Source organism: Limanda limanda, chromosome 17 (genome assembly GCF_963576545.1).
Source record: "Limanda limanda chromosome 17, fLimLim1.1, whole genome shotgun sequence".
NCBI classification, from domain to species: Eukaryota; Metazoa; Chordata; class Actinopteri; order Pleuronectiformes; family Pleuronectidae; genus Limanda; species Limanda limanda.
Window position 1 is genome coordinate 6080340 of NC_083652.1, and position 144179 is coordinate 6224518.

Sequence of the window (144179 nt, forward strand, 5' to 3'; positions counted from 1 at the left end):
AGATTACATCACTTACACAATGTGTTAAGCCTAAATTTACACTACAAGAAGTTGTGACCTACTCTTGAGCAAAAACTTGTGTGTGCAGTGTGTGCCTGTATGCGTGCGACATGAACGTGGTGTAAATGAAGCCATTTCAAGTTGCATTTGATAGACAGGCTTAAGGTTACACTTGGATGACACCACAGGAGCAATATGGAGGCATGTTGTGTTTTTTTCTGGTTGAATTTTGAGTTTGATGAAGTGGCAACCATTTACTTAAATTGTATTGGATTTGGCTGCAACACTGTTTACCCCTGTACTCCAAAAGTGTTTTGTGGACTCTTCACCAACCCCTCCCACTCATTATCTACACACCACTGTACCGATGTACAGTGGTGTGTAGATAATGAGTCAATTTTCCTTTTTCTGTGAACAATCCTTGACTTCTGTCTGTTTAAAGAAAGATTGGAGAACAGACACCGACGTTCAGCAGGTTTATGTTGTACACACTCTCTGCTCTCATCAGACACACACACACACAAACAGACACACAAACACACATACACACCCACACACACACACACACACCAAAGCTGTAACACTCTTAACGGTGTTAGATTGCATTCCTTTTTCACTCAAGGACCCTTGTGTGTGTTTATCCAGTATCAATCTACAAATGTATTCAGGTCAACAGCAGTAGCTACATCCCAGCTTATGGCTACACAAAGGACATCACACATGGATTTTCAACACGATTAAAGAAAACAGAAAAGGAAATCGAAGTAAAGACAAAATACAACAAAATTTAAATAGAGTGGAAGCCAGGAGGGAGCCAAACAAATTGAACTTCATCCATCATGACTTGAGGCCTATACTTTGAAGCAGGATTTGCGGTTATTCAGATATTTCAGGTTTAACTCAGAATTTTCAGTCCTGCGAAGCTGGCTCACTTCTGAGCATCATGGTAACTTATGCTGAACTGTTAGCCTGCTCTGGAGAAGGTTAACAAAATATCAGATCCTGTCAATGACCAAACTACTGACCATCCAGACTGCAAAACCAGAGTCATCGATCTAGAGTATCCTGACAGGGACAAATTAAATTAATCCACAGTTAAGTCAGCAGATCTCTTTGTAGATTTTGTTTGGCCGATAGACTATATATAAAGATGAGTGACAGCCCCCAAAAGTGAGGCCGAATACCCTTTATCTCCCCCTATTGGCCGGCTGCTGTAAAGGTCATTAATCATGCCTCGCCCATGTTAGTAGACAAGACATAGGCCAATGTCTAAATACTTTTTTTTACTTTTTTACATTTTAGGGAGTTCATATCACAAAGATGTCTGCATAAGTGTTCATGGTTCTGATAAATTTGGTTTTAATTAGTTATTTGATGATATAAACACATGGTTAAACATCATAAACTTTGGTTTCATCTCTGGATAGTGGGAGGAAGTGGAGCTACAACGTCCATCTTAACATACAGTTTATGGTATAGCCCATGCCCACTGATATGGCGGAGGACCTTTACTGCAGGCAGCCACGAGGGCGCTATCAATAGTCTTGGCTTCACTTTTGGCATAAACATGCAAAGCAAAGTGGTCCTGCCTGGTCTGCTTACTCATAGGATACAAAAGGGCATTGAAGCATTTCGACTTAAGTGATGACGACCAGAAGCACAACAGCAGGAGCATAAAAAGAAAGATTATATCCCCCAACACTTTTGCCGATAAAATTTGGGTCGAGATGAAAGTGACGCAACCCCCACATGTTGCTCTGTGAATGAGACATAAACACACATTATCATGTCTGCAACAGAGGTAGATGCAACTCGTTTTGGCCACAACTGGACATAATTAATGCACACACACCCGGCCATAAACACACTGAGAGATTGAACAAGATGTAAGGTCGAAGTCCTCAGAGAGTTTGCGGATGCTTCATTGCTGGCAGCAAATGAGAAAATGTTTTCCACTTCAGAGCAACACCTGTAGCCACATACAGCAGAAGCTTATTTATAAAACAATTCCAATGCAATTCTACAAAGAAACTGAAGGATATAAATACAATCTATATATATCTATAACTATCTATATCTATAAAAGCAAGGAAACGTGTCTGTAAAAAAAGTGAAGTGCGCTTTGGACCAGGTAGATTCAAATGAATGCCAGGAGTTGATTAAGAGAAGCAGGATTACTGGAATCTACTTGATCTTCCCTTTCCTGTTGAACATCATTTGTGCTTCTGACATTTTGAACCGTGGTGACATGCCAAGAAAACAAAGGTTCCGTCCAAAGAAATGTTATCATGAAGACGAGGATTAAATTAAAAATGAAGCGGCGCTGTGAAGGTGACAACCTGAAAGGAGAGCTCTTATCTAATCGCCAGAGCAGCTGGTTCCCGTCAAAGAAGATAAAAGGTGGACGGGAAACAGCCTTGGTTTTTGATTAAGCGAAGTGATTGATGATAAACATAAGCAGTTGACATACCTGAAAACATAAACACAAAAGATGCAGCTTTGGTTTTATTTCCATGTGGGAGTGGAGCAATGATTTGATATCTGACTCACAGACTATACCAAATTTATATAGAATTCCTTTCAACTTAGCTGCATGAATCGATTAAAGAAAAAGGTGTGCTGATTTCTATCATCTCATCAATTTTAAAAGATGGCTATATACAGCCAGGCAAGCAGCTCTATTTGCAAAATGGTAATTGCAGCTTGTCGACGAGCGAAACAACAATGTAAGGAATAAAAACTCTTCTCTTCATCAACTAAAGCAAATAAAACAAAGTTTCATCGAAAGCTTTCAAAACATTTCACAAAAAAATGTTTTACTCCATGTTGGCACTAGAGGAAAATTTAATTAGTACTAATGCCCAAGGTCTTAAGGCTCTTATATACTACTACGAGTCCGTTTCTCGGAGAGGTCTCAGCGGGAGACAAAGAGTCTTTTTGATTTTTACTTCTCCGTCAGTCTACGTCCGGAAAAAATTCACCGCCAAACCCATAGGTGGCGCAACGGAAGACGAGCTCAGAGAAGCCTACCCCATTTGGGAAGAAGAAGTCCACGTGTCTCTGTTGACATGTTAGCTTGCGTCCCACACACTGAACCATGGCAACTAACAGAACTAAATAAAGTGAAACCCAGCGGGTCAAAATGCTGATGTAATCGTTTCTTAGCGCAGCGGTTCCCCGGTCTTGTTTCCGAACTGTGTTGCTGATTCCACAGCTTGAATCTGCTTGAGGCTACATGTAGCTAGAAGCTACCCGGAGCTAGCTCCCCCCCAGCTTCCACACAGAGTCAGCAGGGACTCCCGACACTAACTACTACTATCCAGTGTTTGCTTCTAACCTGACGGTATTATAGAAACAGTGTCATGATAGAAGTGGAATTAAAGTCGTGACGGCGGGTTCTTGCACTGTTACCACCGCAGTTAGCATGGTGGCTAGCCTAGCCTGCTAGCGCCGTTTTGAAAGCTCGTTATAACCGTATGTGACCGTGCACACATGCCCTCAGTGCTCGAACGAGCCACCGTCAGCCGGACAACTCCGCTGGCTTAACACACACGTCACATTAATCGTAGAATCATAGTTGTGTTAGGGTTTGATGCTACATGGAAGTAAACAGGAAGTTTGAGGTCCGGAAATACGGAAATGACGTCATACGGAAACGATGTCGTTCGCGGACCAATCACAGCCAAGAGCGGTCCGTCGGGTCTCCAACATGAAGACGGATAGTTCGAAAAATCAGACGTGTACGAAAAGCTGTCCGACGCCCTCGGAGAGGACGTTTCACGACGGATAGGGCGGTCTTATCTGTCCGTATTAGAAAAAACGGAGAGGCATAAATTGGCCTTTATTTCTACCCTTATTTCATGGTAATACTTTTTGCTTTGATATTTCCCTCTGGACCAAAGCAGCGTAGCATTTCACCAACATGAGGGCAAAACTAATGGTCGCGGTCTACAGTCTTGTTTGCATGGAATTTTGTCCAGCCTCCATATCTGTCCCACCAATTTGACCAGTCATAGTAGTTTCCCGTTTGACCAATCACAGCAGTGCTACCTGCAGCCAAAAACAAGACCCTGAACCCACGTTTTTGTGAGATCAAGTGAGCGAGTGTGTGAGAATGTTAACATGAAACACGAATATAATGTTAAATGACAAAAATTACTGCTGAAGCTAATTGCACTGCTGTTCTACAATAAAATAGGGTTATAGGTTTTTGTTCTGCGAGTTAGACCAAAAAGAAATGGTTTGTGTAGGTTTGCGTATTATAAATATTCATAAAAATAGTTTAAGAATGATCGGGGTTGAAAGCTTTATATCAATAACTGAAAATATTTTAAAATTTTCACTTTGTAATGTCATTACGACGAAAGCCTTCAAATCATTGACTGCAACATCCCTCGAAATCCTGAATAAAAGCTTTGGTGAAATCCATCTCTAGAGGTTGCAACAATATCCCCCAAAATCCTGGAGGGAATGAACTTTTGATGAACATCTGCTACAGGAAACATCGAACTGTTTTATTTTGAAGGTAGAAGAAATTATTGATTGATTTCCCTGATGGTTTAAGTCACAGCGGAAAGGAGGAACCATCTGTTCCTTTAATGTTTTTCATAAAACCCACACTAGACAAGATGGTGGTATAATTAATCCAAATCACAAAGTCTGTCTGCAACGAAAGATGAGGCTCTGATCCCCACTGAGGCAATTCAGATCGAGCGGTTTGGCCACATGAAATATCTGAGTGAATCGGTTCTGTACCCAAAGTTATGGAAATTTGAATCGAATAAGATTAAAATCTTGTTAAACTTGAACTGAAGTAGTTGTTTTTCCATTACATTTTTTCTAGATATACCGTATGGTTTGATTAGCGTTGCCAGATTGTAAATAGTATCGTAGCAAAAGCTTTAAAATGTCTTATTTTGATAAAATGATTCTTCACGACTAGAGTAGGGATTGGACACTCAATACCAATGTATCAAAGCTGTTCTTTTGAAACACTGCTCCAAAAAATCTCAAAATATCTGTCAAACTTTAAAGATTTTTGTCAAGTGTAGCCAACCGGATGTGCTTACTTCGTGTTCACCGGTCACGTCGAGGTTCATCATCACAACATTCGGGATTAGCTGCAAAAACGTCACGTGAGAGGAGATGCGCATTTTACCATCTAGATCACTAGTGATAATACTAAGTCTCACAAAATTATAAAATCATCGTACATCATGGACATTTTGGCATTATTGATTGTACAAAATTATCCTAAAACTACAACAATTATCATACATCTGGCAACACTGGGTTTGATTAGTATGATCAGAGGGAGTTTGAGAAAGGTACCACTTTATCTATGATGTAGTTATTTTTATGGGATTACTTGCTATTTAATTTTGTTTATTTTTCCTATAATAATAATATCATATTCATAGCAAACTGTATGTCCAGTTTAAATTTTTTTTGATATATTTGTCCACCCCTTGTGCTTGTTAAATGTTTTTTCCCAGCAGGATATATTTGTGCTGCCTTTTGGGTTTTGGAAACTTAAATGACTTCTGAAAAGTCCCTATTCACAAATGTTAATGTTTTTCATTTTTTGTAAAGTATTAGACATTGGACCCCTTTGTGCATCAAATAGTTATTTAAATGAAATCCTTTGAGCAGTTAACTTTTGTAGTCAGGATAAAAAGCTCAAAAGGTTAAGAAAAAAATGGTTGAACTGCCAACAGTGCATTGTATTGATAAACTCATTCATGAACCCTTATCAAACGTCGTCTAAAGTAAAAGAAAAAATTTGAAAAAAATTGTGACTGAATCTGTCAGATAACTTTGTGATATCTATTATAGTGGAGTACATAAATATTTCTTAAATAAATATCAATTTTATAAATGTGGTGGAGTAAAAGGTGCAGATCAAATTTTCCACCACGTGAAATAGTAAACTGTTGAACCTTCACAATAATGTTTACGTCTTTGTGTTATTTTACATAGAATTGCTCACAGATTTCCAAGGCCATGAAGCCCATCACACAGCTCTCTTTGTTTTAGCATGGCGTTCACCCACACCTCATCATTCACGACTGACTCATCAGAGACCTGCAGAGCTATACAAATTGGTTATGTACTCAAGGTGGAAACAAGGACTCTGACATCTCCATTCGCAGGTTATAAAGACTTTCAGAGGAGGTTTTAATCGGACAATTTCATTGACTTTTAGGAGCAAGATTGTGATTTGCACTGATGTTCTTGTAAGGATGAAGTCAGGCAGGAAGGACGTGGGCGCTGTTCATGACCTTTCAGACACTGTAGGAGTCCATTCCCTGAGGCAATGATATGAGGGCTATAGAATTGTTATCTACTGTACACACCTGAAAATAATTCATTTACAGGAATACCAACCTACCACTGCCTGCTGTGGCTGAAAAACACATTATCTAAACAGTTGTTGTTGCTACTTGTTGCTACTACATTAAACCTTTCATTGATTCCAAATGCACACATATTTTATTTTTATATTATATTTTTTCAAGGACACACATTGTCCAGAGGCAAACTGTTGTCATGGCCCTTTTAACACTAGAGAAGACCTTGTGTTGCGTTAGTGGGAGAGCAAGCCATGAGAGCAGAGAATAGTCCGTTTGTGGAAGTACAGCAGAGGTGATAATAGTGTGCCAAGGTGGGGGGGGGGGCTACTTCAGCAAATAACAATCCATCGATCGGTTGCACCCACACTGCTCAATCAATACACCTGAAAGAAAAATGGGACACATCTGCTTTATGAGACCCAAGACGACAATCAGCCAGAAGCTGTGGTCTGTGTGTGTGTGCGTTTGTGTGTGTGTGGGGGGGGGGGTCTGTAAAATACCCCCACAGACACATAATGAAACATCTTCTCTAATTTGTCACTGAACCACAACATAACTTAATCCAGAATGTCAGCAATCACACGAACAGTTGAAGCATGTATGATATCTTTAATGCTTTTTTTATTGCTTTTTCAGGAGATTTATAAAAAATCCGTTGTGACAAACCAGAGGACACCATTTATTATATGAGGACATTAGGAAACCACCGGTTGATGTCAGAGTTAAGTAAAATATGCTTTAATTAAAAGAATCTGGAAAAATTTGAGTGTAGAAATTATACCAAAATCAGCTCTATAACAATAAATCTTTTTTCTGTTGTGAAATTTCGTTTAGCTTTCAAATAAATCAGTGAATGGGGGTTTTGGTAAAAAGGTTTCAAATCCAAATCAGTGAAATCCAATTACAGTCATTTCTTTTTTTGTTGACACTTTTACTGATTTCCCCTGGGAATAATTTATGGATCTAGAATTTAAAAAAATCTGGTATGTTTAAACAACTGATATTTCTACGAGGGTGTAAATTGTTTGAATTCTACTTTTAGTTCTATTCATATTCTTACAATGCCCTTTGCTGTTCGAATAGGGAACATTTCCCTGAAGTAAAACTAATGAAGGACATGTATCACCTAAATGTGTGTGTGTGTGTGTGTGTGTGTGTGTGTGTGTGTGTGTGTGTGTGTGTGTGTGTGTGTGTGTGTGTGTGTGTGCGTGTGCATGTGTGCGTGTGCATGTGTGCGTGTGTGTGTGCGTGTGTGCGCGTGTGTGTGTGTGTGTGTGTGTGTGTGTGTGTAGGACTTTAACACCTCCTCCCTGTGTGCAGCACACGGAGCTGTTACCTAGTTACAGCAGAGCCTGTGACGAGCTGCTGCTGCAGAGCTGGTGACTCTTGGTTCTTAGGAGCAAACCGACGATCAGCCTCTGAGCAGCGGGGCAGGAGAGGAGCGTGCCACCGCGGAGGATGAAGAGGAGAAGCACGTCCTGGGGAGAGTGAGCGCTGACCTGTAAAATCCTGAAGCCAGAGGAGAGGAAGGGGCTCTGGGTAAAAAGTCTCTGCACCGTCGGGTAAGTTGTAACAGAGCGTTGGTGTTGGTGTGGTTTTCATGATTGATTATAGATGATTGATGGTTTCAGTCTGAATGAGTGCGAAGCAGCAGCAGCAGCAGCCTGAGATAAGTCAGTGATGTTTCATTGTCACACACATCACACACACTGGATCACTTCTGCGTCTTTGTCTCTTTCTGCATCTCTGTGGTTGCGTTGTGACTCTTCGTGGTCATCGTGTGTTCATTTGCATCTGCTGCTCATCCCTTTGCTTCTCTTTGTTGAGGCTTTTAATCGTGTTTGTGTTTCTTTGTGTTTGTGTTTCACTTTCAAGTCGTTTTTTGGGTCAGTTATTATTTTTGCATCTCACTCTCTTGTCAGTCGTTTTGAGTCTTTGGGCTCATTTTGATTCTTTATGCTCACTCCAATACCTTTCAAATTGTGTATAATTTATATTAAGACTGAGCTGAATTCCACATAGTTGGCCCCAGAGGTCTGAAGGTTTTGGATTAGATGTTTTGTGAACGGGAGTTAACACATGGCTCAGGTGTTGTGAACCTTGAGAGTCAATATCTTATGAGCATAATTGAGATCTTATCTGAACTTATAGTGACGCACTCTGTTTTCTGTTCCCCCATGCGTCAATTTACGTCAAGCTTTTTGGTTTGACCGTCAGCATGTGCGTTAGACCAAGAATCTTCTCTGTATACAAATTCCTGTTGTATACAAATAAACTCTTCTATTCAAGTGAGACAACTGAGGCTCACCGAGTTTATTCTATTATTCACCTCTGTGAATACCGAATAGAAATTCAGATATCAAATATCTGAGCAGGAGATTCCTCTTCATAAGCACCTTTTGCATCAGTTTGACTCATTCTACCTTGTGTTGTGTCTCTTTTTACTTCTGTTGTGTTTCTGTGTGTTCGACATTTGTATATACTGCTCATCATTTTGGTTTTCTTCTTTGTGTTTTGTGTTTCATTTGTGTTTGTGTCACTTCTTAGTCATTTTGCATCTCAATCTCTTGTCGCTCATTTTGCATCTGTTGACTGATTCTGCATCTTTGTGGTTGTGTTGTTTTTTTTGTCTTATATTATCTGTTGGTTATGTTCTTTCTCTTTGATGGGGTTTAAAAAAATATTCTGTCTCTGTGTTTATTTTGTGTCTCCTGGAACAAATTTTTGAATTAATAAAATTTGTTTTAACAAATATTATATGAATTTCCTACAACTCATACATTATTCCCAAAGCCTATTAGCCTATTAATAAACCCTCTAATGAACTGACATTAATTGCTATAGTTTAAATCTAAAGTTGTTGTTTTCCTCACAATTATAGATCCAAGTTTTTATATTGTTTCAGTGAAGCCTACATATAAAGGAACGTGCTTTTTAAAGAGAGAGAGAGAGAGTACTTTCTTTATCAGTAAAATTCACCTCACTGTCAAACATCATGATGAAACTGCAGGAATGTAATCTGATGGTGTGAGACGTTAAATCATTTGGAGCTAAAGGGATGTAGATTATTTCCTTAGAAGACAAGGTTTAAGTATCTTTCTTTTTGATTTAATTGTTATTTGTGGGAAACACAGAGTGGGTCGACATGGTCCATGTAATAGAATACATGTTTAATTTATACATACTGTATATGTCTTTACATTTTTGCAGCATTTTACAAGTTGTGAGAATCTCATATCTTTTAATCCACTTTCCCAAGTATGTGCACATATAGTTGTTTTTTCTTTATTGTTATGGATTTTCTCGATTAAGTCATTGTGAAACATACCTAAAACAATATTTTACTCTTTAAATAAACATTGCGACATCTTCAAATGTCACTTTTTATTTTGAGAACCTGGAAACAATCACATCACGGTCGCCGATAAAACGTTTTATCGATTAAATAATGGGCTTGTTTTCTTGATCTGAATCCTTCTCCCATCCTCCCTCTCTGCTCGTCCTTGTGGCGCTGCGTCACAATCTGAGTTTTATTTTGTGAAAAGCAACATTTTAATAGATTGAATAGATTGAAATATGTCACTGAATCCAAAATCCTTTTTATTTTGCCTCGTCTGAATGAGTTTCAATATTTGTGTTTTACTTGGAGGATGAGAGTTTTGTCAATTATTTCAGTGACATGAGGATCAATTATCCTGAAAAGAAAATACATTTTCCCTCCGCGGGAACAGAAAAGTTCCCCGCTGTGGTAGTGACATTGTGCGTGTGATTACCAGCTGACATTTGTTCTGTTCATTTCAGAGGAACAAAACAACATCATGTCTTCTTAATGTGAAACCACAGAGGCTGCGTCTTTATTCTGCATTTTAAGTCAAAATTAAAGAAAATGTTTTATATGAAAAGAACAGATTCCAATATGACTCAATATGTCATCTTGAATTTTATCCCATCAACACAAAAACGTCCACACACACACACAATCTCAATACGTAGTTTCAAGTATTCTACAATACAGTCTGATGTAAATTTAGTAAATTAAGGTCCCATTTAGAGTCAAAAGACACGATAAAGCACCAATGCATATCGTGCATTGGGCGTAGATGCCATGTGATTGACAGCTATAAAACATTGACAGCAATGGTGGGTCCTTTAAGTGCCATTTTGCCACCAATTCTGTGTTAGATCTTCTGTGTGTTCTGTACATGTGGCAAAAATGCACACCATGAATGAAAAAGAAAGAAGATATGGAACCTGAAAAACTTTAATCAAACATGAACAAACATCTAAGTAAATCTTTTCTCCTGCAGTTTCTGGAAGTTATTAAGAAGCTTGTAAAAGGCACAATATAAAAGTTGACAGGTGGGGGATTTATAACATCATGCATCTAATCTCTGATCATTTCAACCTTGTGATGTAGCTTTTGCATCTGATGGATTTCAGTTTAGACTTGTTGCATTATGAAAAATTGCTTTCAGGACTTAAGGGCGAAAGCAACTCAGGCACTTATGAAGACATCATATCAACATTATTAGATATACACATACATATAACAAAGGCTATGCCTCTTGAAATTGATGCTGAAAAAGGAAAAAAAAAATGTAAAAAGGGATATTTTGGTTCTGAAGGTTTTTTTTTCTTTCTTCTTCCCTTGAGATCGCTATTTATCTCATATCAAGGACCTGGAAAAGGCAGGTCAGCAAAGCTTCAAAACTAAAGGCAAAATTTTGATGCCAGGCTGTTTCTGAAAATGTCTGGGTTTAATAAGCAAGCTCTGACTCACCGAGCCCCCGGGAGATGCCTCCTTCGCTCCTCTTAACCCGCATGAAAGCAGCAGCGCCTTCAGAACGACAGGCCTCCTGCTGAGGTTAGAGGAGGGCTGCTTAAAAAAATTTAAGGCAGTCACTGTTTAATATGCGTCAATCATCACATCGAGCCACGAGCCACAGATTTATTCAAGGACCCGCTGATTCATTATGAATAATGACTGAAACAGATTCTGTGACATCTGTGATCCTCAGCCAGCGTGTCCACGCACCAACGGAACAAACCCTGTTGGTACGACTTTTTAAATGTAATTTCATGTTTATTTTTATATTTTGACAACAAATGCTCAATAAAACTACAGGATTCATCACATTTTGAATTGGTTGTTGCTGCTAACCGAATCATTGCCTCCGTTAAGACGTTGTGTTTTCGTTGTGTTTTCACGTTTTTATGTCAAGGTTACACAAAAACCAGTATACAGATGTGGTAGAAAATAAACCTGTCAACTGATATTTTTGAGTGCGTGCAATAAGATTAATTCATGTTGGACTGTTGGGCTTTGGCAGAACTATGAGCTTTATTGAGTGACATCGTAGTTTGTTTATGTCATGCTGAACGCAAAATGCCCAAATATTCTCCTATATTGAATTTGTTAGTGAGGATTCGTAGCTTTTATTGTTGTATATCCTCGTAAACCGATTATCATCAGAGTTGTACTTTTTGACAAAATAAGACACTCAACATCATAGATACAACAACACTTTGAGCTTTAATAAACTGACAGACATTTTTTAACCATTTTCTGACATTTTATTGAGAATTTTCAATAAAAAAATGATTGTCATAGTTCAGTCAAACCATCAGCTGCCCTCCTCCTCCGCCTGTCAAACCTCCCCAGCTTGGCTCAGTACACATGAGAACAGGTTTTCAAAGTTCTCAGCAGGAGACTGCTTCAAAGAATCTTGACATGTTTTTACACCATAAGTTTCTGCAGCCCATTTTGTGCTTTTGTGATTTGAGTTTCCATGGCTGCAAAGCTCAAGGAAAACAAGACAATTCATCTTATCACGGCCTTCTTTCACTCCATTTGTATGAAAGGACAGAATAGACAACTGCTATATAGAAAATATTCAAGTGTCAAAAACATTAAACACAGTACTGTAGGAATCTTCACACTTCTCAAATCGACGTCCTCACTCCTGTCTGCTCATGAATCGTGAACTCTAATATACCAACAGTATGTTGTTAAATAATCATTAAAATGACAAAATAAAATTGGCACCAGTCAGGGAACAACCGTGTTTTTGTCACAGCTGATGATCGGAAAAAATAAAAGAATGAGAAAGTCAATGGTCAGAAACACGACTTTCTTTGAAGAACATGAGAAATTAATGAACAGTGAAATGAAATGGCGAATCTCTATATGCACTTCACTGAACCCTTCAAATACTAGAATGGCACTCAGTAGACTGCATACCTGAGTCAAGACCCAACAGTCGCAAACTAGCTGCACCACTCAGCTACATACATCTGTTGTTTTTCATACAGATCCATGAATTTTCCCCTGGAAAATCAGTGAAGTGTTAGACCAAGTCATAACATTTTGTTTGGCTATTTCGGTCAAAATTGGATCCCGACATTTTCTGGAGATTTTCTTTCACAGATGAAGTACACAGTAGTAGATTGTAAAAATTCAACGTTCAGGCGAGGGGTGGAGCCTGGGTAGAACATGCATGAGGCAAAACATGATGCATAAAAACTGGTGTGGAAATTGTATGTTTTTGTGTACACCGTCTTTGGCATCTGCCATTATCATTAAAAGCTCTCGAATCTCGTTGTCTTACCAACTTGACATCTTCGCCGGCATCTTTAATGTGTATGGCTCCTTTTTTCATCCTGAGATCTTTGTGGGCTTTTTGTTTAGTTTTTTTCTGTGATGTGTGTCAGAAATGATAGAGACAGCGCCATGTGCATGTCTATAAGCAGCTAAACAAGCAAACAAACCAAGCAGTCTGCAGAAATATAACCTCCTTGGTGGCTTTAATAAAACTATTATAGGTTTCATCAATATTTCTCTACATTTGTGTGAATGTAATGGTCTGGATAGGCAGAGAACAAATCATTTAAAAGGGACAACTGGACATCAAACACTGGATAAATGAATTCATAAACATTCAGGTTGCAGGTGAAAGTAAATTGTCATTACTGCCGTTGCATTCTACCCTTAAGAATCCATTTTCACTTTCACATCCAATCAGAATTCTCAACGACTCATTGGATCCTCTAATGTTATCAGCTGCTCCAACCAAAGACTGACTTGTTTTTTTTAAGGCGTAGAGTTTGTTTTACTCCCTGTGCACCTTAGTGTCCTGAATGCTGCCCAATACCAAATAATCAAAAACTTGAAATGCTGTAAAGACAATGACAAAGTTTTAACTCGAGGCAGCCAGGTATACGGCCTCCCACTCACTTAACAAATCCATCCACAGATCTGTGTATCTATGTTTTTTTCTTCTATAAATTCACAGTATTTTCAAGGACACCGCAGAGTGTAGTACTTTACCTGCATGGAACCGCACAGGAAAAAAATCTTATCATTATCATTTATCTATTTAATGCCTGTGCTGCTGGTGTGTGAATGGGATCTTGAAATGATTATGACATGTAAAGGGCTTTGAGTGGTCGTACAGAATTTAAAAGTTCTGTTTAAATGGTGTCCATTAACCATTATGGATAGTTACTATAGTTACCTCCCGATCGATTCCCCTTTGACACGGATTTAAACTGTACTTGTACTGATGACTCATAATGTTTGATCTGCACTGACATGAAGGACACAGCCAATGAGGAGGATTTTCCATGACTGTGACCCAATTGTAGTCTAATGTACAAACACTGATCTTCTAAATACACTATTCTAATATCAAGGCTAATGTTATTTCAATATGTCCCACAAAGCTTGTCATCCCAGGACCGACTGTTCGGCTCCTGAACATTGACTCTCGGCTTCCAAGAGGAGAGAACACAAAAGAAAGCAAAGCAAATATACTATTCAAACAACTCAGCTGACGTCCTTTACCATGACCCTGACCCGCGTTCTTACTGCGAGACTCAGTTCAGAATAACAGGCTTTGTGAATATCATAGACATCTTCGGTCACTTTTGAAAATCCAATTTTTCTTTATTCTTAATTTTTTTTTATAACCAAGGTTTATTTACTCAATAAAAAATGATGGAGCAAAGTTATCATTCATCTGGATATATGTTGGGGTCCACATTTCATTAAATAGTAGCGTGATAAACTATGACTTTAGTTATCATGTATTAATTTGAGGATATTTACTGTGTCACACAGATCTGATGTTCTTTGTCTAATCAATGAGGCGTCAGCGGACGTTTAAAAGATTTTTTCTTGAATTTCAGGCAATTCCACTCAGATGCTTTTTATGCACAATTTGTGGTTCATGATAAAAATAACTTGAAATGTGCGGTGAGAAGGAATCAGAACAGTTACGTTTTGATCCAGACAACTCAATGTTCACTTTAAGAGCTGGAACGAGTACTTCATTTCACGGAATAATCTCTATAATCTGCTTAATACTAACTGAGTTGGGAGGTTTGTTGCTTGCTTCAATGCCTTTTTAATTAAATAAATACTTCCATTGTGTATATCCTCACATTCGAGAATTTATTTTGTACTCACATCAAACCTGTGCTCTCTATGCATTTGCTGATCTGTGTCAGGTTGACGGAATTCCTCACTTAAATACTCTGAACCTTTCAAGCTCCCCTCCCGTCACAGCCTCTGACCTTTGTGCTGGATGCTCATCTCAGCGGTGCAGCAATGCTTCACAGCTAATATGTTGGCATTTCCACTCCTGCAGTGAGCAGCACTTCAGCCTGTGAACTGATCAACAAGCTCAGGTTGTTGTTGACAGTTGTTTTATTTTGTTCCCTGCTTGTTCTGACAATGGGGCATTTGCATCAGCAATCATTGGAAAGCTCACTTTAGAGAATATGTTTGTTTTGTACTTTTACTTTCTCCTGTTGAAGACAACAACACATAATAAATAGATAAATGATACCCTATAAGTTATACTAAAATACTGGGTACCCATGTGGTACAGTACCAATTTTTTTTTTTTAACTAACGTGATTAAAGAGTAATAAGGAAGACAATAAAAAATATCTAAATGTTATGTTATTACAAATTACAACCAAACTGCAAAACCAAAAAAAATTTTTAGTTGGGATCAAATTGTGTTTGTTTTCAACCTTATGTAGATTTGTTTCTTACCTCCACCAAGGAAGTTATGCTTTCACCCCTGTCCGTTTGTTTGTTGGATGGTTCGTTTTTAAGCAAGATTACACAAAAACAACTGAATATATTTGCCTTGAAACTTGTTAGAAGAATGTGTTATGTATCAGCGAAGAACTCATTCCATTTCGGTGTGGATCCAAACAAAGGGACAGATCCAGGAATTTTATATCACTTACTTTAACACTGTGAGTTTGGATGTTTTTTGATTGTTTCCTTAATTCCCGAGAGAATAATTCATGAATCCGGATTTTAAAATATCTGACATAATTACTGGACTGGTATCTATGAGTTAGTGTAATAATGTAAGAGGAATGTTGGGCCTTGAGTTTAATGTATGTATTTGAGAAGTTACTTAAGAATTGATAATGAAGGCAACATCATATTTGTTTTCTGTCAAAATATTAGATTTAGCAACTTAAAGTGACTCCAGAAGTAAATCTTTTTATGGTTATCTTCAAACACTCAGCACTTGATTAAGGTTCTGGAAATATCTTGGTTTGATTTATTACAGAAAAAAGTGACTTATGTACAGTTAACCAAAACCACCAATCTCTCCCTAACTCGGAGCTCAATGTGAAAACATGTTTTTGTAACTCACAGCAGTTGTAATTTGTGTGTAGGTCACAGGAATCAGAGTTGAACAATACGCCCTCATGTTTCAGATAAGGCAGCTTTCACATTCAGCAGCACTGATAGCTGCAGCTTTGTTCTTCTGTAACTCGGAACTTCTGGTAAAGAAGCTGCACATAGTTTGTTTGATTAGTCCAAGATTGTTTGAAAGACCAAAGTGGCAACTACTCGGCTTTTCTTCAAAGCATACAGATATCACAGTCCGTAAATAATGTTAAGCTTAAAGCATCCTATTAACAACCAAGTGCGCACCACAAGGTTCTGTGCTTGGCCCGGCATTGTTTACAATTTACACAAACTGTCAATACTCAAATACCAACTAACACAATTATTTTATTTGCAGTTGATACAGTGTTACAGTCAATTTTTTTTTTATTTCATGCTGGACTCAGGTGCAGTACATTAGTGCAGTATTGAAACACTTGATAATTATATCTTATGCTACTTCTGCTTCTTCTAAACATTTCTGAGGAAGATTTTACTTCATTACTTTATTTGTCAGCTGAAGTTACCTATTTCCAACATAGCACTTATGAGATATTTTAATTTACAGTTTGAGGCCCTAAAAAAGGTCCAATATTTCACAAAAGACAGAAACAAACTTTATTCCACTCGAATGTATCTTGAGTGAGAGAATAAACTGTAGTTTTAATCTTTGAACGTGCATGTGTCTGTCCTACACATTCTTGGTACAGCCCAGACGAACTGATCAAAGACATTTGGCAGGTTGTCTCGCTCCCATGTGACAACGGCAGCAGATCACAACTTAAATTTACAAACTGGATAGAGGGACGTTTGAAAGGGCTTTAAGGTCCTGGGGTGATTAATGAGGCTGAATGAAACTTGACAAATATAATTAAGATATTACAGCGACTAAATAGATTTCTCTGAGGCATCACAGTTGAAAGATAGCTGCTCAAGTTTAGGCCTCTAGCCTCTGATCAGCCTTCTACTTGATGTTCTACCATTTTTTATGTCTCCTCGCCAGAGACATAAAAATCGGGAAAAAAAATGTTTTCGGGTTGTCCATCCATTCATCCGTCCTTCCCATTTTTGTGAACATGATATCTCAAGAACACCTTGAGGGAATGTCTTCAAATTTGGTAAAAATTTTCAGTTTGACTTATGGATGAACTGATTGGATTTTGGTGCTCAAAGGTCAAGGTTGGTGTGAGCTCACAAAACACATTCTCTGACTTTCTCTCAGGCACAGGACTTGTTATTATTCCCCCCTTACCCCGACCACTTGGTCCTACCCTTTTGTTTTGTGTGTAGTCGTGAAGGGGTAGTGTTGTCTCATTTGAGACAGGGCCAAAGATGAATGCATTAGGTTGGTCAAAGGTCAAGGTGCCAGTGGCCACACAGTACATGTGTTTGGCCTCTTGGACATGAGATCTCTTTGGGAATTTTTTTCTCAAATTTCTCAGTTGTCACTTGGATTTAAAAATTAATTGGTTAGATATCAGTTGTCAAAGGTCATGGTGACCTCATATGAGTCTGGGGACAAAATGCATGTAGACTGAAACTGCACCGGTTGGTGAAGGTCACCAACTGCAGGCAAAAGCATATCTTTTGTTCTTTCCCTGACGACAAACAAATCTTTCTGCTTTTTTTGTTTTTGAAATAGATGGATTTTCTTTTCAGACAGTTTGAAACCAGAACAGTTCAGTGATATTAAACAGATTTATCTTCATAACATGGATGATGATAGTCAAATAGATAATCTGAGGCAGTTGCACGAGATGGAGAAGAAAATTGTATTTTAAATATGAATAAATGTAAAGGAAGCTCACAAACATTATTACATGTTAGTTTCATAGATTGTAGCTGTGTTGATAGAAAAAAAAGAGAGAAACGTCTGTCATCCGGTCAATAACTGATATTTAATTAAAGGACAATATTGGTTCAATGTAACAGGAAGATGCTTTATAGGGTTCAAATCCTGGTTACTAATGAGTATTTCATGAAGCAGCACACTCATGCTCAACTGGAGCTGCTGGTGATGTTTTTTTATCGTTTTATTATAATTGTTTCGTATTTCTTCACCAAGGATGAGGAGAGAAGAGTTTCTCTTGCTCCTCTTAGCCACACTGTGACTCGAGAGGAGAGGAGAAAAACATTTATTTGCAGACGCCTTCCTGTTGCTTATTTGGTTCTGTTTGATTTACGACTAAGATCCCCGGCTTTTCTCTATCTTTGTTTCCCTTGGTGCTGGTAATTGGCAAATGCAACGCAAATTGTCCGTGATCATGAAATAAGTAAGATATTGAAAAATGATGAATGTGACAATGGGCTGAAATCATAGACATTTCTCAGGTCTCCTCTTAATAAGAAAAAAAAAGATCACACTTGTTTGTTCTTGTTTTGCTGTTTCAGGTCATTTGTTCTCCCTCATGTGTCATGTGTTTTAAATTGAACTCAGGAGGGCAGAGAGAATGAATGGGATTTTTTTTTCCCGATAGACTGTGCAGCTGTCACCATTCAGGTGACAATAACCTTTCATTCAATTTGTTTGCTGAACTCTATCAGTGAATTTGATCAGGGCACATCTGTGCTGTTCCCACATTTGATTTTCTCACAGCAGCATCAGACATTTTGTCAATTCCCATTTGAAAGGAGGCAATGGTCAGTATTTGTCTGACATGACCCTTTTGAAATTGTGTTCATGGTATGTTTTCATACAAGATTGAATCCTGAATAGTAATGCTGTGTTGTTAAGTAAGAGTATAATGAATATAATGACAGTTAGAATAGATAGAATGACATTTTGTTGCTACTGGAAATGCCCGTGGGAGTGACACCAACTGTTACAAAAATGTAAAGGAACAGTTCTTAGAATTATGGGAAAAACAATAATAGGAATAACCAAAACGGCGATTTCTGTTATATTTTGTATTTCGTTGTTCTGTTTTTTCTCCTCCTTTTTTTTCTCTACAGGACCACTACAGAGAACTCAGCTAAGCAAAGAAATAGCCCCACAAAACACCACTAATAAAAATTATACCAAATTTGACATTTACACTTTTTGACACAAATGATATATAACATAAGCAGTGAGCTTTGGAGACTTCTGTTGCCTTCAAATGGAGTTTAGCTAACACCTGTTGCCACACTCTCTGCTAAGCTAAGGTATAAGCTAACTAGCAGGAAGAAAGACTTTTAATATAATAATGTTTAAGATCAACATAAGCCACAACTAATGATAAATTCACCATCATTTCTATGTACATGTATATAAAGTGTATATTCTGTACATACAGTATATACAGTATCAACACTGAACCAATAATGTTCCAATTGATTCATTGAGCCTATATAGTATATTTTACTACATATTTAATACTTAACATTTGGCCTTTGACCATTTGGAAAAGTCTAAGCGACTCAAAACTATTCTTCCTGTTGTAGAGATATTTCACTCCGGATCAAAGTGGTCATTGCCATCCCTGTCCCCACCGCGCCAGCGTGATTATTAAAGCTGAACAAAAAGTGATTCATTGCATAAAAAGAAACATGACGATGAATGTGTGAGTGAGTGCACCAGCTGTTACAGTCAGTGCAGATGTTTACTAAACGTGCGTCTCCAACCGCAAACACAGTCTTGCCCCCACAGTCACGGCTTGTCCATGTGTGTTCCTGGTTCACGTTAACCAAAGTGCTGCTGGGCATCAGTATGGGAGCACACACTGTTTAATTTGTCTGCCGTATCAGCTGCTGTGGTCAAACCATTGTACCTGCAAACATCCATCCTCACACCAGCATTAACTGTTTCCTGTCTGACTCATCATCTCATATCCACCTCCATCCTATCTCTATCCTGTGTTGTCCTTTTTGTCCCTCGAACCTCTCAGTGTTATCTTTGCCACATCATGTGTTTCTTTCATTGTGGACATGTTGTCACCTTACATTATTCACATTACACTGTTTTAAGGGGGCTAGTCTGACTTTATAGATTATTTCCTTTTCATTAAAATAAAATGTTGATTATCATTTAGTGGACGCTTTTATACAAAGCGACTTACAATTAGCGCATTCAACAGATTTTTTGATATTGTGTGTGTACTTGTACAGTTTGATGGGTAGATCTTACAAAAGAACAACAGTTTGGCCATTCCTTACTTTCCAAAATCCCCAAAAGGCGGTATGTTTAAACTAGGTTTCGGTTATGGTAAGGGTAGGGCATATAGTTAAGCATCTAGGAAATGCATTCAAGAAATGTTGTGTGTGTGTGTGTGTGTGTGTGTGATAATGTATTGAATAAAAACTAACTTTGTATTTGATACAGAACAGAAATGGAGAAGGCAGTGAAGTACAGTCATAATAGTTTAAAGGCACAAAATACATTTCAAGAACTGACTTCTGCATAAATTGCATGTTTTATCCCTTAGCTGTTTGTTTAATGCTAATCAACAATCTGTATTGAGGATCAAAACAGAGTTGTGATGCTCTGATAAACTATGTGCTACGTGTTTTTCAAAGCAAGCGTCATAGAATTTTTTTTTATTATTTTATATATGTGAAGGGAATACAATATTTGAATGATTTTACCACTTTTTTTAACAGTAGTAGTTTTTAGTCTCTTGTGATTTATGTATATTAAGGGAAACAAATAATATTTCGAAAATCTACAAGTTTGAAAGCCATTTCTCAACATATTGTGACATTTGACTGTAATTTGTAACTGGCTGAGTGAAAGAACCAGAATTTTTCTTGAATAAGATCGAATGAGCTAAATCTGTGGAGCAACTTTATAAAATGTGACATGAACTATTTAAATGTTAGACCAGCAAACTGTCAGCATGTCTGCTGATGGATTTCAAAGCTGAAATGTGCAAACACGCAGTTCTCTGTATTTCTCATCTCCATTGACTCCTTCTCCTCTGAGATTAAAATAAAATATAGAAAAAACAAATGTTTTTCTCTTCCAACAGAACAGATGGGTGGGAGCTAAGACGGCAGAAGGACAGAGCAAGAGAAAGAGCACATCCATAGGTGACGCCTGGCTTCTCGGGCTAGAGATGACGGATGGGATGTGGGAGAACGACAGCTTCGCCGGCCCCTCGCCTGGACTCCCCCTGCTTTTGCTCATGTTCAACGACAGCGATCTGAACCAGACACTGTTCAACTTCAGCTCCTCCAACTGTTCCAACTTCACCGACCCAAATGTCCCCTCAGGTCCCAGCGTGGCAGGGGTCCTCATCCCACTCATATACATCATTGTGTGCATCATTGGCCTGGGTGGAAACACTATAGTGATTCACATAGTGCTGCATTACTCAAAGATAGAGTCTGTCACCAACATCTACATCCTGAACTTAGCCATAGCTGACGAGCTCTTCATGCTCAGTCTGCCTTTCCTGGCCGTTCAGAACACCATGCAGTCGTGGCCCTTTGGCTTGTTCATGTGCCGCCTGGTCATGACCGTCGACTCCATCAACCAGTTCACCAGCATCTTCTGCCTGACCGTGATGAGCATCGACCGCTACCTTGCTGTAGTTCACCCCATTGTGTCTTCAAAGTGGCGGCGACCTCGGGTGGCCAAATTGGTGAATGGCACTGTGTGGGCGTTGTCGTTTCTCGTTGTTCTGCCTGTGATCATCTTTGCCAACATCCAGAGGGCCGGAGGCACCTGTAACATCTCCTGGCCTCAACCGACTAACATCTGGAGCGCTGCTTTCATCATCTATACTTCCACTGTTGGATTCTTCTGTCCTCTTCTTATCATCTGCCTCTGTTACCTGCTCATTGTTTTCAAGGTACGCAGCTCGGGTAAAAAAGTCCACGCCACCTCCAACAAGCGCAGAAAGTCGGAGCGGAAAGTGACACGCATGGTTGTGATTGTTGTTGCAGTGTTTGTCTTCTGCTGGTTGCCTTTCTACATCCTCAACATCATCAACCTGCTTGTATCCCTGCCCTCAGACTACCAGGGTCTTTACTATTTTGTCGTATTGCTCAGTTATGCTAACAGCTGCGCCAACCCCATCGTGTACGGCTTCTTGTCAGACAACTTCAAGAGGGGTTTCCGGAAGGCGCTCTGCCGCTCCACAAGAAAGGTGGAGAACCACGAGCCCATGGAGCGACAGCAGCAGCAGGAGGAAGGGAGGAGGGCGCTCATGCCCAGGGAGAGCCTGAGACGGGGAATCGGGGACGAAGTAGACGAAGATGAGGAAGACGTCTCAGAAATGACTGAGATCTACAGAATCGGCCAGAATGGAAACAGCAGCTTCCAGCCACAGAGCTCAAGGCCACTGCTCTCAGAGACGACTCAAGACGCGACAGAGCTGCCGTCCCCTGACAAGAAGGACAAAGCTGGTGACGCAAAAGGGAAAGATCCAGTCAACGGGTCCACACTTGCTGCTCCATTGTTTCTCAATGGAGCCAAAAATGGAAACATCAAATCTCTGCCAGAGGAAAACTTGGAGCAGGGCACCTCACTGGAGATAAGTTATTTATAGTGTAAAATATGGACTCTGAGCTTGTGTTACTTGAAATATTACTTGAAGTATTATAGTGCAGGGCGAACTGCCTCTAATCCACAAGAAATACCAGACAAGGTTAAGAAGCGTTTCTTTTTTATCACTGAGCTCAGAAAGAATGTATGACAGTTTATAATGTGTACTTTCTGTATAATTTGTATAAATGCATGGCTGAATGTACAAGTTTGTACCTTTATTTACAGTTATTAAGTTGTATTGTAAAGATTTTTGTTCCATAATGTGACAAACATTTCCTACAACTTTCAGCTTAACTCGCTGCAACATGTTACACTTTAGTTAAAAGGTATATTGACAACATGGCTATACCTATCTTTTAGACAGACATCTCCTGCCTGCAACACCTGTTTCCTAGAAATTATGTTTATATATAAGTAACTAGTTCTGTTAGGTTTAAAGAGGAGTGTCAGGCTCAAACCCTGAGTGTGTGGTTGGGTTCATGCAGCAAAAGCACTTTGGTTAGTGTTGGTGAAAGATTAGAGCTTCAGCTAAATATTAATAAACACATCTTGTCTTATGCCTCTTATTGCTTTTGACTTTTTCCGAATCAAACCATAGCATGATCTCTTAAAAAAACATAGCAATGTGAGTGTGAGTGCCTAAGCATAGCCATATTAACTTTCAATCATATTTTTTACCATACGTGGAGATATTATTATTATAGGAACATGAAATTATGTTATACTGCTGCGACTTTGCAACAGTGGTGGAGAAAGTACTCTTTCGTTTAAGTAAAAGTACAAATAAATAGACAAAAATGTAAAAGTAGCACTTAAACTTTTCTATTTGAGTAAAAGTAACCAATGGCCTTTTACAACTCGATTTCAGGAGTTTCTTCTTTACCAGTGACACTGCTGCTGCAGGAGGCGGGGTCTAATGTTACCTGCCCGCTCTGATTGGATCAGAGATCCAGATCTCGTTAGTTATTACTTGGTTACTAAAAAAATATATAAAATATGTCAAGTGTTATTGTATAAAAATGGAGTTGGAAGTACAGATATTTGATAATATATGTAGTGGAGTAAAGTGAAAAGTACATGAAAATAAGTACAGACACGTGAAAAATGTACATATGTAAATGTACATTGGTGTGCCAATCTGCAGGTACGTTCAGCAACTTCTCGTGTTTGTGAAAACAAAAAATGCTCATTATTTAACATTACCATAATTTCCTAGAAGGTTTGAATGACTTTACATGTTGTAACTGACTTTTTACCTTATATATGAATATTGGCTTAAGTATAGATAGCTTTTGATTAGGAACTGACTGTGGCTGCTATTAGTTTGCTGTTGCAGAAAATGTGTAAAGGAGTTGTAGCTGTTAATGTTGCAGAAACCCAGACTTCGTCTTTGTGTTCTATTGCACATTTGATGACGTCAGTTAATAACACTTATATTGTGCTGCCTGATGCCTCCACAACAGGAAGAATCAATATATTTATGTGTGTCATACAGCAGCAATGTTGTCACTTTCTCTTTATCATACATTATCAGGCAACATCATTTCCTGTGCTGTGGTTTAGTTTTTAATCAGTAAAACATCCATTAGACAGGTCATTCTGGATCTTAAATCTATTATTATCATAAAGCTTGTACGACATTGAAAAATATGAAAAGTTAATAATACAGTATTTTGTGAGTTAATAATTACACCCAAAACAAGTTGGTTAAAACGTGTCTATCATTGTAAATAATATAAGTTATTAAAGTAGTTGAAGTTTAAGTAAATACATTCATAATTCCCACAAAAGCCTTAAATTGTATCTTTCTCAAAGTTTGTCAATTTATTCCAAATCTGAATCAGACTTTTTGATAACCATTGCGACCCAAAGGCAATGAAATGTATACATTTAGGCTTTAACCCTGAGACCTTAAATGATGAAGATGCAACATATACCTTGATATGTACAGTATATCAATTTGTCACAGTATTTCATTCTGTCAAATCTGACATTACTGTTCTATGCTGCTCTATGTTGTAGATAATCACATCTTCCTTCATACTGAGAAAATTCAAAACAAATACCGTGCAAACCACTGTCGAAAAATGTATGAATAGTCCCAGTATTAGTAGCTTTTATTAATGTATTGTGGCCTGTTAACTGGTGCAGTACGAAAATTGCTTTTTATTTTATTCTATAAAGAATGCTACCTCACTAAGTGAACTTCAGGGACTCAGAGAACAACACTCCAGAATGTTTCAGACGTCAGGCTGCTATCGATTCATGATGACACTGAAGGATAAGAAAAAAGTAGTACAGAGATTACATTCAGCGGTATTTCACCTACCCAAACCATCTTTCAATTCAGAGATACAAAGTTCTCGCGACTCGGTGGGCATGCAACGAATCTTGAACATAAAGTTAAATGGTTGGTTCTTTCTTTATTTAACAAAATAACATCTTTCACATTGGATCTGATGTCTTCATTCAAGAAAATACTCCTGCGTGTAAGAGCTTTCTCTAACTGCAGAAGAACCAGGTCAGAGTTGCAGTTGAATAGTATGGACAATACTGATGACAACTGCAACATTAACAACATAATTTACTATTCCTTATCATTAACTTTTTCGGGATTTTTTATGACAAGAACTGGAAAAAACATTTTGTGAAAGTTCCATGGATACCCCTCTTTCTGTATAAATGTATTCATTTGTGGTTACATTTTACTCTAGCCTCCCTCTTATTAAGCATTTATAAGTACTAGATTTAAGAAAATGGTTCATAATACATATCACGTAATACATATCACGTGTATAAGAGACATTTTATAGGTGGACAGTATTTATGAACAGTTATAACTTATCCCATGATGACAAACTTTACATAATTGCAGCTGTGTTTTAATATATCGCCATTTATAATCTGTGTGTACACCTGCCTCTCCCACAGAATGTACAGTTGCTGAAAATTACAATAATGAATACTTATAAATGTTAAACCACATTATTGTGTTATAAACAATTCGTAAATGTTCATATTTTAATAAAAATGAAACAAGGGGGTTGAAAGTAAAGTGTCACTTCATTTCTTGCTCTTGAAATGGAAAATGTATATACCTTCAAGTTTATATAACCCCTATGCTGTGCACTTTGTGATTTATGAAATTAATCGCGTGCAGCTTAGTCCACCTGGTAACACCAGCAGTCGTAGGGGCTGCTCCTGGCATAGGCGACATAGGTTATTGCCTAGAGCTCAAAATGCCAATAGGGTGTCACAAGAGGCGGATTTATCATGATGTGATACAATGTTCACTGATGCAGTAACGTCACATTACCAGCGAAGCGCCAGGAAGCACTGAGAAGAGCTGGGTAGGGCCGGGAAGCGCCGCCGCCTGGTCGAAATCTTCAGCGAGGGTTTCGGGTTCTTGTATTTTTTCTCTCTGTGAGCGAAACGGGCCAGAAAAAACAAAATTGATATTAAACTATATAAATGATATAAATAATCAAATATGCATCCCATACTTTTGATTTCCCCGCTGCTCTCCTGGAGTTTCAATTTCCCAGATTTTTGCCCCCACATGATGGAATTTCCCCATCTTTAATTATGTACTTATTCCACACATTTGTCAGTTGTGTCTAAACCATGGTCTAAACAGACAGACACACAAGCACACAATCTCTTGTGTGTTTGTTTGAACAGCCAAGCGGCTGTTTGCAGGAGCTTTGTACCTCATTAATTCTTCTTTTTGTCGACATGAATAGCTAGCTAGCTGTCAGTACAGCAGATTTCCGACTCTATTTATATTTTTTATTATATATCTTTATTATTTTTTATAACCTACATTTTTTGTCTGCCTGTGTGCATTTGTACACAGTCAAAAAGTTATTGGAGGTGCATGACAATTTGACAGGCTATTTGAGAGCATGTGAAATAAATAATGTTTAGCATTTACTCATGTTTTACATATCCGTATGTCAAACCTTGTTCATATTGCATTAAAAGGTAGACACCAAATGGATTATGATGGGTGTTTCATTCTGAAAATATATATATATTTTTAACTTGTTTTATTAACTAATGAATGTAGCGGAGTGAAGGAAGGATTTGCGTTTGTGTATGATGGGGGGCCTGGGGGGGGCGCCAATCTGAAATCTCGCCCAGGGCTCCAACATTGCCAGGGCCGGCCCTGGGAGGAGGCCAGAGATCTGATCTACTGGTGAGATTATCTGCTCTAAATGGAAAGGCTTTATCTGCGAATAAAATTAGAAGAAATGTGCAGAATTACCACTGCAACAAAGTGTAAGATATAAAGGAATAAGCTTACCTTACAGATTTTCCTGCAAGCAATACAGATAGTTTTCAGAGCTCAAGCTTTCCTATGGCAATCTTTTTTACCTCTTCTACTCTTTTATTTATAACAGAAGATACACACACAATGTAAGGTATTCTGTGATGTAGGCTATACGCAGACAGTTATAATAAAGTTTCCTGCCCGAAACACGATAACACATTTTGAGAAAAGATGTTTTTGTCATGATTCTGTCCTTGCTCCTATTAACTTTTGAAGTTGACGGTTTTGGTTGTGATTATGGACTCTTTAGTTTTAGGACTTTTAGCCTGATTTCCTTGTGTTTTGGATTTGTATTCTGTTTGGTTGTTGTCCCTGAGTTCTCCGTTCCCTTTTTTTATTTTGAAATGATGCTCCTTTTGTGTCTTGAGTTCCTGCCTTTGTCCGGTTTTCCTCTCCAGTTCCGCCAGCGGCCTCCAGAGAGTCTTCGCCAGCGGCAACCTGCTCAGCTTCTTGTGAGACCCAGCCATGGTCCCTGGCTCAACCTGTCTGCCTGGTCCCAAGGCTCTGACTCTTCAGTCTACAGAAGGCTATATCAGTTTCTGTATACATATCTAACAATTGGCATAAATGAGCCTTAAGAAGAACATTGGGCTACCACCCTAACATTCGGCTTCAGTTTCTCTGACAGCCGCTCCCCAGTATTCATCAAAAAGTCACTTTCCCTATGTTCATTCATGAGTGTGCACATGAATGCTTCCTCTCTGTATAACTGTGCTGCAGCTGGTCTTGGCTGGTCTTCAGCCCACATGCCCATGGACACCCTTCAGCGAAGATCCACTGAGGAGCACAGCACCATCATTAAAGATACATTAAAAAGGGATTTGTATGGCTCATACATATTTGCAATGCCCCTGGGGTTTGCTGTGTAAAGGGAATTAATATGTGTACAGGGGCGAAGAGCTGGGAAGGGTTGTTTACGTTATCTGACCATTACTAGTGTCTTTATGTACAGTTTTAGCTTTGTGCTTTTGTGTGTTGGGCTATAAATATTGTTGGTTTGAGCTGCCTGTGTGATCCCCGGCTCCCTGTGGTGATAACCCACCTTTGCTTACTGCAGATGGAGAGGTGATAGTCAGTTGCTGGTGGCATCGCAATGACTCAGTGTGATTCTCAGCCCACAGGCTCTCACCCACACACAATATGGACAAGACTCAAGTTAGCACTAAAAGCCTATTATTCACTTTTTATTGGGCAGGCGCAGCTATGGAAACTTATTGTAAACGATATCAGCTCAGGACCTTGAATACAACAAGGTCCACAAGGGAATCCAAATTAATCTTAATGCATCAGTGACCCACGCAGAATATGTGGTCACATTTATTGTAATTTAATTAATTAGATTCTTATTATTCATGTTTTTTTGTATAAACACAGCCTACATCCAATAATAAGTGGTTTAACCAAGGCATTCATATTAACAAAAGTTAAAAACGAAATGTCAATAAGACATAGTATTATATACTGCTCCAGGCAGCAGAAGGCAGTTAAGCTCTGTTTGTAGTTAGTCACCATGATGACATTGTCGATTATAAAGAGAGTGTAGCTGCTATATATATATAGTGGGTGTGTCTGTTTTACAGCTTGGTAATGTGTACAAACTGTTTAATATAAATTATTAATGTGTAATTAAAGCCTAACTGTGTATCCTTGAAGGTACCAGAGGAGGGCAGTGTGCTCCCATAGGATAAAAGCCCAGCCGGCTTTGCACTCTCTTTCCATTTGGACTCATCCCAGTAAGAGTTTGCATGCTTTGCTTTTGTTCGACATCTGTAATGCTTTCGCTCCACAACACCTTGCACCTCATTATGCTCACACACTAACATCTGACGTACACACTCCACATTTGTCGTTACTTATTGACTGTTTAATTGATAATACTTTAAGCTACAGTGTCCATCTCCGTATTTGTCATGACCTGTGAGTTTTTCCCTTGTAGACTGTAGCCACGTTCCCCTTTGGGTTCGTTAGGCTGATTTTCTGTAGTGTTGTGGCGAACATGGTTGAAGCGTTTGCTTGGGAGGCTGTCCGTGGTTTTTGGGAGGGTTGCTGGTTTACTAGTCATTCTGCTGGTTTTCCTTACTAACTTACAGGCGGAAGACATTTTGTCTCACTAGTAAGACTCTGTACCAAACACGTAAGGGCTTTGACCGATGCATTTTCTTTAACTAGTTGTGCATAACTAGTAAGACATTTGATCAACATGTTGGGCTTTTTATCAAACTATTTCATCGACTACTGTATTCAATGTCAATATTAAGTTTCATTACAATAGATGTTGCAATGAAAGTGTAAATCAGTTTTCCTGACCTTTGCTGTGCATGAATAAGATATTAAATCTATTCAGGGATTAGTTTAGAAAACAGACGCGGGACCTGACCTGTGGCAGCGGAAACAAATTGTGTTTTTGTCCCATTGAGCTCAAATGAGCTGCTCAAAGTCAAAGCAAAGAATCACACAAACACAGAGGAGACGTGTTTCTGATTTAGAGCTCCTCTGTCAATACTGTGTGAATAACCTATATAAACAAGTCATTATCTGTTTCACTTGTTGTTCAAAACAGTTAATGAAGCTTGATTTCAGTTTTTTCTCCTGAGTATGATAAGAAAATGGAAAAGACAAGGATTAGGACACTAAATACAAAAATAAACTCAAAAGGACTTTCTTTAAAGGCTGCACAGTCCAGCAGAACATTTCAATCAAACCAGGTCAACAGTTAACAATGTGGATAATTAGGGCATTGCACCCTAATACACAAACTGGTCTGTGAGCTCTGTCTGCAGATACACAAAAAAGGTAAAAGTTTGTTTATTGATCTGCAGCCTCTCTCACTGCTTCTAAGTCCATTTACATTGGACAAAATGAGCGTGCTCTTGCCATCTGGTGGTCATACCAAGTAATCCATTCCTGTTCAAAACGATAACAAATTCATGAAAATGAATACATTTAAAGTTGCAGTGTGTAGAATTTAGTGACATAAAGTTTTTAAGTGTCATGTTGCAGCTGAATACCCCTCACCTCATCCTACCCTTCCAAACATGAGAGAACCTGTTGTAACGTTAAGTTTTCATAAGAACTCGGGGGGTGTTTAGTTTGTCCAGTCTGGGCTACTACCCTGATGTAAATATAAAGTATTCCAATATAAAGGGCCCATTCTAGGGTAAATAAAACAACAATTTGTATAATTTAGATGAAACACAGTGGCATTCAAACAGAGACCAGTACAACATCCTCTTCATGAACTATGAGGACATGATTTTGGTGAGATGTTTTTCCTCTGTTTAACTTCTAAATCATCACCATTACGACATTTGACGCTTCACTTATTTGGAATAGGGAGAATGTTTCCCGTTTCTTTCCCACTCCTCACCCTGTACATGTGTTGTTGCTTAATGTAACTGTTGTGAGCAAGTAAAATCTCCAGTGATAATTCTAATCTAGTCGCGGCTTCAGCTACCCAAATCAGGCTCAGCAAGTTTGGTGTTCTGGTGTACTGTGCAGCTAGTTTACTTTAAAAGATGCATTTATTATTTTTTCTTTACACAAATACCACTTAATCCCTTAGACACAGAGCCCAACAGACATAATCACGTTTGGCTGGGGCACTGTTGCTAGATCTGAGCCTGCATTAACTATACCACATTTCCTTTGAGGGTCACAGGAAGGTTGGAGGGGGGCTGTTGCAAATCCCAGCTGACATTGGGCCAGGACAGGTTGTCAACATATCGCAGAGCCGGCATATAGACAGCCATTCATGCTCATATTCAAACCTATGGAGAACTCCTCAAGTTTGCATGTTTTTGGACTGTGGGAGGAAGCCGGAGTACCCGGAGATAAACTACTACATGTTCCTAAATTGATAGTCAGAGTTAACGTTCTCTTCTTTGTTGCACTATTTTAGGACCTAAAGGCAGCAGTAATGAAGATTGCCAGTTGGGGAACAACCTTGGTGAAGCAGCAATCGAGCAAATTGTGAAGATATCTCCATTTGAGACGATGAAGAAAGACTCAAAAGCCAGTTTTTTTTCAAAGCGGCTTCATGCGTAAAGGTAACATCACATAACTGCAGCGTGTGTGCAGAAGCATGTTAACAGAAATTATTTTTTATTTTTATATCAGGGCAGATGGGTGACTGGAAGAGCTTCTTCACTGCTGCTCAGAGCGACAGAATTGATCGACTGCTTCTGGAGGAAGTGGGAAATCTATCTGGGAAGTTCATCTGGGAATAGGCAGAGAAGCCTGAGCCACCAGATGTTTATGTTCTTACTCACAGAAGAGCTTAAAAATAATGAGTAATCTAAATAATGTTCCAGAAAGATATCCCGCTTTCTGAGTCAGGGTCTGTAAATAAACAATACAAAAATAAAAATGCATTTTGCCAATCTGTTCTTTATTGAATGTCAAAAGGATTTAAGTTCAATTTAAATGTATGGTGCAGGCTGCTTTGGTCACCGGAGCCGACTTCACAAGTTCTCTTCATCTAGAAAGAGAGGAAGAAAAAAAAAACTCTTCATCAGTAAACACAACAGGATTTGTGTGGCAACTGGCCGGGCATTTTCACACCTACTTGTTTTGTTCCGGCCCTTCTGACTTTTCAGTCAAATCGTAAACAAAATACCAGTGTGAAAGGTGCCTGAGACTAGAGCTGTGCGATTACGGCAAAAGGTATCATTACGATTATTTTGTTCAATATTGTAATCACTATTATACATGTACATTACCACGATTACTCGTTGCCCTTGGAAACATCTAACATTTATTGAAGCACTTTCTTTGTACTTTGTAGCCATTTTATTTGTTTCTGAAGCCTCTATTAGAAGTATTCAGTGTATTTTTTGCAAACCACACCGTCATTGCAAGTGAATGGTTTGGGAATTCGTAAAAAAATGGTTTGTTTGTTAAGTTTCGGCATGAATTAAACTCCACAGGTAACTGTGTAACCCTGCTTCTATGAACAGACCCCTGAATTTATACTCAAACAAGACCTAAAAATAAAATATGTATTTTATAAAAACCTTTCTATGCGTAATGCAAAAAGATACTCTTATTTGATTTTATAAGCCAACTCCAAAGGTCAATAATAGTTTATAGTCAAGTCTTCAACATGAAGTACAGTAGCATCAACTACTGAATTTCACCTTCTTCCTCCTCGTCCTCTTCGTCCTCTTCTTCTTCATCCTCCTCATCAGAGCTGAAGGTGCCATCAGGCAGGCTGTACACCCGAATCACTTGCTGTGGACAAAGAGGGCCGCCAAAAAAGTGTCAGCTCCAACAGTTTCTGTCCACCTCATTATTTGTAATCCTGCATCACAAAGCCTGAACAAACACCGTGACCTCTCACCTTGTTTGGGTCCTTGAGGATGAGGTACTTGCCCTCATCCAGCTTGCGGCAGATGTCAATGACACAACGGAGGATTCCCCAGGCGTTCTCCATGCTCAGGTTGATCTGGCTGGCGAATTCGTTGGGTTTGAACTGCTGGGTACCCAGGACGACGTGGCGAGCTGAGTCCTTTGCGTGGTACCGAGACACGTACCTGAAGGACGCAGAGGAGATGAAATGAATACAGTCTAATCTTCTACTGGTCAACAAGCTCTGCTGTGAGATGTTCTGCTCTTGCACGAGTCAAAGTAACAGATTTTATATTTTTTTTGTTTCACAAAATCCAAATCCTTACTGAGAACTACAGTCCCTGTGTTTTTCTGTCACTCGTGCATGTTCCTTACCCCAGTTTAAGGTATTCTGATCCCGCCAGCATGGCGCAGCAGGTCCAGCGAGCCAGTTTGTAGCTGTTATTCTTCAGTTCGGTGGCCAGGACGGCTCCTCTCTGAGAGTCCAGCTTCTGACGCCAGTCCACGCCATTACAATGCTGATGACCAAACAAAAGGAACAATACCGTTGTAACAGAACGGTTACTGGCAAAGGGTTTGCACAGGATTTCCCCACTTAGTTAATACAACGACTCAAGATGCTCATATTCAGGTTGATTATTTTAATTTGAGTAAAAAGATTTTGCATGCTCTACTGTCCAGAACACACATCACTTTCCTCATACTGTCCATTGTTGCAGGTCTTCTTCTCAGCCTCTGTCGGAAACACTTGATTTAGGCTCCTGTCTCTCTAAGGCCCCCCTACTCATATAACCCAGTTTGCTCTGATTGGCCAGCTGATGCAAATGGTGGGCAATGAAAGGTCAAGTGACATCACAAGGATACGGAACACAATAGAGGAAAGCTGAAGTGTCCCTTTTGTCTGCATGACTTTATGCGGAACCTAACGCAGCTTCAGTTTCACTACAAAGCATCCTTCCCCCTCTACTTACCCTCGAGTCCCATTCGTTTAGGGTCTTGACATTGATGAAGGACACTTCTCCGTTGGCACCAGTCATCACCCCATCGTGCTCACAGCGCACAATCAGATCGATGTCCTCCCCGAGTTTCCACTGGCGGTACCTGAAACACAAAGATGAGAACACATCAGACCTGAGACAAAAAAAGTTTTTGACACATCCAGTGATTTAACTTTTAACACAGATACGATAAGTTTGTCTATCGCAGGACTAAAATATTTACCATTTAATTATTGAGAAAGATTGTAAGCTCATTCTTATACAGACGTCCGGCCATACACACTGCATTAAGTCTTTTTTGTAATGATTTACCCTTGGGGTGTAAATGGTAAATGGATTTGTATTTATATAGCGCTTTTCTAGTCTGATGAAGACCACTCAAAGCGCTTTACAGTACAGTTTCACATTCACCCATTCATACACACATTCATACAGTGCATCTACTTGCAGCACTTTGTTATTCTATGGGGGGCCGTTCAGGGTTCAGCATCTTGCCCAAGGACACTTCGGCATGCAGATGGTTCAGACTGGGAATCGAACCGCCGACCTTCAGGTTGGAGGACGACCACTCTACCCCTCAGCCACAGCCGCCCGTGTAAAGATACGTGTATCTGACCAAAACGTTTCCAGAACTTATTTTGAGTGCATACTGGACAGGTTTGAATAAAAAGTATTACTAAATATGATCAATGTTTGCTGTTCATTGTTACTACTGTGTATAAAACGTACCATGACCACACAACCAAGGTGCTACTTAATCGCGAGTCCCCCCCGCCCCAACTCTGTGGGCGTTCAGTGTTTACCTGTAGGCTACGGATGCCACCTCACTCTTGTCCGTGTCCTCCTCAACAAATGGGTTGGAGTTAGGGAACTTGTGCCTCTCTCCACCCTGAATAAAAAAAAACGAAAAAGTGATGTGAAAAAAATTATACTTAGGCTTCAGACAGATCATGTTTTACTAGATGCCCGAGTAAAAGGCCTTGGAGGTCCTGATTAACATTGGTGAAAGCGTTTGGTCCTAAAGAATTACAAACTGCATCAGGCTTCCTCAAGATACATTTTCTATGAGGAAAACGTCCTGCCTTCAAAGTATTGTACAAATATGAAAAGAATCCAATTCAAATTGACGAGCAGGGGCTTATAACGTTTGTGTTCTTACCATTCGTAAACACTGCTGACTGAAGTTGTGGTTGATGTACGTGGCCTCCATTGCCAAGTTACGAGGAGAGTTGAAGGAGTTGCCTTCATCCTGCGGAGGCTCATTGGCCGTCTCGCTCACAGTCAACAAATCTGAGTAGACGTGATAGACATTAGGTTAAAAAAAAGAAGGTAATGAATCATCACGCTCACCACTATTTACCTTAGTGTCATTTAGGACAACCATGTATCAATGATACCTTTATGTCTAATTTCTCCTCTTCACCTAACATAAATGTTGTATTTGCGAACCAGCACAGCTAGCGTCAGCTCTGTGGTTCCATTTTGAATTTTATCTCAAAGCTTCCATGCATGGTGTTTAACACTTCCTTAAGGACTGTCACATTAAAGTCTTTCCATTTTAGCTTTATAATGTTACTTTTTGTGTGGGAAAAACACTGCAAGATGCAGTGATAGGGCTTAACATTGATTTACAAGAAAAGTTATGGCTGGTAAGACCATTATTTCAGTAAATATTACATTATACAGCTTGTATCATGTGAGCGGCCGTTGTCGGCAACATCTGATTTCATACTGTGTACGTTTGTAATGTCCGGTTCATCCACCATATAGTTCAGCTTCTCTGACAAAGTCTTACCAAAGTCAGAGTTGTCCCTCTTGTCAAAGAACAGCTTGTTGCCCACTCTCTGTACAATGATGTCCCAGGAGTTCACTGAGCGTGTGCAGCACATCAAGGTGGCCAGGATGGCATCAGTGGCAAACACGTTGCCCTGAGTCTTAGCCAGCTGGAGAGAGAGAAAGAAAGAAATATTAATAAATGTTAAAAAGCTGTCAGAACATTGAAGACTTCCTCTGACTGGAAAGTTCACAGCCTTTCCTCTGACTGGAGACACATTTGGCACTGCCATTGGCTGGAAAAAGGTGCAACTCAGTGTTCAGAGGGACTGCCTGGAAATTGTTGCGACAGTGGAGACTTTCAATGAAATTGATCAAATTTGAATTATCTTTGATACCACAGCTCCATCACCGATTGCTACTACACAGACTCTGGCTCCAAATGGTCTCATTAGAGCAAGTTATCACTGTTCGTATTAGAGATATTTTGGAGGAAGTGAACACATTGTCTATCTTTACATACAGTCTAGGTCTGTGTTAGATAAGTATCATACAGGTGTAGCAGCTCTTTCAGGAATGGCCTTGCCATGTCTGAATAAACATGAATGTAAAAGAAACTCAAGTCTCAATGACACTTTAACAGCATATTTCACATGTTAACAGGCCAACGTTGCCATGTTGTGTTTGATTGCAGCAGATTATAATATTAAAGACTCAAGACCTTGCGGATGACGGGATCATCAGTGGTGGTGACAGTGTGGAAGATCCTCTTGATGCTTTTCAGCTGCTTTTCATTGCGGGTGGTGACTCGGTCAAATGCTTTATCGTAGTACTCCAAGGCACCACAGCACTCGCTGGAATAAGAAACAACACTGTCAGCATCTTCAAATTCACCTCTGGAATGTGTTTAAAAGAGCAAATGGTAAATAAATCACTGTTACTTACATGTCGAGCGGGTCGGCCACCTCCATGTATCTCATCTTCATCAGTCTGGGGAAGTCCATCTCCTCCTTCACCTCCCAGTCGCTCCTAACCTCCACAGAAGAGTCTCTGGGCTTCAGCTGTGTTTTGACCAACCAGCATGTCGAGGGAGGGAGGAAATGTATACAAGCGAGAATTGTATGAGATACTCGTCTTACATACAACATCATCTGGAAAGATTTTGTCTTGTGGAGCTGATACAGAGCTGCAACTTGTAAATTATATTCTGTTATTAATCTGCAAATTATTTTCTTGATTATTGTAGACTGAATACAGCGAAGGTGAATAGTTTAACTGTCTTAAATTTTAAGATGTTAGTTTTTCCATCATATATGACAAACATAAGCAGTAAACAATTCACATTTTCGAAGACAAAAAGGATTTTCAAAATAGATGCTGGTTAATTGTCTTGTTGTTGCTCAAATCCAGAAACAAAATGGATGATCTGATCCACACCTGGGATTTCTGGTCCCACTTCTGACGGACACCAAACTGCTTCTGGAACTTCTTCTGCAGGCGCATACGATCCCTGAGAAAAAAAAGCACCAGAGCTTAAACTGACGTTTTAACAATATCACAAACTGCGTGTATAAAATATGACAAAGTAATATCATGCTGGGATTCTTCTCTCCCTTGTGTGAAGCTTGGAGGAAGAAACCTGGCGGGACATTTCCCCCAGGATCTCACCTCTCCTTCTGCTTGGCGCTTTTGGGCAGCGTCTGCATGTTGAACTGGGTCAGGTTCCTCCGGTCCTTGTCCCTGCGCAGATTCCTCTGTTGAAACAAACATCGCGATGTTATGGGACTAGTTCAAATGTAACACATGATACTTACATTTTAAATCAACTGACACGATTCAGGGCTCTGCAACTTAAATTTTAATTTTTTTAAACTACAGAGGATTTCATAAAATACTTGCTTTATGATAACACCATCTATAAAAGGCAGACACATTTTTGTCTGTATTCTTCAACTACACATGAGTAATTCTTTGCATTAGAATAAATTCAGTTAACGTGGACACTGATGAGCAGCGAATATATTTACCTTTCTGTGATGTTCACTGAATATTTTCTGAATGTACTTATTTAATTTTTTTTGTCAGTATTAAGTGTTTCTGTGGTGTCTCTGTCTTACCTGAGCAAACCTCATGCGGTTCCTCTGGTAGGCCGTCTTCTGGGTCTTGGCGGTGTCCACCAGCTGGAAGCTTGTCTCATCCTCCTCATGAAAGTAGGCGTACTGACTCCCACCTCCGAACTGAGAGGAATACTTATCTGGAGACAAAATATGTACATAACCCCGTCAGAAATAAACTTGAGCCAATGCAGTAATCAGTGTTTCATACAGCAATAAAGATAATTTACACAAGTATATTTTAAATAGCCGTCTCACTCACTGGTGTATCTCTTGTCTTGGTAAGTTGCTCCAGTCCAGTCAGCAACCTGAAAAAAGACAAAGCACAACATGAGAAACTGAGAAAATCTTTATTTTTTCAGTCCAGAATTTTGGGCGTGTCTAAAGAGAGGTAACAAACCTTCCCCAGGCGGTCTCCTTTGCTGAATGGCTGGTAGGGCATGTCTTTAAACTTATCTGGAACCGCACATGGACCCCATCCAGACGGATTGTCCTGGATCACAGGGGCGTTGAACTTCGCCATCTCCTGTGGTCAGAGTAAAAAAGATGAGGTTGTTCAGTGACCAAATAGAAAAGTTTTTCCAGACAACAAGAAATCTGAGATAGAGTTTGTGGGATTAAAATGTAGAGGAATCATCTATATCACACATGCACAGGGTCTCAGGCAAAAAGCAGCACTGAATTCTTCAGCAATGCACTATAAATATATAGGCACTGATCAGTTTGCGCAGTGGTCTAGTCATCACTGACCCGTGAATTGAACTGAGGTTTACATAAAACACAAGACTTGCATACACAACCTACAAAACACAAACTGGGGTAGATGTAGAGGCAAAGTATGTGCAAATAAAAAGTAAGGAAGGTTAGAGTGCGTCGCAATTTCAACAGATGATTCTCCTCTCTGCTTAGACGGGAGTCATAAAGTGCAACTGCCATGGGTAAAAAAAAAAAAAAATGTTATTGTTCATTGTTTGGCTCCAAATTCTTCGCTATTTTTAACTGATTTATCACCTTTTGATTGTATTTTGTCTTTTTAGTTACTGCAGAGTATTTAGATGGAGCAAATTTTGTAACGTATGTTATGCTTTGATGATATATCTAAGGTGATTATCAATAATCAATGTATTAGTCTATCTGCCTGTTTATCTAAATCCAAACTATTTCACACTACTTGTTGACAGAATAAAGACACTGAGCTTTCACTGGAATAACAGAAACATTAGATGATATCATAAATTCACTAGATTCCCATTTGACAATTTTCTTGATCTACATAACAGCTGCTGAGTGTGGAATTATTATAGGAACTAAATATTACACAAATCTACAACTGATACATCAAGTTTCACGGTTTTCTTTTGTTTATTACTCCTCGTTGAGTTGTATTTATTGCTTATTGTCTATGTCTTCTGTTCTCGGTTGTCTCTTGGAAAATAGATGAAAGATCTCAACGAGGAAGCTGTAATTACGTATGACTAGTTTAATATAGTTATAACTTAATTAAAATCGTTGAAACATCGTGACACATTTGTAACGGCAAACACTGAACTTGCGAGTCCTTCAAAGAACCTGGGACAATTAACACTCAATAAATTATTATTTTAGAGAATAATTTATGGCATCGCAGCTAAAGCTAGCATGTACAGGAATCTAGACAGGGGCACAAACGGACCCATTATAGAGGGAGAACAAAGCTAGCTTCTGAATTGAGGATTACGACTGTATCGTTTCATCCGATACTTATCTTAGTAATAAGTGCGACTCGGTTGGCTAACAGTGGCTAAGGCTAAGGCTAGTCATCCTGCCAGGTGGCCGCCCTAGAATGGCTAGGCTAGGCTAACCGAGCGGCGGGCAGCTAACACCCTCACAGGTCTCTAGAGTTTACATCCACATACACGACTGAGAACAGGGTGTTTTCAACCGTGTGCACATGTTGCGCTGAGATCTCACCGTAGACGATGTTACACCGACCCGAGCGGTTAAATCCTCCAGGTCGTCACGCGGAGAGAAAGCTCGACGTAGCACCGGGGCCAAAGGAAGTGACGACTGCCGTAAAGCAAAACGACGCTGTTCCTGCCGTATGACATGTAGAGCTGTCGTAATTTCTTCTTCTTCTGTATTCTTTCTTCTTCTTCTTCTTCTGTATTCTTTCTTCTTCTGTATTCTTTCTCATAGATATGAACATATATGCTATATATGTCTGTGTTCTTTCTTGTTCTTGTTCTTGTTCTTCTTCTTGTTCTTCTTCTTCTTCTTCTTCTTCTTCTTCTTCTTCTTCTTCTTCTTCTTCTTCTTCTTCTTCTTCTTCTTCTTCTTCTTCTTCTTCTATTTACTGAATTGCTGCCCTAAGTTTATATCTTGCGCCATCATCGTAATGTGGTAGCACTTCACCAATCGTTTTATCAAGATAAAAGTAAAACAAATCATAATCATAAAATCATAGTACAATAACAATAATATTATATTTCAATAGAAAACATTATATTCATACATTTTTCAACCCATAGAAAATACACTGCAAATATTGACAATATTATTTATTTAATTTTTTAGTGTTCATATTTCAGGAAAGGTTGGTTTAAGTTGTTTATTTGATCATATACAAAAAGGGTGAAACGTCATGATTGACAGCTGAGACTGTCTCAGGATTGGTCGAGCACATGCATCGACATTGTTTGGTCGCTACTCCGCAGACTCCGGCTCCAAATGCATGTCTGTTTTCGTATCCAGGATATTTTGGCTTCATTCCTGGACAGTGAGAGGACGAGGACACATGTTGTCCATCTTTACTTACAGTTGCCACAGTTGTCTATGCACACATGATTGGGTGTAGTCTTTGCCTCTAACAATTTATTGTTTAAGGATGTTCCTTTGGTGCCTTTGAACTAGAAGTATACTACACGTGAAGTTGGTGATGTTGGTAGAAAAAAAACATGATAATATTACAGTCGGAACTAAATAAAAATATAATTCTTTTTCTTTTCAACATGTACCCAACTGTTGATTTTGGCAAACCAACCCTTTTTAACTTTCATTATCACCTCTTTGATCCTCAACACACAGCTGCTCACAACACATTTACAAGCCAAGTTCCCTTTAATCTATTTATTAGATACTACAGGAATAATGTGCAGATAGAATTGTACATATAAATAATACAGATTATACAGGTTGGCCATATTATTGTGATCAGACAGTACTCAGAACGTCTTATTTTTGTATTTACAGTTTGTTTCTAGCTCACGAGTGAAATACTGGTGAGTTACAGTTAAAATGGATTTGTAAAATTTAACTGCAGTACCTTGTGATGGAAATTTGACTTGGTGAGACTTCAGAAATAAAGATTTCTTTGTGTGTGAAGACCGAGATAAGACAGAGACATCATGGTCCACTCTGACACACTGAGGCACTGTAGTATACAAAGAAACCTTTTTCTGTGCAGATTTATTTGTTCGCCCCCATTCATTTGCCTTTTTATCAAATTCATTCCCTTGGGTAACAAACAACATTTGTTTTTTTATAATTTCTTCTTTCCCTGCATCCACATTCCTTTTCCCACACACTCAGTGCTTTCAAAATGTGTTTTCAATTACATTCCTTCTTAGAAACTTCTCTTTTTGACTTTCTTTTTAATTCCCAATTCTATTTTCTCTTCCAATCTTAGTAATTGTCTTGGAATAACTGTTCCTCCATTGGGGAAGCCGAAATCATTTATCCGTATTGATAAGGATTTTCAACTTTTAAGCCTCAAAATCTGCCAAATTATCAGGGTTCCATTTAGCTCCTTTTGTGGAGAATTGTGAAAATCCTAATACAGAGATACTCTCTCTTCACTGAGCACTACTGTGTTAAGTAAAACTTATTTTATTTCAGTTTTTCTTCCACTTTATCAGCAGAAAATTCCATTTCTACTTCTCTTTGCTTATTCACATCAATCTCCGGATAAAATGGTGTCTCCAGAAGAGCCATTTTTTTCTCTGACGTCTCCTGGCCCTCACACAGGGAGTCGTGGATCCCCTTCCAGGAATCCATCTCTGAGCTCCACATAGTAGCTCTGGCCCTGATCCACTTTGAGCTGTCGGTCTCATTGCCTTTTGCCAGACTGATGCTGTCCTTACAGATAAAGAAGATATCCAAGCCAAGGAAGAGAGCATTGAGTGCTATGAAACCTACCCTGGCTGACTTGGAAAGAGCGAGAGGCCCTTTGGCGACTGCCTGACCAATATCTGGGATGTCTGCTGCCACCCTGGGCACATTACGTAATGCTTTACCTTCCTGAGCCACCACCTTACCAACACCTGCAATCAACTGTTCGTTTTTCAACAACTTAGTAGCAGAGGCAGCATCAACTAATGCATCAATACCTTTTCCAATAACACAAGCTTTACCAAGACCCTTGCTAACTCCCAGAGCCACTGTGATGATACTCTCTTCCATTTTGGTGCCGGCTTGACTGGTCACCTTGTCCAGACATTCCTGGAGACTCTGCACATCCTCCATGAATTTCTGGAAAACCACTCTGGCTTTGTTCTGCTGAGTTGTATTTACTCCAATCTCTGTGAAGGTGGTGACAGCGCTGTTGACTCCGCTGGTGATTCCCATACCAACCCCCGTCATTGTCAGAGCTAGAGACACCCCTGCCGTCACAGGAATCAACGCCAAGCCAACAATGGAGAGCACACCTCCAGCCGCCCCAACCGAGCTGCCTACTACGCTGGAGATCCTTGCCCCCATGTTCATCCTGTCGAGCTGAGTAGCACTCTTCTCCAGGTCATTGAGAAACTCCAGCATCCTGTCCTGTCGCTTGCTGAAGTCACTGATGAAGTAACAAAACGATTCCTCTTGAAACAAGAACACCATCCTGAAGTGCTTGTTCATCCTGATGAAGACAAAAATAAATTGAAATTTCAAAGTTTCTGACGCACCTTAAAGGCGCCACAAACTGAAAATTGTCACATTTTTAATACCCTGTCATTGTGCTGATTGTTTTTGCTGATCTCTCTTTTCTCCTGGAATTTCTTCTGAAATTTTTAACTCCCTGCCAATGACATATAAATTCTACCAGTTATAGCCCAGCCTTAAATACAGTTAAATCCTCAAAAAAAAGTATTCAAATAGAGTTACAAGGTCCAAAAATAAAATATAACTGCAAAATGTGCAAATTAAAGCCAGATCATACAAAAAAGAAAAAGAACAACAACAAAACACTAAAGGAACAACATTAATAATTAAATAGGATATTTAAATATATATATATAAATATTCTATTAAATTTGTTTATATATATATATATATATATATTTACTGCTTTTTTGCCAAACTGTAGCTTAAACCGTAAAGACATGTCCCCCCCTTTTTTTTAAGCCTGGGTTGTGGGACTTTAAGGAGCATTTGATTATCTGATCAGGAGTAAAATGATAAATAACATGACCAACACATACAGGCTTAAAAAATTATCTAATATCCATTAAAAACATCACACAAATGCAATAGACAAACTGAATGAAAAAACTATAAATTAAAAGCAGTTCCGTCTATACGCCAACCAGCCTCCTGAATCTGTTCAGAAGAGTTTTATGATCTGCTGTACCAAAGGTAAGTAGTTTCAAAGCATCTTAAACAACACTTACCTGATCTCATCCAGCTGATTAATATGATCAAGCATCCTCCGCATGTCATCTTCAGACAGATCCACGTCTAAGTTTACCACAGTTTCCGTCATCATTTTCGAATGAATGTCACTGAGGGAATTGTGAAAAACAGTTAAGACTTACTTCCTGGACTAAATGATACCCATTGCTAATTGTGTCATGTTGTTGCACGTCTGCTCACCTTTTTCCTAAAGTCTCGCATATTCTCTGCGTGGTCCGTATGTACTTGTCCAACTCATACGAGAGCACTTCCACATTCTGAAGTCTGGGCAGGAAGAAGACTTGTGCGTCTCTTTTGAACTTGAGGAGGAGAGGGCAGATCTGCCGTGCCGCAGTGATGACAACCTGAACACAATCGAGGGTGATCCCTTTGGGCGGACATAGCGATTGGTTCTCTGTAAACACATGTAGCGAAGTGACCGCCAACTTCTCCACTGCATCCAGGAAGTATTCGAGCTTCGCCAGGCCAACCAAGGTGTCCTTGAGCACGGCAGCCAGCTCCTCCTGCAGCTTTGCACGCCTGCTGTCTGCAGTCATTTGGGTCAGCTTGCTCTTCAAATATTCCAAAAAGGCATAACCTTTTTGCTCTGACTTAGAAACATGGTTGATGTTTAGGTCGATGATATCAACCCTCTCTTTTATATCTATCATCATGTTTAGTTCGGTCTCCCTATGGAGCCCCCATTTAGAGACGTCCTCACAGAATCCTCTTACAGTGTCGATGTAGATGAGGGTGTCTGTGACATAGCGGCACAACACCTGCTGTAGCTCTTTTCTGTAATAAGACATAAAGCATCAATCACTTTGGGACATTTCATTTAAGTCCAGAGCAGAAAATGTCACTGAAAAACTGACTGTATCTCCATTTTAAAGTTGAAGTGCCTTTTTGTCTCTATGTGGATGTTTTGGCTTTTTGTAGATAATTTTTGTTGGTTTGTAGTTATTTCTTTGTAGTCATTTACCCTGTCTTTTGTCTTTTTTTTGGTGACAAAGTATCTTTTTGTGGTTGTTGTGTGTCTGTAGTTGTTTTGTAGTCATTTTATGTCTCTTTGTAGTTGTTATGTTGTCAATCTGTTCTCTAGGTGTTTTTTTTGCTTCTCTTTTTCTTTGTTCGGTCTATTGGCAAGTGGCAAATTGCATTACCACTATCTTCGTGGTTGTTTCTTTTTGTTGTTGTTTTGTTTCTGTTTGTGGTCGTTCTGTCTCTGTTTACTATTTGGTATTATGTGTCTTTGCAGTTAATTTGTTTGTCTCTTTTTTGGTGCTTTAGTCTCTCTGTCGTTGTTTGGTGTTTTTGTGTAGTTTTTAGTCAATTTGTGTGTCAAGAATAGGGGAAAAGCAGGTTTTGAATGCAGCAGCCAGTAAAATAACAAACAAAAAAAAACAACTCAGAAACAACAAGTTTGAGTGCACAATAAGGATTGAAAACACTCAACTCCCAAGTTTATTCTGAAAAAGTTACTTGAAATATTGTATATCTCTTTTCTGCGTAAAGTCAAACTTACCTTACAGCAGACATTTCCCCTTCTGCCGTCATTTCTTCACTGGGGCTTCGTTGCTTCGCTGGTCTCTCTGAAACAATAAAAACCAACTGCTTGTTTTCTGGACGGCTTGTTGAAAGAACTAAATCCTCAGCAGGGTTGAAAAAATTTGACACACTTGTTTAGTTTCATTTTCCTTTCTCCACATCAGCAGGATGGGCCACACCCAGTCCTCCACTTAACTCTTTCAACTCTGAAACTCAGTTTGGCAGCTGGTGGCTGCCTGCAGTATAAGTCATAGATCCTGCATCCTCCATGGTAAAGGATGGGACATACCAGAAAAACGAAAAAGTCAAAGTACACATCAAAATATTGTTATATAAATTTGAGAAGTTGAAAATTTTCCTCGATTTTGGTCGCAGCTTATCATTAAGGGGTGAGGTGGGTCCTGAAGCCAGACCAGTTGAGAACCACTGATCTAACAGTCATTAGCGCCCCTGGTGGCTGCCTGCATTTAAGGGCATAAATTCTGCCTCCTCCTTTTTAGCAGATGGGAGGTAGAGTAAAATAACTAAAAAGTGAAAATTCACATCAGTATTTTCTCTCATTTTACCCCCTCTTCCCCCATATTAAATCTGTTTGGAGCCACAAAACATATTTGATAACACAGGTTATAAAGGTATATATGTATAGTTATACAATATATATAAAAGCTATAGTTTGTTGCATTTATTAAATTATAGAACGACAATAAAAAAAACTGTTGACATTTTATTGCTATTTTTAAGTGTTACAAAAAAGGAAAACACCAAACTCTTATGAAGAGGAGAACAAAATACATGTGTAGGCCTACTTTGAAATTAATGAAACACAGTACTATGCTTTTTTTGCTCATCTCCAGCTTGGTACTTTTCAGCAAATGCTGTGTGCTTGCTCTGGAAATGTCTTTAAACATTTTTTTTTTGCTGTTGTTTGCTAATTTCTCGCCACATATCAAGCATAGGTAAACCTGCATCGTTGGCAGTGAACGCAAATTAATCTGTCGACGCAGAATTAAACTCTCTATTTTCCTCCCAGACTTTTATTTTTTGGGATTTATCCATGTTAAATTTATCGAGGCCGGGGGGCAGATACTCTAGATAAGCCACCTGCAGGGAAAAGGGCCGGGCCGTAGACGTAATAGGTTGTGACGCATATTTAAATTGAAGAAATATAAAAAAAAAACGTGAGAGCAGGTCAGACTGGAGGCGGACACAGAAACTGAAGCTCTGTACAAACCAACTGCAGCTTGCTTCTGTGCTGATCTCAGAGCAGCTGAGACCAGATGAACTCAGTGTTTTTTCTGATTTCACTGTTAAGAAGCAGCCGGTGAGTCGGGGGCGGGGGGACGGAGCCCAAAAGGAAAGCACACACACACACACACACACACACACACACACACACACACACACACACACACACACACACACACACACACACACACACACACACACACACACACACACACACACACACACACACACACACACACACACACACACACACACACACACACACACACACACACACACACACACACACACACACACACACACACACACACACACACACACACACACACACACACACACACACGGCCTGATACGATGATGATTTAAAAAATTTACGTGAACGTGATATTCACTCACGTTCATCATATGAAAACTGATTCGTAAAGTTCACCGTTCGCGAAAAATATGCGCAGCATGCACAACACTGTACAGGGAGCCACGGCAGAGGGGCTGAAGAGCCCGACCCCTGCTATACGCAGAAACTCAAACGTGACAGACCGGTGACTCGGACCATCCAGCGGTGGTCCGACCACTCAGACTCGGACTGCTTCAGCACCACGGGGTGGTGTGTGTTCCTGGAAAACAACATCAACACATACACGGAAGCGGTCATCTGCTAAAACAGCAGATGCATCGATGACGTCTTACCGAGGATTACTGTACGAACATTCCCAAACCAGAAGCCCTGGGTAATGGTGACGTCGATGCCAAACTCAAAGCACGGACCGACGCCTTCAACTCAGGTGATCTGAAACTTCGCTCAAGCCAGCCGACACAGAAATTCTACTGCACTCATATACTGACACTTACGGTACGTCCGGTTTTCAAAATAAACTGTTGACATGGAGCCAATACAAAAGGCATACTTGAAAAATAATTGATTGGATTAAATCCACAAGAAGCATATATCGTCTTACCTGTTTCATTTTTATGAATAGCATTTTGACAGTATCAATTATGATTTTCTACAAAATAAGTCACACATTTTTAGCTTCAAGTAGCTAATTTCTGGATACTTCAAAGTACTATATAAACACTTTGCTCAATAATTCCAGAGAGAGACTGATATGCCTGTGTTCAGGACCTCTCTGACTTTCAATATACTGAAGATCAAACATTTTTACTGTATAGATTAATAAGCAGCACCGGCTCACGGGCGGGCCGGTGCTGCCGATAAGCCTCAAACATTGTTATCGACAGAACTGCCTCGTATGGCTAGGTACTGATACAACATATCATTAGAAAGCTAAGATTCTTCCGATTCGACTGATGTAAACCATTTCAAGATCCGATCACCACAGCCGGTACAATTAACGTCTCAGTCAAGACACTAACACAAAAAAAACAATCACAAAGTCGACGTCACACACCTAAGAAGCATCATATTAATCCACAAATCAGTAACATTCCAACGAAAACAATCTTGGTACATTGCCAAAGGTCCAGACGATCCAATCCGGTAACATAATCAGTCCAAAACACACTATTACATCAAAGAATAGCCACAGTCAGCTGTTGCGTAATCTCAGCGCAGCCAGCATCAAGATGTAAACAACAGGAAAGATGTTTATTCGTATAAATTTTAAACCATATGACCGGTTTTGCCTCCTTTATATAAAAGTATGATTTTGAGTGTAAAAGTAGCCTTTTTAGCCTAGTTGGTTACCATAGTTTCAAATGGCCTTTGTGGAAACGCCTAGACATGCCCTTAGGAAAAAATCTGTGAAATATTCATATTCTGTGGTATTGTTATCAAATTTGAACAACGGCTAGTCAAGGCTTCATGCTAGGGTCCCAGTGTGTTTTCCAGCTCATAAGTCCCAGCTAGAGTCATCTGCAGGCATCTGTTTAACAAAAAATATTCAGGCGGAAATAAAAACCTTCTACTTCACTGTCTTCCAACTGCTATTACTCAATGTCAGTAGCACTTAGACTGATTCTGACTGTTGGGGGGGGGGGGGGGGGGAGAGTTCAGAATGTTACCTTTCAAAGAGACCAAGATCATGCATGTACTCCAAATGGTTCAAGAACAGCATTCAATTTACTTTCGGTACTCCTCAGACAGGCATTTTAGGCGAATCTCACCCGCTGCTTAAGAGGCTACGAGATTTTTCAACGTAAAGTCCAACATCTCAACTGTGGAATATATAATTTCTGGATATTTCAAAGTACTGTAAAAACACATTGCTCAATAAGTTCAGAGAGAGACTGATATGCCCGTGTTCATGACCTCTCTGACACCCTACATACTGAAGATCAAACATTTTTACTTTATAGATTTGGACATTTTTCAAAGTAAAGTCCTATATGTGTACAATCAAATCAGTTAATTTCTGGATATTTAAAAGAACTGTAAAAACACTTTGCTCAATAAATTCAGAGAGAGACTGATATGCCTGTGTTCAGGACCTCTCTGGCTACCTACATACTGAAGATCAAACATTTTAACTGTATAGATTTGGAGATTTTTCAAAGTAAAGTCCTACATGTGTACAATCAAATCAGTTTATTTCTGGTTATTTCAAAGTTCTATAAAAACACTTTACTCAATAAGTCCAGAGTGAGACTGATATGCCTGTGTTCAGGACCTCTCTGACTTTCAATATACTGAAGATCAAAAATTTTCACTGTATATATTAATAGATTTTTCAAAGTAAAGTCCAACATTTCAACTGTGGAATATATAATTTCTGGATATTTCAAAGTACTGTAAAAACACTTTGCTCAATAAGTTCAGAAAGAGACTGATATGCCTGTGTTCAGGACCTCTCTGACTACCTACATATTGATGTGACTTATTTTGTCAAAATGCTATTCATAAAAATTACACGTGAGACGATATAAACTTCTTGGGAATATAATCCAATCCATTTCATTTTCAATTTTTGCATTTTTGTACATGCTCTATGTCAACAGTTTATTTTAAAAAAAAAAACGCTTTGGATGCATTTACCATAAATGTCAGTATATGCGCGCAGTAGAATTTCTGTGTCGGCTGATTTGACCACAGAGACAAGTGTCGGCTGGCTTGACCGCAGTGATCTGGAGGAGGACAGGAAGTCCAGGTACGCGCTCTGTAGTGCTATTAGAAGTGCCAAGAGACATTACAGGGACAAAGTGGAGTCTCACTACCAGGGCTCCAACACATGGAACATGTGGGCTGGCCTTAAAACCATCTCAGACTACAAAAGAAAGACCAGCAGTGCTGAGGTTGTGTCTGCATCTCTCCCAGAGGAACTGAACACCTTTTATGCTCGCTTTGAGAGCAACTGTGGAGATACCAGAGGCCAAGAAGAACTGTTGCCCCCCTGTTACATCCAGGGCAGATGTATGGAGATCACTTAACCGGATTAACACACGCAAAGCATCAGGACCTGATGGCATCCCTGGCCGAGCTCTCAAGGTGTGTGCATATCAGCTGTCAGATGTGTTTACAGACCTTTTCAACATGTCTCTGCTCCAGCCTGTAGTCCCCGCATGCTTCAAGGAGACCATCATTGTCCCGGTTCCGAAGAAAACAAAAACCCTCGGCCTGAACGACTACAGCCCAGTAGCACTCTCCTCCACCATCATGAAGTGTTTTCAGCAGTTAGTCAAATCCTTCATCACCTCCTCCCTCCCTGACTCACTGGACCCACTTCAGTTTGCCTACAGGCCAAATAGGTCACCTGCATATATCATCTCCCTCAGTCTTCACACTGCCCTCTCCCACCTGGACCAGAGGGACACAATGTGAGAATGCTGTTCATTGACTACAGTTCAGCATTCAATAACATCGTGCCCCTGGAGCTCGTATGATTGAAATCTGAAAATACAAGCGGTTGGAACACCAAATTTGTCCCTGTGTATTTTAATCGGTGCTTTCTGCAGAAAGGATCAACACAGAGTCACAGGGATCTCAGAGTGAATATGGAGAACAGTCAAATGCAAGGATCTTATATAGGATAACTAAGGCTGTTTTTCTCATAAAAGTATTTAGATAGTTCATAAAAGTATTTAGACAGGTTATATATGTATTCAGACAGGTCTTCATAAACTTACTTTTCATCTACAAAATAGGTTTCAACCACACTTAGTTATTTGTGTGTGTGTGTGTGTGTGTGTGTGTGTGTGTGTGTGTGTGAAAAGTAAAATCACATGAGATAAGACACAGACACAGGCTGAAGTCTTCTTCGAGGTCTTGTTGGGGGGAGAAAGCACAGTCTCAGATTTGTGGCCCTGATGTCATCCTGGCAGTTACATGTTACATAAGCAGAAATAGTATGCATAAGCAGAGATAATATGTAATGTGGTAGCACTTCACCAATCGTTTTATCAAGATAAAAGTAAAACAAATCATAATCATAAAATCATAGTACAATAACAATAATATTATATTTCAATAGAAAACATTATATTCATACATTTTTCAACCCATAGAAAATACACTGCAAATATTGACAATATTATTTATTTAATTTTTTAGTGTTCATATTTCAGGAAAGGTTGGTTTAAGTTGTTTATTTGATCATATACAAAAAGGGTGAAACGTCATGATTGACAGCTGAGACTGTCTCAGGATTGGTCGAGCACATGCATCGACATTGTTTGGTCGCTACTCCGCAGACTCCGGCTCCAAATGCATGTCTGTTTTCGTATCCAGGATATTTTGGCTTCATTCCTGGACAGTGAGAGGACGAGGACACATGTTGTCCATCTTTACTTACAGTTGCCACAGTTGTCTATGCACACATGATTGGGTGTAGTCTTTGCCTCTAACAATTTATTGTTTAAGGATGTTCCTTTGGTGCCTTTGAACTAGAAGTATACTACACGTGAAGTTGGTGATGTTGGTAGAAAAAAAACATGATAATATTACAGTCGGAACTAAATAAAAATATAATTCTTTTTCTTTTCAACATGTACCCAACTGTTGATTTTGGCAAACCAACCCTTTTTAACTTTCATTATCACCTCTTTGATCCTCAACACACAGCTGCTCACAACACATTTACAAGCCAAGTTCCCTTTAATCTATTTATTAGATACTACAGGAATAATGTGCAGATAGAATTGTACATATAAATAATACAGATTATACAGGTTGGCCATATTATTGTGATCAGACAGTACTCAGAACGTCTTATTTTTGTATTTACAGTTTGTTTCTAGCTCACGAGTGAAATACTGGTGAGTTACAGTTAAAATGGATTTGTAAAATTTAACTGCAGTACCTTGTGATGGAAATTTGACTTGGTGAGACTTCAGAAATAAAGATTTCTTTGTGTGTGAAGACCGAGATAAGACAGAGACATCATGGTCCACTCTGACACACTGAGGCACTGTAGTATACAAAGAAACCTTTTTCTGTGCAGATTTATTTGTTCGCCCCCATTCATTTGCCTTTTTATCAAATTCATTCCCTTGGGTAACAAACAACATTTGTTTTTTTATAATTTCTTCTTTCCCTGCATCCACATTCCTTTTCCCACACACTCAGTGCTTTCAAAATGTGTTTTCAATTACATTCCTTCTTAGAAACTTCTCTTTTTGACTTTCTTTTTAATTCCCAATTCTATTTTCTCTTCCAATCTTAGTAATTGTCTTGGAATAACTGTTCCTCCATTGGGGAAGCCGAAATCATTTATCCGTATTGATAAGGATTTTCAACTTTTAAGCCTCAAAATCTGCCAAATTATCAGGGTTCCATTTAGCTCCTTTTGTGGAGAATTGTGAAAATCCTAATACAGAGATACTCTCTCTTCACTGAGCACTACTGTGTTAAGTAAAACTTATTTTATTTCAGTTTTTCTTCCACTTTATCAGCAGAAAATTCCATTTCTACTTCTCTTTGCTTATTCACATCAATCTCCGGATAAAATGGTGTCTCCAGAAGAGCCATTTTTTTCTCTGACGTCTCCTGGCCCTCACACAGGGAGTCGTGGATCCCCTTCCAGGAATCCATCTCTGAGCTCCACATAGTAGCTCTGGCCCTGATCCACTTTGAGCTGTCGGTCTCATTGCCTTTTGCCAGACTGATGCTGTCCTTACAGATAAAGAAGATATCCATGCCAAGGAAGAGAGCATTGAGTGCTATGAAACCTACCCTGGCTGACTTGGAAAGAGCGAGAGGCCCTTTGGCGACTGCCTGACCAATATCTGGGATGTCTGCTGCCACCCTGGGCACATTACGTAATGCTTTACCTTCCTGAGCCACCACCTTACCAACACCTGCAATCAACTGTTCGTTTTTCAACAACTTAGTAGCAGAGGCAGCATCAACTAATGCATCAATACCTTTTCCAATAACACAAGCTTTACCAAGACCCTTGCTAACTCCCAGAGCCACTGTGATGATACTCTCTTCCATTTTGGTGCCGGCTTGACTGGTCACCTTGTCCAGACATTCCTGGAGACTCTGCACATCCTCCATGAATTTCTGGAAAACCACTCTGGCTTTGTTCTGCTGAGTTGTATTTACTCCAATCTCTGTGAAGGTGGTGACAGCGCTGTTGACTCCGCTGGTGATTCCCATACCAACCCCCGTCATTGTCAGAGCTAGAGACACCCCTGCCGTCACAGGAATCAACGCCAAGCCAACAATGGAGAGCACACCTCCAGCCGCCCCAACCGAGCTGCCTACTACGCTGGAGATCCTTGCCCCCATGTTCATCCTGTCGAGCTGAGTAGCACTCTTCTCCAGGTCATTGAGAAACTCCAGCATCCTGTCCTGTCGCTTGCTGAAGTCACTGATGAAGTAACAAAACGATTCCTCTTGAAACAAGAACACCATCCTGAAGTGCTTGTTCATCCTGATGAAGACAAAAATAAATTGAAATTTCAAAGTTTCTGACGCACCTTAAAGGCGCCACAAACTGAAAATTGTCACATTTTTAATACCCTGTCATTGTGCTGATTGTTTTTGCTGATCTCTCTTTTCTCCTGGAATTTCTTCTGAAATTTTTAACTCCCTGCCAATGACATATAAATTCTACCAGTTATAGCCCAGCCTTAAATACAGTTAAATCCTCAAAAAAAAGTATTCAAATAGAGTTACAAGGTCCAAAAATAAAATATAACTGCAAAATGTGCAAATTAAAGCCAGATCATACAAAAAAGAAAAAGAACAACAACAAAACACTAAAGGAACAACATTAATAATTAAATAGGATATTTAAATATATATATATAAATATTCTATTAAATTTGTTTATATATATATATATATATATTTACTGCTTTTTTGCCAAACTGTAGCTTAAACCGTAAAGACATGTCCCCCCCTTTTTTTTAAGCCTGGGTTGTGGGACTTTAAGGAGCATTTGATTATCTGATCAGGAGTAAAATGATAAATAACATGACCAACACATACAGGCTTAAAAAATTATCTAATATCCATTAAAAACATCACACAAATGCAATAGACAAACTGAATGAAAAAACTATAAATTAAAAGCAGTTCCGTCTATACGCCAACCAGCCTCCTGAATCTGTTCAGAAGAGTTTTATGATCTGCTGTACCAAAGGTAAGTAGTTTCAAAGCATCTTAAACAACACTTACCTGATCTCATCCAGCTGATTAATATGATCAAGCATCCTCCGCATGTCATCTTCAGACAGATCCACGTCTAAGTTTACCACAGTTTCCGTCATCATTTTCGAATGAATGTCACTGAGGGAATTGTGAAAAACAGTTAAGACTTACTTCCTGGACTAAATGATACCCATTGCTAATTGTGTCATGTTGTTGCACGTCTGCTCACCTTTTTCCTAAAGTCTCGCAGATTCTCTGCGTGGTCCGTATGTACTTGTCCAACTCATACGAGAGCACTTCCACATTCTGAAGTCTGGGCAGGAAGAAGACTTGTGCGTCTCTTTTGAACTTGAGGAGGAGAGGGCAGATCTGCCGTGCCGCAGTGATGACAACCTGAACACAATCGAGGGTGATCCCTTTGGGCGGACATAGCGATTGGTTCTCTGTAAACACATGTAGCGAAGTGACCGCCAACTTCTCCACTGCATCCAGGAAGTATTCAAGCTTCGCCAGGCCAACCAAGGTGTCCTTGAGCACGGCAGCCAGCTCCTCCTGCAGCTTTGCACGCCTGCTGTCTGCAGTCATTTGGGTCAGCTTGCTCTTCAAATATTCCAAAAAGGCATAACCTTTTTGCTCTGACTTAGAAACATGGTTGATGTTTAGGTCGATGATATCAACCCTCTCTTTTATATCTATCATCATGTTTAGTTCGGTCTCCCTATGGAGCCCCCATTTAGAGACGTCCTCACAGAATCCTCTTACAGTGTCGATGTAGATGAGGGTGTCTGTGACATAGCGGCACAACACCTGCTGTAGCTCTTTTCTGTAATAAGACATAAAGCATCAATCACTTTGGGACATTTCATTTAAGTCCAGAGCAGAAAATGTCACTGAAAAACTGACTGTATCTCCATTTTAAAGTTGAAGTGCCTTTTTGTCTCTATGTGGATGTTTTGGCTTTTTGTAGATAATTTTTGTTGGTTTGTAGTTATTTCTTTGTAGTCATTTACCCTGTCTTTTGTCTTTTTTTTGGTGACAAAGTATCTTTTTGTGGTTGTTGTGTGTCTGTAGTTGTTTTGTAGTCATTTTATGTCTCTTTGTAGTTGTTATGTTGTCAATCTGTTCTCTAGGTGTTTTTTTTGCTTCTCTTTTTCTTTGTTCGGTCTATTGGCAAGTGGCAAATTGCATTACCACTATCTTCGTGGTTGTTTCTTTTTGTTGTTGTTTTGTTTCTGTTTGTGGTCGTTCTGTCTCTGTTTACTATTTGGTATTATGTGTCTTTGCAGTTAATTTGTTTGTCTCTTTTTTGGTGCTTTAGTCTCTCTGTCGTTGTTTGGTGTTTTTGTGTAGTTTTTAGTCAATTTGTGTGTCAAGAATAGGGGAAAAGCAGGTTTTGAATGCAGCAGCCAGTAAAATAACAAACAAAAAAAAACAACTCAGAAACAACAAGTTTGAGTGCACAATAAGGATTGAAAACACTCAACTCCCAAGTTTATTCTGAAAAAGTTACTTGAAATATTGTATATCTCTTTTCTGCGTAAAGTCAAACTTACCTTACAGCAGACATTTCCCCTTCTGCCGTCATTTCTTCACTGGGGCTTCGTTGCTTCGCTGGTCTCTCTGAAACAATAAAAACCAACTGCTTGTTTTCTGGACGGCTTGTTGAAAGAACTAAATCCTCAGCAGGGTTGAAAAAATTTGACACACTTGTTTAGTTTCATTTTCCTTTCTCCACATCAGCAGGATGGGCCACACCCAGTCCTCCACTTAACTCTTTCAACTCTGAAACTCAGTTTGGCAGCTGGTGGCTGCCTGCAGTATAAGTCATAGATCCTGCATCCTCCATGGTAAAGGATGGGACATACCAGAAAAACGAAAAAGTCAAAGTACACATCAAAATATTGTTATATAAATTTGAGAAGTTGAAAATTTTCCTCGATTTTGGTCGCAGCTTATCATTAAGGGGTGAGGTGGGTCCTGAAGCCAGACCAGTTGAGAACCACTGATCTAACAGTCATTAGCGCCCCTGGTGGCTGCCTGCATTTAAGGGCATAAATTCTGCCTCCTCCTTTTTAGCAGATGGGAGGTAGAGTAAAATAACTAAAAAGTGAAAATTCACATCAGTATTTTCTCTCATTTTACCCCCTCTTCCCCCATATTAAATCTGTTTGGAGCCACAAAACATATTTGATAACACAGGTTATAAAGGTATATATGTATAGTTATACAATATATATAAAAGCTATAGTTTGTTGCATTTATTAAATTATAGAACGACAATAAAAAAAACTGTTGACATTTTATTGTCAACAAATCAGTAACATTCCAACGAAAACAATCTTGGTACATTGCCAAAGGTCCAGACGATCCAATCCGGTAACATAATCAGTCCAAAACACACTATTACATCAAAGAATAGCCACAGTCAGCTGTTGCGTAATCTCAGCGCAGCCAGCATCAAGATGTAAACAACAGGAAAGATGTTTATTCGTATAAATTTTAAACCATATGACCGGTTTTGCCTCCTTTATATAAAAGTATGATTTTGAGTGTAAAAGTAGCCTTTTTAGCCTAGTTGGTTACCATAGTTTCAAATGGCCTTTGTGGAAACGCCTAGACATGCCCTTAGGAAAAAATCTGTGAAATATTCATATTCTGTGGTATTGTTATCAAATTTGAACAACGGCTAGTCAAGGCTTCATGCTAGGGTCCCAGTGTGTTTTCCAGCTCATAAGTCCCAGCTAGAGTCATCTGCAGGCATCTGTTTAACAAAAAATATTCAGGCGGAAATAAAAACCTTCTACTTCACTGTCTTCCAACTGCTATTACTCAATGTCAGTAGCACTTAGACTGATTCTGACTGTTGGGGGGGGGGGGGGGGGGGAGAGTTCAGAATGTTACCTTTCAAAGAGACCAAGATCATGCATGTACTCCAAATGGTTCAAGAACAGCATTCAATTTACTTTCGGTACTCCTCAGACAGGCATTTTAGGCGAATCTCACCCGCTGCTTAAGAGGCTACAATCAAATCAGTTTATTTCTGGTTATTTCAAAGTTCTATAAAAACACTTTACTCAATAAGTCCAGAGTGAGACTGATATGCCTGTGTTCAGGACCTCTCTGACTTTCAATATACTGAAGATCAAAAATTTTCACTGTATATATTAATAGATTTTTCAAAGTAAAGTCCAACATTTCAACTGTGGAATATATAATTTCTGGATATTTCAAAGTACTGTAAAAACACTTTGCTCAATAAGTTCAGAAAGAGACTGATATGCCTGTGTTCAGGACCTCTCTGACTACCTACATATTGATGTGACTTATTTTGTCAAAATGCTATTCATAAAAATTACACGTGAGACGATATAAACTTCTTGGGAATATAATCCAATCCATTTCATTTTCAATTTTTGCATTTTTGTACATGCTCTATGTCAACAGTTTATTTTAAAAAAAAAAACGCTTTGGATGCATTTACCATAAATGTCAGTATATGCGCGCAGTAGAATTTCTGTGTCGGCTGATTTGACCACAGAGACAAGTGTCGGCTGGCTTGACCGCAGTGATCTGGAGGAGGACAGGAAGTCCAGGTACGCGCTCTGTAGTGCTATTAGAAGTGCCAAGAGACATTACAGGGACAAAGTGGAGTCTCACTACCAGGGCTCCAACACATGGAACATGTGGGCTGGCCTTAAAACCATCTCAGACTACAAAAGAAAGACCAGCAGTGCTGAGGTTGTGTCTGCATCTCTCCCAGAGGAACTGAACACCTTTTATGCTCGCTTTGAGAGCAACTGTGGAGATACCAGAGGCCAAGAAGAACTGTTGCCCCCCTGTTACATCCAGGGCAGATGTATGGAGATCACTTAACCGGATTAACACACGCAAAGCATTTTTCAACATGTCTCTGCTCCAGCCTGTAGTCCCCGCATGCTTCAAGGAGACCATCATTGTCCCGGTTCCGAAGAAAACAAAAACCCTCGGCCTGAACGACTACAGCCCAGTAGCACTCTCCTCCACCATCATGAAGTGTTTTCAGCAGTTAGTCAAATCCTTCATCACCTCCTCCCTCCCTGACTCACTGGACCCACTTCAGTTTGCCTACAGGCCAAATAGGTCACCTGCATATATCATCTCCCTCAGTCTTCACACTGCCCTCTCCCACCTGGACCAGAGGGACACAATGTGAGAATGCTGTTCATTGACTACAGTTCAGCATTCAATAACATCGTGCCCCTGGAGCTCGTATGATTGAAATCTGAAAATACAAGCGGTTGGAACACCAAATTTGTCCCTGTGTATTTTAATCGGTGCTTTCTGCAGAAAGGATCAACACAGAGTCACAGGGATCTCAGAGTGAATATGGAGAACAGTCAAATGCAAGGATCTTATATAGGATAACTAAGGCTGTTTTTCTCATAAAAGTATTTAGACAGGTTATATATGTATTCAGACAGGTCTTCATAAACTTACTTTTCATCTACAAAATAGGTTTCAACCACACTTAGTTATTTGTGTGTGTGTGTGTGTGTGTGTGTGTGTGTGTGTGTGTGTGTGTGTGTGTGACAAGTAAAATCACATGAGATAAGACACAGACACAGGCTGAAGTCTTCTTCAAGGTCTTGTTGGGGGGAGAAAGCACAGTCTCAGATTTGTGGCCCTGATGTCATCCTGGCAGTTACATGTTACATAAGCAGAAATAGTATGCATAAGCAGAGATAATATATAGTGTGGTATAATGGTAACATTTTCCTTTACTTTCCTCCCTTTTGATCAAACAATGATCACAACAGTATATACAAAACATCATAATAAACATCAGACTCAGGAATTCACAAAGATTCAATCTAGGACATCATGAACATGGTGAAAATCATATGTTCCTCCCAAAATAAGCATTTCAGGTCATCTGAAGAGATACAATGCATCACAAAGGTCAAATGTCCTATTTGAAAATTATTTAGTCTGACTAACAGTTTAAAATAAAAGTCTGAATTACTGTGGCTAGCAATGACTCAGATATTTTGTCACGTTGAAGGGGAAATAAAAGTTGCTGTTCTGTAAAAACATCTGTTATTTCATGTTTTATAGAACTAATAAAACATAGGTAAAATAAACAACTCACAACTAAAACAACAGATAAGATGGACTCTCTTGTCCCATCAACAAAAATTGCTCTTGAATTCATATCAATCATTTGACACAGGATATATGTTACTAGCTCAGTAAACTGCTTCTCTAATTGAATTGTTAAAATCCAAACATTCATTTTGTACAATTACAAAATTATTGGGACAAATACTGAATGAGATTTTTACCTTGACACCCTTGGGATAAAAACAGTTTAAAAATCACATCAAATAGAAGCATTTAAATTGAATAAACAGAAGATATGCTCAAACATAAATTTAAACTCTTAAATATTTTTATTCATTACTAAGTATTATATAAAATCAGTCACAAAAAAAGGTGACATTCCTGTAAACCATTTAGAAAGTCTTAATTATCGATGGAGTTAAAGCACAGAAACACAATTCTTAGAATTATAAGAATTCACTGTCTGATTACTAGAAATCACACTTGTTGCCGAAATCATGGAAAGCAGTAGGGATTTGTCTCAGGTAGAATTTTCACTTGAAAAATAGGCGTGCGTACTGGTGAGTGATGCCATCGAATGATTACTCACGCTTTTCAGAATGATTCAAATACTGGAGTAATGCCTTTAATGGCTTCAGTTTTTAATGGATATTACAGTTAGCAGGGCCTGAAGTCGGATTTAGGAGTTATATTAAACCAACATCATGTTTGCCTTGAGCCCACAGTGTCTTAGGGATTTCTTGTTCGGCTAAATGTGGACTAAATGTCCAAGACAATTACGGATAAAATGGTGTCTCCAGATAAACTTTTTTTTTCTCTGACGTTTCCTGACCCTCACACAGGGAGTCGTGGATCCCCTTCCATGAATCCATCTCTAATCTCCACAGAATAGCTCTGGCCCTGATCCACTGTGAGCAGGCGGTCTCACTGCCTTTTGCCAGACTGGTGCTGTCCTTACAGATGAAGAAGATAAGCAAGGAAGAGAGCATTGAGTGCTATGAAACCTGCCCTTGCTGACTTGGAGAAAGCGAGAGGCCCTTTGGCGACTGCCTGACCAATATCTGGGATGTCTGCGGCCACCCTGGGCACATTACGTAATGATTGACCTTCCTGAGCCACCACCTTACCAACACCTGCAATCAACTGTTCGTTTTTCAACAACTTAGTAGCAGAGGCAGCATCAACTAATGCATCAATACCATTTGCAATAACACCAACTTTACCAAGACCCTTGCCAACTCCCACAGCCACTGGGATGATCCTCTCTTCAAATTTGGTATAGGCTTGACTGGTCACCTTGTCCAGACATTCCTGGAGACTCTGCATATCCTCCATGAATTTCTGGAAAACCTCTCTGGCTTTGTTCTGTTGAATTCTATTTACTCCGATCTCTGTGAAGGTGGTGACAGCGCTGTTGACTGCGCTGTTGATTCCCATACCTATCCCTGTCATTGTCAGAGCTAGAGACACCCCTGCTGTCGCAGGAACTAATGCTAAGCCAACAATGGAGACCACACCTCCAGTCGCCCCAACCGAGCTGCCTACCACGCTGGAGACCTTTGCCCCATGTTCATCCTGTCGAGCTGAATAGCCCCCTCCTCCAGGTCGTTGAGAAACTCCAGCATCCTGTCCTGTCGCTTGCTGAAGTCATCGATTTGTCTGTTTGTATTTTAATAGGGGCTTTCTCCAGAAAGGATCAACACAGAGAGTCACAGGGATCTCAGAGTGAATATAGAGAACTGACAAATGCAAGAATATTCTTATATAGGTGAACTAAGACTGTTTGTTTCATAAAGTATTAAGACAGTTCATAAAAGTGTTGAGACAGGTTATATATGTATTTAGACAGGTCTTCATAAACTTACTTTTCATCTACAAACTAGGTTTCAACCACGCTTAGTTATTTTTCCACTACATCAGCCAATCAAGGATAATCCACCCTAACCGTTTGGCTGCTTTGGCGATAGGTTCAGGATCCTGCTGAAATGTCAGCTTTGTGTTTCGATTTCATTTGGATAAATCTGAGCACAAAAGGATGCCATGTTGCTCAGCATTAAACCCTACTGTTGCTATCACCAGTGAAATCCTCTAATGCATAGGTATTCAACAGTCGGTCCGTGGAGGTACTGCAGGGGGGTCGCGGCAGTTTTGGTTGAGACAATTTTTATTTTTTTTAACAATTTGCTTAAAATTTTTCCAACCTGTTTTTTTTCACAAATTTAAATGTCTTAAAATACACATTAACATGCATCCAACATATTGTGAGGCTGATATGACCCTCTGCCTGACAACTGCAATCCGTCCAAGGTTAGATAAGTTGTGTGCTACCCATCAGGGTCCGACATCTCACTAATATGGGAGTATGTGTCCAAACCACTGATGGCTTGAGGATTCACTGTCTCTTCTTCATGTATGTTTAAAATAAAAACATGAATCTGTGAATTATTGTAATAGCTCAGTGTTGTATGCAAGATGTATGTTTATAAAAGGCAGTGGCATGGCCACCCTTTACCTTGCACATGTTTAAATTAAAAACATGAATATATGAAACTGTGTAATATTTGAATAGTTTAGTATTGAATGCACACGGACTCAACTGTTGATTTTGGCAAACCAACCCTTTTTAACTTTCATAATCATCTCTTTGATCCTCACACACCGCTGCTTAAAACACATGTACAAGCCAAGTTCCCTTTTATTGATTGATTAGATTGTACAAGAATAATGTGCAGATTGAATTGTACATACAAATAATACAGATTATACAGATTGGCCATATGATTGTGATAAGACAGTACTCAAAACTTCTTGTTTGAAGCGTGTGAACAATGTGTGTGTGTGTGCGTGTGTGTGAACAGTTAAATCACATGAGATAAGACACAGACACAGGCTGAAGTCTTCTTCGAGGTCTTGTTGGGGGAAGACAAGCACAGTCTCAGATTTGTGAGTCTGATGTAATCTTGGCAGTTACAAAAGCAGAAATAGTATACATAAGCAGATATAAGAGTGTGGTATAATGGTAACATTTTCCTTTACTTTCCTCCCTTTTGATCGTACAATGATCACAACAGTAGTATATACAAAACATCATAATAAACATTAGTCTCAGACATTCACAAAGATTCAATATAGGACATCATGAACATGGTAAAAATCATATGTTCCTCCCAAAATAAGCATTTCAGGTAATCTGAAGAGATACAATGCATCACAAAGGTCAAATGTCCTATTTGAAAATTATTTAGTCTGACTAACAGTTTAAAATAAAATTCTGATTTACTGTTGCAAGCAATGACTGAGATATTTTGTCACGTCGAAGGGGAAATAAAAGTTTCTGTTCTGTAAAAACATCTGTTATTTCATGTTTTATAGAAGTCTTACATATATCAAATAAACAACTAATAAAACAATAAAAAAACATAGGTAAAATAAACAACTCACAACTAAAACACCAGATAAGATCGACTCTATAGTCCCTGTAATGGAAAATTCCATTGGTCAATGTCTTATTACGGTTTTTGACCCTTTTCTGTGCAATTAGCTGATACAACATCAATGTCTCGCACCTCCTGTTGACCTTTTATTTGAGGAACTGTGTGCTAGATTTGATTCCTTTTTCTATAACTTTCTGTTCTGTTTCCCATTTACCACATTGTATAAAAACCCTCCTTTATAATTCTCTTGTAGTTGCACTTTGAGTCATGTTAATGACCGTGTAAACCTCTGCAGAGCTAATAATGAAACCTAATGACAAATCCGGTCTGAGAATCTCATTATTTCAAATCTCATGATAAATTTCAACGACATCCCATTAACAAAAATTGCTCTTGAATTCATATCCAACATTTGACACAGGATATATGTTACTAGCTCAGTAAACTGCTTCTCTAATTGAAATGTTAAAATCCAAACATTCATATTGTATAATTACAAATTTATAGGGACATTTACTAACTGAGCATGTTAGACCTTCACACCCTTTGGATAAGAACAGTTTAATAATCACATCAAATAGGAACACTAAAATTCATTAAACAAAACATATGCTCAGACATAAATTTTAACTTGAACTTGAACATTGGAATTCATTACAAAGTATTATATAGAATAAGTCACAAAAAAAGGGTAACATTCCTGTGTATCATTTAAATGTCTTAATTATCTATGGAGTTAACCCTTTGATACACAAGCTATGCAAACCCCCTCTAAGGCACAACATGGGTCAAAAATGACCCGTATGGCTGGACAATAAACTCAGGGAAGAGCAAGGGAGGGGGTGTGTGCTGCATGGTGAAAAATCTGTGGTGCTCAGATGTGGAGATTTTTTCCTCGGGCTGTTCTCCGGACCTAGAGCACCTCATGATCAGATGCCGACCTTATTATATCCAGAGGGAGTTTACATCGGTCGTTATAACAGCGGTGTGTATTCCACAACATGTCAGGTACTGGACGAGCTGCATGCGGTTATCGACAGGACAGAGGCCTCACGGCCTGAGGCTGCGTTTATTGTGGCCTCAGTTCTGCTGCTGCCTTCCTTTAGGTAAACTGAAACGTGACAGACCGGTGACTCGGACGATTCAGTGGTGGTCCGACCACTCAGACTCGGGTCTACGGGACTGCTTCAGCACTACGGAAGGGTCCGGTTCCGGGACAACAACATCAACACCTACACGGACGCGGTCATCTGCTACATCAGCAAATGCATCAATGACGTCGTACCGAGGATTACTGTACAAACATTCCCAAACCAGAAGCCCTGGATTAATGGTGACGTCCATGCCACACAAGGAACATGTGGGCTTGACTAAAAATCATCTCAGACTAGACAAGAAAGACCAGAAGTGCTGAGGTTGTGTCTGCATCTGTCCCAGAGGAACTGAACAGCTTTTATGTTCGCTTTGAGAGCAACTGTGGAGAAAGAAGAGGCCAAGAAGGACTGTTGCCCCCATGTAAAATCCAGGGCAGATGTGTGGAGATCACTTAACTGGATTAGCACACACAAGGCACCTGGACCTGATGGCATCCCCAGGCACTCACCTGCACCATCATGAAGTGTTTTGAGTGGTTAGTCAAACCCTTATAACCTCCTCCCTCCCTGACTCACTGGAGCCACTTCAGTTTGCCTACAGGCCAAATTCGTCGACTGCAGATGTCATCTCCCCAGCGCCGCCGCTCCCATTACGTGCTGTGCGTAGGGCACCAAGTCCTGAGGGGGCACCAAAAAAAAAGGGAACTGAAAAATCATCACAGTTATAATAATTATGTAGCCGAACGTTTGGTTGTATCATAGGTCCGGCCTCAGCCGACAAAGGACACGAGAGCAGGTCATGCGCTCGGCACAGCACACCCGTTCATTCTCTGCTCACTTTGCAACTCTGCAACTTTGCAACCACCTTTCAAAATAAGAGTCACTACCAACAACGCGCTTAGAACAGGAAATACAAATCAACCCTCAACAATAACGTCATTAAATAAAATAGATTACAATTATAATGCCGATATTATTTCAGTATAGAAATATTAGGCACCTTTTAGGCATGTATATCACAAAACAGGCAGAACAAGAGATATATTTAATTGCTCAAAAAAAAAGTTAAGATGGTTCTCTGAAAGCACAAGTCCTGTCATTGAGAGTCCATCAGCAGGTGACAATGTAGAGACCTGTGTGCCCCCTCCAACTGATCCTGCTCTTTGGCGACCACAAGTTTTAGATGCAGATCGTTTTGAAATAGTACGAAGAGGTCCATTTAAAATCCCATCAGATTTTAATTTTCCAAGGGGACTAGATGGAGGGCGTTTCATAGTAGCCTCCAATTCAAAACACTCTCAAATGGAGAGAAAATCACGAGACGTTGGTTTGTTTACTCGCAACAAAGCAAAGCTGTGAAGATTTTCTCAATACTTGGATGTGTGTGTTTTAGCTGTTCTACATAGTGTGTTTACAAAGTAAAGTAAAATTTTGTGAATTATCTGCTTCTAAATCTTTGCTTTATTGAAGAAGATTGCTAACTTGTATACTTCTGCTTTTAAGTTTGTATTTATGGATGACTATTTAATTTCTACGAAGATTTTGCACATCCCAATACTTGTGTGTATGTATGTTTTGGCCGTTCTGTGTACTGTGTTTACAAAGTAGATTTTCCTTTTTCGTTTTAATAAAATGTTAAACTGGCAGAAACAAACGTTTTTTTCTCGGGGGGGGGGGGGGGGGGGCATCATAAAGGAGTTATGCTTAGGGCACCAACATGGCTAGCAGCGGCACTGCATCTCCCTCACCCTTACACTGCCCTCTCCCACCTGGAGCAGAGGGACACATATGTGAGAATGCTGTTCATTGACTGCACTTCATCATTCAATACCATCGTGCCCCTGAAGCTCGTGTGATGGAAATCTGAAAATCTGTGTCTGGAACATCAAATTTGTCCTTCTGTATTTTAATAGGGGCTTTCTGCAGAAAGGATCAACACAGAGAGTCACAGGGATCTCAGAGTGAATGTGGAGAACAGTCAAATGCAAGGATCTTATATAGGTGAACATAAGCTGTTTGTCTGAGACAGTGCAGACTGGTTCTCTAGGCGCAGTGTGACACAGGAATCAAGACACAGAAAACTGATTTACATATGTTTCCTTTGGCAATAAAGCAGACATAAATTCAGTTATTTGGAGAGTTAATAAGTGGAAAAAAAAAAGGTCATAAGGGTTTCATGTCATAAAAGTTCAGATCATAAACAGTTTAGGTCATAAAAGTATTTAGACAGTTCATAAAAGTATTTAGACAGGTTATATATATATTTAGACAGGTCTTCATAAACTTATTTTTCATCTACAAAATAGGTTTCAACCACACTTGGCTTTAGCGATAGGTTCAGGATCCTGCTGAAATGTCAACTTTGTGTTTCGATTTCATTTGGATAAATCTGAGCACAGAATGATTCCATGTAGCTCAGCATTCACCCTACTGTTGCTATCACCAGTGAAATCCTCTGATGTTCTTGTCATGAAGTCGTCTTTTCGTTTTCTGGACTAACTGTACAGTAACAAAGAGGTTTTACTTCACTTTTCAAAGGATTTTTGTCTCAATCAGAAGATTCAGGATCAGAAGACATGTTTTCCTCCGATGATCAGCTTGTTTTACCACTTAACCATTTTTTTTTCAAGACAAACCCAACTGTTGATTTTTTCTTTTTGACCTTCATTATCACTTCCTTGATCCTCTACACACAGCTGCCAAAAACACATTTACAAGCCAAGTTCCCTTTTATCTATTTATTAGATTGTACAAGAATAATGTGCAGATTGAATTGTAAATAATACAGATTGGCCATATGATCGTGATCAGACAGTACTCAAAACGTATTGTTTGAAGTGTGTGAACTATGTGTGTGTGTGTGTGTGTGTGTGTGTGTGTGTGTGTGTGTGTGTGTGTGTGTGTGTGTGTGTGTGTGTGTGTGTGTGTGTGAATAGTAAAATCACATGAGATAAGACAAAGACAGAGGCTGAAGTCTTCTTCAAGGTCTTGTTGGGGGGAGACAAGCACAGTCTCAGATTTGTGGCCCTGATTTCATCCTGATAGTTACATAAGCAGGAATAGTATGCATAAGCAGAGATAATATAATATATGTGGTATAATGCTAACGTATCCCTATACAAAAAATCATAACAAACATCAGGCTCAGGAATTCACAAAGATTCAATCTAGGACATCATGAACATGGTGAAAATCATAAGCCCTCTCAGGTAGAAACAAACATGGATGGCCTCACTCAACAGGGGTGAAGTCCTGATATCTACATTATCTGCGTGTTTCTCTTTGCTCATAGGGAACTCAGAGGTGCATAGTCTTACTCAAGGCTTTGATCTTCTGCGTCGGTCTAGTCTCAATATGTTTGGGTGAGAGGGATTTGCCTTCTGCTATGATCACATGACCCAGAGAAGTTAATTTTGTCGAACAAATTGCAATTTAGATTTTTCACTTCAAAAATAGGCGTGCGTGATGATGCCATGGAATGATATCTCTTGCTTTTCGCAATGATTTAAAAACTGGAGTAATGCATTTACTGACTTCAGCTTTTGATGGATATTGCTGTTGGCAGGTCCTGAAGTCAGATTGAGAAGCTATATTAGCCAACATCATGTTTGCCTTGAGCTCACAGTGTCTTAGGGATTTCCTGTAAGGCGGAGATGTTCGCAACAGCTATTTGAGACAAAAGATGATGAGTCGACGACATTAAAGTTACCAGATGAACAGTTCTCTGCGCGTGCACTGTAACAGAACAAAAACTTTGTATATGCATGCAGTTAGGGGGTGATGTACAATGCAGAGAAAGTCATTTTTTTTTACTTTTATGCGGGTTAGAGGAGGTCTGCTTCTGTTTTTCTGCTGTTCTGTTTGTGGAGTCTGGTGGATGGGCAGTTGTTGGTGGAGGACTATAGGGCCGAGGTGAACCCGCTGGGGCTGAAGCCACTTCAGATCCCTGAAGAGAGGCACAGTCGAGATCGTGGTCCACTCTAACACACTGAGGCACTGGAGGATACAAAGAAACCTTTTTCTGTGCAGATTTATCTGTTGGTTCACATTCATTCGAATTTTATCACATCATTCCCTTGGGTAACAAACAGCATTTGTTTTGAATCATGTCTTCTTTCCCTGCATCCACATTCCTTCTTCCACACACTCAGTGCTTTCAAATATGTTTCAATTTCATTGAGATCGTTCTTAGACACTTTTCTTTTTGACTTTTTCTTTTTAATTCCCAATTACTCCCAACCATAGTAATTGTCTTGGACTGACTGTAACCCCACTGGGGAATCCAAAATCTTTTATCAGTATTGATAAGGGTCTGGTGGCAACCTCACCATATTTAGTTGGCATTTCTTTCAACTTTAAAGCTTCAACATCAGGCAAATTATCAGGGTTCCATTTAGCTCCTTTTGTGGAAAATTGTGAAAACCTTAATACAAAGATACTCTCTCTGCTCAGAGCACTACTATATTCAGCAAAACTTCTTTAATTTCAGTTTTTCTTCCACTTTATCAGGAGTTAAAGTTGATCAGGAGTAAAATGTAAACTAACATGACCAACACAATAAGGCCCAAGAAAAACTTCTTCTCCGGATAAAATGGTGTCTCCAGAAGAGCTTTTTTTTCCTCTGAAGTCTCCTGGCCCTCACACAGGGAGTCGTGGATCCCCTTCCATGAATCCATCTCTGATCTCCACAGAGTAGCTCTGGCCCTGATCCATTTTGAGCAGGCGGTCTCACTGCCATTTGCCAGACTGATGCTGCCCTGACAGATGAAGAAGATATCCATGCCGAGGAAGAGAGCATTGAGTGCTATGAAACCTGCCCTGGCTGACTTGATAAGAGCGAGAGGCCCTTTACCAACACCTGCAACTATTCGTTTTTCAATAACTTAGTGGCAGAGGCAGCATCAACTAATGCATCAATACCTTTTGCAATAACTCCAACTTTACCAAGACCCTTGATAACTCCCACCGCCACTGGGATGATCCTCTCTCCCAATTGGGTGTAGGCTTGACAGGTCACCTTGTCCAGACATTCCTGGAGACTCTGCACATCCTCCATGAATTTCTGGAAAACCACTCTGGCTTTGTTCTGTTGAATTCTATTTACTCCGATCTCTGTGAAGGTGGTGACAGCGCTGTTGACTGCGCTGGCGATTCCCATACCTATCCCTGTCATTGTCAGAGCCACCCCTGCCGTCACAGGAATTAACGCCAAGCCAACAATGGAGACCACACCTCCAGTCGCCCCAACCGAGCTGCCTACCACGCTGGAGACCTTTGCCCCCATATTCATCCTGTCGAGCTGAATAGCCCCCTCCTCCAGGTCGTTGAGAAACTCCAGCATCCTGTCCTGTCGCTTGCTGGAGTCATCGATTTGTCTTTATGTATTTTAATAGGGGCTTTCTGCAGAAAGGATCAACACAGAGAGTCACAGGGATCTCAGAGTGAATATAGAGAACTGTCAAATACAAAAATATTCTTATATAGGTGAACTAAGACTGTTTGTTTCATAAAGTATTAAGACAGTTCATAAAAGTATTTAGACAGGTTATAAATGTATTTAGACAGGTCTTCATAAACTTACTTTTCATCTACAAACTAGGTTTCAACCACGCTTAGTTATTTTTCCACTACATCAGCCAATCAAGGATATTCCACCCTAACCGATTGGCTGCTTTGGCGATAGGTTCAGGATCCTGCTGAAATGTCAGCTTTGTGTTTCGATTTCATTTGGATAAATCTGAACACAGAATGATTCCATGCTGCTCAGCATTAAACCCTACTGTTGCTATCACCAGTGAAATCCTCTAATGCATAGGTATTCAACAGGGGGTCCGTGGAGGTACTGCAGGGGGGTCGCGAAATTTTTGGTTGAGACAATTTTTTATTTTTTTTAACAATTTGTTTAAAAATTTTCCAACCTTTTTTTTTTCCACAAATTTAAATGTCTTAAAATGCACATTAACATGCATCCAACATATTGTGAGGCTGATATGACCCTCTGCCTGACAACTGCAATCCGTCCAAGGTTAGATAAGTTGTGTGCTACCCTTCAGGGTCCGACATCTCACTATTGTGGGACTATGTGTGCCAACCACTGATGGCTTGAGGATTCACTGTCTCCTCTACATGTATGTTTAAAATAAAAACATGAATATATGAAACTGTGTAACATTTGAATAGTTTAGTATTGAATGCACAATAACAGGGTAACTATGTTTATACATGGCTCTAGGCCAAATTCAATATAAAACACAATTCTATACACTATATATACAGTCCCTGACAAAAGTCTAGTCGCTTGGGTACAAGTTGACCTTAAATGCCCCTCAAATATATTTGTAATCAATTTTTTTTTTCAAGAAATGGCTAATTTCGATCCCAACAGTTTTTGAAATAATGTTTTGGTCCCAAACGGAACTGCTGAAAAGCATTCTAACGTTCACAGCTTGGTAAAGCCCACTGAGGCAGTTTTTGCAAAGACAAAAGTCTTGTCGCCTTGTCATTTGATGCACCCAATCCTAGATTACAGCCTCACCTTTGATCAATAATTGATCAATCAATTAGTGGGTGTGTATAAAAAGAACCCCAGCACACCAGAGCGTCACATCAACTGCAACTTGACCTCTGACAACATGCCTAAGATTGACCCTGAGACCAAAGCATTGATTATCAAGAGGCTGAAGATCAGATCCACTGCTGAGGTGGCTGACACCTTCAATGTTTCTCTGCATCAAGTACAAAGAATAAGAACAAGATTTGAAGAAACTGGAGATGTTTTTGACAAGCCCAGGTTCGGCAGACCCTGCAAGACAACTGCTCGGAAATCCAAGGACAGCCCCTTTTCCACTGCAGCAGAGCTCCACCAGGCCTGGTCACCTCAAGTCCCCGTGTCAACCAGGACAGTTTGTAGAATTCTGTCTCGAAATGGCCTTCATGGTCGAATCAGTGCCCAGAAACGAGCATGCAACAAAAGGCAATTAAAAAAACATGTAGCATTTGCCAAGGCCCACAGCCTGCTAAAAGGATGGACGCTGGAAAAGTGACAGAAGGTGGATTTCTCAGATGAATCTTCGGTTGAATTACATCACAGCCGCCGCAAATATTGCAGGAGACCTACTGGAGCCCGCATGGATCCGAGATTCACCCAGAATACAGTTAAGTTTGGTGGCGGAAAAATCATTGTCTGGGGTTACATCCAGTATAGGGGTGTGCGAGAGATTTGCAGGCTGGAAGGCAATATCAATAGTCTAAAATATCAAGAAGTATTAGCTACCTCTTACATTCCCAACCATACAAGGGGTCAAATTTTGCAGCAGGATGGTGCTCCATCGCATACTTCCATCTCTACATCAAACTTCCTCAAGGCAAAGAAGATCAAGTGCTCCAGAACTGGCCAGCCCAGTCACCAGACATGAACATCATTGAGCATGTCTGGGGTAGAATGAAAGAGGAAGCATGGAAGACGAAACCAAAAAATCTTGATGAACTCTGGGAGGCATGTAAGACTGCTTTCTTTGCTATTCCTGATGACTTCATCAATAAATTGTATGAATCATTTTCGAATCGCATGGATGCAGTCCTTCAAGCTCATGGAAGTCATACAAGATATTAAATATGGATCTCACAGCACCAATACTTAATTCACTGATGGTATGCAACATATTTTCGTATTTGAGGTAAATTATTTGTTAAATTTTCACATTACTCTCTGTAGGCGACAAAACTTTTGTCTTGCCAAAATCTGACCTTTCTGTGTTCATTAAATGATCAATCTTTCTTCAGTGAAGCAAATTTATTTTGGTATATTAAACATAATTTGGGAGGGTTTAAGCTTTCATATGAGCCATTTCTAAAACCAATGGATGAATTAGAAGTCAGGATAAAGGCTGTTGTTTCTACAAAATGGATAAGTGAAAAGACTTTTGTCAGGGACTGTAGTATGGGGTCCCTGCTCCATCTCTCAACCAGTTTGGGGGTACTTGGCCTGTAAAACGTTGAAGACCCCTGCTCTAATGTTCTTGTCATGAAGTTGTCATTTAGTTTTCTGGACTAACTGTACAGTTACAAAGAGGTTTTTCTTCTCTCTTCAAAGGATACTTGTCTTAATCAGAAGACATGTTGTCCTCAGTCGATCAGCTTGTTTTACCACTTAACCTATTTTTTTTTTTCAGCACGGACTCAACTGTTGATTTTGGCAAACCAACCCTTTTTAACTTTCATTATCATCTCTTTGATCCTCAGCACACCGCTGCTTAAAACACATGTACAAGCCAAGTTCCCTTTTATCAATTTATTAGATTGTACAAGAATAATGTGCACATTGAATTGAACATACAAATAATACAGATCATACAGATTGGCCATGTGATTGTGATAAGACAATACTCAAAACTTCTTGTTTGGTGTGTGTGTGTGTGTGTGTGTGTGTGTGCGTGTGCGTGTGTGTGTGTGTGTGTGTGTGTGTGTGTGTGTGTGTGTGTGTGTGTGTGTGTTGTAAAACAGACACAGGCTGAAGTTTTCTTCGTGGTATAGTATAATATAAGCAGATAATAGTATGCATAAGCAGAGATAATAGATAGTGTGGTATAATGGTATAATTTTCCTTTACTTTCCCCCCTTTTGATCATACAATGATCACAACAGTATACAAAACATCATAATAAACATCAGACTCAGACATTCACAAAGATTCAATCTAGGACATCATGAACATGGTAAAAATCATATGTTCCTCCCAAAATAAGCATTTTGTGTCATCTGAAGAGATACAAAGCATCACAAAGGTCAAATGTCCTATTTGAAAATTATTTAGTCTGACTAACAGTTTAAAATAAAAGTCTGATTCACTGTTGCAAGCAATGACTTAGATATTTTGTCACGTCGAAGGGGAAATAAAAGTTTCTGTTCTGTAAAAACATCTGTTATTTCATGTTTTATAGAAGTCTTACATATATCAAATAAACAACTAATAAAACAATAAAAAAACATAGGTAAAATAAACAATTCACAACTAAAACACCAGATAAGATGCACTCTAGAGTCCCTGTAATGGCAAATTCCATTGATCAATGTCGTATTACAGTTTTTGACCGTTTTCTGTGCACTTAGCTGATACAACATCAATGTCTCCCACCTCCTGTTGACCTTTATTTGAGGAACTTTGTGCTAGATTTGATTCCTCTTTCTATATCTTTCTGTTCCGTTTCCAATTTACCACATTGTATAAAACCCTCCTTTATAATTCTCTTGTAGTTGCACTTTGAGTGATGTTGCTGACCGTGTAAACCTCTGAAGAGCTAATAATGAAACCTCTAAAGACAACTCCGGTCTGAGAAAGTCATTATTTCAAATCTCATGATAAATTTCCATGACATCCCATTAACAAAAATTGCTCTTGAATTCTAATCCAACATTTGACACAGGATATGTTACTAGCTCAGTAAACTGCTTCTCTAATTGAAATGTTAAAATCCAAACATTCATATTGTACAATTACAAATTTATAGGGACATTTACTAACTGAGCATTTTAGACCTTCACACCCTTTGGATAAGAACAGTTTTATAATCACATCAAATAGGAACACTAATATTCATTAAACAAAAGATATGCTCAAACATAGATTTTAAATTGGACTTAAATATTGGAATTCATTACAAAGTATTATATAGAATAAGTCACAAAAGTCCTGTGTATCATTTAAATGTCTTAATTATCTATGGAGTGAAAGCACAGAAACACAATTATTAGAATTATAAGAATTCACTGTCTGATTACTAGAAATCACACTTGTAACAGAATCATGGAAAGCAGTAGGGGTTTGTCTCAGGTAGAAACAAACATGGATGGCCTCACCCTCAGGGGTGAAGTCCTGATATCTACATTATCTGCGTGTTTCTCTTTGCTCATAGGGAACTCAGAGGTGCATAGTCTTAGTCAAGTCTTTGTTCTACTTCGGTCTAGTGTCAATATGTTTGGGTGAGAGGGATTTGCCCTCTGCTGTGATCAGATGACCCAGGAAAGTTACTGTTGTAGAACAAATTGCAAATTAGATTTTTCCTGTGAAAAATAGGCGTGCGTACTGGTGAGTGATGCCATGGAATGATGACTCTTACTTTTCGGAATGATTCAAAAACTGGAGTTATGCCTTTAATGGCTTCAGTTTTTGATGGATATTACTGTTGGCAGGTCCTGAAGTCAGATTGAGGCGTTATATTAAGCCAACGTTATGTTTGCCTTGAGCCCACAGTGTCTTAGGGATTTCCTGTAAGGCTGAGATGTTCGCAACAGCTATTTGAGAAAAAAAAAGATGAGTCGACGACATTAAAGTTACCATATGAACAGTTCTCTGCACGTGCACTGTAACAGAACAAAAACTTGTTATATGCATGCAGTTGGGGGGTGATGTACAATGCAGAGAAAGTCATTTTTGAATTCTAAGCATGTGATCGCTTCTAATATCAATGTCTGTGTTTCCCTATCCTGTTTGTGTGGTGTGGGTGTGATACCGTGTATCTCAGGCGTCGAATGAATCAGAGTTTCCACCGCTCTCTCCTGGCCCCCCTCCTCAAATCTACCTGAGCAGCTCCACCCCGTTCCTCCAGACACTCCCTCGCCCGCAATGTCCTTTCTTTCCGCCTCTGCCCTTTATTCTGAAACCACCGCCCTCAAACATCGGCAGGATAGGTGTGGCAGCGTTGTCTGCTATTCTATTTGTGGAGTCTGGTGGATGGGCAGTTGTTGGTGGAGGACTATAGGGTGGAGGTGAACCGGCTGGAGCTGAAGTCACTTCAGGTCTCTGAAGAGGGGCACAGTCTAACACACTGCGGCACTGGAGGCAACAAAGAAACCTCCGTGCAGATTTATCTATTGGTTCATATTCATTTGCCTTTTTATCACATTCATTCCCTTGGGTAACACACAGGATTTGTTTTGCATCATTTCTTCTTTCCCTGCATTCACATTCCTTCTCCCACACACTCAGTGCTTTCAATTGCATTGACATCCTTCTTAGAAACTTTTCTTTTTGATTTTTTCTTATTAATTCCCAATTCTATTTTCTCTTCCAATCTTACTAATTGTCTTGGACTAAATTTTCCCCCACTAGGGGAACCTAAATCATTTATCCGTATTGATAAGGGTCTGGTGGCAACCTCACCATATTTAATTGGCATTATTTCCAACTTTTAAGCCTCAAAATCTGGCAAATTATCAGGGTTCCATTTAACTCCTTTTGTCGAGAATTGTGACAATTCTCTAATACAGAGATACTCTCTCTGTGTTAAGCAAAACTTATTTTATTTTATTTATTCTTCCACTTTATCAGAAGAAAATTCCAGTTCTTCTTCACTTTGCTTCTTCACATCCATCTCTGGATAAAATGGTGTCTCCAGAAGAGCTTTTTTTTCCCCTGACGTCTCCTGGCCCTCACACAGGGAGTCGTGGATCACCTTCCATGAATCCATCTCTGAGCTCCACAGAGTAGCTCTGGCCCTGATCCACTGTGAGAAGGCTGTCTCATTGCCTTTTGCCAGACTGATGCTGTCCTTAATGATGAAGAAGATATCCATGCCGAGGAAGAGAGCATTGAGTGCTATGAAACCTCCCCTGGCTGCCTTGGTAAGAGCGAGAGGCCCTTTGGCGACACCTGCAATGAACTCTTCGTTTTTCAACAACTTAATAGCAGAGGCAGCATCAACAAATGCATCAATACCTTTTGCAATAGCACCAACTTTACCAAGACCCTTGATAACTCCCAGAGCCTCTTTGATGATACTCTCTACCATTTCCGTGTCAACTTGACTGGTCACCTTGTCCAGACATTCCTGGAGACTCTGCACATCGTCCGTGAATTTCTGGAAAACCTCTCTGGCTTTTTTCTTTTGAGTTTTATTTACTCCGATCTCTGTGAAGGTGGTGACAGCGCTGTTGACTCCGCTGGTGATTCCCATACCTATCCCCGTCATTGTCAGAGCTAGAGACACCCATGCCGTAAAAGGAATTAACGCCAAGCCAACAATGGAGAGCACACCTCCAATCGCCCCAACCGAACTGCCTACCACGCTGGAGACCTTTGCCCCCATATTCATCTGAGCTGAACAGCCCCCTCCTCCAGGTCGTTGAGAAACTCCAGCATCCCCTCCTGTTGCTTGCTGAAGACACTGATGAAGTCACAAAACGATTCCTCTTGAAACAAGAACACCATCCTGAAGTCCTTGTTCATCCTGGTGAAGACAAAATAAATTAAAATTCTAAAGTTTCAGAGGCACCTTAAAGGTGCCACAGACTGAACATTGTCATATTTTTAATACCCTGTCCTTGTGCTAATTGTTTTTGCTGATCTGTCTTTTCTCCTGGAATTTCTTCTGGAATTTTTAACTTCCTCCCAATGACTATATATTCTACCAGTTATCGCCCAGCCTGCAGGAAACTACGCTGTCCGATTCAACAGTTAAATCCTCAGGCGTGGGCAAAGGCGGTGGAGAGAATAAAAATAGTATTTGATTCTCTGACAAGAGTAAAATGATAAATAACATGACCAACACATACATACAGGCTTAACAAAAAAGGTCCAAGGACGGAGCCTTGTGGGACCACACATCACATGAATGCAATAGGCAAAAAAATATTTAATTAAAAGCAGTTCCGTCTAAAGGCCATCCAGGTTACTGAATCTGTTCAGAAGAGTTTTATGATCTGCTGTAACAAAGGTTGCACTCAAGTCCAGTAAGTAGTTTGAAATCAGCTAAAACAACACTTACCTGATCTCATCCAGCTGATTAATATGATCAAGCATCCTCTGCATGTCATCTTCAGACAGACCCACGTCGAAGTTCACCACAGTTTCCGTCGTCATTTTCAAATGAAAGTCACTGAGGGAGTTGTGAAAGACAGTTACACTTACTTCCTGCACTAAATGTTACCCACTGCTAAATGTGTCATGTTGTTGCACTTCTGTTCACCTTTTTCCTAACGTCTCGCAGATTCTCTGCGTGGTCCGTATGTACTTGTCCAACTCATATGAGAGCACTTCCACATTCTGAAGTCTGGGCAGGAAGAAGACTTTTGCATCTCTTTTGAACTCGAGGAGGAGAGGGCAGATTAGCCGTGCCACAGTGATGACAACCTGAACACAATCGAGGGTGATCTCTTTTGGCAGACATAGCGCCTGGTTCTCCGTAAACACATGGAGCGAAGTGACCGCCAACTTCTCCACTGCATCCAGGAAGTCTTCAAGCTTCTCCAGGCCAACCAAAGTGTCCTTGAGCACGGCATCCAGCTCCTCCTGCAGCTTTGCATGGCTCCCTGACTTTGAAACATGGTTGTCAACCCTCTCTTTGATATCTTTCATCATGTTTAATTCGATCTCCCTACCGAGCCCCCATTAAGAGACATCCTCACAGAATTCTCTTACAGTGTCGATATAGCTGAAGGTTTTTGTGACATAGCGGCACAACTCATGCTGTAGCTCTTTTCTGTAATAAGACATAAAGCATCAATCACTTTGGGACATTTCATTTAAGTCCAGACCAGAAAATGTTACTGAAAAACTGACTGTATCTCCATCCTAAAATTGAACTGCATTTTTGTCTCTCTGTGGATGTTTTGGTTCTTTGTAGATAATTTTTGCTGGTTTGTAGTTGTGTTGTTGTAGTCATTTATTTTGTCTTTTGTCTGTTTTCTTTTTTTTTGGTTACAATGTATCTCTCTGTGGTTGTGGGTCTGTGGTTGTTTTGTAGTCATTTTATGTCTCTTTGTGTTTTTTATGTTGTCAGTTTGTTCTCGTGGTGGTTATTTTGTTTCTCTTCTTGTTTGGTAGGTTTATTGGCAAGTGGCAAATTGCATTACCGTCATCTACGTGGTTGTGTCTTTCTGATATTGTTTTGTTTCTGTTTGTGTTCATTCTGTCTCTGTTTACGATTTGATATTTTGTGTCTTTGGAGTTGTTTTATAGTTTTTAGTCTATTTGTGTGTCAGGAACAGTGTTGGGAAGGATACTTTCAAAACGTATTCCGTTACAGAATACAGAATACATGCCCAAAAATGTAATCTTTAACGTATTCCATTACATTAACTAATCTGAGTAGCGTAATCTGAATACTTGGAATACTTCCGGTTTGTATTGCATTTTTTAAGTGTACGATTGCGGCGTTGTTATAGTCATTGGAGCAGCAGCAGTTTAAACTCTCTCTCCGCAAGATGCGGCGGGGCAGCTGGATGTCCGGCTCCCATCCTCTCCCATCTCTGTGCGGGTCCTACCGGAGGCTGAACCCCCCCCCCCCCCCCTGCGCCAAGGCTGCCTCGCGCTGTGCAGCGATCGTTTCGGCGTCGGGTCTATTTTTTGCGCTTGACGCGAGCGTATCGCTCCAGGAAACACACTGAAAAATGATTTTAAAACGATATTGATGACATATTATATGATATAAATGATAAAGTATGCATCCCATAGTTTGTATTCCCCTTCTGTTGTCCTGGAGTTTTAATTTTACCAATTTTACCGATCACATTATTAAATGCCCCCCTCTGCCCATCCACTACAGACACACAAGCAGTCATAAAGATAAAAAGAGAGGGGGGGGGGGGGGCGGAGAATACGTAATTTACCCTCGACACCCGACATTGAACGGAGCAAACAGCGGAGAAGCTCTTGAAGATGGATGAAATTAAATTGGGACGCTGTTGCAGTTAATGTTGGAGAAACAAGTGACCATATACTACTGGGTCAACAGGTGATATTATTAGCGCTGCCCGGCGCTTCAGCGTCCGGTGTGAACCCGGCGTGCCTCGCTGGCCTCCTGCAGAGCCATGACAGCGGAGCTCTGGGAGCGCAGGTCGGTCTTCTCTCACCAGGTGCTGGAAGGGCAGCTTGCGGATCAGCAGCTCCGTAGATTTCTGGTAGCGACGGAACTCTCTCAGAGCTTCGGTCCCGGGCCTGTAACGGTCCGGAGCCGGTAGCGGTGAGGCTCCTTCACGCCGCCGGGGGCCCAGGCGCTCTTACGGCAGCCCTGGTCTCCAGCTGCTTCCTGGGGGCTTTGCCGCCGGTGGATTTACGAGAGAGTGAATAAACTTGAGAAGTACCGTCATGTAATCCACTGATTTCAACAATGTAATTGTATTCTGAATACCCTCTATTTAATTTGTAACTGTAACGGAATACAGTTACTCATAATTTGTATTCTAAATACGTAACGCCGTTACATGTATTCCGTTACTCCCCAACACTGGTCAGGAATTGGGGAAAAGCAGGTTCTGAATGCAGGAGAAATTCAACATTCAATGAAACATTAGGGAAACAGGAACAAACAGCAAAGCACAAGGCATACATCCATGAGGACACTGGAAACATGACAGCGAATAAGGAAAACATTTTCTAAATTAAACAGGAAACCAGAAACTCAGAATGAACAATATTCTAAACCCAAGGAAAAACGCCATAATGAAGAGTGTTCAACAAAATCCAAAAATCCAAAAAGTCTTAAGCTTAGAGCTCAGATGACATTGTCGTTGTTTTGTATCTCTTTGTAGTTTATAATATCTTTGTGGTTGTTTTCTGTTTAGCTGTGGTGATTTTGTTTCTCTTTCCATTTTGTGTTTGACTGTGTCAGGTCACGCGTTACATGTGTCAGAGCCTTTGTTCAAAGTAACTGTTAACATGTCTAGGTCAGGGAGTTCAATGTCAGCAGGTGTCTACATTCACTACACTAACCTTAAATGGAAAATAATTGTTGGTTGTTAAAGATCTCAAATATGTATAGCAGTTTAAAAAAACAAAAACAACTTTAACTCTAAGAGAGCACTTAAGGAAAGGTACCCAGGCTACTTTCCCCTTGTGGATTTCTATGTTTATTTGATACCAAAAAGTGAAAACAAACTCAGAGGGAATAAGTTTGTGTGTTACTATAAGGATGAAAAACACAGAAAGTCAAACTTTACCTTGCAGCAGACATTTCCCCTTCTGCCGTCATTTCTTTACTGGGGCTTCGTTGCTTCGCTGGTCTCTCTGATACAATAAAAACCAGCTGCTTGTTTCTGGACGGCTTGTTGCAAGAACTAAATCCTCAGCAGGCTTGAACAAAGTTGACACACTTGTTTGGTTTCATTTTCCTTTCTCCACATCAGCAGGATGGGCCACCAAGTCCTGCACTTAACTCATTGAACTCCAAAGCTCAATTTGGTAGTGAAAGCGAATAAAAAAATAAAAAAATAATTCGGGGGGAATTTGGGTAATATGAGACATTATGAGGGACACCTAAACTCCAGTTTGCTAAATTCATGTTAAAAAAATCGGGTCAACAAGACTTTTACTGTAGTCAATCATTATGACTCTGGAATTGCTTGAGAAGGTCAATGACATAAGATTCTGATAAGATTAATGTTAATGATATAAATGTGTCATAAGACAATGTTCCTCATTGTTATTAATGTATTCATACATCAAAATATGCATTGATTGGTTTCAAATGTGTTTTATCTATTTATTTTCTTTCATCATGACAGCCTCAAAAAGTAAAGCCTTATAGTCCTGATCACCCACTGGTGGCTCCCTGCAGTATAGGTCATAGATCCTGCATCCTCCATGGTAATGAATGGTACATATACTAGAAAAACTAGACTAGAGTTAAAATGAATGGACACCAGTTAAATTTACATTAAGAGCTTCATTACATCCAGTGCATTTTAATTTTTGCATGTCTTCAATAAAAATGGGTCTAATGGATTTGATGTTTCAGAATTAACAGTTTGAATTGGTATCATGTCACAGTATCACATGGTAGATTGAATGTGAAGATGGTCGACATGACGGCAACAAACTTAGTTTTTTTCCACTACACTTCCTTCCTTTTTGTCATTTATGACAACAAAAAGAATGCACAACTACAGTAAAACATTAAATAGATAAATTCACAAGGATTCAAGTGTATCTACACCATTACTGTAGGAGAGAGCAATTTGTATCCGGGGAAGGGAGTGCGTCTTTAACAACCCACATGTGTACGTGCAGCCACATTTCCTCCAAAGTGCACGCACAACCGCTGTGGCTCTAAGTTGGAGTTCCTGTAAGTCATTGTTGTTGAGTCGACCTGTAAGAGAAAGTGTGAGGCTGGCTGCTTTTGCGTGCTCAGTCCTCTCCTTTACTCCCTGTTCACGCATGACTGAATGGTCATCCCACAACTCCAACACCTTCATTAAATTTGCTGATGACACGACAGTCATAGGCCTGATCCCCGTCATCGGCCTGATCATCGGCAACAATGAGAAGGCCTACAGAGAGGAGGTCAGAGCCCTGACATCTTGGTGCCAGGACAATAACCTCTATCTCAACGTCAGCAAAACAAAGGAGCTGACCTTGGACTACAGGAAGAGACGAGGAGTAGGACATGCCCCGGAATCAAGGAAATTTCAATTTAAAGCCACTGAAAATAAATAAATACTCAATTAACGGCTAGATTTTTACTGCTTTACTATTTTGTACTATGCCGTATTTTATAATCATTTTACTACTGTACATTTTACCCCTTCACAGTTTCTGTTTTTAGTTTGGCTTCTGTCTTGTTTGTATGATTTCAATAATAAATAAAAAATAAAACTAGAATGTCACTCAGTGGAGCACATACCTCCTCTTACCTGCACCTGATCATACTGTTTTATCATCAAGACGCTTGAATTAATCTCAGACAAATGTTTGAGAAGATGATTTATTTTATTTATTAATTCATCTTTATCTTAATCTTAATTAATATATATTTTTATGAAACATTTGATCAGTTGTGATAAAGATGTTTGACCAAAAGGGGGCGACAAACGTTTCCATCTCTCTAACAGAATAGAGATGGAAACGTTAGTGTTCTAGGGTTAAGGTGTGAGGTGGGTCCTGAAGCTAGACCAGTTGAGAAACACTGATCTCAGAGTCAATAGCGCCCCTAGTGGCTGTCTGCATTATATGTCATAAATCCTGCCTATAAATCCTTTTTAGCAGATAAGAGATAGACTTAAATAACGAAAAAGTCAAAATACACATCAGTATTTTCTCTTTAAGTTGGTTTTCTGTCATTTAAGGTAGTTCTTCTCACACTGATGTTCCAGTGTTATTTGATTACCATGTAACGTTATGGTTTTCACAGAGACTTGGCTGGACAATAAACTCAGGGAAGAGCAAGGGAGGAGATGTCTGCTGCATGGTGAACAATCTGTGGTGCTCAGATGTGGAAATTTTTTCTTCGGGCTGTTCTCCGGACCTGGAGCACCTCATGATCAGATGCCGACCTTATTATATCCCGAGGGAGTTTACATCGGTCGTTATAACACCGGTGTGTATTCCACAACATGTCAGGTACTGGGCGAGCTGCATGCGTTTATCGACAGGACAGAGGCCTCACGGCCTGAGGCTGCGTTTATTGTGGCCTCAGTTCTGCTGCTGCCTTCCTTTAGGTAAACTGAAACGTGACAGACCGGTGACTCGAACGATTCAGTGGTGGTCCGACCACTCAGACTCGGCTCTACGGGACTGCTTCAGCACTACGGAATGGTCTGTGTTAAGGGACAACAACATCAACACCTACACGGACGCGGTCATCTGCTACATCAGCAAATGCATTGATGACGTCGTACCGAGGATTACTGTACGAACATTCCCAAACCAGAAGCCCTGGATTAATGGTGACGTCCATGCCACACAAGGAACATGTGGGCTTGACTAAAAATCATCTCAGACTAGACAAGAAAGACCAGCAGTGCTGAGGTTGTGTCTGCATCTGTCCCAGAGGAACTGAACAGCTTTTATGCTCGCTTTGAGAGTTGTGGAGATCACTTAACCGGACTAACACACACATGGCACCTGGACCTGATGGCATCCCTGGCCGAGCTCTCAAGGTGTGTGCAGATCAGCTACCAGATGTGTTTACAGACCTTTTCAACATGTCACTGCTCCAGCCTGTAGTCCCTGCATGGTTCAAGGAGACCATCATTGTCCCGGTTCCGAAGAAAACAAAAACCCTGAACGACTACCGCCCAGTAGCACTCACCTGCACTATCATGAAGTGTTTTGAGTGGTTAGTCAAATCCTTCATCACCTCCTCCCTCCCTGACTCACAAAGAGGTCCATTTAAAATCCCATCAGATTTAAATTTTCCAAGGGGACTAGATGGCAGGGCGTTTCATAGTAGCCTACAATTCAAAACACTCTCAAATGGAGAGAAAATCACGAGACGTTGGCTTGTTTACTCGCAACAAAGCAAAGCTGTGAAGATTTTCTCAATACTTGAATGTGTGTGTTTTAGCTGTTCTACATAGTGTGTTTACAAAGTAAAGTAACATTTTGTGAATTATCTGCTTCTAAATCTTTGCTTTATTGAAGAAGATTGCTAACTTGTATACTTCTGCTTTTAAGTTTGTATTTATGGATGACTATTTAATTTCTACGAAGATTTTGCACATCCCAATACTTGTGTGTATGTATGTTTTGGCCGTTCTGTGTACTGTGTTTACAAAGTAGATTTTCCTTTTTCGTTTTAATAAAATGTTAAACTGGCAGAAACAAACGTTTTTTTCTCGGGGGGGGGGGGGGGGGGGCATCATAAAGGAGTTATGCTTAGGGCACCAACATGGCTAGCAGCGGCACTGCATCTCCCTCACCCTTACACTGCCCTCTCCCACCTGGAGCAGAGGGACACATATGTGAGAATGCTGTTCATTGACTGCACTTCATCATTCAATACCATCGTGCCCCTGAAGCTCGTGTGATGGAAATCTGAAAATCTGTGTCTGGAACATCAAATTTGTCCTTCTGTATTTTAATAGGGGCTTTCTGCAGAAAGGATCAACACAGAGAGTCACAGGGATCTCAGAGTGAATGTGGAGAACAGTCAAATGCAAGGATCTTATATAGGTGAACATAAGCTGTTTGTCTGAGACAGTGCAGACTGGTTCTCTAGGCGCAGTTTGACACAGGAATCAAGACACAGAAAACTGATTTACATATGTTTCCTTTGGCAATAAAGCAGACATAAATTCAGTTATTTGGAGAGTTAATAAGTGGAAAAAAAAAAGGTCATAAGGGTTTCATGTCATAAAAGTTCAGATCATAAACAGTTTAGGTCATAAAAGTATTTAGACAGTTCATAAAAGTATTTAGACAGGTTATATATATATTTAGACAGGTCTTCATAAACTTATTTTTCATCTACAAAATAGGTTTCAACCACACTTGGCTTTAGCGATAGGTTCAGGATCCTGCTGAAATGTCAACTTTGTGTTTCGATTTCATTTGGATAAATCTGAGCACAGAATGATTCCATGTAGCTCAGCATTCACCCTACTGTTGCTATCACCAGTGAAATCCTCTGATGTTCTTGTCATGAAGTCGTCTTTTCGTTTCCTGGACTAACTGTACAGTAACAAAGAGGTTTTACTTCACTTTTCAAAGGATTTTTGTCTCAATCAGAAGATTCAGGATCAGAAGACATGTTGTCCTCAGACGATCAGCTTGTTTTACCACTTTACCATTATTTTTTTCAAGACAAACCCAACTGTTGATTTTTTCTTTTTAACCTTCATTATCACTTCCTTGATCCTCGACACACAGCTGCAAAAAACACATTTACAAGCCAAGTTCCCTTTTATCTATTTATTAGATTGTACAAGAATAAGGTGCAGATTGAATTGTAAATAATACAGTAGTAAAAATACAATAGTAAAATCACATGAGATAAGACAAAGACAGAGGCTGAAGTCTTGTTCGAGGTCTTGTTGGGGGGAGACAAGCAAAGTCTCAGATTTGTGACCCTGATTTCATCCTGATAGTTACATAAGCAGGAATAGTATGCATAAGCAGAGATAATATATAGTGTGGTATAATGCTAAGGTATCCATATATACAAAAAATCATAACAAACATCAGGCTCAGGCATTCACAAAGATTCAATCTAGGACATCATGAACATGGTGAAAATCATATGTTCCTCCCAAAATAAGCATTTCAGGTCATCTGAAGAGATACGATGCATCACAAAGGTCAAATGTCCTATTTGAAAATTATTTAGTCAGACCAACAGTTTAAAATAAATTCTGAATTACTGTTGCTAGTGATGATTAAGATATTTTGTCACGTCGAAGGGGAAACAAAAGCGGCTGTTCTGTAAAAAATCTGTTATTTCATGTTTTAGAGAAGTCTAACATATATAAAATAAACAACTAAAAAAACAAAAAAAAAACATAGGTAAAATAAACAACTCACAACTAAAACACCAGATAAGATGGACTCTCTAGTCCCATTAACAAAAATTGCTCTTGAATTCATATCAATCATTTGACACAGGATATATGTTACTAGCTCTGTAAACTGCTTCTCTAATTGGATTGATAAAATCCAAAAATTACTGACTGAGATTTTTACCTTGACACCCTTTGGATAAGAACAGTTTAATAATCACATCAAACAGGAGCACTTAAATTGATTAAACAAATTGTGATTGGTCTGCTAACTACATAATTTCCGGAGTCGCATTTCCGGTTCATGCCCGATAATACCGGCGGAAACCACGGAAGATTTAGAAGAACGAATATGGTCCAAATAGAAGAGCACTTGGCAGAAGAGATCCGAAACTATGACCACTAGTATAACCCGTCACTGACCGGCGGATTTGTCCGCCAGAAAAAGGCTCTGAGGAGCCGCCATGGCGATGTAAATTAACCGCTCTTCTTCGTGCCACACACGAAGAAGAGCCGACTTCGACAAAAAACATTACTCCGCCTATTGTTCTTGCGGGGAATTGCATGGCAACACGCGCAACGCTTGGAAAACCATGAATGACAACGAGTCCTGCGTCACAACTGCTGAAAAGCCGCAGACGCCGTTGCAGAAGCTAAAGACACACGGCTTCTACTTCTGACTTTATGACCTGTCAAATTGATCGTATCAACTATGCGGGGGTTTGCGACAGCCTAGTGGTGTGGTGGTGAAGTGCAGTCATGCTGCGTTCATGAGCGTCAGGTAAGCTACGGTCTGGCTATGTCCCGTGGTATGGTATCCTATTTAATTTAACATATTTATATTTATTGGTAAGAGTAAGAGACCACACAGGGATGGATAATGAGCGTTATTTAACATTTAATTACAATGTCACGTATGGCAGCCACCTTCAGATATGAGAGACCCCCTCAGATTTTTGACTTGTTGCTTTCATGGGAGCTAGTCCTCACTCTCTGGGAGCTCGGCTCCCTCTGGCTCCCACGTAATTCGAACACTGCTTCTGCTAAGACCACATGACCCAGAAAAGTTGATTTTGTCGAACAAATTGCAATTTAGATTTTTCACTTCAAAAATAGGCGTGCGTGATGATGCCATGGAATGATATCTCTTGCTTTTCGCAATAATTCAAAAACTGGAGTAATGCATTTACTGGCTTCAGCTTTTGATGGATATTGCTGTTGGCAGGTCCTGAAGTCAGATTGAGGCGTTATATTAGCCAACATCATGTTTGCCTTGAGCTCACAGTGTCTTAGGGATTTCCTGTAAGGCGGAGATGTTCGCAACAGCTATTTGAGACAAAAGATGATGAGTCGACGACATTAAAGTTACCAGATGAACAGTTCTCTGCGCGTGCACTGTAACTGAACAAAAACTTTGTATATGCATGCAGTTAGGGGGTGATGTACAATGCAGAGAAAGTCATTTTTTTTTACTTTTATGCGGGTTAGAGGAGGTCTGCTTCTGTTGTCTGCTGTTCTGTTTGCGGAGTCTGGTGGATGGGCAGTTGTTGGTGGAGGACTATAGGGCCGAGGTGAACTGGCTGGGGCTGAAGTCACTTCAGATCCCTGAAGAGAGGCACAGTCGAGATCGTGGTCCACTCTAACACACTGAGGCACTGGAGGATACAAAGAAACCTTTTTCTGTGCAGATTTATCTGTTGGTTCACATTCATTTGCAAATTTATCACATCATTCCCTTGGGTAACAAACAGCATTTGTTTTGAATCATGTCTTCTTTCCCTGCATCCACATTCCTTCTTCCACACACTCAGTGCTTTCAAATATGTTTCAATTTCATTGAGATCGTTCTTAGACACCTTTCTTTTTGACTTTTTCTTTTTAATTCCCAATTACTCCCAACCATAGTAATTGTCTTGGACTGACTGTAACCCCACTGGGGAATCCAAAATCTTTTATCAGTATTGATAAGGGTCTGGTGGCAACCTCACCATATTTAGTTGGCATTTCTTTCAACTTTAAAGCTTTAACATCAGGCAAATTATCAGGGTTCCATTTAGCTCCTTTTGTGGAAAATTGTGACAACCTTAATACAAAGATACTCTCTCTGCTCAGAGCACTACTATATTCAGCAAAACTTCTTTAATTTCAGTTTTTCTTCCACTTTATCAAGAGTTAAAGTTGATCAGGAGTAAAATGTAAACTAACATGACCAACACAATAAGGCCCAAGAAAAACTTCTTCTCCGGATAAAATGGTGTCTCCAGAAGAGCTTTTTTTTCCTCTGAAGTTTCCTGGCCCTCACACAGGGAGTCGTGGATCCCCTTCCATGAATCCATCTCTGAGCTCCACAGAGTAGCTCTGGCCCTGATCCATTTTGAGCAGGCGGTCTCACTGCCATTTGCCAGACTGATGCTGCCCTGACAGATGAAGAAGATATCCATGCCGAGGAAGAGAGCATTGAGTGCTATGAAACCTGCCCTGGCTGCCTTGGAAAGAGCGAGAGGCCCTTTGGCGACTGCCTGACCGATATCTGGGATGTCTGCGGCCACGTTACCAAATTATTTACTTTCCTGAGCCACCACCTTTCCAGCACCTGCAATCGACTCTTCATTTTTTAGCAACTTAAAAGCAGAGGCACCATCAACTAATGCATCAATACCTTTTCCAATAACACAGCCTTTCAAAAAAACCTTGCCAAATCCCAGAGCCTCTTTTTTGATATTGTCTTCCAATTCGGCTTGACTGGTCACCTTGTCCAGACATTCCTGGAGACTGTGCACATCCTCCATGAATTTCTGGAAAACCTCTCTGGCTTTGTTCTTTTGAGAGATATTTACTCCAATCTCTGTGGCGGTGGTGACAAGGCTATTGGCTGCGCTGGTGATTCCCATACCAACCCCCGTCATTGTCAGAGCTACAGACACCCCTGCCGTCACAGGAATTAAAGCCAAGCCAACAATGGAGAGCACACCTCCAGTCGCCCCAACCGAGCTGCCTACTACACTGGAGATCTTTGCCCCCTTATTCATCCTGTCAAGCTGAACAGCCCCCTCCTCCAGGTCGTTGAGAAACTCCAGCATCCTGTCCTTTCGGCTGCTGAAGTCACTGATGAAGTAACAAAACGATTCCTCTTGAAACAAGAACACCATCCTGAAGTGCTTGTTCATCCTGATGAAGACAAAACAGTAAAGGAACAACATAAAAAGACTAAATAGGGTATTTGTGTATATATATATATATATTTACTGCTTTTTAAACTAAGGCACTGATCTGATGTAAAGTTTGTGCCAAACTGTAGCTTAAACCATAAAAAAATGTTCCCCCCCGTTTTTTTAAGCCTGGATCGTGTGACTTACACAGCATTTGATTCTCTGACGAATAGTAAAATGATAAATAACATGACCATCACATACAAGCTTAACAAAACAGTAATATCCATTAAAAACATCACACGAATGCAATAGACAAAGTGAATAAAAAAAAAATAATAATAATGATAAGCAGTTCCGTCTATAGGCCAACCAGCCTCCTGAATCTGTTCAGAAGAGTTGTATGATCTGCTGTAACAAAGGTTCAACTCAGTCCAGTAAGTAGTTTCAAAGCAGCTTAAACAACACTTACCTCATCTCATCCAGCTGATTAATATGATCAAGCATCCTCTGCATGTCATCTTCAGACAGATCCACGTCGAAGTTCACCACAGTTTCCGTCGTCATTTTCAAATGAAAGCCACTGAGGGAGTTGTGAAAGACAGTTACACTTACTGTCACGGGTATGGTGAGGACCCAAATGCAGCACAGGCAGACGAGATCTTAATTGGTAATGAACTTTATTTGTCACTGCAGTCTTAAACAGTTCTTAACAGTGGCAGGGTGAAAAGTCTTTGTTCCCAGTGATCTTCAGCGAGATCTGGCAAGGAGTGAGTCTGGTGTTGCTGAGTGGAGGCAAGGTCCACAGCAGGAGGATTACCTAGATGCAGACAGGATCAGTGGTGAGCTGTGTAGCAGGCCGGAGCAGGTAGCAAGCAGGTAGCAAGCAGGTAGCAGGCAGATAGCAGGCAGATAGCAGGTAGCAGGCCGGAGCAGGTAGCAGGCAGGTAGCAGGCAGGTAGCAGGCAGATAACAGGTAGCAGGCCGGAGAGAGAAATGCTGGAGGTCAGGCATTTACGCAAGACAATCTGGCACTGAAGCAGAGACAGGAGCAGGCTTATATGCAGCCAGGGCTGTCACAGGTGTGGAGAGTTGGCCTGATGAGGGGGCGTGGCTAACAGGTAGAGTGGAGCAGAGACAGAGGAGTGGAAAAATACCAGCAGACAGGAGATGAGCAGACTGTGACAGAACCCCCCCCTCAAGGGACGGCTCTCGACGTCCCAAGACGAATGGACCAAACCGGGTGGGAGGCGGGGGCCTGGAGGAGGGCTAATACTCGTCCGAGAGCCCAGCGTCCATCTCCAAGACCCTGGTCCCGGGGAGACTGTCGTCGCTGTCGTTTGGGGACTCCGACGGAGGATGTGGTCTGGGAGGTGGCCTGGTTCTGGACGTCTGGGTGGGGTTGCGTCGATGGAAATCCCTGATGATGGTGCGGTCCAAGATGTTCCTCCCAGGAACCCAGAACCTTTCTTCAGGGCCGTAACCCTCCCAGTCCACCAAGTACTGGAATCCCCTCCCACGCCGGCGAGACTGCAGGATACGACGGACAGTGTAGGCGGGACCTCCATCGATGAGGCGAGGAGGCGGTGGAGGTGGTGTGGCAGGAACCAGGGCGCTCTCTTGGACCGGTTTAACCTTGGAGACATGAAACGTGGGATGAACCCGCATGGATCTAGGGAGTTTGAGCCTCACTGCCACTGGGTTGACAATCTCCTGGATCTCGAATGGGCCGATGAAGCGAGGAGCCAGTTTCTTGGATTCCACCCGGAGGGGAAGATCACGGGTGGAAAGCCAAACTTTCTGACCCGGCTGGTAGTCTGGGGCCTTGGAGCGGTGGCGATTGGCGGCCGCGGTGTAGCGGTCAGCGGCCCGGAGTAGAGCCGCCCTGGCTCGGGTCCAAGTCCTGCGACAACGGCGGATGAAGTCCTGGACAGAGGGGCAGGATGTTTCTTTCTCAAGTGCCGGAAAAAGCGGTGGTTGGAACCCATAGGTGCACTCAAAGGGGGAGAGACCGGTGGCGGAGCTGGTCAAGGTGTTGTGGGCGTATTCTACCCATAGGAGCTGTTCGGACCAAGAAGTAGGGTCTTGAGAAGTCATGCAACGTAGTGCCGTTTCCATCTCCTGATTCTTGCGTTCGGTCTGGCCGTTGGACTGGGGGTGGTACCCCGAGGACAGGCTGACGGTGGCTCCCAGGAGCGAGCAGAACTCCCTCCAGAATACTGAGGCGAACTGGGGACCCCGATCAGAGACCACGTCCACTGGGATGCCATGGAGACGGACGACGTGGAGGAGGAGTAGTTTAGCCGTCTCTTTGGCAGATGGGAGTTTGGGCAGGGGCACGAAATGTGCCATCTTGCTGAACCTATCTACCACCGTCAGGATAGTAGTGTTGCTGCTGGATGGTGGTAGACCGGTGACAAAGTCCAAAGAAATGTGCGACCAGGGACGATGAGGCACAGGCAGAGGATGTAGAAGACCGGCAGGGGCATGATGAGCCGGCTTGTGCTGGTTGCAGGTGGGACAGGCATTGACGAACCCCCGAATGTCCTCATCCAGTGACGTCCACCAGAACCGGCGCCGCACCACGTCCTTGGTCCGTTGGATCCCTGGATGACAGGTAAGTTGAGTGCTGTGGGCCCATTGTAGAACCTCAGACCGGAGGTCAGGCGGGACGAACAGACAGTTGGGAGGGCAAGCACTAGGTCCGGGCTGGTCTTGGGCGGCGACCCTGACCTTCTCCTCTATCTCCCAGGTGAGTGTGGCCACCAGACGGGAAGAAGGCAGGATAGTGTCTGGGTCGGTCCTGTCCCCCTCCTTTTCCGAGAACTGACGGGACAGGGCATCGGGCTTGACGTTGCGGGACCCCGGTCGATAGGAGAGGGAAAAGTTGAAGCGGGTCAGGAAGAGTGCCCATCGAGCCTGGCGGGAGTTCAGTCTTTTGGCGGACTGGAGGTACTCAAGGTTTTTATGGTCAGTCCATACCAGAAACGGCAGTTTAGTCCCCTCGAGCCAGTGTCGCCACTCTTCTAAAGCCAACTTGACGGCGAGGAGCTCTCGGTTTCCAATGTCATAATTCCTCTCTGCCGGGGTCAAACGTCGGGAATAGAATGCGCAGGGGTGCAACCTCTGGTCGGAGGCTGCTCTCTGGGACAAGACAGCCCCCACTCCCGAGTCGGAAGCGTCCACCTCGACCACGAACTGCCGTTCAGGGTCCGGTATTTGGAGGATGGGGGCCGAGGTGAATCGTGTCTTCAGGGCCAGAAAAGAGTCATTGGCGGCCGTGGACCAGAGAAACGGAACCTTGGAGGAGGTAAGAGCTGTGAGGGGGGCCGCCACCGAACTGTAGCCCCTGATGAACTTCCGGTAGAAGTTGGCGAAGCCCAGGAAACGTTGCAGCTGCTTGCGGGAATCAGGGGCGGGCCAAGTGGTGACGGCAGAAACCTTGGCTGAGTCCATCTCCACGGTCCCTCTCCCTACGACGTACCCCAGGAAGGAGACAGACGAGACGTGAAACTCACACTTCTCGGCCTTGATGAACAGCGAGTTTTCCAGCAGACGTTGGAGGACCTTCTGGACGTGATGTACATGTTCCTCTCTGGAGCGGGAGAAGATCAGAATGTCATCAAGGTACACAAAGACGACCCTGTTGAGCATGTCTCTGAGCACGTCGTTGACCAGAGCCTGGAAGACAGCAGGAGCGTTGGTGAGGCCGAAGGGCATCACCAGGTACTCGTAGTGACCAGTGGGGGTATTGAACGCCGTCTTCCACTCGTCCCCCTCGCGGATCCGGACCAGGTGGTAGGCGTTGCGCAGGTCAAGCTTGGTAAATATGGTGGCCCCCTCTAGGAGCTCGAAAGCTGAGGAGATGAGAGGCAGGGGGTACCGGTTCTTGATGGTAATGTCATTCAATCCACGATAATCAATGCAGGGGCGGAGTGTCTTGTCTTTCTTCTCCACGAAGAAGAAACCTGCTCCAGCCGGAGACGAGGAAGGGCGGATGATGCCTGCCGCTAGACCGTCATTGATATATGTCTCCATCGCCCCCCTCTCAGGAACGGACAGGGAATACAGGCGTCCTCTGGGGGGCGTGGCACCGGGCTGGAGGTTGATGGCGCAGTCATAGGGCCGATGTGGGGGCAGGGAGGTTGCCTTGGCCTTACTGAAGACCTCCCTGAAGTCCAGATACTCAGCCGGGACCCCCAGCACATCGGTAGAAGAACTGGTCGTGGCAGAAGGTCGTGGTGTGGCGGCTTGCTTGAGGCAGACCTGGTGACACGATGAACTCCACCCCAGGATCGCCCCTGTGGTCCAATCAAGGTGTGGATTGTGACGTCGGAGCCATGGGAACCCCAGAAGGAGAGGATGACGAGGAGAGTGCAGGATGTGAAACTGGAGTGTTTCATGGTGGTTCCCGGAAATTAACATCTGTATAGGCACTGTCAGGTGGGTCACAGTTCCCAGAAGTCGGCCATCCAGAGCGTTGGTGGAAACTGGAGCTGGCAGGGGAATCTGACCGACACCCAGCTGCAGAGCTAGGTTAGAGTCCATAATGTTGGCATCAGAGCCAGAGTCAATGAGGGTGGCGAGGGTCTGGGATCCCTCAGGCAGTAGCAGGCGGACCTGGCACAGGGATCGTGGGCTGGAGGAGGAGCTAGATGTATGACTCACCAGGAACTCCTTCCTTCCTGATGAGCCCGACCTTTTAGCGGGCACCTGGAAATAAAGTGTCCCGCTTGGCCACAATACAGGCAGAGGCTCCCCTCGCGGCGTCTCCTCCTCTCTTCTGGCGTTAGACTGGCCCGACCCACCTGCATGGGTTCAGGCTCCCCTGAATACCGGCAGCCAGAAAGCATCGATACGTCGGAAGCCGCTGGTGAAGGGGCGGGCTGGCGTCGTCCTGCGAGCCCCTGATGTTTCTCCCGCTGTCTCGCTTGAATGCGACGGTCAATGCGGGACGCCAGCTCGATGATGCCGTCGACAGTGGTGGGAAGGTCGTACGAAATCAGTTCGTCTTTAATGTAGTCAGCGAGCCCCATCAGGAATGCGTCGCACTGGGCAGCCTGGTTCCACTCACTGGAGCTAGCCTGGGTGCGGAAGTGGATGGAGTAATCGGCCACTGAACGAGACCCTTGCTTCAGACCTAGAAGCCCTCCAGAAGCGTCCGGACCTCGGGAAGCTTCTCCGAACACTTTGCGGAGCTCAGCGGCGAAGGCTTGGAAAGTGGAGCACGCTGGAGTGCGACGCTCCCACTCGGCTGTTCCCCACAGCCGAGCGCGCCCCGTCAGATGATTCACGGTGAACGCCACCCTGGCGTCTTCCGAAGCAAAGGTGTGGGGCTGGAGGGCAAACAGGATGGAACAGTTTGTGAGGAACGGGCGGCAGCCCTCCGCGTCCCCGGCGTAGCGTTCAGGAACCCCCACACGAGGCTCCGAGGCGGAAGCAGAGGCAGCCGGGACTGGTAGAGGCTGGACTGGTTCTGGAGGCAGAGGGACAGCTTGAGCAAAAGCTGCGGCGAGTTGTTGGACCTGCGAGGCTAGCAAGGTAACCGCCTGCTCCTGCTTAGTCACCGCCAGTTGAACATCTGCTGAGTTCGAAAGCAGCAGCGCCTCGTGGTGCTGGAGCATCGCCTCTACCTTCTCCAGGCGATCCATCGGCGTGTGCGCTGGGTCCATGTCTGGCCAGATTGTACTGTCACGGGTATGGTGAGGACCCAAATGCAGCACAGGCAGACGAGATCTTAATTGGTAATGAACTTTATTTGTCACTGCAGTCTTAAACAGTTCTTAACAGTGGCAGGGTGAAAAGTCTTTGTTCCCAGTGATCTTCAGCGAGATCTGGCAAGGAGTGAGTCTGGTGTTGCTGAGTGGAGGCAAGGTCCACAGCAGGAGGATTACCTAGATGCAGACAGGATCAGTGGTGAGCTGTGTAGCAGGCCGGAGCAGGTAGCAAGCAGGTAGCAAGCAGGTAGCAGGCAGATAGCAGGCAGATAGCAGGTAGCAGGCCGGAGCAGGTAGCAGGCAGGTAGCAGGCAGGTAGCAGGCAGATAACAGGTAGCAGGCCGGAGAGAGAAATGCTGGAGGTCAGGCATTTACGCAAGACAATCTGGCACTGAAGCAGAGACAGGAGCAGGCTTATATGCAGCCAGGGCTGTCACAGGTGTGGAGAGTTGGCCTGATGAGGGGGCGTGGCTAACAGGTAGAGTGGAGCAGAGACAGAGGAGTGGAAAAATACCAGCAGACAGGAGATGAGCAGACTGTGACACTTACTTCCTGCACTAAATGTTACCCACTGCTAAATGTGTCATGTTGTTGCACGTCTGTTCACCTTTTTCCTAAAGTCTCGCAGATTTTCTGCGTGGTCTCTATGTACTTGTACAACTCATAGAAGAGCACTTCCACATTCTGAAGTCTGGGCAGGAAGAAGACTTGTGCGTCTCTTTTGAACTCGAGGAGGAGAGGGCAGATCCGCCGTGCCGCAGTGATGACAACCTGAACACAATCGAGGGTGATCCCTTTGGGCAAAGATAGCGCCTGTTTCTCCGTAAACACATGGAGCGAAGTGACCGCCAACTTCTCCACTGCATCCAGGAAGTATTCGAGCTTCGCCAGGCCAACCAAAGTGTCCTTGAGCACAGCAGCCAGCTCCTCCTGCAGCTTTGCACGCCTGCTGTCTGCGGTCACTTGGGTCAGCTTGTTCTTCAAATATTCCCCCAAGGCCTTACCTTTTTCCTCTGACTTAGACACATGGTCGAAGTTTAGGTCGATGCTGTCAACACTCTCTTTGATATCTATCATCATGTTTAATTCGGTCTCCCTACCGAGCCCCCATTTAGAGACGTCCTCACAGAATTCTCTTACAGTGTCGATGTAGCTGAAGGTTTCTGTGACATAGCGGCACAACACCTGCTGTAGCTCTTTTCTGTAATAAGACATAAAACATCGATCACTTTGGGACATTTCATTTAAGTCCAGAGCAGAAAATGTCACTGAAAGACTGAATATATCTCCATCATAAATTTGAAGTGCCTTTTTTGTCTCTTTCTGGGTGTTTTTGTAGACAATTTGTGTTTGTTTGTACTTGTTTCGTTGTAGTCATTTACCTTGTGCTTTTTCTGTTTTCTTTCTTTTTGTGGTGACGATTTATCTCTATGTATAGCAGTTTTAAAAAAGCACAAAAACTTTAACTCTAAGAGAGCACTTAAGGAAAGGTACCCAGGCTAATTTCCACTTGTGGATTTCTATGTTTTTTTTTTTTTATACCAAAAAGTAAAAACAAACTCAGAGGGAATAAGTTTGTGTGTAATATACAATGGTGGAATGTAACGAAGTATTTTTACTTCGTTACTGTACTTAAGTAAATTTTTACGTATGTGTACTTTACTTAAGTAAAAATAATAGTGCATACTTTTTACTTTACTCCGTTACATTTTGCAGCTATTATCTATACTTTTACTCCGCTACATTTCTACAATATGTGTCGTTACTCATTACATTTTATGAACACAGTTTCGCCAAAATGTTGCTGTGACGGAGCGGCTCCGCCAGCGCGTTCCACACACGCACACACAGTCACACACGCAGCCACAAATATGTCCACTCTCCGGTTAAAGTTCGTAGTTGATCACTATCTAACCATCAGCTACTCTGTTTAGCGCTGGGCCGACGGAGGGTGCCCACTCGTCAGCTCCGCATCTGGGTGACACACACACACATACACACACATACGCATCTGGGTGACACACACATACGCACACACACACACAGTCACACACAGTGGCCGGTCAGCAGCCGTCCGGACCACTCCGTGAAGAAGGAGGAGGAGACGTTTCTTTAGTTTTAACGCCGCCACTTTATTGATTGACTGTCCACCGGAGCAACACTCTCATCACCTCTAGGTGCTCGTTCACTTCTCGTATTCACACACTTCTTGCGCAAGTTACCCAGGTGCACTACGTCACTCTCTGGGCCCGTTCCTTAAAGGGGCAGGCCATACCTGCAACAGCGCGTTTGGCAGCAGCACTACAACCTTGCCTGTTTTGCTGAAAAAACATTCAACTGCTTATAATTATTACTAGTAGTGACATCTGTAGAGGCATGAGTATTACCAGTAGCTATATCTGCATTCTTTATGAAAATGGCACAGCCTAGACATTGAGAGACAACCCATTGCGTGAGTACTTTTACTTTTAGTACTTAAAGTAAATTTAAAAGCAAGTACTTTTTACTTTTACTTAAGTAGGATTGTTGATGTAGTACTTTTACTTTTACTTAAGTATATATTTTCCTGTGTACTTGTACTTTTACTTAAGTACTAAACTTCAGTACTTCTTCCACCACTGGTAATATAAGGATTAAAAACATCTAAAGTCAAACTTTACCTTGCAGCAGACATTTCCCCTTCTGTTGTAATTTCTTTACTTTGTTGCTTCGCTGGTCTCTCTGATACAATAAAAACCAACTGCTTGTTTCTGGACGGCTTGTTGAAAGAACTAAATCCTCAGCAGGCTTGAAAAAAGTTGACACACTTGTTTGGTTTCATTTTCCTTTCTCCACATCAGAAGGATGGGCCACCCAGTCCTGCACTTAACTCATTCAACTCCGAAGCTCAATTTGGTAGCATAAGCGAATAATAAAACAATAAAATAAATAATTAGGGGGAATTTGGGTAATGTATATGTATTTATGCATCAAAATATGCATTGATTGGTTTCAAATGTGTTTTATCTATTTATTTTCTTTCATCATGACAGCCTCAAAAAGTGGAGCCTTATAGTCCTGCATCCTCCATGGTAATGAATGGTACATATACTAGAAAAACTAAATAAAATGTCTGAGTTAAAATGAATGAATGGACACCAGTTAATGTTACATTTAGAGCTTCATTACATTCAGTGCATTTACATTTTTGCATGTCTTCAATAAATATGGGTCTACTGGATTTGATGTTTCAGAATTAACAGTTTGCATTTGTATCATGTCACAGTATCACACCGTAGATTGAATGTGAAGATGGTCGACATGAAAGCAACAGACTTAGTATTTTTCCACTACACTTCCTTCCTCTTTGCTTCTGCATCCGCTGTGTTATTACCTTGTGACACTGGGTCATTATTAGAAGTGTTTGCATCACATTTACATACAGCAACCTGTTTTGGGAGGAGGATAGCATCAAGCATCTGAGACACTCGAGCATGATGTGCAATTGATTTGTCTCTGTTTCCAAATCGTGCAAAAATCTTGCATATCAACGTCAGTGTAGATATTCACAGTTTTGCTTTTAGCCAACTTGCATGCTTCAATGAGAGCAGTGAGCTCTGCTGCAGACAGAGAAGCAGGGAGTGGTTGTGCAATCAATCACAGGCTGTGCAGATAGGCAGCTGCACATCCTCCACCCTGACTCTCAACACCGGTGGCCCCCAGGGCTGCGTGCTCAGTCCTCTCCTGAACCTCCTGTTCACGCATGACTGAATGGCCATCCCACAACTCCAACACCTTCATTAAATTTGCTGATGACACGACCGTCATAGGCCAGATCACCGTCACAGGCCTGATCATCGGCAACAATGAGAAGGCCTACAGAAAGGAGGTCAGAGCCCTGACATCTTGGTGCCCAGCCACAGACTGTTTGCCCTCCTCTCTTCTGGGAGGCGTTACAGGGTCCTCCGTTCCCGGACCAGCAGGTTCAAGAACAGCTTCATCCCTGCGGCTGTCACCCTGCTAAACTCTGCACCACAGCGATAGCAGCCATTTCTTTTTAGCAGATAAGAGATAGACTAAAATAACGAAAAAGTCAAAATACACATCAGTATTTTTTCTCTAAGATGGTTTTCTGTCATTTAAGGTAGTTCTTCTGACACTGATGTTCCAGTGTTATTTGATTACCATGTAACGTTATGGTTTTCACGGAGACTTATATCCCGAGGGAGTTTACATCGGTCATTATAACAGCGGTGTGTATTCCACCACATGTCAGGTACTGGACGAGCTGCATGCGGTTATCAACAGGACAGAGGCCTCATGGCCCGAGGCTGCGTTTATTGTGGCCTCAGTTCTGCTGCTGCCTTCCTATAGGCAGAAACTCAAACGTGACAGACCGGTGACTCGGACCATTCAGTGGTGGTCCGACCACTCAGACTCGGGTCTACGGGACTGCTTCATCACTACGGAGTGGTGTGTGTTCCGGGACAACAACATCAACACATACATGGACGCGGTCATCTGCACCATCAGCAAATGCATCAATGACTTCGTACCGAGGATTACTGTACGAACATTCCCAAACCAGAAGCCCTGGATTAATGGTGACGTCCATGCCAAACTCGAAGCACGGACCCACGCCTTCAACTCAGGTGATCTGGTGGTGTACAGGAAGTCCAGGAACGCGCTCCGGAGTGCTATTAGAAGTGCCAAAAGACATTACAGGGACAACGTGGAGTCTCACTACCAGGGCTCCAACACAAGGAACATGATAGCTGGACTACTGGGCTTAATAATGATACTAGACTAAGCAAGACTGTTTATTTGATTCTGTGTGGTGTTTAAAAGTAATTGAATTACTTACCAGTTACTGTATATCAAAAGTAATTAGTTACTAGGGAAAGTAACTTTTAAGTTACTTTTATGTATGCTTTTTAAATGTAATGAATATGAACAGTACTGAACAGTCAAACACAATAACCATATTTTTTAGACCTATTTATTGTAATCAACAGGTCAAAAAACAAATACTTTGTTAGACATGCTGTGTGGACTTCACCATGCCCAGATATCACACTGATAGATCTCCCCTCTCTCAAAACACACACACAGAAGTTTACTCACCCACCACCCTCCCCCCGACACTAGGTGGGATTTGCTGCTGGTGATCATGAGGTTAAACTTAAGTAGGCCTCAATTGTTTGTGTGATATTGTATGATTATCATTTGTGACATATTCAGCATTACTTTGTTATCTTTCCTCTACAGTTGTAGCCCCAGTTTATGTTGATTGTTATTGATCACCGTTACTTTAAGGTTCTCTCAACATGTCAGCTACATGTCTCTACATTTAAGTCACAAACGATATATATTGATGTACATATGGTTCTGAGATGCAGTACAACCACAAACTGCATTTTAATTTTGTTTTCAATTCTTAAGCACTGAAAATCAACCGTTTTTGTTGGTTTTTTTCACAGATTTTTCTAGATTTGTTTGAGGATTTTAAACGCACACACACACACACGTAGGCGCGCGCGTAGGCACATCAGTCGGCATTACTTTCTAGTCAGAATGGTGGTCCCTGGGACAAAACCAGTTGAAGACCCCTGGCCTACAGTATAAACACTAATTAAATTAGAAATTTGTTGTCTTTTTAAGCATAGCGACTCACCTTGCGTAAATGCCTGTAGCTCTCACAGAGCGGACAGATTTAATAGACACACAAAATCTCTCGCTTCCGGTCCGAGCCTGAGACATAAACACCTGCCGTACAGCTGCGTCTTCATGACCAGTGGTCCCCTACCCCCGGGCCGTGGGTCATTTGGTACCGGGCCGCACAGAAAGAATAAACATTTTACATGTTTTCTGTTGTATCTATTATCCAGTCATTGTTCGAAATTAAACGGTGTTTTATTTTGAAAAATTACCGGATCCTCTAAGTTATATATATGTCCCCATCACGGGACATATATGAGGAAAACACATTCTTATGGGTTAGGGCAAATTCATCAGCCAGCACTGCTGCTTGTGATAAGGTCACAACCTTTTGTTCATTTAAGTACATCACAATATTCTCAGGCAAACATCTCTTAAACTCCTCCAGAAGTATAAGTTCACGCAAAGCAACAAAATCCTTGGTTTCAGAAGCCTGACACCATTTATTAAATAATGTGCCCTACTCATGTGCAAATTCACCACACGTTTGGTTGCCAGTTTTTCTAGAGTTCCTAAACTTTTGGCGATAAGCCTCAGGAACTAATTCATAGGCCCGAAGAACAGTAGATTTGACCACCTCATAATCCCCGCTCTGGTCTAGAGTAAGACTATTACAGACCTCCTGCGCTTTGCCTACTAGTTTGCATTGTAACAATATTGGCCAAACATCTTTAGGCCATCTTAATGCAGACGCAATACGTTCAAATGCACAAAAGTATGAATCAACTTCTGTTTCCCTAAACGGAGAAACAAGTGCTACATGTCTGCCGACATCAAAGCTATCCTGATGGAAGAGGGTAGGTGATGAAACCTGAATGTGGGTGGCAGACGCTAATGGGGGTTCCCGCTCCAACTCTAGAGCTCGCACTCGTAGGTGCATTGTGTCACGCTCCATCTCCTTAACACGGAGCACCAAGTTGAGTTCCTCGGCCTTCATGTCAATCTTAATCAAGGGATCCATGTCAGGGGCGGACCGTGGCATTGCCTTGGCCTCCGCATCTTCCCCAGTATCCACCTGACGTTCTGGAAACACCTCCTTTTCCCCTAATTCTTTAACCAAAATTTGTTTTAAATCAAATTTTTTTGCATTTAAAGGTACTTTAACCCCGAAAAAATCTGCCACAATCAATAAATCATCTTTCTTACATTTATCTAGCTTTTTAATTGAGGGATCCGTGACAAAATTGTCTAATTGAAAATCCATCCTTTTAACAACAAAAAGCCGACAACACGTTTGTGGAACATATATTATCTGCCAACAAACAACAAAAGAAAAACAAATGTCCCCATAAGAAGAAACGGACGAGCCCCTAATTCATGTTACGACCCTGCCTAGGGGTAAAACAGTCGCAACATGATACCAGAGTTTCCCCCCCCCCCTCCTTGCACTCTCCCAAGAAACCAGCCACAAACAATTATCAGCCCGTTAGTGTTTATTAAAACACCTTCTCCTTCAGGGTGGGCTAGCAGCCAAAACAATAAACAGAAAACTACCCTAAGGCGACACAACCTAAACTTCCCTACTCAAAATAAAGGAAAACAAAAGACAGGTTACTGACCTAACTCCTCACGTAAGAAAAACAGGAGAAAACATGGATCAAACAAAAAAGGCTACCCACCCCTACAATGAACGGGCTGGTACAAAGAAAGAACAGTTTGATAACGTGCTGCACAAGATGAGTGCCGCTGGACGTCCGGCTGGCAGTGGCAAGGAGAGAGAGACCGCAGGAGCTGTGTGGAGCCTCCTCTTATCCCTCCAGCTTGGGCTGGAACCAATCAGCTCCCTGTGAACACACCTGCAACACATCACAGCAGAGAGAGAGAGAGAGAGAAAGAGAGAGCGAGAGAGCCACACAACCTCAGGGTTGTAACAGTCACCCTATTAAACTCTGCACCACAGCGATAACAGCCACCCCCCCCCCACACACACACACACACACAAACCTTGTCCACTGACTATACTTCACCCCCTCCACCCTGGCTTGGACTGCCACACACTCTCCTCCAACCACTGAACATTTGAACATTTGTACATTTGCACTGACTGTTACTTTGTTTACTACTGTATATCCCGCCTATAGTGTCTTCATATTTATATATATTTGTATATTTATCCTGCTCATAGTGTATTCATCGTTGTTATATCATACAATTCCTGTTACTACTGTAATATTCCATATATATTTCTTACTGTACAGTTCTTATTTATTTACATTTTCACTTTAATATGCACAATTACTCTGCACTTTTACTGCCTTTTTTGCACTTCTGGTTAGATGCTAAACTGCATTAGGTTGTATAAGTACTTGTACTGTGCAATGACAATAAAGTTGAATCTAATCTAATCTAATCATACTGTATTATCATCAAGACGCGTGAATTAATCTCAGAGAAATCAAGGAAAATGTCCCTATTTTACAATGTTTGAGAAAATGATTTATTTTATTTATTAATTCATCTTTATCTTAATCTTAATTAATATATATTTTTATGAAACATTTGATCAGTTGTGATAAAGATGTTTGACCATAAGGGGGCGACAACCTTCAGAGTGGCAGAATAGAGAGAGGGAAACGTTAGTGTTCTAGGGTTAAGGGGTGAGGTGGGTCCTGAAGCTTGACCAGTTGAGAACCACTGATCTAAGAATCATGAGCGCCCCTGGTGGCTGCCTGCATTAGAGGTAATAAATCCTGCCTAAAAATTCTTTTTAGCAGATAAGAGATAGACTAAAATAACGAAAAAGTCAAAATACACATCAGTATTTTTTCTCTAAGATGGTTTTCTTTCATTTAGGGTAGTTTTTCTCACACTGATGTTCCAGTGTTATTTGATTACCATGTAACGTTATGGGCGATGCGTGTGTGTGTGTGTGTGTGAGAGACAGAGAGAGAGAGAGAGAGAGAGAGAGAGAGAGAGAGAGAGAGAGAGAGAGAGAGAGAGAGAGAGAGAGAGAGAGAGAGAGAGAGAGAGAGACTGTCTTACGTGCACTCATGATTTGAGATTGGAGGTTAGTGTGTTTTGTGTGTTGGTTTGCGGAAAATTCGTTTTATGTCACTGTCAATTGAATGGGAATTTATGCCCCTCCGCTGTGAGCCTATGCCCCCCCATTAGATTGGTTCTGACGCCGACTCTGGTTCTGCTGCTGCCTTCCTATAGGCAGAAACTCAAACGTGACAGACCGGTGACTCGGACCATTCAGTGGTGGTCCGACCACTCAGACTCGGGTCTACGGGACTGCTTCATCACTACGGAGTGGTGTGTGTTCCGGGACAACAACATCAACACATACATGGACGCGGTCATCTGCACCATCAGCAAATGCATCAATGACTTCGTACCGAGGATTACTGTACGAACATTCCCAAACCAGAAGCCCTGGATTAATGGTGACGTCCATGCCAAACTCGAAGCACGGACCCACGCCTTCAACTCAGGTGATCTGGTGGTGTACAGGAAGTCCAGGAACGCGCTCCGGAGTGCTATTAGAAGTGCCAAAAGACATTACAGGGACAACGTGGAGTCTCACTACCAGGGCTCCAACACAAGGAACATGATAGCTGGACTACTGGGCTTAATAATGATACTAGACTAAGCAAGACTGTTTATTTGATTCTGTGTGGTGTTTAAAAGTAATTGAATTACTTACCAGTTACTGTATATCAAAAGTAATTAGTTACTAGGGAAAGTAACTTTTAAGTTACTTTTATGTCTGCTTTTTAAATGTAATGAATATGAACAGTACTGAACAGTCAAACACAATAACCATATTTTTTAGACCTATTTATTGTAATCAACAGGTCAAAAAACAAATACTTTGTTAGACATGCTGTGTGGACTTCACCATGCCCAGATATCACACTGATAGATCTCCCCTCTCTCAAAACACACACACAGAAGTTTACTCACCCACCACCCTCCCCCCGACACTAGGTGGGATTTGCTGCTGGTGATCATGAGGTTAAACTTAAGTAGGCCTCAATTGTTTGTGTGATATTGTATGATTATCATTTGTGACATATTCAGCATTACTTTGTTATCTTTCCTCTTCAGTTGTAGCCCCAGTTTATGTTGATTGTTATTGATCACCGTTACTTTAAGGTTCTCTCAACATGTCAGCTACATGTCTCTACATTTAAGTTATGAACGTTATATATTGATGTACATATGGTTCTGAGATGCAGTACAACCACAGACTGCATTTTAATTTTGTTTTCAATTCTTAAGCACTGAAAATCAACCGTTTTTGTTGTTTTTTACACAGATTTTTCTAGATTTGTTTGAGGTTTTTAAACGCACACACACGCACACACACACGCAGGCACGCGCGCGTAGGCACATCAGTCGGCAGCGGATTACTTTCTAGTCAGAATGGTGGTCCCTGGGACAAAACCAGTTGAAAACCCCTGGCCTACAGTATAAACACTAATTAAATTAGAAATTTGTTGTCTTTTTAAGCATAGCGACTCACCTTGCGTAAATGCCTGTAGCTCTCACAGAGCGGACAGATTTAATAGACACACAAAATCTCTCGCTTCCGGTCCGAGCCTGAGACATAAACACCTGCCGTACAGCTGCGTCTTCATGACCAGTGGTCCCCTACCCCCGGGCCGTGGGTCATTTGGTACTGGGCCGCACAGAAAGAATAAACATTTTACATGTTTTCTGTTGTATCTATTATCCAGTCATTTTTCGACATTAAACGGTGTTTTATTTTGAAAAATTACCGGATCCTCTCCGTTATGACTCACTTGTTCGCTGAACACAAACCAATAGACACACACACACATTCACATCTTTGTAATAGTTTGTACGTTTGTTAGTAATTTGTGTTTTTATACTTTATTATATTCATAATAAATGTTTTTATTTCACAAATGTTCTTTCATTAATGTTGCATAAGTGAATTTTGCCAGCCTCTACACTGTCAAGAACTCCATAACCTTCACTGTTCATTATATAATCTTTAATAGTAAATATTGAGATTTCTAATTGAACTTGAATGAGACTGATCTTAATCAATAAGTTGGCTATCTTTTCCCTTCCTTTGAAGGGTGGTGCCTCAAGGTAACTTTAACAAACTAAAGTTATTATTTAATATTAATATTTTACATATTAATGTTTTATATTTTATTTTAATAACCACATTTATTGAATGCCTAAAGGCACACCATCTTATGGTATCACTTTAAACACAATATTGCAAAACATCACTTAACTGGATTAACACAAGCAAGGCACCTGGACCTGATGGCATCCCTGGCCGAGCTCTCCAGGTGTGTGCAGATCAGCTGTCAGATGTGTTCACAGACCTTTTCAACATGTCACTGCTCCAGTCTGTAGTCCCCGCATGCTCCAAGGAGACCATCATTGTCCCGGTTCCGAAGAAAAACAAAAACCCTCTGCCTGAACGACTACAGCCCAGTAGCACTCACCTCCACCATCATGAAGTGTTTTGAGCGGTCAGTCAAACCCTTCATCACCTCCTCCCTCCATTGACTCACTGGAGCCACTTCAGTTTGCCTACAGGCCAAATTCGTCGACTGCAAATGTCATCTCCCTCACCCTCACTGCCCTCTCCCACCTGGACCAGAGGGACACATATGTGAGAAAGCTGTTCAGTGAATACTGTTCAGCACTCAATACCATCGTCCCCCGAAGCTTGTGTGATGGAAATCTGAAAATACAAGCGGCTGGAACACCAAATTTGTCTTTGTGTATTTTAATCGGTGCTTTCTGCAGAAAGGATCAACACAGAGAGTCACAGGGATCTCATAGGGAATATGGAGAAGAGTCAAATGCAAGGATCGTATATAGGAAAACTAAGGCTGTTTGTCTCATAAAAGCATTTCGACAGGTCATAAAAGTATTTAGAGAGTTCATAAAAGTATTGAGACAGGTCTTCATAAACTTACTTTTCATCTACAAAATAGGTTTCAACCACACTTAGTTATCTTTCCACTACATCAGCCAATCAAGGATATTCCAACCTAACCGATTGGCTGCTTTGGCGAAAGGTTCAGGATCCTGCTGAAATGTCAGCTTTGTGTTTCGATTTTAATGGATAAATCTGAGCCCAGAATGATTCCATGTTGCTCAGCATTCACCCTACTGTTGCTATCACCAGTGAAATCCTCTAATGCAGAGGTGTTCAACAGGGGGTCCATGGAGGTACTGCAGGGTGGTAGGGAAAGTTTTGGTTGAGACCAATTTTTTATTTTTTGTAATAATTTTGTTAAAAATTTTCCAACCTGTTTTTTTTCCACAAATTTAAATTTCTTAAAATACACATTAACATGCATCCAACATATTGTGAGGCTGATATGACCCTCTGCCTGACAACCTCCATCCGTCCAAGGTTAGATAAGTTGTGTGCCACCCTTCAGGGTTCGACATCTCACTAATGTGGGAGTATGTGTGCCATCCACAGATGGCTTGAGGATTCACTGTCTCTTCTACATGTATGTTTAAAATAAAAACATGAATCTGTGAATTATTGTAATAGCTCAGTGTTGTATGCAAGACTATGTAGTGGCCGTTCCACTCCGTTCCAATAGGACGGCCACTTGATTTTGTCTGAGGGAGTATTTGTAACAGCTGACTCGTGTCCACATACTAGCCAGGCCCGACCCTGCGTGACAACCCGCTGTTCCACGAACACATGAGGCGGGTTAATCTTGAAGTGAGGTATTGTATTCAAGTTGGTGTGGCTGTAAGCCTGACAGCACCTGATATTCCCAGGCAGTCTTCACGTCAATGTCACTCAAGATTGCACGCATGTTTCACGTTAAATTCACAGTCAAAACTTGTTGGAGTCAACTCCTGCAGACTCCTTAAACTCACCAATCTTCCCGGCGTCACTTAACCAGCCCCGCTGGCTCACCACCCACCTGATATCAAGAACCGCCTTACGGCTTCATGAAACTGTTGCAAAAAACACAAACAGTGCTCAACTGTACAAAACTTAAACTACAAACCTGGATAATATAAGAAATTATAAACCAACATAAATATTTAACTATACACACACATACTGCATAATGGCTCTTACAATTCCGGCCCCTAATTATAAGGCAGGATAACTTTATAATTATTTACATACAACATAGTCACAAGAGCCACATATACCAAAATAACAAACAAGACATTTTTTTTTTTTTTTTTACACTTTGTATGCACACCGGACGTTATTTTGTTCTGTGACTTTTTTTAATTGTGACTTGCTGCTGCTCATCACCGTCCAAAGCATCGTCCCTGCATTCTCTGAGCGGACCATTAACAGTCCAACCAAGAATTGTTTTCACAGCATATTGCCCATTGCTTTGACTGTGGATAACCTTCCATGGCTCGGAAGCTTCATGCACATTATTTCCGATGAGGAGCCCTATTTCAGCATCGATGTGTGGCAGCCTCACGTTATGGAGATACGGCCATGCTTGTATGTCTTCATCCATGGGAATATGTTTCTTTTTTACTGGAAGGCTCTTTTGAGTAAAGACCTTTGGCATGCTGATGAAACTAGTTTCCTCAACTCCACAGACCTCCAGATCTCTAAGAAGGCAACTTTTCACTTCCTTTGTTGAGCCCATTGTGGTTAAGATCAGCTCAGTTCCTTTTCCCTGAAGATTGAGCTGCCTTGCTAAAGAGTCTGTGCAAAAGGTTGCTGAGCTCCCAGGGTCAATAAATGCATACGTTTCAACAACCTTGTTCCCGTTCTTTGCCTTGACGTAGACTGGAAGTATGGCAAGAACACACTTGTCTCCGGCCCCAACACAGGGGTCTTTCTTCTGGCTTAGGCTTACTAATGCACTGGAGACAACAGCCTGATCTGAAGAAGCATCCTCTTGCCTTTTTACACCTGACTGGCTGTAGGCGTCCTCGTCTCTGTAAATGTGCAACATGCTGGGATGCTTTCCTGAACATGTTTGACATGACATTTTCTTTTTACAGTCTTTACTCACATGTCCTTTAACTAGGCATCCGAAGCAAAGTCCAGCCTTCCATATGAAATCCAGCTTGTCCTTATGAGGTTTTTCTGCAATACAACGACACTCCTCTAGTGTGTGATTCCTTTTGCAGAACAAGCATGGTTTAGTGAAAGCTACAGTGTTTGATGTACTGAAATTCCATGTCTTTGACCTTGTATCGTCTTTCTCTTCGGCTGTGGCCACATCTGTAGCAAAGCTGCTTCCTTTTATTCTTTCTTTCTGGAAATTTCTCTCCATCATTGAAACTTTCTTTTCCTTATTTTCAGCAGCAGGGCCTTGCAAGTCTCCAAAGAGAGGGTCTGTGATGATCCTTGCTTGCCTGTCCACAAAAGCGACTAGATCTTCAAATCTCACTCTCCTCTGACTCTTTTCCTGGATCTCGAATGCAAATGCCCGCCATTGCTCTTTCATTTTGTAGGGCAGCTTGGAGACAATAACTCTCATGTTTGTAGGGTTATCCAACTCATCCATGTAGTCCACATCTTCTAAAGCGTTACGACAGCCCAAGAGGAAGAGAGAGAAACTGTTCAGTGCCACACCGTCCTCCGATTTTATCTGTGGCCAGCTAAACACCTTTTCCATTAATGCTGTGGCAATTTTCAGCGAGTTACCATAGCGACCAACCAGCATTTGCATGGCTTCATGGTAACCACGATGTGCTGGCATATGCTGGCAACTTTTCACAAGGGCTTGTGGCTCACCTCGTGTGTACTGCTCCAAGAAGTACAGTTTATCAGCGTTGTTGTCTGTTCTGGAATCCACAGTATGTTCGAAAGCCTTGAGAAATTATCTAAATTCAAGTGGGTCACCACAGAAAACAGGAATGTCTCGTTTTGGCAGACGTGCTAAGTTCTGATTTTTCACAAGCAGCTCTGTGATGTCAGCCTGCTGCTTAATGACATTGAAGATATCCTTTGTGGTGTCATTTTGGTCCTGAAGAACCCCATGGGATGTTGCAGCTGATTTTTCTTCTCTGTGTTCTTTAGATCTAGCTACACCTGCAGTAAGCATCCTATCAGGAGACTTTTCATCCCTTATGGGGTCGTGTGTTCGACGGTGTCCTGCTTCTGGCTGGGCAATTTCCTTCTTTAAATGAGTGTGTGACAGATTTACAGCATCTACATACTTGTTCATAGGATCACCTTTAACAGGGGAATCATATTCTTCATAGATTTTGATTTTAGCATTAGACACTGCCAGAGCGGTTTTGAGTTCCAGTTCCTCCTTCTCCATATTTAACTGTACTTCCTTCAATGCTAAAGCTTGCCTTTGTTGGAATACGGCTGCCTTAGCTTCCAGAGCTGCTCGCTTGGCTTCTTCCTTTAAGCGAGCAGAAGATGCTCTACTACTTCCACTGCCAGACTTTGACCCAATAGATTGGGACACCATAGACACACTTTCCATATGAGTTACAGCCTCATCAACTTCTTGAGACTTTTCTTTTTCCAACTCAGCATCATTAATCCACGTTCCAGTCTTCTGAATGAATTCCTGCACCCTATCTTTCTTAGGATAGAACCACTCTTCTTGGTCCTTATTTATCTGATCCTGATGAAGGTAGAGCAGAACCGTACTGTTGCATTATTTGAAGTCCTCATAAGTAGCTTTAAGAAGACTCTACCTGATAGTGCTGTAGCGAAATTTAAGGAAATAATTCCGATTACATTTAAACCCGTATTATCCGTCGACATAAACAACAAATTCTTTAAAAACCCGAGCTCTATTGAGATTGACCACCTCGTAGAAAGCTCTGCAGACTCATTACGATTAACATTAGACTCAATAGCGCCTCTAAAAAAGAAATGTGTAAAACATAGTAAATTAGCTCCGTGGTATAATTCCAAGACACATGAGTTGAAACAAATATCAAGAAAACTAGAAAGGAAGTGGCGCTCCAGCAACAGTGTTGAAAATCTCCTAGACTGGAAGAGTAGTGTTACAGAATATAAAAAGGCTCTCCACAAAGCAAGAGCTGCCTATTATTCAAAACTAATAGAAGAGAATAAAAACAACCCCAGGTTTCTCTTCAGCACTGTAGCCAGGCTGACAGAGAGTCACACCTCCACCGAACCCAGTATTCCTCGATCCCTAAATAGCAATATCTTTATGACCTTTTTTAATGATAAAATTCTAACAATTAGAAATAAAATCAATCATCTCCTGCCCTCAATTGGCACTAATACCCTCCCAACAATAGAGATCTCAGAAACGGCTGAGAATCCTTCCCATTATTTAGACAGCTTCTCTCTGATCACCCGTGATCAGTTTACCAAAATAGTCTCAGGTTCTAAACCAACAACCTGTATTTTAGATCCGATTCCAACTAAATTACTTAAAGAAATTCTGCCCCTAATAGATAATTCGTTACTTAACACAATCAATCTGTCATTATCATCAGGTTATGTACCACAGTCTTTTAAAATAGCTGTAATCAAACCCCTACTGCACAGGGAATTTATGACACAAGACACACGGAGCTTCTCTTTCCTGCTTCTCCTTCCTTTTTCTCCATATTTATCACATCAAGATAATTCTTATCTGATCAGTACATGTTACTAACTTGACCCCTTTTCCCGGAGTTTCTGTGCCTTAGCGCCCGCGGATGCAGGGCCACAGCTGTGGCCGCACCATGGATTATGATTGTGGATCGCGTGTCGGAGGTCGCAATGGTGGATCCAGTTCGGTGGATTCTGTATCGTGCCAGCTGATCGTAGTTGTAATGGAGGATCCTTTGTCGCGTTGGCATCGGATGATGAGGGACCACGACCGAGGCGGCAGCTGATAATGGATTCTTACTGGCGGCGGTGGACAATGACTGTAGACTATAGTGGATCCCATCCTGACGCTGGATCGTGGTCTTGCTGGCTGCTGGCCAGAGACTGTGATTGCAGCGGGACTGCCTGACACATAGTATTGAAAAATGTTTAGCCTCATGGATGCTGCTAAAAATCCTGATGATGTTTTCTTACACCTGACATCTATTGCACTTCTGTCCGTCCTGAGAGAGGGATCCCTCACATGTGGCTCTCTCTGAGGTTTCTACATATTTTTACCTGTGAAAAGGGTTTTTAGTAGTTTTTCCTTACTCTTGTTGAGGGTTAAGGACAGAGGATGTCACACAATGTTAAAGCCCCATGAGACGAATTGTTATTTGTGAATGTGGGCTATACAAATAAAACTTGATTGATTGAAGAACTTTCAGCCTTGACTTAACTTTCTCCAAGTTGCAGTTGTTTTCCATTGATAGATCCATTTCGTTTGACTTGTTTGTTAACATTCTTAATTTTCCTTTTCTGGCATTGATGTAATGATGGCTCCTTTCCTCCATTGACTTCACCGTGGGCTCTGCTGCCCTCTTGTGGCCGTAGTCCGCAAGTGCGTCAATATCATCATTCTCATCCGCCATGACGTATTGCTGATGTAACGTCTCACTTTGACAGCAGCCTGTTCTTATAGTCCAGGGGTGTCCAAACTACGGCCCGCGGGCCAACTGCGGCCCGCCATCCATTTTTAATTGGCCCGCATCAATGTCTAAAAATATAATGTATAAAAAAAATTAAAAAAAATTTATTTTTTTTTGAAACTCAAAATTTAGTAGCGCTCAAATGGCACTTACTTAAAGCACTTTGTTTTGCTTTATGGGGCCAGGCTTTGTCGACAGGGAGAGGCCAGTGCATGCTTCTGCGTTTTCAGAGACACGCAAGAAGGGGCACGCAAGCACGCAAGAGCCGTAGTCCGCAAGTGCGTCAATATCATCATTCTCATCCGCCATGACGTATTGCTGATGTAACGTCTCACTTTGACAGCAGCCTGTTCTTATAGTCCAGGGGTGTCCAAACTACGGCCCGCGGGCCAACTGCGGCCCGCCATCCATTTTTAATTGGCCCGCATCAATGTCTAAAAATATAATGTATAAAAATTTTTTTTATTTTTTTACTTTTTTTGAAACTCAAAATTTAGTAGCGCTCAAATGGCACTTACTTAAAGCACTTTGTTTTGCTTTATGGGGCCAGGCTTTGTCGACAGGGAGAGGCCAGTGCATGCTTCTGCGTTTTCAGAGACACGCAAGAAGGGGCACGCAAGCACGCAAGAGCCCCTTGCATGCTTGCGTGCCCCTTCTTTCGTGCTTGCGTGCGTTCACCAATTTTTGTAACTATACGACACAGCTACGCAAGCCTCATGCAGCCCGCAAGGCTGTGATTGGTCCGCTAACTACATCCTTTGGAGTCATATTTCCGGTTTCATGCCCCATAATACCGGCAGAAACCACGGAAGATTTAGAAGAACGGATATGGACCAAATAGAAGAGCACTTGGCAGAAGAGATCTGAAAGTATGACCACTTGTATAACCCGTCACTGACTAAATACAAGGACACGCAGATGACCTGCAATTCCTGGAAGGAGATCTCGGCTGACGTCGGTTTGCAGGTCGACGAGTGTATGAAGCTGTGTATAAAGATCAGGGACAAATTTGTCCTCCAGATAAAGTAATAAACAGTCGACAAAGACTGCCACACACAAAGAAGGTGTCTCTAAGGTGGTCTTCAACAAAAAACGTTACTCCACCTAGTGGTCTGGGGGTGAATTGCTTTGCTGACTTGCTAGCTGTCCCTCAGAACGCCACGCCGCCACGCCCCCCCACCCTGAGCGACGCGACTTACAACAGTCCACTCAAGGGCAGGGGGGCGTGGCAGGCGTGAGTGGCCGAGTCCTTGGTATTTTTTTCTGTATGTGTCCCTCGGGACAAAAAGTTTGGACACCCCTGTTATAGTCCCACAGCCCTACTGACATGCGCAAGTTGCTGTCTGTATTCAATAATCCAATTTCCTGCGTAACTTCTGCGGCAGGTCCTTTCACGATCACTGGCACTTGTCCGTGCGCCCAGGTAATAGTCCGATCCTTCCTCGTCACGATGGCTGCACAATCCGCTGCGATCTCAAGTTTTGACTTTTGTAGTGGCCGTTCCGCTCCGTTCCAATAGGACGGCCACTTGATTTTGTCTGAGGGAGTATTTGTAACAGCTGACTCGTGTCCACATACTAGCCAGGCCCGACCCTGCGTGACAACCCGCTGATCCACGAACACATGAGGCGGGTTAATCTTGAAGTGAGGTATTGTATTCAAGTTGGTGTGGCTGTAAGCCTTACAGCACCTGATATTCCCAGGCAGTCTTCACGTCAATGTCACTCAAGATTGCACGCATGTTTCACGTTAAATTCACGGTCAAAACTTGTTGGAGTCAACTCCTGCAGACTCCTTAAACTCACCAATCTTCTAGCGCGTCACTTAACCAGCCCCGCTGGCTCACCACCCACCTGATATCAAGAACCGCCTTACGGCTTCATGAAACTGTTGCAAAAAACACAAACAGTGCTCAACTGTACAAAACTTAAACTACAAACCTGGATAATATAAGAAGTTATAAACCAACATAAATATTTAACTATACACACACATACTGCATAATGGCTCTTACAACTATGTTTATAAAAGGCAGTGGCATGGCCACCCTGTACCTTGCGCATGTTTAAATTAAAAACATGAATATATGAAACTGTAATATTTGAATAGTTTAGTATTGAATGCACAATATCAGGGTAGCTATGTTTATACATGGCACTAAGCCAAATTCAATATAAAACACATTTCTATACACTTTATATAGTATGGGGTCCCTGCTCCATCTCTCCACCAGTTTGGGGGTCCTTGGCCTGAAAAACGTTGAAGACCCCTGCTCTAATGTTCTTGTCATGAAGTTGTAATTTAGTTTTGTGGACTAACTGTACAGTTACAAAGAGGTTTTTCTTCACTTTTCAAAGGATATTTGTCTCAATCAGAAGACATGTTGTCCTCAGTCGATCAGCTTGTTTTACCACTTAACCTATTTTTTTTTCAACACGGACTCAACTGTTGATTTTGGCAAACCAACCCTTTGTAACTTTCATTATCAGCTCTCTGATCCTCAGCACACTGCTGCTTAAAACACATGTACAAGCCAAGTTCCCTTTTATGTATTTATTAGACTGTACAAGAATAATGTGCAGATTGAATTGTACATACAAATAATACAGATTATATAGATTGGCCATATGATTGTGATAAGACAGTACTCAAAACGTCTTGTCTGAAGTGTGTGAACAATGTGTGTGTGTGTGTGTGTGTGTGTGTGTGTGTGTGTGTGTGTGTGTGTGTGTGTGTGTGTGAACAGTTAAATCACATGAGATAAGACACAGACACAGGCTGAAGTCTTCTTCGAGGTCTTGTTGGGGGAAGACGAGCACAGTCTCAGATTTGTGGCTCTAATGTCATCTTGGCAGTTACATAAGCAGAAATAGTATGCATAAGCAGATATAATATATAGTGTGGTATAATGGTAACATTTTCCCTTACTTTCCTCCCTTTTGATCGTACAATGATCACAACAGTATATACAAAACATCATAATAAACATCAGACTCAGACATTCACAAAGATTCAATCTAGGACATCATGAAAATGGTAAAAATCATATGTTCCTCCCAAAATAAGCATTTCAGGTAATCTGAAGAGATACAATGCATCACAAAGGTCAAATGTCCTATTAAAGTCTGATTTACTGTTGCAAGCAATAACTGAGATATTTTGTCACTTCGAGGGGAAATAAAAGTTTCTGTCCTGTTAAAACATCTGTTATTTCATGTTTTATAGAAGTCTTACATATATCAAATAAACAACTAATAAAACAATAAAAAACATAGGTAAATAAACAATAAACAACTCACAACTAAAACACCAGATAAGATGGACTCTCTAGTCCTATTAACAAAAATTGCTCTTGAATTGATATCAATCATTTGACAGGATATATGTTACTAGCTCAGTAAACTGCTTCTCTCAAAATTATTGGGACAATTACTGACTGAGATTTTTACCTTGACACCCTTGGGTTAAGAACAGTTTAATAATCACATCAAATAGAAGAACTTAAATTGATTAAACAAAAGATATGCTCAAACATAAATTTAAACTCTTAAATATTTGAATTCATTACAAAGTATAATATCAAGTCACAAAAAGAGTGACATTCCTGTAAATCATTTAGAAAGTCATAATTATCTATGGAGTTAAATCACAAAAACCAACATGGATGGCCTCACCCACAAGGGTGAAGTCCTGATATCGACATTATCTGTGTGTTTCTCTTTGCTCATAGGGAACTCAGAGGTGCATAGTCTTAGTCAAGTCTTTGTTTTACTTCGTTCTCGTCTCAATATGTTTTTAAGTAAGAGGGACTTTTCCTGCTACTGTGATCACATGACCCAGGAAAGTTACTTTTGTTGAACAATTTGCAATTTAGATTTTTCACGTGAAAAATAGGCGTGCGTACCGGTGAGTGATGCCATGGAAGGATTACTCTTGCTTTTCGGAATGATTCAAAAACTGGAGTTATGCCTTTAATGGCTTCAGTTTTTAATGGATATTGCTGTTGGCATGTCCTGAAGTCAGATTTTGGTGTTATATTCAGTCAACGTCCTGTTTGCCTTGAGCTCACAGTGTCTTAGGGATTTCCTGTAAGGCTGAGATGTTTGAGAAAAAAGATGATAAGTCGACGACATTAAAGTTATCAGAAGAACAGTTCTCTGCACGTGCACTGTTACAGAACAAAAACTTTTTATATGCATGCAGTTGGGGGGGGGGGGGTGATGTACAATGCAGAGAAAGTCATTTTTAAATTCTAAGCATGTGATCGCTTCTAATATCAATGTGTGTGTTTCCCTATCCTGTTTGTGTGGTGTGGGTGTGATACCATGTATCTCAGGTGTCGAATGAATCAGATTACCCACCGCTCTCTCCTGGCCCCCCTCCTCCAATCTGACTGAGCAGCTCCACCCCGTTCCTCCAGACACTCCCTCGCCCGCAATGTCCTTTCTTTCTTTCTGCCTCTGCCCTTTCCTCTGAAACCACCGCCCTCAAACATCGGCAGGATTGGTGTGGCAGCGTTGTCTGCTGTTCTGTTTGTGGAGTCTGGTGGATGGGCAGTTGTTGGTGGAGGACTATAGGGCGGAGGTGAACCGCCACTTCAGGTCTCTGACGAGGGGCACAGTCAAGATCGTGGTCCAGTCTGACACACTGAGGCACTGGAGGCAACAAAGAAACCTCTGTGCAGATTTATCTATTGGTTCATATTCATTTGCCTTTTTATCACATTCATTCTTGGGTAACACACAGCATTTGTTTTGCATCATTTCTTCTTTCCTTGCATTCACATTCCTTCTCCCACACACTCAGTGCTTTCAATTGCATTGATATCCTTCTAAGAAACTTTTCTTTTTGATTTTTTCTTTCTAATTCCCAATTCTATTTTCTCTTCCAATCGTAGTAATTGTCTTGGACTAAATGTTCCCCCACTAGGGGAACCGAAATCATTTATCTGGTGGCAACCTCACCATATTTAGTTGTCATTATTTTCAACTTTTAAGCCGCAAAATCTGGCAAATTATCAGGGTTCAATTTAGCTCCTTTTGTCGAGAATTGTGACAACTCTAATACAGAGATACTCTCTCTGTGTTAAGCAAAACGTATTTTATTTCATATTTTCTTCCACTTTATCAGAAGAAAATTCCAGTTCTGCTTCACTTTGCTTCTTCACATCCATCTCCGGATAAAATGGGGTCTCCAGAAGAGCTTTTTTTTTCTCTGACGTCTCCTGGCCCTCACACAGGGAGTCGTGGATCACCTTCCATGAATCCATCTCTGAGCTCCACAGAGTAGCTCTGGCCCTGATCCACTGTGAGAAAGCGGTCTCACTGCCTTTTGCCAGACTTATGCCGTCCTTAATGATGAAGAAGATATCCATGCCGAGGAAGAGAGCATTGAGTCCTATGAAACCTCCCCTGGCTGCCTTGGTAAGAGCGAGAGGCCCTTTGGCGACACCCGCAATGAACTCTTCGTTTTTCAACAACTTAGCAGCAGAGGCGGCATCAACTAATGCATCAATACCTTTTGCAATAGCACCAAATTTACCAAGACCCTTGATAACTCCCAGAGCCTCTTTGATGATACTCTCTACCATTTCCGTGTCAACTTGACTGGTCACCTTGTCCAGACATTCCTGGAGACTCTGCACATCGTCCGTGAATTTCTGGAAAACCTCTCTGGCTTTTTTCTTTTGAGTTGCATTTACTCCGATCTCTGTGAAGGTGGTGACAGCGCTGTTTACTCCGCTGGTGATTCCCATACCTATCCCCGTCATTGTCAGAGCTAGAGACACCCCTGCCGTAAAAGGAATTAACGCCAAGCCAACAATGGAGAGCACACCTCCAGCCGCCCCAACCGAACTGCCTACCATGCTGGAGACCTTTGCCCCCTTATTCATCCTGACAAGCTGAACAGCCCCCTCCTCCAGGTCGTTGAGAAACTCCAGCATCCTCTCCTGTTGCTTGCTGAAGACACTGATGAAGTCACAAAACGATTCCTCTTGAAACAAGAACACCATCCTGAAGTCCTTGTTCATCCTGATGAAAACAAAATAAATTCAAATTCTAAAGTTTCAGAGGCACCTTAAAGGCGCCACAGACTGAACATTGTCATATTTTTAATACCCTGTCCTTGTGCTAATTGTTTTTGCTGATCTGTCTTTTCTCCTGGAATGTCTTCTGGAATTTTTAACTCCCTCCCAATGACTTCAAATTCTACCAGTTATCGCCCAGCCTGCAGGAAACTACGTTGTCCGATTCAACAGTTAAATCCTCAGGCGAGGGCAAAGGCGGTGGAGAAAATAAAAATAGTATTTGATTCTCTTACAAGAGTAAAATGATAAATAACATGACCAACATATACAGGCTTAACAAAAAAGTGCCAAGGACGGAGCCTTGTGGGACCCCACATCACATAAATGCAATTGACAAACTGAATGAAAAAATATTTAATTAAAAGCAGTTCCGTCTAAAGGCCAGCCAGGCTCCTGAATCTGTTCAGAAGAGTTGTATGATCTGCTGTAACAAAGGTTGCACTCAAGTCCAGTAAGTAGTCCAGCTTAAACAACACTTACCTGATCTCATCCAGCTGATTAATATGATCAAGCATCCTCTGCATGTCATCTTCAGACAGATCCACGTCGAAGTTCACCATAGTTTCCGTCGTCATTTTCAAATGAAAGTCACTGAGGGAGTTGTGAAAGACAGTTACACTTACTTCCTGCACTAAATGTTACCCACTGCTAAATGTGTCATGTTGTTGCACGTCTGCTCACCTTTTTCCTAACGTCTCGCAGATTCTCTGCGTGGTACGTATGTACTTGTCCAACTCATACGAGAGCACTTCCACATTCTCAAGTCTGGGCAGGAAGAAGACTTGTGCGTCTCTTTTAAACTCGAGGAGGAGAGGGAAGATTAGCCGTGCCACAGTGATGACAACCTGAACACAATCGAGGGTGATCCCTTTGGGCAGACATACAACCTGGTTCTCTGTAAACACATGGAGCGAAGTGACCGCCAACTTCTCCACTGCAACCAGGAAGTATTCGAGCTTCGCCAGGCCAACCAAAGTGTCCTTGAGCACGGCATCCAGCTCCTCCTGCAGCTTTGCACGCTTGCTGTCTGCGGTCACTTGGGTCAGCTGGCTCTTCAAATATTCCCCAAAGGCCTTACCTTTTTGCTCTGACTTAGACACATGGTCGAAGTTTAGGTCGATGGTGTCAACCCTCTCTTTGATATCTATCATCATGTTTAATTCGGTCTCCCTGTGGAGCCCCCATTTAGAGACGTCCTCACAGAATCCTCTTACAGTGTCGATGTAGATGAGGGTGTCTGTGACATAGCGGCACAACACCTGCTGTAGCTCCTTTCTGTAATAAGACATGACGCATCAATCACTTTGGGACGTCTCATTTAACTTCTTAAGCAGAAAAAGTCACTGAAAGACTGAATGTATCTCCATCATAAATTTGAAGTGCCTTTTTTACTCTTTTTGGATGTCATGGTTCTTTGTAGATACTTTTTGTTGGTTTGTAGTTGTTTCTTTGTAGTCATTTATTTAGTCTTTTGTCTGTTTGCTTTTTTTGGTGACAATGTATCTCTTTGTGGTTGTTGTGTGTCTGTAGTTGTTTTGTAGTCATTTTATTTCTCTTTGTGGTTGTAATGTTGTCAGTTTGTTATATTGGTGATGGTTTTGTTTCTCTTCTTCTTTGTGCGCTTTATTGGCAAGTGGCAAATTGCATTACCTTCATCTTCGTGATTGTGTCTTTTTGCTGTTTTTTTTTTCTGTTTGTGGTCGTTCTGTCTCTGTTTAATATTTGATATGATGTGTCTTTGCAGTTAATTGTTTTGTCTATTTTGTGGTGCTTTAGCCTCTCTGTCGTTGTTTGGTGTTGTTTTGTAGTTTTTAATGTATTTATTTGTCAGTAATAGGGGAAAAGCAGGTTCTGAATCCAGGAGCCAGTCAAATAACAAAAAAATGTTCGGCAGAAATAATACTACAAAAGCAAAATAGGATTCCAAAAAAAAGATCAAAACTCAACATGCGATGAAACACTAGGGGAACAGGAAAAAACAGCACAGCACAAGGCATACATCCAAGAAGACACTGGAAAGTTGACAGCGAATAAGGAGCACATTTTCTAAATTAAACAGGAAACGCAAAACTGAATAAGAATCTAAACCCAAGGAAAAACGCCATAATGAAAAGTGTTCAACAAAATCGAAAAAGTGTTAAGCTTAGAGCTCAGATGACATTTTCGTTGTTTTGTATCTCTTTGTAGTTTATAATTTCTTTGTGGTTGTTTTCTGATTAGTTGTGGTGGTTTTGTTTCTCTTTCCATTTTGTGTTTGACTGTGTCAGGACACACGTTACATGTGTCAAAGCCTTTGTTCAAAGTAACTGTTTACATGTCTAGGTGAGGGAGTTTAATGTCAGCAGGTGTCTACATTTACTACACTTTCCCTTAAATGGAAAATAATTGTTGGTTGTTAAAGATATCAAATATGTATAGCAGTTTTAAAAAAGCACAAAAACTTTAACTCTAATAGAGCACTTAAGGAAAGGTACCCAGGCTACTTTCCCCTTGTGGATTTCTATGTTTATTTGATCCCAAAAAGTAAAAACAAACTCAGAGGGAATAAGTTTTTGTGTTACTATAAGGATAAAAAACACCTAAAGTCAAACTTTACCTTGCAGCAGACATTTCCCCTTCTGCCGTCATTTCTTTACTGGGTCTTCTTCGCTTCGCTGGTCTCTCTGATACAATGAAAACCGACTGCTTGTTTCTGGACGGCTTGTTGAAAGATCCTCAGCAGGATTGAAAAAAGTTGACACACATTTTCCTTTTCCTTATCAGCAGGATGGGCCACACCCATACCTGCACTTAACTCTTTCAACTCTGAAACTCAGTTTGGTAGTGAACGTGAATACAAAAACGCAGCCAACTTGTTAACATGGAGGAGGTGGTGTTTACAACCTATACTGCATCCAGCCACCAGGGGGAGAATATGACACTTTGGCTTCACTTTTTGGGTGTTGTCATGTCGTCCATCTTTCTTTACAGTCTGTGTTTTGCAGGGCACATTTTTTTCTACATGCTTTAAGAGTAGACTGGAAAAAATAACTCAAATGATTTGTTAAAAGGATGATTTTTGAGGATGTTATGAATGTTGAACAATCGTGTGACCACGCAGCGCAGTATAGGCACCAGATTAAAGAAGCAGGCTTTCACTTATTTTATGATAAAATGGCTTAAAATAAAAAATAAGATAATAATAATTATATTTGTTTATGAAAAGAAACAAGTGGTCCACTCTGACTGTCTGTTGTTGGTGTCTCAGTGTGTGTGTGTTTGCGAGGGGCAGAGCAGGGACACATTTATATCAAAGCGCTCACTCAGCTGCTCTCTGCTCAGCACAGACACTCAGTGATCAGAGTGGGAATGACATGGCAGAGTCCTCACATGCAAGACAGCAGCTAAACACCAGTGGAAAGTAACTGAGTATACTTTTACTCAAGTGCTGCATGTCCAAAGTGCAAAAAAACATAAATAAAGAGGAGTAATAAAAAGGAGCTTTATTACACCCAGGGCAGTTTACTTCCTGCATGTCCTGAATGAAAGTGTGTCCAATGCACTTTGATATTTGAGGACTTTACTATTGTGGTGACATAATAGTATCAAACCATAGACAATAAAGTTGTATGACATGTCAGCACCAAAAGTGAAGTCAAATCATTTTGAACGCCCCCTGGTGGCTGGCTGTCACATAGGTCATAACTATATATAACCCTCATAGTTATTAGCACACTGATGCATGTTCACGTGTTCATGTTTCTGACAATGATGTACAATGCAGAGAAAGTCCTTTTTTAATTTCTAAGCATCTGATTGCTTCTAATATCAATGTGGGTGTGTCACTATCCTGTGTGATACTGTGTATCTCAGGCGTCGAATGAATCAGATTACCCACCGCTCTCTCCTGGCCCCCCTCCTCCAATCTGCCTGAGCAGCTCCACCCCGTTCCTCCAGACACTCCCTCGCCCAATGTCCTTTCTTTCCGACCTGCCCCTTCCTCTGAAACCAACACGTCCTCAAACATCGGCAGGGTTGGTGTGGCAGCACCGGGTGGATGTCGGCTTTGCTGCGGGTTACAGGAGGTCTGCTTCTGTTGTCTGCTGTTCTGTTCGTGGAGTCTGGTGGATGGGCAGTGGTTGGTGGAGGACTATAGGGTGGAGGTGAATGCGCTGGGGCTGAAGCCACTTCAGGTCCCTGAAGACAGGCACAGTCGAGATCGTGGTCCACTCTCAAACACTGAGGCACATGAGGATACAAAGAAACCTTTTTCTGTGCAGATTTATCTGTTGGTTCACATTCATTTGCTATTTCATCACATTCATTCCCTTGGGTAACAAACAATATTTGTTTTGCATTCTTTATTCTTTCCCTGCATCTATATTCCTTCTTCAAGTGCTTTCAAATGTGTTTCAATTTCATTGAGACACTTTTCTTTTTGACTTTTTCTTTTTAATTACCAATTCTAATTTTCTCTTCCTATCTTAGAAATTGTCTTGGACTAAATGTCCAAGATAATTACGGATAAAATGTTTTCTCAAGAAGAGCTATTTTTTTCTCTGACGTCTCTTGGCCCTCACACAGGATGTCGTGGATCACCTTCCATGAATCCATCTCTGAGCTCCACACAGAGTAGCTCTGGCCCTGATCCACTGTGAGAAGGCGGTCTCATTGCCTTTTGCCAGAGTGATGCTGTCCTTACAGTTGAAGAAGATATCCATGCCAAGGAAGAGAGCATTGAGTGCCATGAAACCTGACCTGGCTGACTTGATAAGAGCGAGAGGCCCTTTACCAACACCTGCAACTATTCGTTTTTCAATAACTTAGTGGCAGAGGCAGCATCAACTAATGCATCAATACCTTTTGCAATAACTCCAACTTTACCAAGACCCTTGATAACTCCCACCGCCACTGGGATGATCCTCTCTTCCAATTGGGTGTAGGCTTGACAGGTCACCTTGTCCAGACATTCCTGGAGACTCTGCACATCCTCCATGAATTTCTGGAAAACCACTGTTTTGTTCTGTTGAATTCTATTTACTCCGATCTCTGTGAAGGTGGTGACAGCGCTGTTGACTGCGCTGGCGATTCCCATACCTATCCCTGTCATTGTCAGAGCTAGAGACCCCCCTGCCGTCACAGGAATTAACGCCAAGCCAACAATGGAGACCACACCTCCAGTCGCCCCAACCGAGCTGCCTACCACGCTGGAGACCTTTGCCCCCATATTCATCCTGTCGAGCTGAATAGCCCCCTCCTCCAGGTCGTTGAGAAACTCCAGCATCCTGTCCTGTCGCTTGCTGGAGTCATCGATTTGTCTTTATGTATTTTAATTGGGGCTTTCTGCAGAAAGGATCAACACAGAGAGTCACAGGGATCTCAGAGTGAATATAGAGAACTGTCAAATACAAAAATATTCTTATATAGGTGAACTAAGACTGTTTGTTTCATAAAGTATTAAGACAGTTCATAAAAGTATTTAGACAGGTTATAAATGTATTTAGACAGGTCTTCATAAACTTACTTTTCATCTACAAACTAGGTTTCAACCATGCTTAGTTATTTTTCCACTACATCAGCCAATCAAGGATATTCCACCCTAACCGATTGGCTGCTTTGGCGATAGGTTCAGGATCCTGCTGAAATGTCAGCTTTGTGTTTCGATTTCATTTGGATAAATATGAACACAGAATGATTCCATGCTGCTCAGCATTAAACCCTACTGTTGCTATCACCAGTGAAATCCTCTAATGCATAGGTATTCAACAGGGGGTCCGTGGAGGTACTGCAGGGGGGTCGCGAAATTTTTGGTTGAGACAATTTTTTATTTTTTTTAACAATTTGTTTAAAAATTTTCCAACCTTTTTTTTCCCAACAAATTTAAATGTCTTAAAATGCACATTAACATGCATCCAACATATTGTGAGGCTGATATGACCCTCTGCCTGACAACTGCAATCCGTCCAAGGTTAGATAAGTTGTGTGCTACCCTTCAGGGTCCGACATCTCACTATTGTGGGACTATGTGTGCCAACCACTGATGGCTTGAGGATTCACTGTCTCTTCTACATGTATGTTTAAAATAAAAACATGAATATATGAAACTGTGTAATATTTGAATAGTTTAGTATTGAATGCACAATAACAGGGTAACTATGTTTATACATGGCTCTAGGCCAAATTCAATATAAAACACAGTTCTATACAGTCCCTGACAAAAGTCTAGTCGCTTGGGTACAAGTTGACCTTAAGTGCCCCTCAAATATATTTTTAATCAATTTTTTTTTTCAAGAAATGGCTAATTTCGATCCCAACAGTTTTTGAAATAATGTTTTGGTCCCAAACGGAACTGCTGAAAAGCATTCTAACGTTCACAGCTTGGTAAAGCCCACTGAGGCAGTTTTTGCAAAGACAAATGTCTTGTCGCCTTGTCATATGATGCACCCAATCCTAGATTACAGCCTCACCTTTGATCAATAATTGATCAATCAATTAGTGGGTGTGTATAAAAAGAACCCCAGCACACCAGACCGTCACATCAACTGCAACTTGACCTCTGACAACATGCCTAAGATTCACCCTGAGACCAAAGCATTGATTATCAAGAGGCTGAAGATCAGATCCACTGCTGAGGTGGCTGACACCTTCAATGTTTCAGCATCAAGTACTAAGAATAAGAACAAGATTTGAAGAAACTAGAGATGTTTTTGACAAGCCCAGGTTCGGCAGACCCTGCAAGACAACTGCTCGGAAATCCAAGGACAGCCCCTTTTCCACTGCAGAGCACAGCAGAGCTCCACCAGGCCTGGTCACCTCAAGTCCCCGTGTCAACCAGGACAGTTTGTAGAATACAGAAGGTGGATTTCTCAGATGAATCTTCGGTTGAATTACATCACAGCCGCCGCAAATATTGCAGGAGACCTGGAGCCCGCATGGATCCGAGATTCACCCAGAAAACAGTTAAGTTTGGTGGCGGAAAAATCATTGTCTGGGGTTACATCCAGTACAGGGGTGTGCGAGAGATTTGCAGGGTGGAAGGCAATATCAATAGTCTAAAATATCAAGAAGTATTAGCTACCTCTTACATTCCCAACCATACAAGGGGTCAAATTTTGCAGCAGGATGGTGCTCCATCGCATACTTCCATCTCTACATCAAACTTCCTCAAGGCAAAGAAGATCAAGTGCTCCAGAACTGGCCAGCCCAGTCACCAGACATGAACATCATTGAGCATGTCTGGGGTAGAATGAAAGAGGAAGCATGGAAGACGAAACCAAAGAATCTTGATGAACTCTGGGAGGCATGTAAGACTGCTTTCTTTGCTATTCCTGATGACTTCATCAATAAATTGTATGAATCATTTTCGAATCGCATGGATGCAGTCCTTCAAGCTCATGGAAATCATACAAGATATTAAATATGGATCTCACAGCACCAATACTTAATTCACTGATGGTATGCAACATATTTTCGTATTTGAGGTAAATTATTTGTAAAATTTTCACATTACTCTCTGTAGGCGACAAAACTTTGTCTTCCAAAATCTGACCTTTCTGTGTTCATTAAATGATCAATCTTTCTTCAGTGAAGCAAATTTATTTTGGTATATTAAACATAATTTGGGAGGGTTTAAGCTTTCATATGAGCCATTTCTAAAACCAATGGATGAATTAGAAGTCAGGTTATAGGCTGTTGTTTCTACAAAATGGATAAGTGAAAAGACTTTTGTCAGGGACTGTAGTATGGGGCCCCTGCTCCATCCTCCTCTCTCCACCAGTTTGGGGGTACTTGGCCTGTAAAACGTTGAAGACCCCTGCTCTAATGTTCTTGTCATGAAGTTGTCATTTAGTTTTCTGGACTAACTGTACAGTTACAAAGAGGTTTTTCTTCTCTTTTCAAAGGATACTTGTCTTAATCAGAAGACATGTTGTCCTCAGTCGATCAGCTTGTTTTACCACTTAACCTATTTTTGTTTCAGCACGGACTCAACTGTTGATTTTGGCAAACCAACCCTTTGTAACTTTCATTATCATCTCTTTGATCCTCAGCCCACCGCTGCTTAAAACACATGTACAAGCCAAGTTCCCTTTTATCCATTTATTAGATTGTACAAGAATAATGTGCACATTGAATTGAACATACAAATAATACAGATCATACAGATTGGCCATGTGATTGTGATAAGACAATACTCAAAACTTCTTGTTTGGTGTGTGTGTGTGTGTGTGTGTGTGTTGTAAAACAGACACAGGCTGAAGTTTTCTTCGTGGTATAGTATAATATAAGCAGATAATAGTATGCATAAGCAGAGATAATAGATAGTGTGGTATAATGGTATAATTTTCCTTTACTTTCCCCCCTTTTGATCATACAATGATCACAACAGTATACAAAACATCTAATAAACATCAGACTCAGACATTCACAAAGATTCAATCTAGGACATCATGAACATGGTAAAAATCATATGTTCCTCCCAAAATAAGCATTTTGTGTCATCTGAAGAGATACAAAGCATCACAAAGGTCAAATGTCCTATTTGAAAATTATTTAGTCTGACTAACAGTTTAAAATAAAAGTCTGAATTACTGTTGCAAGCAATGACTTAGATATTTTGTCACGTCGAAGGGGAAATAAAAGTTTCTGTTCTGTAAAAACATCTGTTATTTCATGTTTTATAGAAGTCTTACATATATCAAATAAACAACTAATAAAACAATAAAAAAACATAGGTAAAATAAACAATTCACAACTAAAACACCAGATAAGATGCACTCTAGAGTCCCTGTAATGGCAAATTCCATTGATCAATGTCGTATTACAGTTTTTGACCGTTTTCTGTGCACTTAGCTGATACAACATCAATGTCTCCCACCTCCTGTTGACCTTTATTTGAGGAACTTTGTGCTAGATTTGATTCCTCTTTCTATAACTTTCTGTTCCGTTTCCAATTTACCACATTGTATAAAACCCTCCTTTATAATTCTCTTGTAGTTGCACTTTGAGTGATGTTGCTGACCGTGTAAACCTCTGAAGAGCTAATAATGAAACCTCTAAAGACAACTCCGGTCTGAGAAACTCATTATTTCAAATCTCATGATAAATTTCCATGACATCCCATTAACAAAAATTGCTCTTGAATTCTTATCCAACATTTGACACAGGATATGTTACTAGCTCAGTAAACTGCTTCTCTAATTGAAATGTTAAAATCCAAACATTCATATTGTACAATTACAAATTTATAGGGACATTTACTAACTGAGCATTTTAGACCTTCACACCCTTTGGATAAGAACAGTTTTATAATCACATCAAATAGCAACACTAAAATTCATTAAACAAAAGATATGCTCAAACATAGATTTTAAATTGGACTTAAATATTGGAATTCATTACAAAGTATTATATAGAATAAGTCACAAAAGTCCTGTGTATCATTTAAATGTCTTAATTATCTATGGAGTTAAAGCACAGAAACACAATTATTAGAATTATAAGAATTCACTGTCTGATTACTAGAAATCACACTTGTAACAGAATCATGGAAAGCAGTAGGGGTTTGTCTCAGGTAGAAACAAACATGGATGGCCTCACCCTCAGGGGTGAAGTCCTGATATCTACATTATCTGTGTGTTTCTCTTTGCTCATAGGGAACTCAGAGGTGCATAGTCTTAGTCAAGTCTTTGTTCTACTTCGGTCTAGTCTCAATATGTTTGGATGAGAGGGATTTGCCCTCTGCTGTGATCAGATGACCCAGAAAAGTTACTTTTGTAGAACAAATTGCAAATTAGATTTTTCCTGTGAAAAATAGGCGTGCGTACTGGTGAGTGATGCCATGGAATGATGACTCTTACTTTTCGGAATGATTCAAAAACGAGTTATGCCGAGTTATGCCTTTAATGGCTTCAGTTTTTGATGGATATTACTGTTGGCAGGTCCTGAAGTCAGATTGAGGCGTTATATTAAGCCAACGTCATGTTTGCCTTGAGCCCACAGTGTCTTAGGGATTTCCTGTAAGGCTGAGATGTTCGCAACAGCTATTTGAGAAAAAAAAAGATGAGTCGACGACATTAAAGTTACCATATGAACAGTTCTCTGCACGTGCAGTGTAACAGAACAAAAACTTGTTATATGCATGCAGTTGGGGGGTGATGTACAATGCAGAGAAAGTCATTTTTGAATTCTAAGCATGTGATCGCTTCTAATATCAATGTGTGTGTTTCCCTATCCTGTTTGTGTGGTGTGGGTGTGATACCATGTATCTCAGGCGTCGAATGAATCAGAGTTTACAGCACTCTCTCCTGGCCCCCCTCCTCAAATCTACCTGAGCAGCTCCACCCCGTTCCTCCAGACACTCCCTCGCCCGCAATGTCCTTTCTTTCCGCCTCTGCCCTTTACTCTGAAACCACCGCCCTCAAACATCGGCAGGATTGGTGTGGCAGCGTTGTCTGCTATTCTGTTTGTGGAGTCTGGTGGATGGGCAGTTGTTGGTGGAGGACTATAGGGTGGAGGTGAACCGGCTGGAGCTGAAGTCACTTCAGGTCTCTGAAGAGGGGCACAGTCTAACACACTGAGGCACTGGTGGCAACAAAGAAACCTCAGTGCAGATTTATCTATTGCTTCATATTCATTTGCCTTTTTATCACATTCATTCCCCTGGGTAACACACAGGATTTGTTTTGCATCATTTCTTCTTTCCCTGCATTCACATTCCTTCTCCCACACACTCAGTGCTTTCAATTGCATTGATATCCTTCTAAGAAACTTTTCTTTTTGATTTTTTCTTATTAATTCCCAATTCTATTTTCTCTTCCAATCTTAGTAATTGTCTTGAACTAAATTTTCCCCCACTAGGGGAACCTAAATCATTTATCCATATTGATAAGGGTCTGGTGGAAACCTCACCATATTTAATTGGCATTATTTCCAAACTTTTAAGCCTCAAAATCTGGCAAATTATCAGGGTTCCATTTAACTCCTTTTTTCGAGAATTGTGACAATTCTCTAATACAGAGATACTCTCTCTGTGTTAAGCAAAACTTATTTTATTTTATTTATTCTTCCACTTTATCAGAAGAAAATTCTAGTTGCTTCTTCACATCCATCTCTGGATAAAATGGTGTCTCCAGAAGAGCTTTTTTTTTCTCTGACGTCTCCTGGCCCTCACACAGGGAGTCGTGGATCACCTTCCATGAATCCATCTCTGAGCTCCACAGAGTAGCTCTGGCCCTGATCCACTGTGAGAAGGCAGTCTCATTGCCTTTTGCCAGACTTATGCTGTCCTTAATGATGAAGAAGATATCCATGCCGAGGAAGAGAGCATTGAGTGCTATGAAACCTCCCCTGGCTGCCTTGGTAAGAGCGAGAGGCCCTTTGGCGACACCTGCAATGAACTCTTCGTTTTTCAACAACTTAATAGCAGAGGCAGCATCAACAAATGCATCAATACCTTTTGCAATAGCACCACATTTACCAAGACCCTTGATAACTCCCAGAGCCTCTTTGATGATACTCTCTACCATTTCCGTGTCAACTTGACTGGTCACCTTGTCCAGACATTCCTGGAGACTCTGCACATCGTCCGTGAATTTCTGGAAAACCTCTCTGGCTTTTTTCTTTTGAGTTTTATTTACTCCAATCTCTGTGAAGGTGGTGACAGCGCTGTTGACTCCGCTGGTGATTCCCATACCTATCCCCGTCATTGTCAGAGCTAGAGAAACCCCTGCCGTAAAAGGAATTAACGCCAAGCCAACAATGGAGAGCACACCTCCAATCGCCCCAACCGAGCTGCCTACCACGCTGGAGACCTTTGCCCCCATATTCATCCTGTCAAGCTGAATAGCCCCCTCCTCCAGGTCGTTGAGAAACTCCAGCATCCCCTCCTGTTGCTTGCTGAAGACACTGATGAAGTCACAAAACGATTCCTCTTGAAACAAGAACACCATCCTGAAGTCCTTGTTTATCCTGATGAAGACAAAATAATTTCAAATTTCAAAGTTTCTGATGCACCTTAAAGGCGCCACAGACTGAACATTGTCATATTTTTAATACCCTTTCCTTGTGCTAATTGTTTTTGCTGATCTGTCTTTTCTCCTGGAATTTCTTCTGGAATTTTTAACTTCCTCCCAATGACTATAAATTCTACCAGTTATCGCCCAGCCTGCAGGAAACTACGTTGTCAGATTCAACAGTTAAATCCTCAGGCGTGGGCAAAGGCAGTGGAGAGAATTAAAAATAGTATTTGATTCTCTGACAAGAGTAAAATGATAAATAACATGACCAACACATACATACAGGCTTAACAAAAAAGGTCCAAGGACGTAGCCTTGTGGGACCACACATCACATGAATGCAATAGGCAAAAAATTATTTAATTAAAAGCAGTTCCGTCTAAAGGCCATCCAGGTTACTGAATCTGTTCAGAAGAGTTTTATGATCTGCTGTAACAAAGGTTGCACTCAAGTCCAGTAAGTAGTTTGAAATCAGCTAAAACAACACTTACCTGATCTCATCCAGCTGATTAATATGATCAAGCATCCTCCGCATGTCATCTTCAGACAGATCCACGTCGAAGTTCACCACAGTTTCCGTTGTCATTTTCGAATGAAAGTCACTGAGGGAGTTGTGAAAGACAGTTACACTTACTTCCTGCACTAAATGTTACCCACTGCTAAATGTGTCATGTTGTTGCACGTCTGTTCACCTTTTTCCTAACGTCTCGCAGATTCTCTGCGTGGTCCGTATGTACTTGTCCAACTCATATGAGAGCACTTCCACATTCTGAAGTCTGGGCAGGAAGAAGACTTTTGCATCTCTTTTGAACTCGAGGAGGAGAGGGCAGATTAGCCGTGCCACAGTGATGACAACCTGAACACAATCGAGGGTGATCCCTTTGGGCAGACGTAGCGCCTGGTTCTCCGTAAACACATGGAGCGAAGTGACCGCCAACTTCTCCACTGCATCCAGGAAGTCTTCAAGCTTCTCCAGGCCAACCAAAGTGTCCTTGAGCACGGCATCCAGCTCCTCCTGCAGCTTTGCATGGCTCCCTGACTTTGAAACATGGTTGTCAACCCTCTCTTTGATATCTTTCATCATGTTTAATTCGGTCTCCCTACCGAGCCCCCATTTAGAGACATCCTCACAGAATTCTCTTACAGTGTCGATATAGCTGAAGGTTTTTGTGACATAGCGGCACAACTCCTGCTGTAGCTCTTTTCTGTAATAAGACATAAAGCATCAATCACTTTGGGACATTTCATTTAAGTCCAGACCAGAAAATGTTACTGAAAAACTGACTGTATCTCCATCCTAAAATTGAAGTGCATTTTTGTCTCTCTGTGGATGTTTTGGTTCTTTGTAGATAATTTTTGCTGGTTTGTAGTTGTGTTGTTGTAGTCATTTATTTTGTCTTTTGTCTGTTTTCTTTTTTTTGGTTACAATGTATCTCTCTGTGGTTGTGGGTCTGTGGTTGTTTTTCGTAGTCATTTTATGTCTCTTTGTGTTTTTTATGTTGTCAGTTTGTTCTCGTGGTGGTTATTTTGTTTCTCTTCTTGTTTGGTAGGTTTATTGGCGAGTGGCAAATTGCATTACCGTCATCTACGTGGTTGTGTCTTTCTGATATTGTTTTGTTTCTGTTTGTGTTCATTCTGTCTCTGTTTACGATTTGATATTTTGTGTCTTTGCAGTTAATTGTTTTGTCTCTTTTTTGTTGCCTTTCTTTAGCCTTTCTGTTGTTGTTTGGAGTTGTTTTATAGTTTTTAGTCTATTTGTGTGTCAGGAATTGGGGAAAAGCAGGTTCTGAATGCAGGAGCCAGTAAAATAACAAAAAAATGTTCGGCAGATATAATACAACAAAAGCAAAACAGGATTCCGAAAAACAAAGATCAAAATTCAACATTCAATGAAACATTAGGGAAACAGGAACAAACAGCAAAGCACAAGCCATACATCCAAGAAGACACTGGAAACATGACAGCGAATAAGGAAAACATTTTCTTAATTAAACAGGAAACCAGAAACTCAGAATGAACAATAATCTAAACCCAAGGAAAAACGCCATAATGAAGAGTGTTCAACAAAATCCAAAAAGTCTTAAGCTTAGAGCTCAGATGACATTGTCGTTGTTTTGTATCTCTTTGTAGTTTATAATATCTTTGTGGTTGTTTTCTGTTTAGCTGTGGTGATTTTGTTTCTCTTTCCATTTTGTGTTTGACTGTGTCAGGTCACGCGTTACATGTGTCAGAGCCTTTGTTCAAAGTAACTGTTAACATGTCTAGGTCAGGGAGCTCAATGTCAGCAGGTGTCTACATTCACTACACTAACCTTAAATGGAAAGTAATTGTTGGTTGTTAAAGATCTCAAATATGTATAGCAGTTTAAAAAAACAAAAACAACTTTAACTCTAAGAGAGCACTTAAGGAAAGGTACCCAGGCTACTTTCCCCTTGTGGATTTCTATGTTTATTTGATACCAAAAAGTGAAAACAAACTCAGAGGGAATAAGTTTGTGTGTTACTATAAGGATGAAAAACACAGAAAGTCAAACTTTACCTTGCAGCAGACATTTCCCCTTCTGCCGTCATTTCTTTACTGGGGCTTCGTTGCTTCGCTGGTCTCTCTGATACAATAAAAACCAGCTGCTTGTTTCTGGACGGCTTGTTGCAAGAACTAAATCCTCAGCAGGCTTGAACAAAGTTGACACACTTGTTTGGTTTCATTTTCCTTTCTCCACATCAGCAGGATGGGCCACACCCAGTCCTGCACTTAACTCATTGAACTCCAAAGCTCAATTTGGTAGTGAAAGCGAATAAAAAAATAAAAAAATAATTCGGGGGGAATTTGGGTAATATGAGACATTATGAGGGACACCTAAACTCCAGTTTGCTAAATTCATGTTAATAAAATCGGGTCAACAAGACTTTTACTGTAGTCAATCATTATGACTCTGGAATTGCTTGAGAAGGTCAATGACATAAGATTCTGATAAGATTAATGTTAATGATATAAATGTGTCATAAGACAATGTTCCTCATTGTTATTGATGTATTCATACATCAAAATATGCATTGATTGGTTTCAAATGTGTTTTATCTATTTATTTTCTTTCATCATGACAGCCTCAAAAAGTAAAGCCTTATAGTCCTGATCACCCACTGGTGGCTCCGTGCAGTATAGGTCATAGATCCTGCATCCTCCATGGTAATGAATGGTACATATACTAGAAAAACTAGACTAGAGTTAAAATGAATGGACACCAGTTAAATTTACATTAAGAGCTTCATTACATCCAGTGCATTTTAATTTTTGCAGTTTGCAGCCACATTTCCTCCAAAGTGCACGCACAACCGCTGTGGCTCTAAGTTGGAGTTCCTGTAAGTCATTGTTGTTGAGTCGACCTGTAAGAGAATGTGTGAGGCTGGCGAGCGGCTGCTTTTGCTTCTGCATCTGCTCTGTTATTACCTTGTGACACTGGGTCATTATTAGAAGTGTGAGCATCACATTTACATACAGAAACCTGTTTGGGGAGGAGGATATCATCAAGCATCTGAGACACTCGAGCATGATGTGCAATTGATTTGTCTCTGTTTCCAAATCGCGCAAAAATCTTGCACACCAACTGTAAGTGTAGATATTCACAGTTTTCCTTTTAGCCAACTTGCATGCTTCAATGATAGCAGTGAGCTCTGCTGCTTGTGGAGACAGAGAAGCAGGAAGTGGTGGTGCAATCAATCACAGGCTGTGCAGATAGGCAGCTGCACATCCTCCACCCTGATTCTCAACACAAGTGGACCCAGGGCTGCGTGCTCAGTCCTCTCCTGTACTCCCTGTTCATGCATGACTGAATAGTCATCCCACAACTCCAACACCTTCATTAAATTTGCTGCTGACACATCAGCAGGATGGGCCACCCAGTCCTGCACTTAACTCATTCAACTCTGAAGCTCAATTTGGTAGCGAAAGCGAATAATAAAAAAAATCAATAATTAGGGGAAATTTGGGTAATATGAGACATTGTGAGGGACACCTAAACTCCAGTTTGCTTAATTCATGTTTAAAAAATCAGTCAACAGGACTTTTACTGTAGTCAATCGTTATAACCGTGGAATTGCTTGACAAGGTCAATGACATAAGATTCTGATAAGATTAATGTTAATGATATAAATATACAATAAATAAGAAAATGTTACTCATTGTTATAGAATTTTGTTTGTGATGTATTCAAGCCTCAAAATATGCATTGATTGGTTTAAAATATGTTTTATCTATTTATTTTCTTTCATTATGACAGCCTCAAAAAGTAAAGCCTTATAGTCCTGATCACCCACTGGTGGCTCCCTGCAGTATAGGTCATAGATCCTGCATCCTCCATGGTAATGAATGGTACATATACTAGAAAAACTAGACTAGAGTTAAAATGAATGGACACCAGTTAAATTTACATTAAGAGCTTCATTACATCCAGTGCATTTTAATTTTTGCATGTCTTCAATAAAAATGGGTCTAATGGATTTGATGTTTCAGAATTAACAGTTTGAATTGGTATCATGTCACAGTATCACACGGTAGATTGAATGTGAAGATGGTTGACATGACGGCAACAGACTTAGTTTTTTTCCACTACACTTCCTTCCTTTTTGTCATTTATGACAACAAAAAGAATGCACAACTACAGTAAAACATTAAATAGATAAATTCACAAGGATTCAAGTGTATCTACACCATCACTGTAGGAGAGAGCAATTTGTATCCGGGGAAGGGAGTGCGTCTTTAACAACCCACATGTGTACGTGCAGCCACATTTCCTCCAAAGTGCACGCTCAACCACTGTGGCTCTAAGTTGGAGTTCCTGTAACTCATTGTTGTTGAGTCGACCTGTAAGAGAATGTGTGAGGCTGGCTGCTTTTGCATCCGCTCTATTATTACCTTGTGACACTGGGCCATTATTGTCAGGCCTGGACTGGAATGAGGACTCAGAAGCAGAGAATATCACGTACCAGCACACTTTATTGAATTCAGAACCTCAATGCAGAGTGACAAACAAGAAGGCTATGAAAATCTCACTAACTATATCTATATAATAATATAATACTTGGCAAGCAATAACTGGGGGAAAAGAAAACTCCCTAATAAATACAAAACACACACTAGAAAAAGAAAAAGGTTTTAAACATAAATCACTCCCGAAGGAGGACAAACAAATGGCAAGAGCAAGAAATCAAAAGCGCTCCCGAAGGAGGAAAACCAAACTACTAATGAACGGGGCAAAAGAAAAGGCTCACCTAAACAGGAGGTTCAACAAACTAACTAAACCTCTCTAAACATAAATCGCTCCAAAAGGGAGGAAGAAAAACAGATTACAAACAACACAACGAAAAATCCCTCTCAAGGAGGAAACAGAAAACAACTTACATGGCGTAGCAAAAAACTCTTTGGCAAAAACGACAATGACTGTGGGTAAGGCTTAGGTGCACGAACAAGAACGAAACACTTCGGCACAAGACAAAGGGGAGACGCAGACTACAAGCACATGAGGGTGAAGGGAACAGGTGGAACCAATCTGGGATCAGGGGAGACAATCAGACCGGTGACACATGAGGAAGGACAAGTGACCTGAAACGAGAGAAGAGTTAGGATTTCCAAATAAAACAGGAAGTTACGAGACAAAAACCCCAAGACAAGACAAACCTCACCGCGGTGTGACAATTATTGGAAGTGTGAGCATCACATTTACATACAGAAACCTGTTTGGGGAGGAGGATAGCATCAAGCATCTGAGACACTAGAGCATGATGTGCAATTGGTTTGCCTCTGTTTGCAAATCGTGCAAAAATTTTGCACATCAACCGTCAGTGTAGATATTCACAGTTTTGCTTTTAGCCAACTTGCATGCTTCAATGAGAGCAGTGAGCTCTGCTGCTTGTGCAGACAGAGAAGCAAGAAGTGGTCGTGCAATCAATCACAGGCTGTGCAGATCATAGATATCTATGGTGCAGATAGGCAGCTGCACATCCTCCCATTGACTCTCAACAATTGTGGCACCCAGGGCTGTGTGCTCAGTCCTCTCCTTTACTCCCTGTTCACCCATGACTGAATGGTCGTCCCACAACTCCAACACCTTCATTAAATTTGCTGATGACACGACAGTCATAGGCCTGATCATCGGCAACAATGAGAAGGCCTACAGAGAGGAGGTCAGAGCCCTGACATCTTGGTGCCAGGACAATAACCTCTATCTCAACGTCAGCAAAACAAAGGAGCTGACCTTGGACAACAGGAAGAGACGAGGAGTAGGACATGCCCCGGAATCAAGGAAATTTCAATTTAAAGCCACTGAAAATATAAATACTCAATTTACGGCTAGATTTTTTACTGCTTTACTATTTTGTACTATACCGTATTTTATAATCATTTTACTACTGTACGTTTTACCCCTTCACAGTTTCTGTTTTTAGTTTGGCTTCTGTATCAGTCTTGTTTGTATGATTTCAACAATAAATACATAATAAAACTAGAATGTCACTCAGTGGGTTACATACCTCCTCTTACCTGCACCTGATCATACTGTTTTATCATCAAGACGCGTGAATTAAACTCAGAGAAATCAAGGAAAATGTCCCTATTTTACAATGTTTGAGAAGATTATTTATTTTATTTATTAATTCATCTTTATCTTAATCTTAATTAATATATATTTTTATGAAATATTTGATCAGTTGTGATAAAGATGTTTGACCAAAAGGGGGCGACAAACTTCAGAGTGGCAGAATAGAGAGATGGCAACGTTAGTGTTCTAGGGTTAACGCCGGCTTCACACCGGACGCGTTAGCGTCGCGTGAGCGTCGCGTAAACGCTAGGCTGTCACACAGGACGCGTAAGCGTCGCGTAGATCCTTAGCACGCCGGGGCCAGGCTGCACACCGGACACGCTGAACTCCGCGGCGGTCATCCTGCGATTCCTCTCCGTGATCACACATACAGCTGATATTTGTCATTAACTGAAACGGTGTCCCAGCATTTGTCCTTTTTAATGTTGTCTTTAAACAACACGGCCGAGGATCATACAGCTCACTGTACTACTTCTCCACTTCAATTATTAATTTAATGTCATCCATCTTCAAGAACTTCTCCGCTGTTTGCTCCGTTCAATGTCGGGTGTCGAGGGTAAATTACGTATTCTCCACTCAAGCCTATGTGGAGAGTACGTAGACACACACACACACATACACACACACACACGCACACACACACACACACACACCCCTCTCTCTTTCTATCTTTATGACTGCTTGTGTGTCTGTATGGAGGGGCAGAGGGGGACATTTAATAATGTGATTGGTAAAATTAAAACTCCAGGACAACAGAAGGGGAATACAAACTATGTGATGCATATTTTATCATTTATATCATATGTCCCCAATATCGTTTAAAATCATTTTTCACTGTGTTTCCCGGAGCGTTACGCTCGCGTCAAGCGCAAAAAATAGACTCGACGCCGAAACGATCGCTGCACGACGCGAGGCACTTTTGGTGCAGCGCTGCACTTCAGCGTCCGGTGTGGCCGGCACAAGGGATTAACATGAGAGTGGATGGGAGCCAGCTGTTATTTAAGGCTTGGCGGTGCGCTTACGCGACGCCTACGCGACGCCAACGCGTCCGGTGTGTGGCCGGCGTTAAGGTGTGAGGTGGGTCCTGAAGCTAGACCAGTTGAGAACCACTGATCTAAGAGCCATTAGCGCCCCTGGTGGCTGTCTGCATTATAAGTCATAAATCCTGCCTAAAAATCCTTTTTAGCAGATAAGAGATAGACTTAAACAACGAAAAGTCAAAATACACATCAGTATTTTCTCTCTAAGTTGGTTTTCTGTCATTTAAGGTAGTTCTTCTCACACTGATGTTCCAGTGTTATTTGACTACCATGTAACGTTATGGTTTTCACGGAGACTGGACAATAAACTCAGGGAAGAGCAAGGGAGGGGGGGTGTACTGCATGGTGAACAATCTGTGGTGCTCAGATGTGGAGATTTTTTCTTCGGGCTGTTCTCCGGACCTAGAGCACCTCATGATCAGATGCCGACCTTATTATATCCAGAGGGAGTTTACATCGGTCGTTATAACAGCGGTGTGTATTCCACAACATGTCAGGTACTGGGCGAGCTGCATGCAGTTATCGACAGGACAGAGGCCTCACGGCCTGAGGCTGCGTTTATTGTGGCCTCAGTTCTGCTGCTGCCTTCCTTTAGGTAAACTGAAACGTGACAGACCGGTGACTCGGACGATTCAGTGGTGGTCCGACCACTCAGACTTGGGTCTACGGGACTGCTTCAGCACTACGGAAGGGTGTGTGGTCCGGGACAACAACATCAACACCTACACGGACGCGGTCATCTGCTACATCAGCAAATGCATCAATGACGTCGTACCGAGGATTACTGTACAAACATTCCCAAACCAGAAGCCCTGGATTAATGGTGACGTCCATGCCACACAAGGAACATGTGGGCTTGACTAAAAATCATCTCAGACTAGACAAGAAAGACCAGCACTGCTGAGGTTGTGTCTGCATCTCTCCCAGAGGAACTGAACACCTTTTATGTTCGCTTTGAGAGCAACTGTGGAGAAAGAAGAGGCCAAGAAGGACTGTTGCCCCCCTGTAAAATCCAGGGCAGATGTGTGGAGATCACTTAACCGGATTAACACACACAAGGCACCTGGACCTGATGGCATCCCTGGCCGAGCTCTCCAGGTGTGTGCAGATCAGCTGCCAGATGTGTCCACAGACCTTTTCAACATGTCTCTGCTCCAGCCTGTAGTCCCTGCATGGTTCAAGGAGACCATCATTGTCCCGGTTCCGAAGAAAACAAAAACCCTGAACGACTACCGCCCAGTAGCACTCACCTGCACCATCATGAAGTGTTTTGAGTGGTTAGTCAAACCCTTATAACCTCCGCCCTCCCTGACTCACTGGAGCCACTTCAGTTTGCCTACAGGCCAAATTCGTCGACTGCAGATGTCATCTCCCCAGCGCCGCCGCTCCCATAACGTGCTGTGCGTAGGGCACCAAGTCCTGAGGGGGCACCAAAAAATAGGCAACTGAAAAATCATCACAGTTATAATAATTATGTAGCCGAACGTTTGGTTGTATCATAGGTCCGGCCTCAGCCGACAAAGGACACGAGAGCAGGTCATGCGCTCGGCACAGCACACCCGTTTATTCTCTGCTCACTTTGCAACTCTGCAACTTTGCAACCCCCTTTCAAAATAAGAGTCACTACCAACAACGCGCTTAGAACAGGAATTACAAATCAACCCTCAACAATAACATCATTAAATAAAATAGATTACAATTAAAATGCCGATATTATTTCAGTATAGAAATATTAGGCACCTTTTAGGCATGTATATCACAAAACAGGCAGAACAAGAGATATATTTAATTGCTCAAAAAAAAAGTTAAGATGGTTCTCTGAAAGCACAAGTCCTGTCATTGAGAGTCCATCAGCAGGTGACAATGTAGAGACCTGTGTGCCCCCTCCAACTGATCCTGCTCTTTGGCCACCACAAGTTTTAGATGCAGATCGTTTTGAAATAGTACGAAGAGGTCCATTTAAAATCCCATCAGATTTTAATTTTCCAAGGAGATTTTGCACATCCCAATACTTGTGTGTATGTATGTTTTGGCCGTTCTGTGTACTGTGTTTACAAAGTAGATTTTCCTTTTTCGTTTTAATAAAATGTTAAACTGGCAGAAACAAATGTTTTTTTCTCGGGGGGGGGGGGGCATCATAAAGGAGTTATGCTTAGGGCACCAACATGGCTAGCAGCGGCACTGCATCTCCCTCACCCTTACACTGCCCTCTCCCACCTGGAGCAGAGGGACACATATGTGAGAATGCTGTTCATTGACTGCACTTCATCATTCAATACCATCGTGCCCCTGAAGCTCGTGTGATGGAAATCTGAAAATCTGTGTCTGGAACATCAAATTTGTCCTTCTGTATTTTAATAGGGGCTTTCTGCAGAAAGGATCAACACAGAGAGTCACAGGGATCTCAGAGTGAATGTGGAGAACAGTCAAATGCAAGGATCTTATATAGGTGAACATAAGCTGTTTGTCTGAGATAGTGCAGACTGGTTCTCTAGGCGCAGTGTGACACAGGAATCAAGACACAGAAAACTGATTTACATATGTTTCCTTTGGCAATAAAGCAGACATAAATTCAGTTATTTGGAGAGTTAATAAGTGGAAAAAAAAAAGGTCATAAGGGTTTCATGTCATAAAAGTTCAGATCATAAACAGTTTAGGTCATAAAAGTATTTAGACAGTTCATAAAAGTATTTAGACATGTTATATATTTAGACAGGTCTTCATAAACTTATTTTTCATCTACAAAATAGGTTTCAACCACACTTGGCTTTAGCGATAGGTTCAGGATACTGCTGAAACTTTGTGTTTCGATTTCATTTGGATAAATCTGAGCACAGAATGATTCCATGTAGCTCAGCATTCACCCTACTGTTGCTATCACCAGTGAAATCCTCTGATGTTCTTGTCATGAAGTCGTCTTTTCGTTTTCTGGACTAACTGTACAGTAACAAAGAGGTTTTACTTCACTTTTCAAAGGATTTTTGTCTCAATCAGAAGATTCAGGATCAGAAGACATGTTTTCCTCCGACGATCAGCTTGTTTTACCACTTTACATTTATTTTTTCAAGACAAACCCAACTGTTGATTTTTTCTTTTTAACCTTCATTATCACTTCCTTGATCCTCGACACACAGCTGCCAAAAACACATTTACAAGCCAAGTTCCCTTTTATCTATTTATTAGATTGTACAAGAATAAGGTGCAGATTGAATTGTAAATAATACAGATTGGCCATATGATCGTGATAGTACGTGACAGACAGTACTCAAAACGTATTGTTTGAAGTGTGTGAACTATGTGTGTGTGTGTGTGTGTGTGTGTGTGTGTGTGTGTGTGTGTGTGTGTGTGTGTGTGTGAGTGTGTGTGTGTGTGTGTGTGTGTGTGTGTGTGTGTGTGTGTGTGTGTGTGTGTGTGTGTGTGTGTGTGTGTGTGTGAATAGTAAAATCACATGAGATAAGACAAAGACAGAGGCTGAAGTCTTCTTCAAGGTCTTGTTGGGGGGAGACAAGCACAGTCTCAGATTTGAGGCCCTGATTTCATCCTGATAGTTACATAAGCAGGAATAGTATGCATAAGCAGAGATAATATATAGTGTGGTATAATGCTAACGTATCCCTATACAAAAAATCATAACAAACATCAGGCTCAGGAATTCACAAAGATTCAATCTAGGACATCATGAACATGGTGAAAATCATATGTTCCTCCCAAAATAAGCATTTCAGGTCATCTGAACAGATACGATGCATCACAAAGGTCAAATGTCCTACTTGAAAATTATTTAGTCAGACTAACAGTTTAAAATAAATTCTGAATTACTGTTGCTAGTGATGATTAAGATATTTTGTCACGTCGAAGGGGAAATAAAAGCGGCTGTTCTGTAAAAAATCTGTAAAACATATATAAAATAAACAACTAATAAAACAAAAAAAAAACATAGGTAAAATAAACAACTCACAACTAAAACACCAGATAAGATGGACTCTCTAGTCCCATTAACAAAAATTGCTCTTGAATTCATATCAATCATTTGACACAGGATATATGTTACTAGCTCTGTAAACTGCTTCTCTAATTGGATTGATAAAATCCAAACATTTATATTGTACAATAACAAAATTATTGGGAAAATTACTGACTGAGATTTTTACCTTGACACCCTTTGGATAAGAACAGTTTAATAATCACATCAAACAGGAGCACTTAAATTGATTATACAAAAGATAAACTGGGACTTAAATATTTGAATTCATTGCAAAGTATTATATCAAATTAGTCACAACAAAGGTAACATTCCTGGAAATCATTTCAATTCACTGTCTGATTACTAGAAATCACACTTGTTGCCGAAATCATGGAAAGCAGTAGGGATTTGTCTCAGGTAGAAACAAACATGGATGGCCTCACTCAACAGGGGTGAAGTCCTGATATCTACATTATCTGCGTGTTTCTCTTTGCTCATAGGGAACTCAGAGGTGCATAGTCTTACTCAAGGCTTTGTTCTTCTGCGTCGGTCTAGTCTCAATATGTTTGGGTGAGAGGGATTTGCCTTCTGCTATGATCACATGACCCAGAGAAGTTAATTTTGTCGAACAAATTGCAATTTAGATTTTTCACTTCAAAAATAGGCGTGCGTGATTACTCTTGTTTTTCGCAATGATTCAAAAACTGGAGTAATGCCTTCAATGGCTTTAGTTTTGGATGGATATTACTGTTGGCAGGTCCTGAAGTCAGATTGAGGCGTTATATTAGCCAACATCATGTTTGCCTTGAGCTCACAGTGTCTTAGGGATTTCCTGTAAGGCGGAGATGTTCGCAACAGCTATTTGAGACAAAAGATGATGAGTCGACGACATTAAAGTTACCAGATGAACAGTTCTCTGCGCGTGCACTGTAACTGAACAAAAACTTTGTATATGCATGCAGTTAGGGGGTGATGTCCAATGCAGAGAAAGTCATTTTTTTTTACTTTTATGCGGGTTAGAGGAGGTCTGCTTCTGTTGTCTGCTGTTCTGTTTACGGAGTCTGGTGGATGGGCAGTTGTTGGTGGAGGACTATAGGGCCGAGGTGACCTGGCTGGGGCTGAAGCCAATTCAGATCCCTGAAGAGAGGCACAGTCGAGATCGTGGTCCACTCTAACACACTGAGGCACTGGAGGATACAAAGAAACCTTTTCTGTGCAGATTTATCTGTTGGTTCACATTCATTTGCAATTTTATCACATCATTCCCTTGGGTAACAAACAGCATTTGTTTTGAATCATATCTTCTTTCCCTGCATCCACATTCCTTCTCCAACACACTCAGTGCTTTCAAATATGTTTCAATTTCATTGAGATCGTTCTTAGACACTTTTCTTTTTGACTTTTTCTTTTTAATTCCCAATTACTCCCAACCATAGTAATTGTCTTGGACTGACTGTAACCCCACTGGGGAATCCAAAATCTTTTATCAGTATTGATAAGGGTCTGGTGGCAACCTCACCATATTTAGTTGGCATTTCTTTCAACTTTAAAGCTTCACAATCAGGCAAATTATCAGGGTTCCATTTAGCTCCTTTTGTGGAAAATTGTGACAACCTTAATACAAAGATACTCTCTCTGCTCAGAGCACTACTGTATTCAGCAAAACTTCTTTAATTTCAGTTTTTCTTCCACTTTATCAGGAGTTAAAGTTGATCAGGAGTAAAATGTAAACTAACATGACCAACACAATAAGGCCCAAGAAAAACTTCTTCTCCGGATAAAATGGTGTCTCCAGAAGAGCTTTTTTTTCCTCTGAAGTCTCCCGGCCCTCACACAGGGAGTCGTGGATCCCCTTCCATGAATCCATCTCTGATCTCCACAGAGTAGCTCTGGCCCTGATCCATTTTGAGCAGGCGGTCTCACTGCCTTTTGCCAGACTGATGCTGCCCTGACAGATGAAGAAGATATCCATGCCGAGGAAGAGAGCATTGAGTGCTATGAAACCTACCCTGGCTGCCTTGGAAAGAGCGAGAGGCCCTTTGGCGACTGCCTGACCGATATCTGGGATGTCTGCGGCCACGTTACCAAATGATTTACTTTCCTGAGCCACCACCTTACCAGCACCTGCAATGGACTCTTCATTTTTTAGCAACTTAAAAGCAGAGGCACCATCAACTAATGCATCAATACCTTTTCCAATAACACAGCCTTTCAAAAAAACCTTGCCAAATCTCAAAGCCTCTTTTTTGATATTGTCTTCCAATTCGGCTTGACTGGTCACCTTGTCCAGACATTCCTGGAGACTCTGCACATCCTCCATGAATTTCTGGAAAACCTCTCTGGCTTTGTTCTTTTGAGCAATATTTACTCCAATCTCTGTGGCGGTGGTGACAGCGCTATTGACTCCGCTGGTGATTCCCATACCAACCCCCGTCATTGTCAGAGCTACAGACACCCCTGCCGTCACAGGAATTAAAGCCAAGCCAACAATGGAGAGCACACCTCCAGTTGCCCCAACCGAGCTGCCTACCACGCTGGAGATCTTTGCCCCCTTATTCATCCTGTCAAGCTGAACAGCCCCCTCCTCCAGGTCGTTGAGAAACTCCAGCATCCTGTCCTGTCGCTTGCTGAAGTCACTGATGAAGTCACAAAACGATTCCTCTTGAAACAAGAACACCATCCTGAAGTCCTTGTTCATCCTGATGAAGACAAAACAGTAAAGGAACAACATAAAAAGACTAAATAGGGTATTTGTGTATATATATTTACTGCTTTTTAAACTAAGGCACTGATCTGATGTAAAGTTTGTGCCAAACTGTAGCTTAAACCATAAAAAAATGTTCCCCCCCGTTTTTTTAAGCCTGGATCGTGTGACTTTACACAGCATTTGATTCTCTGACGCATAGTAAAATGATAAATAACATGACCAACACATACAAGCTTAACAAAACAGTAATATCCATTAAAAACATCACACGAATGCAATAGACAAAGTGAATAAAAAAAACAATAAATAATTAGCAGTTCCGTCTATAGGCCAACCAGCCTCCAGAATCTTTTCAGAAGAGTTGTATGATCTGCTGTAACAAAGGTTCCACTCAAGTCCAGTAAGTAGTTTCAAAGCAGCTTAAACAACACTTACCTCATCTCATCCAGCTGATTAATATGATCAAGCATCCTCTGCATGTCATCTTCAGACAGATCCACGTCGAAGTTCACCACAGTTTCCGTCGTCATTTTCAAATGAAAGCCACTGAGGGAGTTGTGAAAGACAGTTACACTTACTTCCTGCACTAAACGTTACCCACTGCTAAATGTGTCATGTTGTTGCACGTCTGTTCACCTTTTTCCTTACGTCTCGCAGATTTTCTGCGTGGTCTCTATGTACTTGAACAACTCATAGAAGAGCACTTCCACATTCTGAAGTCTGGGCAGGAAGAAGACTTGTGCGTCTCTTTTGAACTCGAGGAGGAGAGGGCAGATCTGCCATGCCGCAGTGATGACAACCTGAACACAATCGAGGATGATCCCTTTGGGCAGACATAGCGCCTGGTTCTCCGTAAACACATGGAGCGAAGTGACCGCCAACTTCTCCACTGCATCCAGGAAGTATTCAAGCTTCGCCAGGCCAACCAAAGTGTCCTTGAGCACAGCAGCCAGCTCCTCCTGCAGCTTTGCACGCCTGCTGTCTTGGGTCAGCTTGCTCTTCAAATATTCCCCTAAGGCCTTACCTTTTTCCTCTGACTTAGACACATGGTCGAAGTTTAGGTCGATGCTGTCAACACTCTCTTTGATATCTATCATCATGTTTAATTCGGTCTCCCTGTGGAGCCCCCATTTAGAGACGTCCTCACAGAATTCTCTTACAGTGTCGATGTAGCTTAAGGTTTCTGTGACATAGCGGCACAACACCTGCTGTAGCTCTTTTCTGTAATAAGACATAAAACATCGATCACTTTGGGACATTTCATTTAAGTCCAGAGCAGAAAATGTCACTGAAAGACTGAATATATCTCCATCATAAATTTGAAGTGCCTTTTTTGTCTCTTTGTGGGTGTTTTTGTAGACAATTTGTGTTTGTTTGTACTTGTTTCGTTGTAGTCATTTACCTTGTGCTTTTTCTGGTGACGATTTATCTCTTTGTATAGCAGTTTTAAAAAAGCACAAAAACTTTAACTCTAAGAGAGCACTTAAGGAAAGGTACCCAGGCTAATTTCCACTTGTGAATTTCTATGTTTTTTTTTATACCAAAAAGTAAAAACAAACTCAGAGGGAATAAGTTTGTGTGTAATATAAGGATTAAAAACATCTAAAGTCAAACTTTACCTTGCAGCTGACATTTCCCCTTCTGTATCTACACCATTACTGTAGGAGAGAGCAATTTGTATCCGGGGTAGGGAGTGCGTCTTTAACAACCCATCTGTGTACGTGCAGCCACATTTCCTCCAAAGTGCACGCACAACCGCTGTGGCTCTAAGTTGGAGTTCCTGTAAGTCATTGTTGTTGAGTCGACCTGTAAGAGAATGTGTGAGGCTGGCGAGCGGCTGCTTTTGCTTCTGCATCCGCTCTGTTATTACCTTGTGACACTGGGTCA

The 144179-nt window shown here is 41.1% G+C and overlaps 9 protein-coding genes and 4 pseudogenes across 9 annotated transcripts; 1 reads left to right on the top strand and 12 right to left on the bottom strand.

Annotated features, from left to right (window-relative positions):
- Window positions 1-21062: 21062 nt before the first annotated feature.
- On the top strand, window positions 21063-22523 carry LOC133023296 (somatostatin receptor type 5-like). The gene has a single exon (XM_061090293.1). The coding sequence runs from the start codon at window positions 21087-21089 to the stop codon at window positions 22521-22523; it is 1437 nt and encodes a 478-aa protein (XP_060946276.1). The 5' UTR covers window positions 21063-21086.
- Window positions 22524-31221: 8698 nt separating this feature from the next.
- Window positions 31222-39127, bottom strand: eif3d (eukaryotic translation initiation factor 3, subunit D). Its single transcript, XM_061089930.1, has 16 exons — window positions 39037-39127; window positions 37487-37612; window positions 37349-37394; window positions 37090-37226; window positions 36641-36726; window positions 36410-36482; window positions 35918-36033; window positions 35694-35826; window positions 34995-35142; window positions 34359-34489; window positions 34003-34088; window positions 33173-33302; window positions 32577-32719; window positions 32194-32386; window positions 31991-32084; window positions 31222-31332 (listed from the first exon to the last, which is right to left on the bottom strand). Exons 2-16 carry the CDS (start codon window positions 37607-37609, stop codon window positions 31316-31318), a joined length of 1656 nt encoding a protein of 551 aa, XP_060945913.1. The 5' UTR covers window positions 37610-37612; window positions 39037-39127; the 3' UTR covers window positions 31222-31315.
- Window positions 39128-39631: 504 nt separating this feature from the next.
- On the bottom strand, window positions 39632-46298 carry LOC133023156 (uncharacterized). Its single transcript, XM_061090118.1, has 5 exons — window positions 46198-46298; window positions 44243-44309; window positions 42919-43512; window positions 42717-42827; window positions 39632-41965 (listed from the first exon to the last, which is right to left on the bottom strand). The coding sequence occupies exons 2-5, from the start codon at window positions 44272-44274 to the stop codon at window positions 40951-40953; spliced, it is 1752 nt and encodes a 583-aa protein (XP_060946101.1). The 5' UTR covers window positions 44275-44309; window positions 46198-46298; the 3' UTR covers window positions 39632-40950.
- Window positions 46299-50006: 3708 nt separating this feature from the next.
- On the bottom strand, window positions 50007-62890 carry LOC133023053 (uncharacterized). Its single transcript, XM_061089982.1, has 5 exons — window positions 62882-62890; window positions 54616-54682; window positions 53292-53885; window positions 53090-53200; window positions 50007-52340 (listed from the first exon to the last, which is right to left on the bottom strand). The coding sequence occupies exons 2-5, from the start codon at window positions 54645-54647 to the stop codon at window positions 51326-51328; spliced, it is 1752 nt and encodes a 583-aa protein (XP_060945965.1). The 5' UTR covers window positions 54648-54682; window positions 62882-62890; the 3' UTR covers window positions 50007-51325.
- LOC133022909 (apolipoprotein L2-like) lies at window positions 58911-59787 on the bottom strand (annotated as a pseudogene).
- A 395-nt stretch (window positions 62891-63285) lies between the features above and the next one.
- LOC133022910 (uncharacterized) lies at window positions 63286-68031 on the bottom strand (annotated as a pseudogene).
- Window positions 68032-74049: 6018 nt separating this feature from the next.
- LOC133022911 (uncharacterized) lies at window positions 74050-76179 on the bottom strand (annotated as a pseudogene).
- Window positions 76180-86097: 9918 nt separating this feature from the next.
- Window positions 86098-86977, bottom strand: LOC133022912 (apolipoprotein L5-like). Its single transcript, XM_061089814.1, is given in 3 exon segments — window positions 86098-86187; window positions 86189-86436; window positions 86557-86977. Coding segments are annotated over 3 exon segments (759 nt in total).
- Window positions 86978-93366: 6389 nt separating this feature from the next.
- Window positions 93367-95514, bottom strand: LOC133022913 (uncharacterized). Its single transcript, XM_061089816.1, has 2 exons — window positions 95424-95514; window positions 93367-93964 (listed from the first exon to the last, which is right to left on the bottom strand). Exons 1-2 carry the CDS (start codon window positions 95435-95437, stop codon window positions 93367-93369), a joined length of 612 nt encoding a protein of 203 aa, XP_060945799.1. The 5' UTR covers window positions 95438-95514.
- Window positions 95515-114261: 18747 nt separating this feature from the next.
- LOC133022916 (uncharacterized) lies at window positions 114262-117285 on the bottom strand. The gene is made up of 4 exons (XM_061089819.1): window positions 116678-117285; window positions 116477-116614; window positions 115063-115940; window positions 114262-114563 (listed from the first exon to the last, which is right to left on the bottom strand). Exons 1-4 carry the CDS (start codon window positions 117283-117285, stop codon window positions 114262-114264), a joined length of 1926 nt encoding a protein of 641 aa, XP_060945802.1.
- Window positions 117286-120051: 2766 nt separating this feature from the next.
- Window positions 120052-121259, bottom strand: LOC133022917 (apolipoprotein L6-like). The gene is given in 4 exon segments (XM_061089820.1): window positions 120052-120172; window positions 120498-120607; window positions 120610-120782; window positions 120785-121259. Coding segments are annotated over 4 exon segments (879 nt in total).
- Window positions 121260-124057: 2798 nt separating this feature from the next.
- Window positions 124058-130623, bottom strand: LOC133023843 (apolipoprotein L2-like; annotated as a pseudogene).
- Window positions 130624-140637: 10014 nt separating this feature from the next.
- Window positions 140638-143971, bottom strand: LOC133022918 (apolipoprotein L4-like). The gene is given in 6 exon segments (XM_061089821.1): window positions 140638-140722; window positions 141322-142284; window positions 142728-142865; window positions 142919-142944; window positions 142946-143513; window positions 143912-143971. Coding segments are annotated over 6 exon segments (1794 nt in total). The 5' UTR covers window positions 143926-143971.
- Between the last annotated feature and the right edge of the window lie 208 nt (window positions 143972-144179).

Bases quoted from the DNA above. Each gene is read 5' to 3' on its own strand.
- LOC133023296 (XM_061090293.1), top strand. From the start codon at position 21,087: ATGACGGATGGGATGTGGGAGAACGACAGCTTCGCCGGCCCCTCGCCT.
- eif3d (XM_061089930.1), bottom strand. From the start codon at position 37,609: ATGGCGAAGTTCAACGCCCCTGTGATCCAGGACAATCCGTCTGGATGG. The intron at 35,827-35,917 runs GTAAGTAACAGT...TTCTTATTCCAG, and splicing joins GTGGCCGACCCGCTCGACAT to CGAGTGCTGTGGTGCCTTGG. The intron at 32,085-32,193 runs GTGAGAGGTCAC...CTTTGTCCACAG, and splicing joins TCCTCAAGGACCCAAACAAG to CAAGTGATTCGGGTGTACAG.
- LOC133023156 (XM_061090118.1), bottom strand. From the start codon at position 44,274: ATGACGGCAGAAGGGGAAATGTCTGCTGTAAG. The intron at 42,828-42,918 runs GTGAGCAGACGT...CAATTCCCTCAG, and splicing joins TGCGAGACTTTAGGAAAAAG to TGACATTCATTCGAAAATGA. The intron at 41,966-42,716 runs GTAAGTGTTGTT...TGTCTTCATCAG, and splicing joins AATCAGCTGGATGAGATCAG to GATGAACAAGCACTTCAGGA.
- LOC133023053 (XM_061089982.1), bottom strand. From the start codon at position 54,647: ATGACGGCAGAAGGGGAAATGTCTGCTGTAAG. The intron at 53,886-54,615 runs GTAAGTTTGACT...GTCTTATTACAG, and splicing joins GGGGAAATGTCTGCTGTAAG to AAAAGAGCTACAGCAGGTGT. The intron at 52,341-53,089 runs GTAAGTGTTGTT...TGTCTTCATCAG, and splicing joins AATCAGCTGGATGAGATCAG to GATGAACAAGCACTTCAGGA.
- LOC133022916 (XM_061089819.1), bottom strand. From the start codon at position 117,285: ATGTCTTATTACAGAAAGGAGCTACAGCAGGTGTTGTGCCGCTATGTC. The intron at 115,941-116,476 runs GTAAGTGTTGTT...TGTTTTCATCAG, and splicing joins AATCAGCTGGATGAGATCAG to GATGAACAAGGACTTCAGGA. The intron at 114,564-115,062 runs GTGAAGCAGAAC...TGTTGCCTCCAG, and splicing joins GATGGATGTGAAGAAGCAAA to TGCCTCAGTGTGTCAGACTG.